This window comes from Argiope bruennichi, chromosome X2 (assembly GCF_947563725.1).
Source record: "Argiope bruennichi chromosome X2, qqArgBrue1.1, whole genome shotgun sequence".
Lineage (NCBI taxonomy): Eukaryota > Metazoa > Arthropoda > Arachnida > Araneae > Araneidae > Argiope > Argiope bruennichi.
Window position 1 is genome coordinate 111,218,795 of NC_079163.1, and position 144,179 is coordinate 111,362,973.

At 31.0% G+C, this 144,179-nt stretch overlaps 4 protein-coding genes and 1 long non-coding RNA gene across 6 annotated transcripts; 3 read left to right on the forward strand and 2 right to left on the reverse strand.

The window, feature by feature from the left end:
- The first annotated feature begins 26,199 nt into the window (after positions 1–26,199).
- LOC129959844 (uncharacterized) lies at positions 26,200–27,399 on the forward strand. The gene has a single exon (XM_056072738.1). The coding sequence runs from the start codon at positions 26,200–26,202 to the stop codon at positions 27,397–27,399; it is 1,200 nt and encodes a 399-aa protein (XP_055928713.1).
- Positions 27,400–30,675: 3,276 nt separating this feature from the next.
- Positions 30,676–31,917, forward strand: LOC129959845 (uncharacterized). Its single transcript, XM_056072739.1, has one exon. The coding sequence runs from the start codon at positions 30,676–30,678 to the stop codon at positions 31,915–31,917; it is 1,242 nt and encodes a 413-aa protein (XP_055928714.1).
- Positions 31,918–52,591: 20,674 nt separating this feature from the next.
- LOC129960860 (uncharacterized) lies at positions 52,592–102,042 on the reverse strand. Of its 2 annotated transcripts, none has more exons than XM_056074565.1 (7): positions 101,902–102,042; positions 63,675–63,725; positions 59,990–60,058; positions 59,716–59,769; positions 56,873–56,935; positions 56,594–56,647; positions 52,592–53,049 (listed from the first exon to the last, which is right to left on the reverse strand). In XM_056074565.1, the coding sequence occupies exons 2-7, from the start codon at positions 63,706–63,708 to the stop codon at positions 52,697–52,699; spliced, it is 627 nt and encodes a 208-aa protein (XP_055930540.1). In that variant the 5' UTR covers positions 63,709–63,725; positions 101,902–102,042; the 3' UTR covers positions 52,592–52,696. The 2 variants fall into 2 exon arrangements, with proteins under 2 accessions (XP_055930540.1, XP_055930541.1); XM_056074566.1 differs by having other exon boundaries at positions 101,820–101,916.
- Positions 102,043–119,167: 17,125 nt separating this feature from the next.
- Positions 119,168–120,498, reverse strand: LOC129960867 (uncharacterized). The gene is made up of 2 exons (XR_008783707.1): positions 119,895–120,498; positions 119,168–119,288 (listed from the first exon to the last, which is right to left on the reverse strand). It is a non-coding gene; the product is annotated as an uncharacterized LOC129960867 (long non-coding RNA).
- Positions 120,499–121,330: 832 nt separating this feature from the next.
- LOC129959996 (ER degradation-enhancing alpha-mannosidase-like protein 2) lies at positions 121,331–143,724 on the forward strand. The gene is made up of 9 exons (XM_056072972.1): positions 121,331–121,493; positions 122,281–122,537; positions 125,697–125,822; positions 131,729–131,940; positions 134,098–134,239; positions 134,391–134,515; positions 135,982–136,120; positions 136,314–136,435; positions 137,746–143,724. The coding sequence occupies exons 1-9, from the start codon at positions 121,384–121,386 to the stop codon at positions 138,934–138,936; spliced, it is 2,424 nt and encodes an 807-aa protein (XP_055928947.1). The 5' UTR covers positions 121,331–121,383; the 3' UTR covers positions 138,937–143,724.
- The last annotated feature ends 455 nt before the right edge of the window (positions 143,725–144,179 follow it).

Below are 144,179 nucleotides of genomic sequence, written 5' to 3' on the forward strand. Positions count from 1 at the left end.
TCGGATATCGTTATTGATTTTGTTATTCTTGAAAAGGAATCGAGGTATCCAGTGGAATCCTGGTAAACAAGATAATCTAGAATCTTTAAAAAATATGCAGACCACTTTTGTTTTCGTGCATGGAATCCATTGTAGTCAAGGTTTCCTCCGAGATTTTTTTTGAAAAAAAAAAACGATCTAAGTAAAAGCTCTGTTAGTAAACTGTTTGGTCCAGAATAGCAATGAATACGAGACTCGCGAAGAAAACAATTGAATAACAATGGGGCCAAAACAAAGACTGTTTTTTTATAATACCCACTAGAGCTCTATGCTTCTTATACTTTTTCAGATATGGAACAAATAAAGCATATATTTCAATAGGGGAGACTCCATGTAATTCTCAAATCAATAAAAGTGGCAATAAACTATAAATTGCGAATTCACATTTCTTTTTTGTGATATATTCTATTCAACTACCCTAAAAGAACTCCATTTGGAAATCTCATAACGTTAGTTGATCCTGACAGCGAATTATTTATTTTGCGAACCTGGCAGCATAAAACAGAAAATAAGAGATTTGAGCAAAGAACTCAAAGTGGAGCTATTTTTGTTTCATTGTTAATTTGGCAACACCACCAATTTGCTAAAAGAATTTACTAAAGAAACTATGCAAATGTAGTGCTATTCAAAAATAGTGATCTGTCCTCATGACAAAAAGATGAGACTGTGAACTATAGAATCAGGAATATGGATTTTATTTTGTAATGCCCACTAATTATCTCTTCAATATTTTATTTCCTGAAAGGCAGTCGAGGTTTCAAGAACTTTGACTGATGAAAAAATAACCAAGAATATGTCGAGAGAACTCTTTGTGCTTGTGTAATGGCCATTGCAGTAATTTTTTTTTCCAACAGCTGAGCCAAATCAATTATCTTCACGGTAAATTGTAATTGGGGAATAAGGGCGTTGAAAGCAAAGCGAACAAAAAAAAGTTGTGAGCAATTGGTACGGGGGTAGAACGAATATTCGTTTGCTCCATTGTTCATTACACGAATGTGCTCTATCCTATGGGGATTTAATATAGCAAGTAGTACCACACGTTAGCTTTCGTGCCAGGTTTACAGTCAAAGTGGCGATGAAGTCCGAACAGAGGATACAAATTGAGGTTTTTGTATTATGCATTTCCTGACCTTTCCAAAAGATTTTCCATCAGCAACAGAATTACGTTTGTGATCTTGATAGTGAATCATTATCATGACTTTCTTGATGATGCAAAGCAGAGGAATAGAGGGATGTTTAAAATTGGATTCAATCACTTTTTTTCTTTCTGAATGCCAATTGCAATATTTTCACTCAAAAATAATCCGAAACAAAGCAAAATGCATTACATTTGATAAAGAATCTAGAATTCTCTCCTTTTTCATATAGGGAAAGAAAATCAAATTCTCTTCTTCTTCTTCTTTCTAATCCCATGATCGGAATCAGATCAGGTCCACGAGACCATTCGCCTTCAAACCATCAAGGACATTATTGGGGCTATAAAGCAGGTTCTCCGGGGAAAAGCCAATACAGCGAAGCAAATGCTCAGCAGTGGCCTCGCTTGAATTGCACTTTGTGCAGATGGGGAAGATCTTGTTCCCACCGGAGAACCGAAGAGTCTTGAGGTGGCCAGATTTAAATCTAGACAGAGCCGTCTGGTCTTGTCTAGCACCGCCAAAGCTCAGAGCACCACCAGGGCCAGAGCCAAGGTACCAAGGATGGGAAGGTGGTAGTTTCCAAGATGAGGTGACAAGGGCCTTACTTCTGGAATGCATTTCCTGGAAAGTTAAGGGCTCAGCAGAATTCAGAGTCAGGGATGAACCCTTCTTAGCCAGACTATCGGCAATGTCATTATATTTGAGGTTTACATGAGATGGTATCTATTGAAAATGTATAGCGGAGGACTTGGACATCAATTTTAATTTTTCAAAAACACGGATGCCTCTCTGGTCTACAATATTCCTCCAGTTTTCTAAGTACTGTATGACGCTACGACTATCAACTAGAAGCCAAATCTCACCGATTAATTGGTGATCTAAAGAAAAGCCCAGAGCCATGTCAATGGCTATCATTTCTTAGCCAAAGACGGAACTAAAGTCAGGGTTGCGCTGACTAAGGAAAGTCTCTTCATTGCCGGATTTAATTACAACCCCGCTACCTGTGTGACCATTTTCATCTTTACTACCGTCAGTATAAATCAGTACAGCTTCAGATGGGATATTATTGATTACTTCAAGAGCAGCTTGTCTTAGAAATTCAGGATGTTGAGAAGATTTATTAGTGTAAGTCAATAGTTCTGTATGGAAGTACACACCAGATAATTTGTCAAGAGGGGAAGCAATAGGCTTTAGAGAGTTAGAAGAAACAATGGGTTGCAAAACGTCTAACTTTTCAGCATGTCCAAGAGGACTATACCTCTTCAACCTCTGAGTGTTCTTCCAACCACACAGGAAATTAGCGGTTCGATGTTGAGAACGGTAGTTATAAAGTTTGCTAAAGTACTTTATAAGATTAGGAATACATCTATCCCTCAATGGTTGTAAGTGAGCCTCGTAGAGTACGATGTTGGATGGCGTGCTTCTGCGGAGCCCAGTGATAATACGAGCTGCGCTGAGCTGAACTCGCTCTAGTTTCTGCAAATTGGTATTCGAGGCAACATGATATATTTGAAACCCGTATTCAAGAACTGGGCGAACCAGAGAAATGTATGTAGTTCTTAGGGTCTTAGCATCTGCACCCCAGTCACGTCCAGAAATAAACTTCATAACGTTGAGGCGAATTTTAGCCCGGTTAACAAGTGAGTCAATGTGTTTATTGCAAGAGATCTCAGGATCAAGAATAAATCCAAGATATTTAGGGTTTTTTTCACAATGTAAAAGTAAAGAGTTCATATAAATTCTAGGACTATAATTAAATAGCTTCCTATTGGTCGTAAAAAAGCCTGTAATAGATTTACCAGGATTGAAATTAAGTTTATGGTCCTCCGCAAAATCCAGAATATTCTGTATTGATTGGTTTAAGCTTGTCTCAACAACATCAATACATGAACCACTACACCAAAGAACAATGTCGTCAGCAAATAGTCCAATCTTGCAGTCACCAGGGACCACAGGTTCCAATCCAGAGATGTAAAGGGCAAAGAGGGTTGGGCTCAAAACAGAACCCTGGGGCACACCCTGTCTGGAACGATAGTAACTTGAAAGCGTGCCATTATAGTTGACTCTAAAAAATCTATCTTTAAGGAAGTTGTTAATCCATGAGAGAGCCCGACCGTCAATATCAAATTTTTCATATAACTTATTGATTAACTTATACCTCCATACTTTATCAAATGCTTTATCCAAGTCCAACAAGACTGCAATAGTATGGTTGGTCGGCTTATTATTATGGGCATCTCGCACATGTTGGGCAAAATATAAGATTTGGTCTTGAGTACCATGCCCCCTCCTAAATCCATATTGTTCACTCGGCAAAAGATTATTAGTAGCCAGGTGAAAGTTGATACGATTCAAAAGCAGTTTCTCAAAGAGCTTGCAGACAAAATTTGTCTGCAAGCTCCACCAAATTCTATACAGTAGATACAAAATGAAGCTAGAATTTATTTCTTTTTTGTTATGTCCACTTAAAATATTTGAGATAGCTTGGAAATTATTATGACATGGTCATTCAAAGATAATTGTTTTTGCCACCCTGATGGTTTAAAACAATGACTCAAGGAGCTATAAGCAAAATAATTTATAGCGAATTTTTTTCTTTTGTTAATTTTTATTACATCAATTTCGGTACAAGACTTTTCTTATAAAACTAAGAAAATGCAGAGCTTATCACAACGAAGTATCATTCATTGCTGCCTTCCAAAAAATAGGTGGGACAGGTGGCTGCCAAGCATAAATTTAAAGTTATGAGGTTTTGTAATACCCATTATTTATTTTCTCCAATATTTCTTTTCACAAATCGAGACTAGTTAGTGCTCATGAAAAGGAATCCAAGTTCCAAGTGACCTGAAGGATAATGAGACAGTCAAGAATTTGTAAAAAGAGTGACGGAAGCCTTTTTTTGTATCCAATGACCAAAGCCGTAATTATTTTCAAAATTTATTTTGTTTAAAATTGAACATGATTATTCTCCTGCCTTTAAATTACTTTGGCCGCAGTGGCAGTGAAAATGAGACGAAAGGGAGACAAACTAATAAAAGTAGTCAGAAAACGTAAGTTTTTTTTTTTGTAATGCCCAGTACAGTCTTTTTTTCTGAATTTTCTTCAATGTCGGAGCAAATTTATATCATATTACTTTTATCCTAATCCCATAATAACGGCAGGGAAATACAAACAGTCTATTCATTTTTAAAAAAATATTCACTATTCAAATGTTTTCAAATTTCCCTTATTAAAAGGATCAAAGTTTCTACTTTTCACAGGAAGTTTTACTCCTGCATGTTGGGAATAAAATAAAAGTTCTGGATAGAGAATTCAAAGCAAATTTCCAGGGACTGCCCTTTCGCAATGACCACTCATTCAGTTCACCAAGATGCTTAACTTTGGAGATTGATCCAAAGTACATGGGTCTTAAATCAAAATTCCTACCTATTGTTAAAAAAAAATGTCAGATCATGAACAGGGAGCAAAAGTATGTGTTTTTACATTACCATTTCCACTAGATTTAAATATCTCTTGCTTTCTAATACGAACACGAATAAAGAAACAGACGAATTGGAGTTTTCCCTTTCCTAAAAGAAAGGCAAGAATTATTGAAAAAGTTTCATTAGTGCCATTTCTGAAACAGCTGTCAAGTTGATTCCAGCTTTTCTTTTAGAAACGAAGAAATGATGCTTTCTGTCTCGTATTGTATAAAATTATACTGTGTTAATTATTATATAAAGAGTACTCATTTTGCTATTGCTGAGTGAAATAAGGGAAATTTTAGCCTTGTCTTTAAAATCAATTTATTGAAAAACCAATACGTATTTCTTATACATTTGAATATTTGCAGAAATGATCGTTAACAGATTTTTTTCAGGTACTTTCGCTTCTCGTATCATGGCATTCTTCTGCTGAGTAATATCTTTGGATTATGAGAAAATGTAAAATATTCAACAAATCCGTTTCAATTCGGTGCAGTAGTCTGATAAACAGAAGAACTTAAATAATATCATTGAAAAGGAGCAACAAATTTATGAGTCAATAACATTAACTAAGCGAAATCCAGCTTTTCCTTTAACGAATGTTGGAAAAGGCTGTTCATTTTCGCACGCTTCTTATAATGCAGATAGTCTCGCCTTAGATACAGTAGAGGAAGCCTTTTTAATTCTTAACAACAGCTTTCATTTGCGAAAAAAGGGTTAAATAAAAGGGTTAATAAAAAGGGAAAAATAGTCGTTTTCATATAGTACAACCACCTCTGCTTTTTTCCAAGCTATGTAAATATTATCCGTTCACATTAATTACTCAAATCCCTGAAATCGGCAAATATTTTCAAAATACTACAATCAAAATTTTTAAATTTAAAACTCAAGGCTCCATATCTAGAATTTTTAATTCAAAATCAAGCGCATGTTTGATATTAAAATGTTTCAATAAATTTATTATTCATTCTTAATTCTATCAGATGTCTCAACTTATAACCACCACGTGTTTCGATTCACGTGCCACCATTTATCTCAAATTCAATACCATAATTTTTCTCGATTTAATGATATCGTTCGCCTCAAATTTTATCACGTGTCTGAAACTCGCATCTCTATTCGTTCTCCCTTAATTGCCAAACCGAATTTCAAATTTTTAAATTCCACCAGACAGATTAAAATTTCCATATATACATTTTCAAATTACCAATAAGATACATAACACTATTAGGATTTAAATGTAGAATACTCTTCATTCGGATGCATTATTTGACCAATAAATCAGTTTGAATTGCAGAGAAACATTCTTAAATCGGAAAAGAAAAGGCTTCCTCTATTTTCACGAAATCAAAACGATCCTTTCAGAACACTATATTTAGAATTTTCATCGTTTTTCTAGAGAAATCATTGACAATTTTTCTGATCCAATATTTCAACCAGAGATACAATATTTCTTAAGTCAAAGAATAATTTGGAAAAATATACAAATTATATGATCTATTACGTTCTTACGACATATTAAGCAACAAGTACATATAAAGTAAAAGCAATCCATAATTACTTTTAATTTTTGGTAGATTTTATATATTTTAGTCTTAGTGAAGTATTTCTCATTCACAAGTACTTGCATCGCTTATTTGAACTTTAATACGCTTATTCAAAAAAATGTGTACGTTAAGACTATGAATGATAATCTATCAAAAATTCAATGAATTTTTCAATCAATCTATAAAGCAATTCAAACTGACCACAAAATAATTATTTGCATAAATAGCAAGTTTTTATTTTATATCATTAGGAAAAATATTCTTCATATGATTAACAGAAGAATTTGATTCGATGTTGACCAATTTGTATGACAAATTATGTTCCGAAAACATGTTAAACCATTGAAATGAATTCATATTTCCACATTTTTTGGAGATTTTATGCACATTTTCAATATTTTTGATTCACAGTTTTTTGTTTTCTTATTTGAACTTTTCTATGCTTTTACAAAACAATGTGCTATAAGACTATGAATAAAGATACGACATCTTTAAGGTAACTTCTTGACAGCTGAAATAATCCTTTTTAAATGTCATTTTCTCATATTTGGTCAACGTTTCATTTATTTAACATATTTTGAAATACAAAACTAACTAAACAGTAATTTCTAGCAAAAACTGCGTATTTGGACTTTATATCAGTAAAATAAGTTTTCCATATTATTAATGAAAACATTTTATTCGATCCATAATTTTAACTTGTTAACGATTCTCCGAATCAATGATTACAGTCACAGTCACAACATTTAATGGCAGTGAACGGTAGCTTTCGTAAATCATTATAATTATGCTCGTACATAAAATGAGACGGATTTGAATCGCAGCATTGCCTTTGCAGAGTAAAAACGGTTTATTACGAGCATTTCGTGAAATTAAAAAAAAAAATTGATGCAGGAGAGTTGATCTTTTTTGGGCTGCATAAAAATGCATTTTGAAAATTCCAAAATTGAGAATCCTTTCAAAGAATGAATATTTCACAGTTCCGATGTCTATCACTTTTTACTTAAAGAAAATTCAATATAAGCACCATTAAAATGCTTTATCTCACCATCTGTTGAAAAACAAACATTTTTAGAAAGCATAAGGGTGTAATTAGGGTTTATACAAAAACCGACTTTTTGAAAAACCGGTTTTCGAATTCAATATTTCCAAAAAAACCGGTTTTAGCCGGTTTTCGAATTTTTTTCAAACAAAATTGAATAGGGAAAAATAAAATTATAATTATAATTTGTGAAAAAGAGTCCGTAAGCCAAACTCGGACATCTCACAATTAAACACCAAATAATTGCAACCTTGGGTAAAAATTAATGCCACTTTTATGATTAATGTTATAATTCTTCAGGGGAACTTTCCAATTGTGTTATTTTCATTTATTGTGGAATTAAATAATAATTTAATTAAATATTAGGGCAAAGAGGCCAAACGAGCTTTGAGTTAAGAAAATTGGCTATTAAGCATGCTGAAAATGAAAAGTATGTGCTAGAAATATCAGATTGCCAACAGAAGTTATTCAATGTTTAATGACATCATAAAAGGCTTTAAAAACCAATAATCAGGTAGAAAATATGCCTAAGACAACCCACAATAAGATTTTCAAAGAAGTAGCTGATCGATATTTAATCAGAAAAGTAAAAGCAAATCCATTCCTTAGTGCACCAAACACATCTATTATTGCTAAAAAGGAATTAAGAAAAAAATTATCCCATGAATAATATAAAAATATGCACCATAAGGCAGAAATCAATGGGGGGAAAAATCAGATAAAAGCTTTTCATAAGTAAGCGAAATCAGACAAAGATTTAAATTCGCAAAATAAGGACTTAAATTCGCAAGAAACGTGAAAACAAGGATTTTTTAATTGGAAAAATGTCTTATTTACTGGTGAGAGCACATTCGACATTTTTGGATCCGATGGCAAGCCTTGCGTCTGGAGAAAATCGGAGAAATTTCGCACAAAAAAATTTGTAAGCAACTGTGAAGCATGGTGGTGGATCAGTATTGGTCAGGGGCTCGAATTAAACTACTGGATGAGGAACAATGTATTTTAGTGAAGGGAGAATGGATCAGAATGTATAACCTCGACATTTTAAAGAAAAATTTTCGACAATGTGTGCTGAAACTTTCTCTTGCCAACAACTGGCGATTTTGTCAGGATAATGATTCGAAACATAATGCTTATCGAGTGCGTTCCTGGCTTCTATATAATTGTTCTCACGTCATGGACACTCCACCTCAAAGCCCCGATATAAATTCCATCGAAAATTTATTGGAATACCTGAAGAAAAAAATATGGGAACACCCCATTTCCTGCAAAGAGGAATTGAAAAGAGTCTTTTTGCAGGGATGAGAAAATATTGAAATTAATTTTTGTGAAAAAATTAATTTGTGCCTAAGTGTCTTAAAATGGTTATAAAAACAAGGACCTGCATATAAAACAATTATCCATTTGAAATATTTACTAGTTTTTAAAATTTTCTTATCCATCCGAGTTTGGCTTGTGCATTATTTTTTCTTTTATTTTGTTTTTTGCCATAATTTCTGGTTAAAATGAATTAATTTATAATTTTTGTTATTTGCTTTTATAATTGCAATAAATATGCTATTGAAAATTCATTTAACTAAATTTCTTATCATTTTTAATTTGCAAATTTTGACTGTATTAGTACCTTTTTCTTTGATGTCCGAGTTTGGCTTGGAGCGACTGTACATGGATTGCCTGTGTTATTTTTTGAAGCGTTTGCACGTCTTAACTTGTGAAATAATGTTTTGTCCTAAAGCAGTATCGGAACTCCAGTAGTTATTGAGACTAGGCAACACAATAATTCCCATCATAATGTTCATTCCAATCCATGCTTGTAGTTCTTCTGCATATATGCCCTCCCAGTTTATTTCACTTACAGTGTGACCTGAGCGCCTTTTCGTTTTGATTTGGGACGCATATAAATTTGTTTGTTCGACAATATGTTCTAAAATTTCCTCACTGAATATTTGGAAAAAAGTCCTTTTCTGTACTGGTTCGTGTTAGACTAGGATTGATAATTCCTTCTCTATCCATACAAATAACATTGGAATCAAAATACCTTGTATCGTTATACCAGCCCTCGTCGTCTTCATCATTTACATTATATTCTTCAGTATCACTAGAATCATTTTGAACCTCTATAATTGTGGGCATTGAATCAATTCTTTGGTTCACATCCACTTGTTTGATTGCTTTATTTGTACCTCTACTAGTGCTTGGCTATGGATCAGATAAATCAACAGCTCTATTTTCCTCCATTGGAGAATTCTTCATCTGTTTCAAAATCTGCATCTTTGTCTGAATCTTCAGGATCACTTGGGAGGGCAAAAAATAATTCAGCAGCTTCCTCTGCTGTATATTTCTTGTGTTTTTTATACATTTCCATTGCAAGTGTAAAAAATAATTCTACTACAACAAATTAGAGATTTCCATTGGGGTAAAATACAAAAAACTTTGAAAAATATAATTCAAAATTTTACCTACTGTAAAGAATTGGCCATAAACTTGAACTTCTGTACTTATAAATAACCGAATTTTTAAATTCTGTGTTAATAACTACAAATAAACTCGATGAGAAATGATCAAATGAACGAACGCATATGCACAAGAGAAAATAGCTCCCCAGTGTTTGCCTCTCTTCTTGATACCATACTAACCGTTACGGTTACCCACATTCATGTAAGTAAATTCCTTCATTTGTATTTTTTTTTTGTATTTACTGAAGTTATCAGCAGATAGCAGCACACATTATAGGTGGGAAAATAGCTTGCCATCGACATTTAAAAATTAAGGAAGTTGGTGGGAATTATACTTCCCACGGCCTTATAAAGAGTTCGGATAATGGAACGACCTCTAGAGCATAAGATAGTCTGCCATTTACTGTTTCATTCCAGACAGCATTAAAAATACAGTGGGACACAAAATTGAGTATACACCTTAGAAACTTAGAGACTTTTTGCAATTACAAATTAAATATTGCTTTAAGATGATTGAAATATTTACCTTGTATACTTTAGTCTATGCTTTACCGTAATATACTAATAAAATTGTTACGTTTATTTATTTTTTAAGAAAAAAAAGTAACAGATCTGAGACGAGAAGAAAAACAACACCACAAAAATAAGTATACACCTTTATTAATTTCCTTTTAACGTACAAATTAATATTTTGTTACATAACCTTTTGCTTGAATTACAGCTTGTAATCTTCTGGGCATAGATTCTACTAGTGTTTTAGTGGTTTCAACAGAAATTTTAGCCCATTTTTCTCTCAGAACCTTCTTGAGAACTTCCTTGCTTGTGATTTCGTGCTCATGTACAGCTTTCTCTAATTGCGACCACAAATTTTCGATGACGTTTAGGTCTGGAAACTGGGTTGGAGTGTGTAATTGCTTCCTGCAATGGTACAGCAAGTCTAGCTGCACAATCTTCGCTGTATGCTTGGGGTCGTTGTCCTGCTGGAATATGAAGCTTGACCCAAGCCCCAACTTACTGGCACTTTTTTTATAGTTAGCATTTAAAATCCCCAAATATACATGTTTGTCCATAATACCATCAATAAAAGCAAGCTCTCCAACTCCTCCAGCCGACATACAACCCCAAACGAGAACAGATCCACCTCCGAACTTGACTGTCTTAATGGTGTTTTTAGGTGCCAGTGCTTTCCCAGCTTCTCTCCATATTTTAAATCGTCCATAGTTTCCGTAAAGATTAAACTTACTTTCATCAGAAAATATTACAGTGTTCCAGAAAGAAATAGGCTTTAAACGGTGTTCTTTGGCGAAAATCACTCTCTTTTGTCTATTCACATACTTGATGAGTGGCTTTCGTATTGGTGTACGGCCATGAAACCATATTGGTGAAGGGTACGACGAATTGTTTCAACTGAGATCTTTTTCCCAATTGTATAGGACATCGATAAAGCTAGTTTAGAGGCACTCACCCTCGGATATTTCTTTACTGAGTGAATGATCTTCCTCTTCGCTGTAGTACTCAGTATTTCTTTACGTCCTCTTCCAGGAATATTGGCCACAGATCCAGTTTTTTTTCTTTTGTAGTATTTTTTGGACACAACCATGAGTTACACCAATCAACGAAGTGATTTCTCGAAGAGATTTGCCCTCTTTCGACCATTTTACAACCAATAAACGTTCAGATTCAGTAGTTTCTCTACGAGAGCTCATTTTACGATTTTTAATGAGAAAAAAATACTATTTAAAAGCGTTGAAGTGCAATAGCAAGTGTTATAAGCAGCAGCTACTCCTGAAACTCTTCAAAGAAAATTTGAAAGTAAAAAAAGTGGTGGCAAAATTTACAAATATAAGAAGTGTATACTCAATTTTGTGGCATGGTTTTCTATCTTTTCTTCGAATCGCTTAACTTTTTTCGTAATAAATAAGTTAACTATAGAATTGTGTTATTATAGGATGGTAAAGCAGAGGTTAAAGTATCTGGGATAAAAAAAATGATCTATTTTAAATCAATGTTTAATTTGTAATTGGAAGAAGTCTAAAAGTTTTAGAGGTGTATACTCAATTTTGTGGTTCACTGTATATACAAGGGACAATCTACCACAAAGAAACTATGTGCAGCAACAGGGTGACAAGTGACGCGGTTTACTGTGGCCAGACGCCTTCACAAAGGTGGCCTATTCGCCCACCGTCCTGAACTCTGCATCCTTTTGAAAGTTTGCTATCGGCGGCACCGTTTAGAGTGGTGTAAGGAGGAAAAAAATTGGATCAATCATCAATGGAGCCGTGTCCTCTTTACGGATGAGAGTCGTTTGAGTGCCACAAGCGATGCTCAACGCCAGTTGATTTGCAGGGATGTCTGGATACGGTTTCTTCCCAGTAACATCACGGAAAGAGACCCTTACGGTGGTCCTGGGGTTGTCTGAGGAGGCATTATGCTGAACGAGTGGACTGAGCTTCACGTTTTCGGCAGAGGTTTGGTTACCTTAGCTCGCTATTGTAAGGATGTGATCCTTCCCCATGTGCATCTGTTCCGGATCAGGCCTCGTTTTTATGGATGACAATGCACGGCCACACCGGAAGCTACTGAAAAGTAAAGATATCACTAGAATGGATTGGCCAACCTTCTTCCCTGATTTAAATTTCCATAGAACATGTGTGGGATGTTTCGAGAAGACGCCTTGCAGGATGATTACATCCTCCGGGAAACACCCAACAACTGAAACAGATGCAGATTTAGGAATGGGCAGTCAGTTACAGTTTGATTCCAGTACAGACAGCATTAAAAATATGTCCAGGAGACAATTTAAGACCACTAAGGAAACACACATTTAACAAACTATTTGGCAAAAGACATCCAATTGCTTTTCCGTATCACCACATTGATGCACAAGTGACTAAAGAGTAAAGAATTTTGGTTAAAACTTTCGTTAAATAAATCAAATATTTTTTGACAATGAGTCGGGAAGGGCCATCATTTCAAATTTTTGTACAGAATGATTTCCATTAAATTTTTTTTATTCTATAATTACTGAATTTATTTATCATTAAGTTTTCAGAAAGAAACTCTACAAGGAGAGGGCTGGGATAGCCTGTTTGAGAGGGAGGGGTTGGATTTGCATCCCTTGGGTTGTGAGTTTGGATCCCGCCGGCCTAGAACACTCCGTGTATGTGGTGGCTGGTGCATGCATAAATCTGTCGTAGATACAAAGTCCTCCAAGTCGTGACAATACCACTAGGGGTACTGGATCGGAGGTGATTGTTCTCGGATTCAAGTCTAAATTATGATCTGTGGATGATTGAAGGAAATGTATGAATGATGTCCAGCCCATGAAAAGGGCTGAGTAGCTAAGATGTACTCTTGGCTTTAGATGGCGCTACGGAAACGAGAGACGGTAAAACTCGGCTTAAAGTTGCTGGCTTCATTAGCGGGCTTGTCTTTGACAAGTGCCATAAGCAACAACAACAAGGAGATCAAATAAAATAAAACTATGAATTTCCAACTTTTTCGTAATTTATTTTTTTATTCAGCAAACTTTGCATTTCAAAAGCAATACTCCCAAAATACAGAGAAACATATACTAATTATTGAAAGTACAGCATGTATGGTATTTCTTCCCTAATCCTGTTGCCAGGAATTACTAAATCAATTTTCAAAGAACATTTTCAGACCAACTGCAAACCAGTTTGGGGAGAGACATTTTCCTCTGTCATTAATGCATTTAGCATGTTGAAATCCTAGAGTTTGAGATGTGTTCGAACGCAATTCTGTCTGTCAATCACTTTGCCTTTGGCACATACACACTTTCATTTTGAACATGTACATCAGAACCTGTATCAATCAACGTAGAAGTTACAAATCAGTAGTACAGGAAGCCTTTCAGAGATAATCGGATTTCCTCTGAAGTAATTGAAGTGAAAAAAATTCATACGAGCAGAGTTTCCGAAGACATTTTGCTGCTTTGAATTGAATCTTTATTGCTCGGTGTTTTTAGAAGTTTTATCCATATATTTATATCTAGGTTCTATTATATGAAATGTGTTATATTATGGCATTAAAATGTGCTTTTAAAATTGTGGCATATGTTTGATGATTCATTATCAACAAAAATTGCGTTGTCATGTATTTGAAGAATAATGCAAAAGATAAATTTTGTCAATTTATCTTACAGCCAACCGAACAAATGGATTTTCACAAGCCCATTATATGCACAACAGACTATATTATCTTCACAACAGAATACCGCACACTGGGAATTGCCTTTCTGCTATCGAAATACTCATTTCTAGCTACTTTGGCACCTTATGTTTCGAATTTCAAATAAAATACAACAAATCACTTCAAAATTCTGCAATACTCCAGATAAAAAATTTGCAACAGGAAATTATTTATATCGTATTGGATACCAAAGAATCGGGACAAAATCTGAGGCTTATCAAATAAAAACAGATAAAACCACTAATTAACTTAGCTGCAAGAGATCTCAAAAGAAAATCGGACTTTGGATCCCCAAATGACTATACAAAATAAAGAGATTCAATGCTTATCTCTGAAAATAGTTGAAAAATAATTAATAGACCACTGAAACATTCAGAAATATTCCAGCACTCGAAATTACCAGAAAAACTCTCGGGAAAAACCAACATTAATATAGGGCAGTTTTATACCCTAGCATTTAAATAGTGAAATAGGAGGATTTCAGTTATTTAGATGGTATCAAGTTTTCAATGGCTAAAATTCTTTTGATTTTATATTTTAATAAATAATATTGAATTTTGCAACTTTTATCTTAAAGAAAACGTTAGCAATATGCATTCCTAATCTCAATTATGAAAAATTCCAAATAATTATAAAATAAATGGCAAATTTACTTTCTTACTTCAACAACTTATTTACTGTATGACTGCATTTCCTCAAAATAAAGTAAGAGAAAACATGCAAATTGAAAAACTGCCGCAAAGGCTACTTTCAAATAAAATAACCGAGTATTTAATCGAAGACACTTTATAAACTATCCCGTTATTGTATACCTTTTTGTTAAAATTTCTTCTTTTGAAATGACGAGTAGCATTGGCTGCATCTAATTATGAAGAAACTCTAATATCACGCAGTGGTCTAAAAGTTCATCTAATCGCATACTAATACTACTTACGATGCAAAGGATTCAAAAGTTCATTGATTGGAGATCAACATCCTTTTAAAAACATCAACGGGATTTATTCATTAAGGTTCAACAGAAAATATAAAATCAAGAAGTTACTTTAACAAAATTTTAAAAGCACAGAAAGTATTATATTGTCTATTCTCAGACATTTCTGAAACTCGTAGCAAACAAACGTCGCTAGAGCGAAAAGCAAGCCAGAGAGCGGGAGAATGGATTCGGATATATCCTTACAAAAGCTGACATCCGCTTTTATATGATCTCATGGCGATCACGTGATTGATTTACATGTACATACAGATTTACATTTGCATATTGCGCAGTAGTTACGACTCGAATCAGAAATACCGAAATCTTATGCTAATTAGTCAGATGATTGCATCTAAATAGTTTAATCTTAGACAATATTACATTAGCACGAGATTATGATAATTTATTATTTACGAGATGAATATGTTTAAAGATTAAAAGAAACAATTTCTCAAGAAAGAACAGAAGCAAACTATGCTTTTGTTTATGTAGGCATTTTCGCGTACATTTCGAACTTTGGCTAGGAAAACTAACCGAAAAAGGTAATAATAATTACGATTAAATTATCTTTTTCTTAACACTTTTAAATAATGCATCCAAATGAAGAGTAAAACAGGAGAAAAATCAGAGTAAAACGCTCTTACCTCTGAAGGATTCTCTTCTCCAGAAGAATGAAGAAGAGTCCGACTGGCAGAGTTATATCCCTCTTATCTTAAAAACCATCCAACTCTGCTATTCCCATCCCTGAGTCAGAGCCCAACTCTGGCCCTCTGAGTGGTGAAGAATATAAATTAATAAAAAAAATGTATAAAATGCCAAAAAAATCAAAGTGATTTTATAAAAAAAAATGAAAGCCAAATCAAAAAACAATTTTGGAATAAAGCAAATAAAAATGGTCATTTTTTTAATTATTAGTTTAAAATTTTCATAATAAAAATGCCAAATCAAAATGTTTACCAAAAAAATCAAAAGCCAAATCAAATATTTTAAAATAAAAAAACCCGAATCAAACATGTTATTCACTAAAAAAAATAAGCAATTCAGTAATTTTGTAAGTAAAATTATAGAATTTTGAGTCGCGGAGGTCTAGCGCTCGTTCCGACAGTCAGGACCTTGAATCCTTAATTGTGCGTTAATGATTCAAGGAGCCCTCAGATCTCTCAGATTATATGAGTCGTCCGCCCAGCAGCGAAAGCCCTATCATGGACCGACCTGTAGACCCGGAGATTCATCGCCTCCTTGGGGAAACCCGGTGACGGAACCGCACCCAAATCGATGCCGAGCTCGTCCGGACTCTTATCCCCCACCAGCTCCTTCATTCTCCTTTCGAAGAGAGCCCTTGGAACTCTGCAATGAGTGCAGGACTCGCATACGTCTTCATAAACAGCATTCAGTTTTTCTTTAGTTTTCAATCGAAGTATTTTGTCATAAATTCGATTCTCTCTTTCAATATGGTCTTGAGGCTGAAAAGTATTGTTCAGAAATTAAGTACAAAGTTCGTCAAAAAACATGAATAAATAAACCGCATTTACACGCTTTTTTTTAGAAAGTAATTAAAGGCAGTCTCAAAATATAAAATTTTCACAAGCAGACATGCGAATACCTTTTTTAAATAGCTCTCACATTTTCAAAACTAAGATTAAGTTATTCAATTGGACGCGAGAGAAAAAATAGATTGAGTAAATTTAAAAAACACAGCTCTAAAATCATTCCGTGAACGCTCAATCTCATCTTTCCAATTGCAGCAAAACGAGAAAGCGCTTTATGAAACAGACTGGGAGGTCTGTGGTTCTTGAAGAATATTGGTACTCTTTTTTGAAACAAACCTATCCGTTACGATTCTTCAGATATAATAAGGTCGAGGGAATTAGGAAGCTAATTCCTAATTAGCTTGCAAATTATATATTTGTAAGCTAATTAAGAACTACTCAGATTAGTTCTTTGGCGTATTTTCATTTTAATGGCTTAGTGGGACAGAAGACTTTCGAATAATTTTCAAAAGGAAGAATAATCTCATACCGCATCTGTAAAGCTGTAAGAAAGAAGTTAAAAAATTATTTATTCAGACTCGCTGAGTGTTTTGGAGTCCTTAACATCACTCCATCGCTTCAGTCATGTATTAACTTTTAAAATTCATGAATTGCATGATAGTCTTGCATGTAAAGGCTATTCACTCCTATTTTGCTGGGTTCCCTCTCGTGTGGGTATACCGGGCAATGAATTGGCTGACGAGGCAGCGAAATCGGCTACCAGCCTTTTAAATGACCCTGTTCCTTTTAACGACATAAAGAGATACATAAAAACCATTCTAAATCTGGAATGGCAATCGGAATGGGACAGAAAAGAGGTAAATAAGCTTCACTCCATTAAGCATTCCATCGAATTTTGGCCCAGTTTACCTAGCAGAAAATTGGATACAATTATTACTCGCTTAAGAATTGGCCATACGAGAATTACACATAAACATTTGTTGTTGGGGGGAGTACCCCTCAATGTACAATATGCCGATGCCTTTTGACAGTCCGACACATTCTTATAGAGTGCCCACGTTTTAATTCTCAACGAGTTCAATGTTTTCATTCGCCTCACCTTGTTTTAAAAGACATCCTTAACAAAGATCCTCATCCTCATCTTTTTACCTTTTTAAAAATGATAGGCTTCTTCTATTTTATATGAGTATTGTTCATTCTCTTTTAATGCTTCAAATCTTTACAACAGTTTTTTTTTCTCTAGAGCAGAGGTTTTGAATAACCTTTTAAAATGGGACCATGTACCTTTTTAATGAACCATATGTATGCATTTACCTTATGGTTGGCGCTGCATAATCAGAAATTGTTTTAGCGCCAGTAAACTCCATCAAACTCAAACCCAAATTATTTTAAACCAAGTGATAAAGGTGATATAATAATCTATCAAACAAGCGAATGCGTTTGGATCTTACTAAATCCATTTATCCTATTTTCTAGAAATTTTTATTTTACAATTCTTACAAGACAAACTGAAAAACAAGAGCAGCCATTAAAGTACTACTGAATAGGATATCAATCTAAAAAATGGGCCAATTGTTCATAGACCAATAGGTGACGCTTATGAGATACTTCAAAATCAAACTTCAAATGAAATATAATTTTAATTCAGAAAGAATATAAAAAAGGACAACTATTGAACTAATGCTTTCTCCTCTGCTATTATCTTTCCGACTTTGAAGGATTTCTTGATCGCAAAGAGTACTTTAAAAATTTATTTCAGCGTTATGTCAGCAATTGTCGATTTCTTTCGTTACTTATTGAAAATATTGCAATAAATGTTTTCAAAAAATGGAAATGCGCTAAGTTATTGTAAAGTTCAAGCACCATATTTACACAGATTTTTGAGTTGAAATCTGAACAATAAATCTCGATTACTTTTACCTATTAGATTAGGTAATGATTCTATTAGTGAGAAAATCGAAGAAAGAAAACTTTTCCTTCACGGAGTCAGTTTTTTCATTTTCAAATCTTTCAATTCGAAACCTCTAATCAATCAATTTCCAATCTTTCCATTTTAGTTCTAAGGTTTAAAAATTTCGATGGAATATTACGAAAACAGTTGATTACAAATGCCATGGCTGATCCATAAGTAAAATAAATTAAATTTGGTGAATTTTATGCAATTGAAGAGTAAATCACATTTATCACTTTGAAAAACGGCAGTGAGTTTGACAGTTTGAAATGGAATACACGCATGATTAAACTAATTAGTAAAATTTATCTCAGTCGGTCGGAGATTTACCATATCTCATACATCTGCACACCTTTACTAATAATAAAGATGAATGTGTATGTAGGCACTCTACAAGCCAATATTTGACTATGAAATTTGGAACGTATAGACCTTGGAGGGTGAGCACTTCAAAAAGTCTTTTTTTAATTTTAATTAAAATTATTAAAAAATTAAGCAAAATCGATGTTTTTACAAGACAACTTCAGAAAATATCGTACAAAAAAAAGTTTTACACCATTTCAAAATTTTAAAAAAAAAATTGTTTTTTTTTAATGATTACAATTTAGTAGTTGTGGGAAATCTTTCCTGAATATTGGCAATTTCTTAAAAATATTTGTTTCATTTCCAACAACAGATTATATTAGTGCCTTGAAATTCAAACTGTGGCCATTGTTTCAATATTTAAACACGTGATTCTCTTACTAAGCTTTCAACAATGGAAGAAGGATTCTGTTTGATATTTGAGTATTTTATTTTTTAAAAAAAGCGATTGAGAAATATCGCGAAAAGAGTTCAGATGATTCTGAAAATAGTATGTCAATAACACCAAGATAATAGGAATAGACACCATTAAGGAAGTCCATGAACATTATGAACAGAAGGTACGTACTATTAAATTAATATTGTTTAATGTTTGCCAGTTTCATAGGTCGTGGACATGAAATTACATATAAGAGATTTAAGTGAAATTAAATATACCCAACATACGCCACAAATCAACTGGTTACCAAAAGAGTTGCAGTAAATAAAATTAAAAAAATTATGGGCATTAATACTGACATTACCTTTAAAAATTTATTCATTCATAATAGCGATAATGGGAGTATAAAAGAGAATTTTTTGGTAAAAAGTTGTGTTATATGCAAAATTTGTTTTGAATAGCATGCTTGTAAGTAACACTAAAGTTTTCTCTAAAGATATATTTAAAAGAATTAATATTAATGAAAAGTCAATTTTTTCCAAATTTTGAAGTGATGCAAATAGGTTTGAGTGGAATAATACGTTCCGAATTTATTAAAATCTAAAATGCCGAACATTTTTAATTAAAACTGATAATTTTTTCTCGGCTAGTATTTACTGAGCGAAACAGCAACTACGAGCTACATTTAGTAGCTGTAGGATCACCGGTCTACTTTATAATGCAATAGTTGTTCAAAGCGATTTATAAACTCCGCAAATAATCTATATTATATAGACCTAGATGCAATACATCAAAATTAATTTACTCTCCAGTCCCGGGTATTTTATTCTGGGGAATAGTGGTCGTTGCCGAACTCTAATACGGCGTGGTGGTGGAATTCTTCCAATGGGCTCATCCTGTTGGTCTACAGGAGGCGACTAATAAAAGACTTCCAGGCTCATTTCCAAACTAACTAGATTTTTTTTCCATATTAAGAATACTAATTTATCATATTGTTCAAATATGATTTATAACAAAAGAGATATTTAACGAAATAAAATTTTAGATACAAAAATGTCCTAAAAGTACACGGCATTCTTTAAAAACACGCAAATTGCCCTCTCCATGTGGTTAGTGGACATAACGTATTTTGTAAAGCGGCGATAACGATAATGCTGAAGTGATGGAGATGTAGGCCTTATATTAAATCTCCGTACACAAAACTATCGCAATCCCGAATTCTTGCATTTGAATTTAAAATGCATCCTTCATAATTTCAAAAAATTCAACTGAATAATGTTTTAGCTGTAAATAATGTTAAATAAGAGAATAAGAAATATTAATAAGTGATATCTTTTAAATTTTATTAAAGAAAGCATAAGCTAAAAAAAATGCGGAATTTTGCTGAAATCTGAAAGTCTTTCTTATAACTAAAAATTTCCAACATTTACTAAATACACTATTTAAAAGTAAATATAAATTTCTACCAAAATTACTAAAGACATTCCTATATAATTTTCTATCCCTGGTATTAATTTGAGATAAAACATTTCCATATATATACACATATGTAGCTACATTTGTCTTATCCCATCTTAAAAAGCAAAAGAAAGATTTTGTTTATTTAAAATCGCAAGACATTATTTTGTTTCATTAAAATTTAAGGATACCTGTAAATAACTGCCCTTACCATATCAGGAAGTAAGGAGTATTTGTGTACTACCTGACAAACTTTACAGAACTAGAATCCTTTTCCTCAGTGCCCCTCAGGAGCTCAACTTTAGGTGAGTACGGGCATCCCAACCCCAAGGTACCCAGGGATCTTTACTCCCTTCAAGTTTATTCTCCCCTACGCCTTTTACTGTCTGCTTGATCCTTCCATCCCTCGACAGCAAGCGAGGGAGCTCTCCATGAAAAGCTGTCGCCGCTCTGTTTGCTTCTTGCTTCTCATGGACAGACGAAAGCCGAAAGTCCCACGTGTTGGCCGTGCGTGACGACCCATTAGACAGACGGGTGGTTCACTGTGGTCCCCGGTGTATCAATCCGCTGGTACCTAACCACCTGAGTGGTTAGTCTGCTAGGGAGCAAGTGAAGGGTCACTGTCCCCGGGGATGACTCCCAGCGTATAGGTACCTATTAGCAGTATGATAAGTGGCGAGGCTGGGAATATCTAGAGCCGGTGGCTGCCGTCCCTTGTTGGGCTCCGAGGTGGACGGTGCCGTCGGGCCCGAATACTCTCTAATATCGCATGGGCGCTTCCAAAAAGGGTCCCTTCAGTGGGCATCATGAAGTAACGATTTCTTTCAACAATAACGAACATTTTGATGCATTTTTTGTCTTAAAAAGAGTTTCCGAAAATAAAGAAACTTTTGAAATAGTCTCCCCTTTTCTTGTGCAAAAGGCTATAAATGCTACAGTCGGCGAAGTTGCATCGATTCGAAAGATAAGATCTGGTGACTTATTTGTGGAGGTTTCTTTTCGAAAGCAGGCGCAACAGATACAAAAACTTAAATCCTTGGCAACAATAAGAGTTTCTGTAACCCCTCACCAATCACTGAATAGCTCTAAAGACGTCATTACCTGCGACGAAATACTAAATCTTCTCGTAGAAGTAATTACTTCTGAAATGAAAGCTCAAGGTGTTACACACGTACGTCGAATTTCCATACGACGTGGCGGACAACTGCTTTAGACGAAACATCACGTATTAGCCTTTAAAACTCCTAAATTACCCGAGTACGTTTATGCAGACTATATAAAGTTACCGGTGAGACCATATATCTCTAATCCACTAAGGTGCTTTCAGTGCCAGCGCTTTGGCCACTCTAAAATGAATTGATGCGGGTCTCTCACTTGTGCCCGCTGTGCACAAAAAGGGCATGATACCAACAGTACTGCAGAAGAAAAGTTAGTAAACTGTGGTGGCGATCATCCCTCTTATTCTCGGTCTTGTCCACGCTGGACACTGGAAAAGCAAGCTATGACAGTGAAATTCAAGGAAGATTTATCTTATCCCGAAGCCAGACGTAGGATTAAGGCCCAAACCCCAACTCCTGGTGTCAGTTACGCTACCGCAGTTAAGAAAACTTTCTGGGAATTGCTCTTGTGAGAAGTGTATAAGGTATGCCAGGTAAACAACAAATTCTGAAAAAACTTCCGATTCCGATACTGACCATTCTCTGAAAACAAATACTGATACCCGAAAAAATATTAGAAGAAAATCCAAATCACAGACTTCGCTGGCATTAAACTTAGCAAAACGTGGTCTTACTCAAAAAGATCTGCGAAAAAACTGAAATTCTGTATCAAAAAATTCCATCGCATTGGGGTTAGCGACGCAAGGTGTTGTCCATAAGGACGTACAGTCCATCTTTGGTGACACGCTTAATAGCCCCGATATTAAACTGCATCCGTCTGAGGATGAATATGAGCTTGGTATGAATTGCGATGATCATGCAACTCCAACAACTGCCTCCTCTCTCTCTCCTTCCAAATCACTCTCTTAATGGGTACCTTCCTCTCTTGGAATTGTTGCGGCATTCGGTCCAAACTTCATGACATCGTCTATTATTAAGATTTCATCCTGTTTCTTTTGGTCTTCAAGAGACCTTCTTGAAGTCAAATTTCCCAATCAAATTACGCGGTTACAATTGTGTTCGGAACGATGCAGACAGTGGAGCTCATAGTTCTAGAGGAGTCTGCATCTTCACTTCTAATTTATATCCGAGCAATCCTTTCACCTTACACTTCTCTCTACAGGCTGTGGCTGTACAAGTTCATGTAAAAACTTGGGTCACAGTCTGCTGTATTTACTTACCACCTCATGTCATTCGTCAACAAGAACTTGACCAGTTAGTGGACCAGTTTCCTTCACCTTTTATTTTATTCGGCGACTTCAATGACAGTTCTTTGTGGGGCTCGGATAGTACAAATTCTCGTGGGCAGCAAACAGAATAGTTCATTTCTAATAACTTTCTGTTAGCTCAACAATGATGAAAAGACGTACTTCCATGAACCCACACGTACCTTCCACGGCCTTAACTTGGCCATGTGCTCTCCTGATATCCTACCTTTGCTTAATTTTATAGTTGGAAGTGATCTCCATGATAGTGATCACTTCCCTTTAATGGTCTCCTATACTGAGACTGATTTCAAGTGTCCATCACTTTATGTCTGTCAGAGAGCTAATTGGACTTCTTTTATGCAACAAGCAGTAATTTCTGAAAGTATGGTCTGCACGGCCGACATTACAGACACAATACAAAGTGTCGTCGACTGTTTACTTAAAGCCACCAACAATACTAATGCTAAAAGCTCCCCACGTCTGCGAAAATTTCGAAGACCGTGGTAGAACGAAGGTTGCCGCGATAGTTACAGGGAACAAAAGAAATGGTGAAATATATTCCGCAGGTCTTATCGGAGAATCTTATTGCCTTCAAACGTGCTAGAGCGAATGCTTGTCGATTTTGTCGGCGTAGCCAGAAGGAATCCTGGTGTCGCTTTGTTTTCTCAATCACATCCTTCACTTCCAGCAAATTGTTATGGAAAAAATTTAGTTGCTAATGGAGTATATAAAGATTTCTCCTTTCCAGTTCTGAATACTGGAAATGGGGTGATGTTTTCTCCATTAACACATTGACTGCCGCATGACGCGCCAGTGCGTTTCAGATAATATGTAATTGTACCAAACCATCTATGTTATTAGATGAAACCTTCTCTACTACAGTCAAGAGATAGCAAAGAAGGGGTCATCTAACTAGATAGAGGACCCGAATATTGGGTGTGAGTCGTGGCAGCGAAAGTGTTAAACGTTGCCAATACTCTCGGAGAAGCCTTTGCAAATGTTTCCGCAGCTGATAATTACATGCCTGCTTTTATAGTGATTAAGAATTGCGCGGAACGGAAGTCTTTGCGTTTTACTACCCGAAAATCCTACTCCTACAATTCATAATTTAGGATGAATGAATTATTAACGGCCTTGTCTAAAGCACGTGATACCAGTCCTGGTCCTGATAAAATCGCATATAACATGCTTCGCCATTTGTCTACCACTTCTCTTTCCAACCTGTTATTTTTATTGAACCATATTTGTAATGAACAGAAGTTCCCATCACAATGGCATGAAGCTATTGTGATTCCAATCCTGAAACCCGGCAAAGCCTCCTCTAACCCTCTGCACTATAGGTCAATTGCCCTCACAAGTTGTCTATGTAAAACACTAGAGCGTATGGTTAATGCCCGTCTTGTGTTTGAGTTAGAGAAAAAAGCATGTATTCTGCCATTAGAGTGGTTTCCGCAAGGGACGCTCGACATTAGATAACATCGTCCTTCTCGAGACCCAAATTCGAAACGCATTCGTCCGATGGAATCATCTGGTCTCCATATTCTTTGACATAGAAAAAGCCTATGACCGTGCTTGGCGTTTTGGCATTCTTGATACTCTTTCAAATTTAGAATTTAAAGGAAATTTACCTGTGTTTTTAAAGAACTTTTTATCATTAAAAACATTTCGTGTACTTATTGGTAATTTTTATTCCGATCGTTTTATTCAAGCTGAGGGGGTTACACAAGGAAGTATTCTCAGTGTGACGTTTTTCGTAACTCATTTTAGCCAAATTCTTAATGTGTTACCACCATCTGTTAAAGGTACACTATATGTGGATGACCTTCAGATCTCCTGCCAAGGGTGCAATATGCACGTAATCGAGTGCCAACTGCAAGCTGCAGTTAACAAGCTAGTAGACTGATGTGATGAAAATGGGCATACGATTTCTCCCGAGAAAAGTCGATGTGTTCATTTTTGCAGGAAGCGTGGCATCTATTTGGATCCTTTAATCCCTATTCAGAATACTACCATTCCTGTGGTTAACGAAGTAACGTTTTTGGGAATATTTGACGAGCTATTTGACGGTAAGCTCGCTTTCTTCCCACATGTCTTGCATCTGCGGAAGAAGTGTAACAGGTCTTTAAACATTCTCAAGGTACTTTCTAGGACATCTTGGGGTGTGGATAGCATTTCATTATTCCGCATTTATCAAGCAGTGACGCTATCGCGTATTGATTACGGATGCGTGGTGTATGGCTCTGCGCTATCTGCCCTTTTACGGAGATTAGCCACTACACACCATTCTGCTTTAAGGGTTTGTTCGGGAGCATTTCGGACTTAGCCAGTAGAGAGCCTTGATGTAGTCTGACATCAGTTACCACTAAGTTTATGACGCCAAAAAGTATCGGTCCAGTACTATCTTCGAGCTCTGTCTATTCCGAAGTACCTCTTGTTTTCTATAGCTGTTCCAGTGGTTCTTCGGAGACTCTATGCCCCTCAGGGGCTCACCTACTATAGGTGAGTACGGGTGTCCCAATCCCGAGGTTCCCAGGGATCTATACTCCTTTTACGTTTATTCTCCTCTGAACCTGCTGCTATCTGCTGTATCTCTTCCATCCCTCGATGGCAAGCGAGGGAGCTCTCCATGAGAAGCTGTTGCCGCTCTGTTTGCTTCTTGCTTCTCATGGACAGCCAAAACCCCACGTGTTGTCCGTGCGTGGCGACCCATTTGAAAGACGGGTGGTGCACTGTGGTCCCCGGTGTATCAATCGGCTGGTAGCTAGTCACCTGAGTGGCTAGTCTGCTAGGGATCAAGCGAAGGGGTTACTCCTTGGGCTTGGCGTTAAGGGTGGTCACTGTCCCCGGGGGTAACTCCGAGCGTATAGGTAACCGATCAGCACTATGGTAAGTACTGAGGCTGGAAGTGCCCAGAGCCAGTGGCTGCCAGCCCTTGTTGGGCTCCGTGGTGGGCGGTGCCGTCGGGCCTGAATTTCTACCAATGTCGTATGGGCAAACGGAAATCTGCTCCCTTCAGTGGGCAACAAATCGTTTCAAAAAACTCAATTGCATCTATCTTTCCAACTTTTTTTCTCATAAAAAGTTTCCAAAACGAATGAGACTTTCCATTCAGTATCTCCTTTCTTAGTTGAAAAAAGCATCGCTGGAAATATCGGAGAAGTAAAGTGCACCAAGAAGCTTCGTTCCGGAGACTTGCTAGTAGAAGTTCTGTCCCGGAAACAATCGCAACATATAATGAAATTGAAGTCATTCGCTGATATCCAAATCACCGTTTCTCCACATGTTTCTTTAAATTCTTCCAAGGGAGTTATCTCCTGCGGAGAAATGTTCAATGATGAAGAGGAAGAAATTCTCAAAGAATTGAAAAAGGGGGTGACTCATGTAAGACGTATATCAATACGGAGAAATGGCGAACTCCATAAAACAAAACATTTGATTTTGACATTTGGGTTTCCAAAACTGCCAGAACATATTAAGGCAGGGTATATGCGTCTTCCAGTCAGGCCGTATATCCCCAGTCCACTGCGCTGTTTCAAATGCCAACGTTTTGGACATTCTAAAACTTCTTGCCGCGGGACACTGACTTGCGCCCGTTGTGCAGATGTCGGTCATGACAGTTCTCAATGCAACTCTGTCGAAAAGTGTGTAAACTGTAAAGGTGCACACACCTCGTATTCTAGAAATTGTCCAACATGGTTGCTTGAAAAAGAAGTAATAAGTACAAAAATTAAAAATCAGATAGCTTACACAGAAGCTCGGAAACTTGTGAAATCCCAAACCCCTACAGGTACTAGCTATGCTTCCATAGCTCAGACAAAGACTAAACAGTCAAAATCTTTTAATATATCGAATAATTCTTTGGCTTTAGAAAAATCAGTTGCAATTCCCGACATACAATCTAGTTCTAATTCAACTAAACTAAGTATTACTCAAAATGAACGTGTGTCAGTTCCACCCTGTGATGTTGCGACAGCTTCACAGGATTTGCCCGATTTTCAGTTAGTAACAAAGAAAAAGAAATATAAAAAAACTCTGAAGACCGCAGTTGTAAACCAAAAGGAATCAATAGCAGAAAAATCCAAATTTTGGGTAACCTCGCCTATGCAGGTTCCGACTTCTGTTACTATGGAAGTAAAGAAATCTGCGTCAACACATGTGACAAATCACTCCAAAGCTGTACATAAAACTTATTATTTACCAGCTTCTACGATTTCTGACCACATTTCGATAGACAATAATTGTAATAACAAAAGTGACAATGATATCGGGTCGTCTGTGTCTGAAGACGCTATAGACTATGACCCAAACGAAATTATTGAGGAAACTTCCCCTGTTATTGATCTGCAAGAAAAACCAACAGTAATATTTAAAACCCCTACAACAACTGATAATCTTACTGTTAAAGAAAAATTAAAAAACAGTCCATTTCATTGGGTTAATTTTAAAACATTTCATCCTAAGACAGTTAATACCACTGGTCATGACAAGTACCCAAAGAAATATCATGTCAAAAGACTGCAATGATTTTTTATCCATAATTTAGATATTATCATTTGTCTAATGATTTTATTAAATATCTTTAACAATTTCTTGAATTTTTATCTTATCATAATTTGCATATAGTTCTCCATATTTTAGATTTTGTCATCTATATGATTGATCTTTTATTCATGTGTTTCTAAATACTTTCCATTTTTACCATTTGATTGGCGCAGTTTAGCCAAACATGGCTCTTGCGCCATTAAACCTCAACCAACCAACCAATCGGAGACTCTATGCTGCTCGACCTTATCGTATTCTACCACTCGGCGAAAGAGTTAAAATAATACTTCATGATTCAGAATTTCATGATGTAGCGATTCAGACTACAGATCTTTTACCGTTTCCTGCATGGGATATTTCTTAATTTTGTTTTCTAAATCCATTATCAGGTTTCGAGAAAACGACAACCGCCTCTATAATTTTTCAGAAACTTTTTGATTCTCATCGTAGTCGATATTCGGGTTATTTGAAAATTTTCACAGATGGGTCAAAGTCAGACGGTCATGTTGGTTGTGGTATTGTTTTTGATACTAATATACTGAGCTACCGTCTCGATACAACATTCTCGGTCTTATCTGCCGAGTTCGTGGCGATCCTCTATGCCCTTCAGATGATTTCACTCTCTACTGAACGAAAATTCTGCATATATATAGTCAGCGTGAGTACCTTGGAAGTACTTTCCGACTTCTATAATCGAATTCATCCTGTTTCCCTGGAAATTCTAAGTCTCTAAAGGACTCTGAAAAACAGACTACGAGATATTGTTTTGTTGGGTTCCGAGTCATTTCGGAATTGGTGGAAACGAGATGACAGATAATGTAGCAAAGAGAGCATCTTTACTTTTGAAACGAGATATCCCAAGCAATGATGTGAAAATTTTTTTCCTGCGTCGTTTATATACGCTGTGGCAGGAGTCATGGAATCATCATGTTAGAAATAAGCTTCATTCTAAAAAACCCACAATTTCACCCTAGCCTTGTTATTCAGTGCATGAGTACGATGTTAAATTGACTAGACTCCGCATTGGCAATACACGTTTAATTCATCGACACCTTTTATTCGGCGAAAGAGTTTCTATTTGCCCACATTGCCTTGTAAATTTAACTATTGTTCATGTTTTAATCGAATGTCCTAATTTTAGATGTCATCGGAAACAATTTTTAACTGCTCATCGCTAGAAATGCAAATTCTGTTGGGGGAGCATCACCATCAAAACATTTTTAAATTTTTAAAAGCTAATGGTATGTACCATTTTATTTAATATTTTATCATGATGTAATTTAAATATATTGCTCTCTTTAAAAGACAACATGCCGACATTTTAATCATAGTACATTTTGACATTTATTCAATTTTTACACTCATAATATTTATATATATTTTAACCATATGTCTAGTGTGGTATGGTCAGAATTGGCTCTTGTGCCATTAAAATCCACAAATCCAATCCATAGTTACAAAACTTTAAATTTGGCTGCAATTTTGATTTTTCTATACCATATCGTATTTAAAAAAAAAAATTCTATACTAAATTGAGTATTAAATTAAAATATCTGGTGCAATCGGTTTTAGCTGCAACCAAAAATGCCAAGAGAAAATTTCGCCAAAATTTAAAAACATATTCAAGAATCAAGTTATATAATCACATGCTATATAGTTTCACAATTAAAATCGCCAAATTGACAACATTTTTTTTTTTTTTTTTGGCAATTTTTGGTCGCCGTTAGGTTTTAATGGTTTACACCGTTTGGTTTTAATTTACCTACTAAATTAATAACAAATTTATTATTTCTCGTATATATCGTGAATTAATTACACAGAATTCCTTTTAATATCATTATTATATATTTAAACCGGAGATTAATTGAATTAAATTGTTAACTTAAGATTATTAAACATTGAAGAAAGAGAGTACATATGCAAATTCGGATGCTTTCATGTTACCAAACAAATAAATGCATACGAAATGCTGTAACCTATAACTATATTGTAATTTTACAAACAGGAAAAAAAGAATATATGTTTTATTTCAAAAGCAATTCAAATAGTTTGGTTTCCAATCATCTCCAAGATGTGGTTATGATGACACTTGTACGATGCTACAATTTGGCATTTTTTTTTTTTTTTAGAGCTATGCTAAAGGAAAAATATCAGCAAGTTAATATTGATTCTTATATTATTTATATCCTACTAAATTTCGATTTATTCTAAAATTAGATTAAAATTTAACTAAATTTAGTGTTAAACTTCTGGGCCTATAACCAACTATTATCCTTCTAGGCTCATAATCAACTCTGTTATACATTAGGGTAAACTAACCCAAACTTTAGTAAAGCAAGCAGTGAAATTTTTGTCAGGAAGGCATAAAGATGAAAGCAGTTTCTTAAAAAATGACTTTTATTAAAAATCAAGAATAAAGTCAATGTGCTCGTAACTGGAGCAATCAAATAATAAGTTGAATAATAAAAACTTAAATTAACATTACCAGACCTCAGATTCGAACCGTCTAAAATAACTAATCGGCATAGTTAAAATGTTGAAGCCCCCTCAGGGGCTCACCTTCTTTAGGTGAGTACGGGTGTCCCAATCCCGAGGTACCCAGGGATCTTTACTCCCTTTAGGTTTACTCTCCTCTGCGCCTTCTGCTTTTTGCTTTGTCTTTTCTTTCCCTCGACGGCAAGCGAGGGAGCTCTCCATGAGAAGCTGTCGCCGCTCTGTTTGCTTCTTGCTTCTCATGGACAGCCAACCCCTCAGGGGCTCGCCTACTATAGGTGAGTACGGGTGTCCCAATCCCGAGGTACCCAGGGATCTATACTCCCTTTCAGTTCTCTCTCCCCTACTCCTTCTGCTGTCTGCTTTGTCCTTCTATCCCTCGACGGCAAGCGAGGGAGCTCTCCATGAGAAGCTGTCGCCGCTCTGTTTGCTTCTTGCTTCTCATGGACAACCAAGGCCCCACGTGTTGGCCGTGCGTGGCGACCCATTAGAAAGACGGGAGGTGCACTGTGGTCCCCTGTGCATCAATCGGCCGGTATGCTAACCATTTTGTTAGTCTGCTAGGGATCAAGCGAAAGGGTCAATCTCTGGGGCTTGGCGTTAAGGGTGGTCAACGTTCCTGGAGATGACTCTGAGCGTATAGGCTCCGGCTAGCACCAAGGTAAGTGCCGAGGCTGGGAGTGTCCAGAGCCGGTGGCTGCCTTCCCTCGTAGGGCACGGTGGTGGGCGGTGCCGTCGGGGCCCGAATTCTTTTTACCATGCTGCATGGGTGCCAAAGGCAAACTTCTTCCCTTAAGTGGGCATGTCACTGTTAAAAATCTACCAACATATTTTGATTCTTTCTTTCTAGTCAAGCGTATTTCCACAAATAATGAAACCTTCGATAATGTTTCACCTTTTCTTGTCCAAAGGGCTATTTCCGCTACTGTTGGAGATGTCACATCAATAAAGAAAATTCGCTCCGGAGATCTACTTGTAGAAGTTAATTCTATGAAACAAGCGAAACAAATTATGAAAATTAAAGCTTTAGCTGATATAAAGATAACAGTGGAACCTCATAAAACTCTAAATTCTTCTAAAGGTGTCATAACTGTTAAAGAACTTTTTAATGTTCCTTTAGAGGAAATCGCATGTGAATTAAAACCACAAGGAGTTACACATGCGCGACGCATTTTCATACGAAGGGATGGACATCTCCTTCCGACGAAGCATCTGATCCTGACCTTCAGATCACCAAAACTTCCCGTCTCTATCAAGGCAGGATATATTAACTGCCCAGTCAGGCCATATATCCCCACACCTCTACGTTGTTTCCATTGCCAGCGTTTTGGCCATACAAAAACTGCTTGCCGCGGGAAACTTACTTGTGCCCGCTGTGCGGAAGTCGGTCATGATAACGCTGAGTGTAATGCAACAGAAAAGTGCGTAAATTGTAAGGGCAACCACACCTCTTATTCTCGGTCTTGCCCTATCTGGAAGTTTGAAAAAGAGGTCATTGAAGTTAAATTCAAGGAACAGATGTCTTATCCCGAAGCCAGACGGATTGTCAAAGCTCGGACAACGACGTCTGGTAACACTTACGCTTCGGCAGTGAAGAAAACCCTTGTTAGCCAAAGTACGCAATATGAAATAAATGATTTTCCTCCTGACATTGACACAGATACTTCTGATACGGTCAACTCGGAAACAGTTAAAGCTCAACGCAAGAAGCCTTCTAAAGCTGAAAAGTCTTTAAAGCTTAAAATTTCTAAGCACGGTTTTCCTCGCAAAGATTTAGCAAAGACGTTCAAAAAACAATCAAAAAAGCAATCTTTAGCCCTGGGTATTGCGGAGAAAGGCCTCATACACAAAGATTTACCTTCTTTGTTCGGTGGCACTCCAAAAAGTTCTGATGTAATTAACTTACATCCCTCGGAGGAGGAGGATGAAGATCTTAAGATGAGTTGCGAAGTTTCTCCAACTCCTAATGTTTCCGTCTCAAATTCTTTTTCACCTCAAATTACTTAATGGGTACATTTCTTTCATGGAATTGTCGCGGCATTCGCTCTAAAATTGTGGACATTAAATCCCTCATTAACAAATTTCATCCCTTTTGTTTCGCCTTTCAAGAAACCTTCTTGAAATCGGATATTCCTTTCAAAATACGTGGTTATAATAGTGTTCGTCAAGACGCTGTAACTGACGCATCGACTTCAGGTGGAGTCTGCATCTTGACTTCAAATCTATATCCAAGCTCACCACTTCCACTACGCACTTCCTTGCAGGCTGTGGCTGTTCAAATCAATATTAAATCTCTGATTACAATATGTTGTGTTTACTTGCCACCACATGACAATGTAAGTCAGAAGGATCTTGATAATTTGGTTGACCAACTTCCGACGCCTTTTTTAATGCTTGGTGATTTTAATGGGCATAGTCATTTGTGGGGTTCGGAAAAGACGAATACTCGTGGTAGACAGATCGAACAGTTTATTAACAATAACTGTCTCTGTCTGCTAAATAATAGCGAGAAAACATATTTCCATGAACCCACACGTACCTTTCATACTCTTGATTTGGCCGTTTGCTCCCCTGAACTTCTACCATTGCTTGATTTTAAGATTGAAAGTGATCTAAATAATAGCGACCACTTTCCCATAATAGTCTCTCATGCTGAGAGGAACGGTGGAACACAAACTTCCCCACGTTACCTTTTCCAACGAGCAGATTGGGTTGCTTTCTCTCGATTGGCAGAAATCACTAAAACTATGGTTAGTCTTGAAAACATAACAGAAGCGGTACAAAAGGTAATAGACTGTATAATACTTGCTGCTGACAATACTATTCCAAAGAGCTCTCTTCGTCCACGTAAATTTCGTAGACCATGGTGGAATAGAGCATGTCACGACAGCCATAAAGAACAAAAAAGGCGGTGGAATATATTTCGCCGGTACCCCACAATAGATAATCTAGTTGCGTTTAAGCGTGCCAGAGCTAATGCCCGTCGCATTCGCCGGCAAAGTCAGAGGGAATCTTGGATACACTTCATTTCCTCAATTACATCTTCAACATCTAGTGCACAAATTTGGAAGAAAATTAAAGCTGCGAATGGGATATACAATGAGTTTTCCTTTCCAGTATTAAAAAGTGGAAATACTCAGTATTCATCCCCAGCAGATATAGTCAATGTCATTGGACACTCGTTTGCACAAGTGTCATGCGCAGACTCGTATAGTCCAGCTTTCCTTGAGACTAAGAGACGCGCTGAACAGAGGTCTTTAAATTTTGAAACCAACAGGCAACTTCCATATAATTCGCCATTCACGATGTTTGAATTGAAGATGGCTTTAAACGAAGTTCGTGATACTACCCCAGGACCTGACGGAGTTACATACAATATGCTTCGGCATTTGAACACGGTTTCTCTCTCTAATCTTTTATACCTTTTCAATAGAATATGGACTGAGAAACAGTTTCCTTCACAATGGCATGAAGCAATTGTTATTCCGATCCTTAAACCTGATAAAGATTCTACTAACCCTCTAAACTACAGGCCGATTGCTTTAACAAATTGCATGTGTAAAACTCTAGAGCGCATGATCAACACCCGCATTATTTATGAATTGGAGATACGTAATTGCATTCCTCCTTTGCAAAGTGGTTTCCGTAGGGGCCGGTCTACAATAGACAATCTCGTGCTTCTGGAAACTGAAATACGTAATGCCTTTGTAAGACGGAATCGTCTTGTTTCAGTCTTCTTTGACATAGAAAAGGCCTATGATCGAGCCTGGCGTTATGGTATTCTTCGATCACTTTTAAAGTTTGATTTTTATGGCAATTTGCCGATTTTTATTCAAAATTTTTTATCCTCTCGCATTTTTAGAGTACGTATTGGAAATTCTTATTCCAGCCATTTTATTCAAGCTGAGGGTGTCCCTCAGGGAAGCGTCCTCAGTGTGACACTTTTCATCCTTCATCTTAGTCAGATTTTAGATCAATTACCTCCATCTGTTAAGGGCACTTTGTATGTTGATGACCTTCAGATATCTTGTCAGGGCTCTAGTATGCATTTAATTGAGCGACAGCTTCAGCATGCTGTGAATAAGTTAATGACATGGTGTAACGAGAATGGCCACACTCTTTCTGCTGAAAAGAGCCGCTGTGTCCATTTCTGTCGGAAAACGGGCATACATCCAGATCCTATAATTCGCATTGGTAATGTGGACATTCCTGTAGTTACAGACATGCGATTTCTGGGAGTGATATTTGATAAGAAACTCACCTTTCTTCCACATATTTTGAAATTACGGAAGAAATGCGAATCACTTCTCAATATCCTTAAAGTTCTTTCGACAACGACGTGGGGTGCAGATCGCACTTGTCTGCTCAGGATTTATCAAGCAATAATATTAGCCCGCCTTGATTATGGATGTGCTGTGTATGGCTCGGCTCGACCCACTGTTCTACGCAAATTGGACACTGTACATCATTCTGCCTTGAGAATCTGTTGTGGTGCCTTCAGAACCTCGCCCGTACAAAGTCTTTATGTCATCTGCCATCAGTTACCATTACACTTAAGACGTAAAATGCTCTCGGCTCAGTACTATCTTAGGATCCAGTCGCTTTCTAATCATCCACTAAGGCAAATGACAATTCCCATTGGTCTTCGTAGACTTTACAATGCTCGCCCCTTCAATATTCTCCCCTTTTGTGAGAGAATTCAAACGATTATTGCTGATGCAGGTCTTGGTAACATACAAATTAAACAAGCAGAATTCTATGTCATTCCACCTTGGGATGTCCCTGTCTTTTCATACCTCAACCCCTTTTATACATTCGATAAGTCTTCCACAGCACCTGTCATATTTCAAAAACTCTTTGCCTCTCACAGAAATCAATTTTCGTTATACGAACCTATTTTTACTGATGGCTCAAAATCGGAGAGTTATGTTGGCTGCGGAATTAAATTTTTACAAAAAATCTACAGTTACCGTTTACACAACTTTTGCTCGATTTTGACAGCGGAACTTGTAGCTATTTTTTGCGCTCTTCAGAAAATTGCAGTTTCTGATGGGCGTAAATATATTTTATATACAGACAGCATGAGCGCTTTGGAGATATTATCCCACCCTGGTAAATTGATGCATCCTGTGGCAGTAGATATTTTATGTTGCTTACAAACACTTCAGGCCAGGGACTTTTTAGTCTTATTCTGCTGGGTTCCTGGTCACGTTGGAATTTTGGGCAATGAAGACGCTGATTGCGCTGCCAAAGCAGCTTCTACTTTATGGCAGACATCAATTCCATATCGGGATTCAAAACTTAGAATTATTCATTATACGCATTCCCTTTGGCAGGAGTCTTGGGATATGGAGACCCATAATAAGCTACATTTTATTGAACCTCATATTCATTTGTGGCCCATTGTTTCCATAAGATCAGCCGACGTGAAACTGACTCGACTTCGCATCGGTCATACTCGTTTCACTCACAAATATCTATTATTTGGTGAGAGGGCGCCCAGATGCCTATCATGTAATGTTGATTTTACTGTTGTGCATATCCTAGCTGAGTGCCCCAATTTTAATTCACATCGCATTCAATATTTTAACTCAACTTCACTTAACATACGAGAATTAGTGGGAGAACCTCCCCATCTGTATATTTTTAACTTTTTAAAAGCTATTGGATTTTATCATTTTATATAGATTAAAACTTTTTTTGCTTAACCTGTCTCTCATGCTTTGATTGTTGCTGTTTTACTGATCTGATCTTTAATGTAATTTTAAATTTCTCACGTGATATCATCTCAAACCATACGATTGGCGCAGTATAGCCTACTTTTGGCTCTTGCGCCATTAAACCCAAATAAACCAACCATTATGAACCTTAAAGTTTTCTTTATCTTTTAGTAAATTCAGGTTATTGCTGGGTAATCATGTCTAATAACAAAAGAGCAAAATGGATGGTTCCAGAAAGCATTATTACTAGTTTTCTAATTACATTTGCAGATTTGTGATGAATTCAAAGTGAATTTATATCAAACAACTTTTCTAATTGTTAAAAATGAAATGTCAATAGTTTATTGTATTTAAACTGAAATTGACTGTTATCATAATATCATATTATACTATTGTGCACCTCAGTGATTTCTGTTTTAATAAATGCAGGTCTTTTCATTGAAAATCGATTTCCATATCAGCATTTATTATATAATTTTTATTCCCAACTTCATTGCTACATGCATATTTCACTTTTTTTTTCTTTCTATTTTTTTTAGCACATCAATTTTGAATTATAAAATTCTGTAAAAGCATAAAAGTGTTTCTTCTAACATCTTTATATCCTATTTAACTTATATATATATATATATATATATATATATATATATATATATATAGATCATAACCTTATTCTTGTTTATTAAATTTACTGTATTGTATGTTTTATTTTATGATATTCATTCCATGTAATTTTTATGAATGTAACTTTAACATTTAAAAAAAAAATTCATAAATGTTCTGCTTTAAAAGTATATTGTTCAACATAATGTTTTTATTCGTGATAAAGAAAAAAACTGTTGTTTAGTATTTAGAATGTTTCTGTTGAATAAAATTGATTTCATCATTTACATTGACATTCTTGTCATACTGTGTTTATATTTTTTCTAAGTGTCTAGAAAAATAAATGTTGATAAATAGTTTTTTGAATTAGTGAGTACATTAAAACATCCATTTGATCACATTTTTTCAAATAATTATCATATATATATATTGTAATGTGTAAATAAAAAATATGAAACAGTAATTTTGTTTGTTTTCCTTTAATGATCTCTACAAATTAAAATGAAATAACTGATTCATAAGTTGCATAGATTTAAAAAAAGGTATCTATATCTTTTATACTTCATAATTTGAAATTGTAAACATAATTTATTCAATATATACTAATTTTAATTTCATGTTCTTTCCTCTGAGCAAATGAAAACATCAGAGTCTCAATATTAATAAAAATCATTACATAAGAAAAAAAAATGTAATAATTTTATTAGTAAGCTTTAAAATATTAATTTATCTAAGAGTAATAACTTATTTTTAAAAAGAACTATATTTATAAGATTCAACATTCAATAATATGTAAAAAAAGAACATATGTAATTTTTCAAAAACACTGCCATAGTCATTTGTCAAAATGTATCCTTTGGATAAAAAAGGGGGGGGGGGAAGGATATGAGAAAGGAAAGAGTAAAGCAGCAGCAAACGAATTAAAAAGCGGTGATAATTAAGTATGCAAAAACAATAATTCCATTGAAAATACTAATTATATAATTTTATTCCTTATATTAAAATTTTAACTACGAAAATTTGGAGAAAATAATTCAAAATAATATCTTTAAAAACGGAAGTTTTTAATAATTGATCTGCGAGCGTAACGTTTATTAAACAACGGTTTCATCAACGTTATCGGCAGACATCCCGACATGCGCAGAACGGGTGAAAATTGAACAGAAACGGTTTGTTTGGTACCTGACACGTGACCGTGAATTGACCCCATTTGTCGATAATTCAAGAATGCCTGAACCTTCTGGCTATCATGGCCAATGAATATGATGTATGAAAAAATTTGATACCCAAAATAATTTAAAAGAATATATATAAAACAAATTAAGGTAAGTTATAACATGAGATTGTGTATAGTGTAGTTGTAAAATATATAAATATAAAATATGATTTGTTTTATAATGCTATCGCATTTTATTTTTAATTTCAAAAATATCCAATCGTAAAATTAAACAGTATTTAAATGGCATTAAAAAGTTTTAGTATCTTTTTACTATTTTGATGCCAATAATATATTTGTAATTGTGATTTTATTCTAACTTTTTTTTTCTTAAAAATGCTCAATGGAAAATTTTTAAATAATTAATTTTGTCCATTAGGTAATTTTAAATTATTATTTTTGATATTAAATTTATTTACTTAATTTTAAACTTAAGTATTAGTTAATTAAAGTAAGATAATAATTTTATTTTAATTATTTTAATATGCGTTTTCACTAAAAAAATTAATACACAGATATGCAGTTGAATGAAAAATATCATTCAGTTCATAGGACAAAGTACGTTGGCACTATTTATTCCAGTTTCAATAGAATATAAATAGGAATATTTTCCCTCAACAGTTCAAGGTTTATAATAAAATTCGTTATAGTTAATGAAAAAAAAATTGGGGAATTAAGAACTCAAACCATTTTTTTAATTGAATAAGTTGCTTTTTTAAAAAGTTAAATAATTAAAAACTAAACTGATGTATTTGTCAAGAATAATTTTTTCGCTTCAAAATTTGAATGTTTGGATACTGTAATATTCATCTTAATGTAATGTAAATACATAAAGACAGAAATAAATCATCGTCACATTATTATTTTGTATTATAAAAAAAAAAATTAGAATAAAAAATAAAGATAAATGGAGGCAACTTTATATATGTAATGATATTTTAAACTCTAATTTCAATTCCAAATTAATTCCTAAAGTTTCATCGTAATTTAGCCGATATCAAAGTCATTCTAAAATATTCTCTTATTTCCTGATCCCATTCCACTTTTTCTATTTAATTAATTCGAGAAGCTTTGTAAAATGTTTACTCAGTGGTTCCCATATTCAGAGTGAAATGATAAAAATTGCTGATCTAAACAAATTCTTTTTTAAAAGATCCTTGTGTTTCCCTTGCTTGTGATATTGACATGTGTCAGAAATCCCTATCAGAATCTTAATAGTATATTAGTACTGTGAAAAAATATTTTCCTTATCGATATCTCATGTTATATAAAACCAGGGATAATTTATTTCTGAATTCTCTTGCCCAATTTGTTGCTGTGAGCGGACGTGCTTTGTCCGCGCCTCTTGTAAATAAATTATCTTTCCGGGATGGATTAAAGCGAATTTAAAAATGCAAAGTGTCTTCACTGTCTTCGAAACTGCCTTCTGCTTTGCATAAAAAATTAAATTCTTACATATATATATTAACTAAAATAAGCAAAAAAAAAAATGAATTTAAAAGCGCAAAAAAGTTTAATTCGCGTTACTTTCTAAGCATCATGCAATTTACCTAGAAGGGGGCCTCAAAATAAGTTCCCCTCAGGGGCTCACCTACTATAGGTGAGTACGGGTGTCCCAATCCCGAGGTACCCAGGGATCTATACTCCCTTTCAGTTCGCTCTCCCCTACGCCTTCTGCTTTCTGCTGTGTCTTTCCTTCCCTCGACGGCAGGCGAGGGAGCTCTCCATGAGAAGCTGTCGCCGCTCTGTTTGCTTCTTGCTTCTCATGGACAGCCAAAACCCCACGTGTTGGCCGTGCGTGGCAACCCACTAGAAAGACGGGTGGTGCACTGTGGTCCCCTGTGCATCAATCGGCTGGTAGCTGGTCACCTGAGTGGCTAGTCTGCTAGGGATCAAGCGAAGGGGTTACTCCTTGGGCTTGGCGTTAAGGGTGGTCACTGTCCCCGGGGGTAACTCCGAGCGTATAGGTTCCGGCTAGCACCAAGGTAAGCGCCGAGGCTGGGAATGGCCAGAGCCGGTGGCTGCCTTCCCTTGTTGGGCTCCGTGGTGGGCGGTGCAGTCGAACCTGAAACTTCTATCAATGTCATATGGGCAAATCCAAGCGTCCTCCCTTCAGTGGGCAACACAATGCTTCAACTTCTATACAAAATTTTCCAACGTTCTTCCTAATTCAAAGAAAATCGGAAAACAAAGAATCGTTTCATGGTGTGTCACCTTTTTTGGTGGAAAAAGCAATATCTGGAAGTATTGGCGAGGTAAAATCTACAAAGAAACTTCGATCTGGTGACCTGCTGGTCGAAGTTAATTCTCCCAAACAAGCGAAACAAATTGTAAATCTGAAAACTTTTTCAACGATTCCCGTCTTAGTTAGTCCCCATCCATCATTAAATTCATCAAAAGGTGTTATATCTTGTGGTGAATTATTCAATGTCCCAATAGAGGAAATTACTCAAAAGCTAAAAAGTCAGGGAGTGACCCATGTGCGACGTATAACAATACGAAGAGATGGCCAGCTCCTAAATACTAAGCATCTGGTATTAACTTTCAATTCCTCTACTATACCAGAATATATTAAGGCTGGATATTTGCGCTTATCTGTTAGAGCATATGTGCCAAATCCTTTAAGGTGCTTCCAATGCCAGCGCTTCGGGCATTCAAAATCATCTTGCCGCGGAACAATGACATGCGCCCGCTGTGCAGAAGTCAATCACGACCGCACTAACTGCACTGGTAAGGAGAAATGTGTCAACTGCAAGGGTGACCACACATCTTTCTCCCGAAATTGTCCTGCCTGGAAACAGGAAAAAGAAATAATATCAACAAAAATAAAAAACAATATTTCTTATCAGGAAGCCCGCAAGCTCATTAAGTCAAAAATGCCTAATCCTGGAAATACCTATGCTTCTGTTGTAAAAAAGATATCTGCTACTATATCTACTCAATGGGATTTAGCCGACATCACAGCCTGTAACAGCTCAAAATCTTCTGAATCCGTTGCAATAGTATCTAATCAAGGTAACTTGCCAAATCTACCGTCACCGCCTGTTTTATCTGTTTCTGAAGATACTTCTGTTTTACAGGAACTAAATGATTTTCAACTTGTGACTAACGTTAAAAAGTTTAAAAAGGCCTCTCCGACTAAAACAAAACCTGTTACAAATATTGAAAAAGTCTCAAAATTTTATACTATTTCACCTCGTCAAATTCACACAACAGTGGTATCACAAAATACTGTCTCAAATGGGAAACCGACATTGAATACTAAGCCAGTCACTTCGGCTCAAACTCAGTTGCTTCCTTCTGCCAACACTAAAATAAGTGCTCAATCTTCAGGAGGAACTAGAGTACAGCAGTCTCGAGAATCGGATGCAGATGCAGAGATGAGTTCTTCCACTGCTTCGGAAGGGGATATATTAGAATATGATATGTCTGAAGACTTGGAAGAGCCACCACAAGTTTTTAGTCCTCCACCCTCTACCAAACTTAAAGAAAAACGTAAATATATTATCCCTACGAAATATAAGAATTTGTAGCTTTGTGACATGCTTTTATTTTCTTTTAAACTTCAATTTAAACGAGTTGTTGCTAATTTTTTTTAAAAAACCCAAACTCGTTTTCTAGCACAGTCTTTTACCATTATATCTATATTGTTTTTACTTCTGCTATATTTTTCCTATGCCCAAAATTTGGTCTTTTAGACATGTATTTAATTTACCTTTTTTACACTCTGAATGCTGACAAAATGTATTTTATCCATTTATAAATTTCACCTTAAAAAATTTCAATGTTTTTAAAGTTTCAACTCCTTTTATCTTGTATTACCATATGTTATATACCATGAACCTGTTTATCTACCATAAGATTGGCGCAGCATAGCCAAACATGGCTCTTGTGCCAGAAAAATCAAACCAACCAACCAACCAACCAATCAAAATAAGTTAGCGCCTGCGGCTTCTAGTTGTTAAAATCCGCCATTGATAATATGCTTAATTCGCATCATATAAAAGATATGAATAAACATAAAATAAATTAAAAACTTTTTATATGGATTCTTTCTTTCAAAACACAATTCTTCTGAATGGGACAAATTATTATAGCTTATTTTTTCTAATTGTAAAGGTGGCGCTTCGATCTCGTTGCATCTCTCAGCCTCCATATTGATCAACACAGTGATAAAATTAGGATTCTTCCCACAGAATTTAAATTGCAAAAGTTATAAAGTTACTGGCGCAGATTTGGAACTTTTTGTTGTTTGAATATTCTGTGGTTTGTTGCTAACTAGTGAGATGGTTGGTACAGTTCTAATACTGCAGTTCTCAAATTAAGAAATAACGGTTTCTTTCTGAGAAATTGGAACTAGAATTCATTTATATTTATTTATTTTCTACTTAAGAAAGAAGTAGATAACCGATGCTAAAAAATAAATGTGGAATTGCATCGTATGTTCTGTAAAATGAATCATACAGTTATTATTATCGTATGTGTCATTTTGCAGCACATATAAGATAATGTCTCGTAATAAATTGTAATCATAAGTAAAATATTGGTGAGCCAGATGAATTTTGTCAATTAATAAATGCAACATTGCATTTTTGTAATAAATACGACATGAATGTATTTGTATCGTTTTTACGGTTCTTTGTTTACATTGGTATCATGACGTCAAAGAGAAGGATGACGTAATCTTTCCGCGCTTAGTTCCTGAAAGTGGTACTAGCGAAATGGGACCTCTGTATATGCTGAATGAAATGTAAAATGAATTGCTATTAGTGGCTACAAGAGAGAAATCGTAAGTTTGGTTCGAGTGATTTGCTAGTTAATTCACTATTTGATAGTTACGGTCGTTGGATGTTATTAAGGAATTATTTTTCCTTTTTGTTTATAATGTTTTAGTAATACTATGGAAACTGGAACTTCGTACGGGGCGCCATCTATTTTGAAAAACTCAAGTTATTTTGTATAAAGTTTTTAAATTTGCATTTCTTTTAGCTTTAGGATAACAAAATAACTTAGAATTAATTTGCAAATTTACATTTCACTAATTCTTAATATATGCGTTTTAGAATAGTCGTTTGTCCTGAATCTTATAGCACCTGTACGATGTACTCAACGAGCCGTTTAAACGTTGAGTAGCCACCGAACGCTCCTATAACATAAGCGCAATGGACGACATGTACGTTTCAAGAGGGAGTGACAATAATTTGTTTGTCAATGGATCGCCATAAAGAGTGCGTAAAATTTTTGAATTATTTGTCTTCTTTGATAAAATGAAATTTTGATTGTCAATTCTAAGATAGACATATATATATTTGTATTATTAACCCTTTTCCCCCAGCTTATTTCTTCTCAATTTTTTTTTAATATTTAGATCATAATCTCATTTTTGTTTGAAATCATTTTTGGAACCTCTAATATTCAAGTTTCAATGCTATTGTTTGATTAAATATTTATTATCAAATATTTTAGGTATGAATAAAGATTTTTTTAAAGTGTTTTTTTATGCTGTCATTATCGCTCCTTCTTGTTCTTCATAAATTAATATTTGAATAAAAACTGTTAGCTTTGCACGTAAAGAAGTTATGGATTATATTGATGGATTTTAAACAGTTACAATAAATTATTGTTGATTAAAATTTGTAAATGATTTAAGACTCCAAACCCAAAAATAAATTATATATTTTTAAAAATGCATTTATATTTTGAATACATTATTTTGATGTGAATCTATTTACATGAGAGTTGGAAATTTTAAAAGCCTTTATTAATAATTCTTAAAATATCTGAGGAAAAAACCGGATAAAAATGTAGTTTAGCGTGCACCTTGCTGCACCAACAATGCCAAGTCGCCAATGAAGATGGCGTACAAAATAAACAAACACTTTTGCAAAACAGTTACGGTTACCACTTTCTGCATTAAAATTATGATCATTATTGATAAATATTGTTTTATCTGAGATTTTTATTTTTTGAACCTTTGGGATCACTATCGCTGCTTATCTAACAATTTTAAAATAAAAAGTTGTACAAACCAGCAGCGCTGGTCTGTTGTGTACAGAGAAGAGAAAAATTTAGAGCATGCGATGCCTTCAGGATCTGAAGAAGACAACAGGCATAATTTTTTAACTTAAAAAGAAAACACCCTACTGCTTCTCTAGTAGCGGGAATTTAGTAGTTTCGATAGCACATTAAACATAAGGACTATCTGGATAACAGGAACAGTATATAATCAAAAGAAAAGAAAGAACGTTGGAAGAAGCAACCAAAACATTCTCCATACAAAATTTCAAACAAACATCCTTTTCCCAACTTCATCAATTCGTAATAATATATATATATATATATATATATATATATATATATATATATATATATATACCACATACCATACATTCTACAGGTTCAAAATATTTCCTGCCACCCCATTCATCAGACATCCGTTTTTGAACACTTACCGACATAACAATTATCAAGGGAACCGTCAGCGCACAAAAAGAATTACATAGCAGAAGATTTTTTAAAGTAAGAATTCAGGAGATTTTTTTTTTTTTTTAAGCGCATACCAACAGTTAAAAATTGCAAAAGAATAAATATTTTCTGTTCGTATTCACATTAAAAATAACATTGCAGTATCTTATTAATTATAAAAGACTTTTAATTATAATACAGAACTAAATTAAAATCCTTAATAGATGTTTTTTATTATTTTTATTTTAACATTTTTCATAAAATGGTTGTAGTTTATGTACAACTCAACCATTGTAAAAATTAGTAAACAAAACAGTAATAGGGTTGCTAGAAGATATTGTCGTTGGGTTGCCATATTGGCGACAAACTTAGGTAACACACTAAAGTACACTTCACTTACGAAATTATACTATGATAAGTTAAAATTTCATGGTTACTTCTTGAACAATAAAATTTATTCTGCTTGTAATCAACTTACGAGTGATCTGTCAACACTTTTCCTTCAAAAATTTTGTATAAGACTTAATCTAGCTTAAAACTGCAACTTAATTTTATGAATTCTATATTTTAAAAAAATGGTTGAAAAACTGTATTAAAATATTTTTTTAACATTTATTAAATAATCTTTATCAAGGATAAATATATATCTGAAAAGCACATTTTTGGATTGTCTGTGAACCTGCTAAAAAATGATTTGATTTTGCTTGATTGTATTTTTAAGTTTTGAAAGAAAAAACATCATTGTTTCTTAAGTAAATTACTAATATCATTTTAATTTTTCTAATAATGCATCACGTTCCGTTGATAAAGTGAGTGCAAGTATAAGTGGGAACAAATTATTGTATGCTTTGCATTCCCCAAAAGAAATATCTGATGAAGTTATATGTTTTGTATGCGTGATTGTGAGAAGCTTGTTTTAAAAACATTGGGATGCATAATGAACGGATTTTCAACGAATTAAGTATTGGTAAGAAATGTTGTATTGGCAGAGAATAAATAAGTGTTAAAAAAAAAGGGAAAAGAAGCATGCTCTATGTTGTACTTTTATCAAAGAGGATAAAAAGATAAAGATGCTATTCTTATGGAACTTATAGAATTCTTCGTCAAATCATCTTTACTTGATTTCCAGAATTTTAATGTCGGGGATATTGAGATTGGATGTAGGTTTATTTGCCCTTTATTTGAAGACCATAAATTTAAACTGTGTATAGTTTATTTATTTTTTTTTTTTTCATGAACAAGTATCTCTTGAATGAAAATTCAGCATCAATAAAAAATTTAAAGTAGGAAATTTGAATGAAAAATATATTTTGCAACATATAGTCTATGACCACATAAAGCAGTCTGATGGAATCCACACTGTAGACATTGTTAAAAAGAATATTAACTGCATAAACTTATTCAAAATATTGTTTATTTTGGGGGAAACAGATGGCAAAAAAAAAAAAAAAGAAATTGCTGCCAATACCAGGGAGAAAGTTTGATGTATTGAACTCTTTAAGGAAGTAGCAATTTCTCTTAGAAAAGAAAATTTCTGAAATTAAATATAAAGCTAATGCACTTGTTCCACAAGCCAGATAATTTTCACAAATAACAAAATCTAACAAGTTTTTGAACGAATTGAAATAGTTTGAAAAAAATCTCTACGAAGAAACAATTTTTTATTTGCATATTTAATGAAATTAGCATGATTTCTATATATCACAGTTTACTGATATCTTTAACTTTTTTCATTAAATTGTGATGTTAATGAAGTAGCGATAAAAGTATTTTTCTTAATATTACTAACTGTAGTGTAATAAAATAATTTAAGATATCCAAAGAGATTGTTTCTTCGTAGAGATTTTTTTCAAACTATCCTTTAGTAAGATTATTCAAGCGAAACTTTAATAAAACAAACATTTTAAATAACAGTTTCAATGTTTGTGAAAAATATTCAATAATTACTTGTAGTATTTTATGTTTATATTCGTATAAAATCAGACTATCATTTAATTAATTTAAATGATTTCTTAGTTCTATAATTTAATATACTATGATTAAGCACCTTCATACAAAAAATAAAGTACTTAAGTATTTAATTTTTAAGATAAAATTTGTCTACACACACACCCTGTACATGTATTTGGACTAATGAGGAAAGTTTACTGTAAATAAATTTTGGAGTGGTAAAAGAAACTACAAATTTTACATTTTAATGCCATGAAAAATAGAAGGAAAAAAAATTCTGGTTTTTAGCCCAGAATTCCTGGTCTGAGCAGTGAGAATGTTTTTCACCTGTTGCCTAAAGTTTAAATTTGTTTGTTGTATCTTATAATTTATTTTGAAATTTTACTAATAATTCATGTTAGTATAGTTTGCATCATAATAAGGTATTAGTATCATCTCTATAATTTTTTTTATTGAAATTTAATTCTACATCATCATTAAGATTTGAAATTCTGATCCTAACTTAAATCCAAATTTGATTCCACCAAAAATTATTGATATTGGCAACCTCAAAGTTTCAGACAAAATAATTTTAAATTATTCCCTGCACCAAGACAAAATTTCAGGAATTTTCTAAAAATTAATATGTACTTTCAAAATAAATTGCTGCTTACTCCCTGCAAACTTTGTGAAATCCAAAAGATTCAAAAGGCTTATCATTGACTGCAGACCAACTCTTTCAGACCACCTCATACACCACTAAACACTTCAAAGGAGGATACCAAAAATTGACAGTTACTAAAGATATCTGGATACTACTAAAAAATTCATACCATACACCTAAATACTAGCACAACAATTTCCATCATATCACAACAATATTTTGGGACAAGACATTATCTGAAAATGACAAAGACCTAATTTATAGCTATACAGCAACTGCGGGGTACAATTAACTTATAAAGGACATCTTCATATGTTTTAAAAATTGGTGCCATTTCATAATATGTGACTTTGTAAGATCTAGATTATACTTTACCATGTATTATCCTAGATTGCCTGAATTATCAAATTATAACCTTTCTATAGACTGCAGTATTAAAAATGTATATCAAAATATTTAAAATTTTAATCAACTTGAAATACAAATAAAGATATTGGAGATTTCATTAAAGAAAAATGTCAATTCCCACTATTCTCAGATGATAGGCTTCTTCTATTTTATATGAGTATTGTTCATTCTCTTTTAATGCTTCAAATCTTTACAACAGTTTATTCAAAACCTCTGCTCTAGAGAAGAAAACCCTTTTAAAATGTGACCATGTACCTTTTTAATGAACCATATGTATGCATTTACCTTATGATTGGCGCTGCATAATCAGAAATGGTTTTAGCGCCAGTAAACTGCATCAAACTCAAACTCAAACCCACTATTCTCAGACCTCTAAGTGTAGAATTTTCATATTTCAGAGTGTCACAAAGTAAATTTAAGGAAGAAATAAAAAAAAAAATTAAAAAACATTTCAAATAAAAAAAAACAAAGTAAATTTAAGGAAGAAGTAAAAAAAAAAAAAATGAAATATGATGGTTTTTGATATAGATAAATATAATGTAGGCGAGTTCAGATTTTAACTGCAAATAATAGTGCTCAACACTGACTTACCAGTTAGTCTCAGATCTTATTATACTTGTCCTGTTGAAGAGCAAGAAATAAAGAGTCAGGTTGAGAAATTGTTGCAATCAGGTTTATTAAAAAAAAAAAAGCTATAGTCTTTATTCATCTCCTCTAACTTAGCTTTTAAATTGGATGAAGGCAAAAAAAGATTGTTTGTTACAGCATGGGCCCCTTCCTCCCCCCTGCCCCAAGTAAACTTTATGAATGTATCACTATTTATTTTTTCAACAAAATTTCCTTGTAATGTAATTGACCATACAAAAAGACATGTTTGGGTGGTTTTATCAAAAAATGGAAATTCTGAAATTTAAATTAAAGTTTTAAAATAAGTTTTCATAATTCAAGTCCCTGTAAGATTATATATTAATAGACAGAAATGCTACTTTCTCTTCTAGATTCAAATTATTCTTTAGAAATTATAATATTAATTAACTTGAGCTCATCATCCTCAAACTTATGACAGAATTGAGTGTGTTTATCTGTAGTAACTAGATTTAAATATTTATTCTTTGTCCATCATAGTTTCATGGACAAAATTATTAAAACAAGATATCAATGAATATAAAATATAGCCCCTCATTCATTGATTAAATATCCTCCAATATGCTTGCTGTTTGGCAGTTTATCTTGTGATTCTCCTGTTGGTCAGAGTAATTACTATAAACTTGTTAACAAAGTTTGTAATTTGATTTACAAAGAACAATACTCACTACAAAAACAAAACAAGAAATGATGCTTGGATCATTGAGAAAAAGTTCAGTCCTGGTGTTCTTGTTTATGAAGAATTTAACTATCCTAATACAAGAAAATTATATTCTTTTTCTAGCATTTATGAGATAATAAAACAGTGTTCTGAAATAACTAACATAGTTAATAAACCAAATTCTTTGGCAAAACAGTCTATCCAAATTACATACTAAATTGAGATATTTCCATCCTCCTTAGAAACTCTGGGTCATGAATAATCATTGAAATATGTGAAATAAAAATGGTTTATAAAATATCAATCCAATTATTTTGTTCCTTTTTGAAGAACCAACCATTAAAAATCAATTCCCCATTTGCAATTTTTATACATTGTCTTCTCCCCCCCCCCTCTTCATTTCAAGAATACAAGAAAAAATGAATGAGAAGACGTAGGTATAACAGCCCTTCTGCAGTAGGTACACTATTGTGATTTCCTCATGTAGTGTCTCTCTGTAGGAGAGTACATGGGATAAAACGCAATGCCCATGCCCCTTTTGCCCAGATTTGTAGACGATTCTTGTTCTTTTAACAGTCTACAAGACTAATGATAACTTTTGTCGTTAATGTTAAACCAGGAGAAGTCACTGGCATCAAACATTTGTATTGGAAAATGTTTTACTCTTTTTTGAAAAGTAGTGTTTTATTTGTTCACATGTTTCAATAAATTTTGTTTTATTGTCATACATTATTATTGTCTTACTTGAATTCCATTTGTTTTTGCAACACCAAGAACTTTTTTCAAGGTAAAAATAGTTAACTTTTAAAGTTGTGACTTGTAAAAATTTTCCAAAAACGTTTTGCAAGTTAAGAAGTATTAAGAAAAATTTACAGACAATATCAACATCTGGCCACATTATCTTTTCAATTCAAAATGGCAACATCTTGTAAAAAAAAATTCATATTGTCATTTTTTTAAGTTAGAATATTTTATAAAATTTGGTTTTTATTATATTATTTCTTAGTGCTATTAATTCTATTGCATTGTAATTTTTGTACATTTGTAATTATTTTATTGTATTTATGCATGTTGAAAAGTTGCTTGAAGTCATGACCAATTAAGCTTTTAAAATTGTAAACATATTAAAGTTGCTTCATTTTCGCTAAATCCTAAGATAGCAAGGGTCCAGCTATTGTATAAAGCTTGCGGAAGGAGAAGTGGCGTTATTATAATTTCTATTTAATCTTCAGTCTAAAAATATAATGTTTGTAACTTCGCCTTCACTGTGTTTTGAACTACTAACTTACACAAGGTATTATTTTAGCACCATGATCAAAGTGCAGTAGCAGCAAATTCCTTTCTAAGGCTATACAGGCTCTAAATTTTTTCTCACGGTTTCTTTTTCCTGCTTCATATTTGGCTCACTGCATTGCTTTTGTTGTGCTTGGAAAAAAAGTATGGTTAATTCATAAAAATTGGACGATTTTCCTTAATATTATGGAAAATAAGAATTGTTAAAGAACTCCACACTTATTTTTTCAGGGAATATATATGTGTGTGTAAATATAATTTTGCGGAACCGTGGTCAAAAAGTAGAAACTTTTGGAATAAATTTCATTTACTTTATCACAGGAGCCATAATTTCTAAAAGGAGACGAAAGGCAGAACAAACACTAGAGCAAATTTTTTTCATTTAGTGATTTTGCTGAGATTCTGATAGGGATTTCATTGGCTCATGTCGACTTAGGAAAGAGAATATTAGGTATCTTTGAAAGAAATGCATTGGATTATAGTTGTTAGGGATTTTTATTCTTTCAATCTTGATGTGGGAAACAAAGGAGTCAACAATTTTTTAGAACACATGTTAGAAATAATTGAATAAAAAAGAATGGAATTTGGATCAGAAAATAAGAGAATTTTAGAATGAAGTAACATAGGCTAATCTAAGATAAAAATTAGGAGATTAAGAGTTAGATTAAACTAAGGGATAGCATTGCATTGCATTACATATATATATATATATATACAATATAAAATTTTGGCGGATGCATGACCAAAAAGAATAAACTTTAGAAATTTTAACTTCGATTTATTTCACCATGGGAGTCATATTATGTACAGAGAAAAAGAGATAACACATGCCTCAGACTACATCAGTCAAGTGTGTAAGTTAGTCAAATTTAACAACAAAAGTGATCAAAATTTTTCCCTTCCGTGATTTTACTATAAGATTCTGATAAGGATTTCTTTACCATGTGTTAGCTTAGGCAAGAAAATCTTAGGTATTTTTTTAAAAAGATATTGTGTATCTTTGGAAAGTATTTGCGAATGCTAAGAATTTTTTTCTGTTTGTTCCTAGTGTGGGAACCACTCAAACACAGTTTATTAAGTATGTATTAGAGTTAATTAAATGAAAAAATGGGAATTGGATCAGAAAATCGAAGAACATTTTAGAATGGATTTGACATGAGATAAATTGAGATACAAATTAGGAAATTAATTGGGATTTAAATCAAGAGATTTCATTCCATATATAGGGTGATTATATATATAAAGTTACGATTTCAAAACTATTGGTCAGAATGACTTGATATTTTAGCAGAACAATCGTGAGGCAATGGAATTTTGTTTGGCGAAGGAAAAAAAATTCCTAAATATGCCGATAAATTGCGCTGTTAGGGTTCATATTGTCTGGAGATATGCGAATTATTTATACGTGACATGCGGACCGCAGTCATAGCTGCCATAAAAATGCAGAGCACCAGCTCTTTGCCCGAATGCTTCATCACGACTGATTATGAAGGATCGCGCTCTGCTCTTGAAACGTTTTTATAAGAACGATGATTGTGCACTTACAGCGATCTGGAAGTTTCGGAGATTAAAATCCATAAAATCGGGTTCAATAACCACAAATGGTCTACGAAAAACGATTGCTAAATTCGAAGAGACCGGTTCATTTGACGTGAAATGGGGTAGAGGAAGGAAACCAGTTTCAGCTGCGGCGGTGGAATATGTGGCTACAGCATTACAAGAACAGACATGGGGAGTTGGCCGAATGCTGCATATGCCGATCACCACGGTGCGTAAAGTCCTACGGATCATCTTGCGCTGTTATCCGTACAAGATTACTCATCTGTAGTAGTTGCTGCCTGCTGACCTGGGAGTGCGTGAATCTTTTCACTACGATTTCTTGCCCGGATGGAAGTGGACAACGGATGGCCATGAAACATTCTGTGGTCTGAAAAAGCCCACTTCCATTTGCACGGTTCTGTAAATACGCAAAATTGTATTATATGGGCGACCGAGAATACATCCCAGCTGCAGCCATTACCTCTTCAGTCTGAAAAGGTCCCTGTGTGGTGCGGAATAACGGCAGCATTTATCAGCAGTCCGTTTTTCTTCGAGGAGATCACACCTGCGGGTCCCGTTACTTTCACCTTTACTGGCAAGCGGTATGAAGCACTTTTGCGTAACTATGTCCTTCCGGCGCTTCAGCAGTGTCAGTGCGTGGATCGCACAATATTCATGCAAGATGGCGCTCGTCCGCACATAGCTACTGAGTGCTCATTTCGGAGATGATAGGATCATAAGCCGCCATTTTCCAACAATGTGGTCGCCACTTTTCCCGACTTAAAGCCGTGTGATTTCTGCCTTTGGGTGTACCTGAAGAATGTTGTTTACAGCAGGCGGATTGAAAATCTAGCAGACTTGAAGGCAAGCATCAAACACCATATCCATTGTATCAGTACAGATACCTGATCTGTAGTGGAGCATGCCGTTTAGCGCTTCCAATTAGTAGTGGAACAAGGCGGAGAGCATTTCGAACAACTTATACCTTAACTACCCATCAGTAAGGTGTCTGTTCCATGGAGCATTTTTTTTTTTTTTTTGTCACTATCATTGTTGTTGCTATATAAACATGTATTCTTGTCTTATCGCTAATAAATTTTTAGTAAATCCCTGAACTCTATTGTTTTTCTTTTGGCTAACAATATTCCTGTATTTAACGAATCCATTTTTGGTCTTTTCCCTGACAGCGCCATCTATCGGCACATTTTGGAACTATTTTTTCCCTTCTCAAAATAAAATTCCATTGTCTCACGATTGTTCTGCTAAAATATAAAATCATTCTGACCAGTAGTTTTAAAATTATCGATTTTTGAAATCGTAACTTCAATTTCAATTATAATTACCCTGTATATATATATAGTCTATAAGTTTTGTGAATTAAGTTTTCAAGCTTTAAAAAAAAATCATTTCTAAAACAACTGTTCATGAGGCATGTTTTTATCATGCCGCATGAAATTATCAAATTCAAATAGGTTGAGAGCTATTTCGTATGGATGTTATTAAAATTCTAATACCTGCAAACATTCATGTACGCTCAGTTTGTTTTGGAAACGTTTAATTGAAGAATGAAGAATACATGTTACAAAAAGAGAAGTTACATGAAACTATGCTAACAGTATGAACACAAAAAAAAATTCGAACAGTCAGTTATCCTCTTCTGTGCTCCTATCAGTTGTAGAACTTTCATGCTCATTTACAATTCTCCTAATTCGACGCATTCGACTTTCACGAGTATTCCTCTGGGGTTGTTGGTCTGCAACATCATCATCATCTTCTTCATCATCAGAACTGGAACTGGAACTGGATACTGTATTTTGTAGGAGTGATCGCGTAAGTTCATATGGTGTTGGAGGTGTTCGTTGAATGGAATGATTAATGTGACCGGGGAGTCGTATTCTTGGTTGTGGTCTGCTGGTTACTATTGCTAGTACTCGCCTGCTTCCCTCAGAAACTCCTGGCAAACTAGCAACAGCTTCATGTGGTCGAGCTTCTGCATCTAAAAGAAAAATGTATAAAATAATTAACAATACTGTTTTGGGATTTTCTACTAGTATTAAAGTAATGTAATTTGAGATCAGGAGCAATTTTGTCCTATATTATCTTGATTTCGTACTTTCTGAAAAATGAATTTCCAGGATTTTACAGCGATATTGTTTATTGCACAAATCATGTTTTAGAAAGAATTTATAATTCATATGTGTATCACATTTCTTGTCTTAGTAAAATTCCTAAAAAATCAATTCATTTCTTACTGTGTTGGTACTTTAGTTTTCGTTAACATTTGGGTTCAAGTATTCAAGGTAAAATAAGGGGGAAAATAAAAACTCAGGTGAAAAATGAAACGAAAATAGAAAAAGCAAGTTAAAACAAATTTGCTTTCATGCTGTGTCATGCCGAGATGGTACTGTGCCCTTTGCCAGAATTGCATTATCTGTCCTTCCCACGCATGGTTTTGTTAATTTTTCTATTTCTTTTAGAAACTGGGAAAACTATCTTACTGTAATTTTTTTATATGTGGATTAACAAATTTTAAAATTTTGTGATGGCTTTAATAAAAATAATATATACTTGAAATATTTCGCAGTGAACTATATTGTTAAAAAGTACTATATGCAGCAAGCGTGCATATTACTGCAACAAATAAATTACAAATTGTACGCGTTTTTATAAGAGTTTTTTTTTTTTTTAATTTGCTCAGCATATCCTATCAGTTTTAACTATCTTTGGCCACTTTTGCATCCCTTCCTTCTTCCTGCACTTTCGGTGAACAAAAATGTTGCTACGATTGTGCTGTAATGAACCAACTGTTACAAGTAGCATTTAATTTTAGATGATAGTATAATTGCAGATGATAACAAATTTGAATTAAACCAGATGCTGTTTAGACTGAAAAAAAAATTATTCTTCTAACAAATATGAATATAAAGATTCAGAAAGATCCTTCAGAAAACCAAATTTGTAATGATTTTGCGGCAAATTCATTGAATAGATGGCTTTCTAAAATTCTTTACTTTCTGTGAGCCTTTTTAAGCATTTTTTCTCATCCATTTGCTTAAGTCATTACTTCAGATTTTTCTCTAATATTAGAAATGTAGGTGAAAAGACATTGTTACGTCAAAATATATTACTGATCAATTCAACAGTTAGGAAAGAAATATAAAGCCAAGTAATTTCCAGAATCAACCTTTCCCTCTTGAAAAAACAAATTAAACTTGGAAGTTGTTGTTTTTTTAATATGTTGAGTGATATTGTGGATTAAGACTTTATTTTTTTATTTTTGAAATTGTTTAAATTTTTTTTATTATGCGAATCACAAGATTATGAAAACCGCATCACTCTTAAACATGAATAAATTATAAACAGTTTCATATTGATCTTTTTGTCTGGCTTAAGAAATTATGTGACTCTATTCACGTGGAACAACATCATTAATATGTACCACATGAACATCCTGAAGTATTCGAAATTGTCAAATTTTTACTCTATACTAATGTTCAGGTGTTTTCCAAATTCAGGTGTCTTTACCCTGCCTTTACTTTCAATATTCAATTATGCAAGTCATTTCTAAAACTGGTATACACAGGGTGTCCTAAAAAGTGGAAGAAGCATTTATATCCTTAACTGTTGCAATTAAACATATACTTCAATATGCAAAGTTTCAAGGTGCTCCAATAAGTCAAATAAGCTGCCAAAATGTTTAAAAACTCTTTGTAACTTTTTATTACCTACTTCTACAGAAACTATTAAAGCTACCTAAGAAAAACACCGTTCCCTTTCGCTTTCTACGTTAAAAAAGAAAAACAATATCCCACCGGAAATGCATTCAACCTGATTTTATTCCATCTTGGGATTGAACTACAAGTTGCCATCTGCAAAACGAGACAGCTAAAAACATTTCTTAAATAACGTTGCCATTCTAAAAATAAAAATATTAATACATTTTCAACAGAAACAAATATTAAATTTTTACACAGCCTCCATAGTGAAGAAATGTCAATGGGAAATATGATTTCCTGAGATTCATCTATAAGTATGGAAGGTTTCAAATTTTTTTCTCCAAATTTTGCTAATATATTAAAAGGTTAATATATTGTCATAGATATCTTGCCTTTGAAATAGTCTTTCATTGTCTTTTCAGAATTAATATACACATCACCAATTATTTATTAAAAATGTGCAATCGTAATTTAATTTCTATAATTATGAATTTATTAACATTCATCAAATATTGAAAGATGATCAAATAATATATTAATTGAAGCGATTTAGGAGTTTGTTGAAAATGATACTTTCATCGAAACCACCAATCTCCGCAGAAACAAGAGTTATTTTATTCAATTTTTTATCTTTTTTATTGAAACTTTGTGACTGGAAATATAAGTCTAATTCCAATAATGAAGGAAATAAACACTTGTTCTATTTTTATTGTGTAGAGGGGGGGGCGCCTTGTACATGTATATATGAAATATTAAGGCAAAAGTTCTGTTAGTGAACTGTTCCTTTTTATATGAATTTGAGTATTTGAAATACTTAAAAGAATTTCAGTAAGAAAGTAAATTATTATATTTTAAACTTACAAGCTAAGATTAAATGATTTGCATGTCTCGGGATTTGAGACAAAAAATTAGGGTACATCTTGAAATATCGATCATTCAGTGCCATTTTTTTTAGTTTAACTGGAATAACAATATTTGTAATAGAACATGTATTGTAAATAAATAGCAAAAGAAAAGAAAAAAAATTGTTTACAAACCTTAGTACTTCAAAATAACATTTTAAATCTCATTTTTTAGAGAACTTTTCAGAAGGACGGTCTGTGAAAGTTTTTATGTTTTAAAATTTTTGAGTTTTATGTGGGAATATTTATAAATTAAAGCTTTAAATTCTTACATCATCATCTTTGAATGCTCTGGAAGGAGAAGAAAAAAATTAGAAAAACTGTTTCCAAAGGTGTTTTTTTGATGATGATAATTTTGATATGAGGACATAGTGATTTTGCAACAATACTTTTAGGTTATAGATTTAATTTAAAAATTAAAGTAAGTACTTTTTAAAAGCATAAATAGAAGTTTCCTTATTATTAAGTTCTTAAAATAAATAAAATAAAATAACTTGTTTCATGTATATCAAATGGAATTCTATAATCGAATTTTCTGCCACTTCCTGATATCCCAAAACTCTGGAATTATTTGCAGCCTCTTTTGTATTCTCAGAGATAGAATACTATTCTAACATTTTTAGAAACTGTCATTTATTAATTATTATTATCATTATCATTACTATTAATCATTATTATTATTTATAAAATTAAATTATATGCTAATATCGCGCCTGGTTTTGAATTTGGAAAAAATTGATTATCAGAAGTCTCCTACATTTAAAGTCAGCAAATAATTACTGTAAAAACAAAACTGTTTAAATCAAATGACTGTTTATATATTCTATTAAAATCAATTTTAAAAAAATGTGAAAAAAACTTGTGATATCTAATGCATTAAAACACTTTTCAAAAATAAGGAATAATATGTTTTGAAATCTACCTTCTGGTAGTAAATGGGTAGGAATTTGCAGCACGCTATCCGGTCCGAAAGAATCTAAAGAAAAAAAAATTGGTGATTATTATCGATACGCTTCAGAAAATGAAAAATCGAAAAATTCTTTCAGCATAATACAATTTTAGTTATGTGAGATATCATATAAGAAATTTTTTTCTTTATTTAATCAAAAGGAAAAAAGATGAAATATGATAGCATGCATTGCAGCTTTAAATTTTTATATCAATATCATTTGTAGATGTGAAATAAAATGAAGTAAAATACCATCGTCCACATCTACATAGACAGGAGGATGCACCTCCACTCTTCGAAGATCTGCAGGTGCGTCTGAAAGCAGACAAGAAATGAGCAATTATTACTAATAATCTTCAAGTAAGAGAAAATATTGAAAACGTCTGAGTTTAATATAATTGTGGTAGTGTAGATGTTCCTACCAGCATTTTTTTTTAAGAAACTGAATTAATGATTTTTGTTTAGTTTGAATCAGTTATATATATGCATATGAATTTGACTTATTCTGCTGGAATATGTTAAGAAATAAGTGTAACATGAAATGCATCATGTATATAAATTATTTGTGTGTAAAATGAATCATAACGTTAACTGGCTAAATAAAATTAAAAATGCTTTCTTTTTGCATTACATAAATACAAAATTTTTATTGCCCAAAGAAGCTTGAATATTTGTTTTGCCCTTTACTTAATTTGGTCATGTGTGACAAAAAAAGAAAATCTTAATTTTCTAATAAGAAGTAGAATGAATGATAGACAGAACACATTTGTTTACACATACTTTCCATGATGATTAAATGGTAAAGGACCTATCAGTTTATATAATTTTGATATTCTGATTGCAGAATTCTTTTCTTAGCTCAAAATTACTCAGGAAAGAAATTCTATGTGATTATATGCAAACCACCATGTCTTGAAAAATTATGATTTGTTTTTAATGCTTAAAATCATCATAAAAAAATGCTTAAAAATTACCTTTCGGATTAAAAATATATTTTGCATATATTTTAAAAACGTAAATTTCAAGGAATTATATTCTATTTTGAAATCTCGTAACCATGAGAGATTTGCCTGAAACGTTATTTGAATGAATAGGTTTTATACTTGAATTTTTATTATGTTTGCTTTGATGTTTAATTACTTGACATTTTTATCAGTTTTTTTAACTTATTCAAAAACTTTGTTTTTACTGTAATTTTTGGACATTATGCATTTATTTTTAATTCATTTATTTGAACAGATTATTTTAAAATTTATTTCTCACTTCTATTTATCATATTTTAAAATAGAAGTTTTATTTTCAATATATGCTTAATGCAGCATAGCTGACCTTGGATTACAAAGCTAAACTTAAGTAAGGAAAGGCAGAATCAGTGGTTGATTTAAGCATCTTGTAATCCTAGGGATTGCATATTGTGGGACCCCCTTCTATTAATAATAGGTTTATTTACTTACACATTTCAATAAATTTTATATTTGATCAATGTGTTAATAATTTTAGTAAAATTTTTTAGTTTAGTAAATCTGTGAAAATATTTTTTATTCAATTTTAATCTGTACATCATGGAATAAATGACTGAAATATTCTTGAAAAATTAACCCTAATTATTAGTAATGATTTCCTGGTTTGCAAATAAAAGCATTTAAATAAATAATATGATGGATTATAAGGAAGTAATAAACTTTGAACAAAAATTATATTAACATTTATTATTTTGTAGAACCCACTTAATGGAATACACCTTAGTAACTTAAATGAGTAATTAACTACCCAGTATACTATAAATAAGTAGTTAATCCTACTTTATTTACCATGAATTTTAGTAAATGTATATAAACACACATTGTAATCATGATGCTACAATTCTTAGAATTTGTATCTTTTACAAAGTTATTTAGCAACTTGCTTTTCGTTTGTTTGGTAGTTGTGGTAGAAATCCTTTTCCCTATTGTGGAGTAACACAACTAGATACCTATTCTCAAAGGCTGTTACTTTCAAGGGGCAAGTTATGCTAGTTGGGAATCCTTTGAAAATATTACGTAGTCCTAATTATATATTTAAAAATTGTTAATGACTTCCAAAATAATAAAATTTCATAAGTTTTAATTATTAGAAGTATATCTTTATTTATAATAATTGTTTTAATTTTTAGGATTTGTTTAATTAATCACTGATAGTTACAATGCAGTCAATAATTTAGAATTTTATTTGAAATTCACATATATAATATTAGTAACATAAGGATTTTCTATGAATACAAAAAAAAAAAAAAAAAAAGAGGTTTGCTTAGCAGATTTACTTTTAAGTCTAATTATTAAATAAATCAGGAAAAAATATTAAAATTAAAAATTTAAAAAGGTCTTTCTCGTTCTGACAAAGGCTGTATTAGAACCTTTAGTTTTTTTCAAAGATTCATGCAGCAACATCTTAAATGACATTATCAAAAATGCGTATTTCTTTCAGATGGAACAATTATTATTCGGATTTCATCATTTTTTTTAATATGTTCACGCACACTGTTCCATGCTGTAACTGAGACAATCTAATGTATTTATAGAAAATAGAATGTTTCTACATTGCATAATAATTAAATATATGCTAAATTGTAATTATATTTGAGCTACTTTATAAGTTAAAAGAATGCAAAGGGTATTATATCATTTAAAATATAAAAATTATATTTTTCTTTAAAAAAAACTCCCTTATTTCATATATGTTGAATGGAATTCTATAATCGATTTTCTGCCACTTACTGATATCTAAAAATTCTGGAATTATTTGCAGCCCCTTTTGTATTTTCAGAGATTGAACACTATTCTAACATTTTTAGAAACTGTCAATTATCTGATTTATAAATCTAAATTTTGTACTAATGTCGCGCCTAGTTTGAATTTGAAAAAAAATTGATTATCAGAAGTTTCTCCACCCCTGATTTAAAGTCGGTAAATAATTACTGTAAAAATAAAACTGTTTAAATCAAATGACTGTTTATATATTCTATTAAAATCAATTTTTAAAAAATGTGTAAAAAATGTGTGATATCTAATATATTGAAACACTTTTCAAAAATAAAAATAATATGTTTTGAAATCTACCTGCTTGTATTAAATTTCCAGGAATTTGTATGATGCTCCCAGGTACAAGTAGGGCTAAAAAAAAAATGGTAAGTATTATTGATTAATTTTCAGAAAATGAAAACATCGGAAAGTTTTTTCAGCATAGTAAAATCTTAGTTATGTGAGATATCATAAGAAATTTTTTCTTTGTTCAACCAAAACGAAGAAAAGTAAAATCTGATAGCATGCATTGCAGCTTTAAATTTTTATATCAGTATCATTTGTAGATGTGAAATAAAATTAAGTTAAATACCTTCATCCAATTCTACCAAGACAGGGGATCGGACTTCCCCTCTTCGACGCTCTCTATCAGGTGGTGGGGCTGAAAGTTGACAAAAAATGAGCAATTACTGCAAATAATCTTCAAATAAGAGAAATTATTGAAAAATTCTGTGAGTTTAATATAATTATCGTAGTGAGGTGTTCTTATCAGTATTTTTTTTTTTTTTTTAAGAAACTAGATGAATGATTTTTGTTCAGTTTGAATCAGTTATATATGTGCATATGAATTTGACTTATTCTGCTGAAATATGTTAAGAAATAAGTGTAACATGAAATGCATCATATATATAAATTATTTGTGTGTAAAATGAATCATACGTTTGGAATTGAACTGGTTAAACAAAATTAAAAATGCCTTTTTCTTCACTCCATAAATACAAAATCTTTATTGCCCAAAGAAGCTTGAGTATTTGTTATGCCCTTTACTTAATTTGGTTATGTGTGGCAAAAAAAAAAAAAAAAAAAAATCTTATTTTCTAATGAGAAATAGAATGAATCATAGATAGAACACATTTCTTTACACATATTTTCCATGATGATTAAATGGAAAAGAACCTGTCAATTTATGTAATTTTGATATTCTGATTGCAGAATTCTTTTCTTAGCTCAAAATTATTCGGGAAAGAAATCCTATGTGATTATATGCAAACCACCATGTCTTGAAAAATTATGATTTGTTTTTACTGCTTAAGATCATCATAAAACATGTTTAAAATTTTCCCTTTCAGATTAAAAATATATTTAGCACACATTTTAAAAATGTAAATTTCAAGGAATTTTCGATTTTGAAATCTCCTAACCACGAGAGATTTGCCCAAAACATTATTGTAATGAATAGGTTTTATACTTAAATTTTTATTAGGTTTGCTTTGATGTTTAATTATGTGATCTTTTTATCAGTTTTTTTTTAACTTTGTCAAGAACTTTATATGTTTTTGCTGTGATTTTTGGACACTATGCATTTATTTTAAATTAATTTATTTGGACGGATTATTTTAAAATTTATATCTTACTTCAAATTTATCATATTTTAAAATAGAAGTTTTATTTGCAATATATGCTTAATGCAGCATAGCTGACCTTGGATTACAAAGCTAAACTTAAGTAAGGAAAGGCAGAATCAGTGGTTGATTTAAGCATCTTGTAATCCTAGGGATTGCATATTGTGGGACCCCCTTCTATTAATAATAGGTTTATTTACTTACACATTTCAATGAATTTTATATTTGATCAATGTGTTAATAATTTTAGTAAAATTTTTTAGTTTAGTAAATCTGTGAAAATATTTTTTATTCAATTTTAATCTGTACATCATGGAATAAATGACTGAAATATTCTTGAAAAATTAACCCTAATTATTAGTAATGATTTCCTGGTTTGCAAATAAAAGCATTTAAATAAATAATATGATGGATTATAAGGAAGTAATAAACTTTGAACAAAAATTATATTAACATTTATTATTTTGTAGAACCCATTTAATGGAATACACCTTAGTAACTTAAATGAGTAATTAACTACCCAGTATACTATAAATAAGTAGTTAATCCTACTTTATTTACTATGAATTTTAGTAAATGTATATAAACACACATTGTAATCATGATGCTACAATTCTTAGAATTTGTATCTTTTACAAAGTTATTTAGCAACTTGCTTTTCGTTTGTTTGGTAGTTGTGGTAGAAATCCTTTTCCCTATTGTGGAGTAACACAACTAGATACCTATTCTCAAAGGCTGTTACTTTCAAGGGGCAAGTTATGCTAGTTGGGAATCCTTTGAAAATATTACGTAGTCCTAATTATATATTTAAAAATTGTTAATGACTTCCAAAATAATAAAATTTCATAAGTTTTAATTATTAGAACCATATCTTTATTTATAATAATTGTTTTAATTTTTAGGATTTGTTTAATTAATCACTGATAGTTACAATGCAGTCAATAATTTAGAATTTTATTTGAAATGCACATATATAAATATTAGTAACATAAGAATTTTCTATAAATACAAAAAAAAAAAAGAGGCTTGCTTAGCAGATTTACTTTTAAGTCTAATTATTAAATAAATCAGGAAAAAAAATATTAAAATTTTAAAAAAAGGTCTTTTTCGTTGTGACAGAGGCTGTATTAGAACCTTTAGTATTTTCCAAAGATTTACGCAGCAACATCTTAAATGACATTATCAAAGATGCGCATTTCTTGCAGATTGAAAAATTATTCGGATTTCTTCGTTTTTCTTAATATGTTCACGCACACTGTTCCATGCTGTAATTTGAGACAGTCTAATGTATTTATACAAGTTAGAATATTTCTACTTTGCATAGCAATTAAATATATGCTAAATTGTAATTATATTTGAACTACTTTATAAATTAAAAGTATACAAAGAGTATTATATCATTTTAAATGTAAAAATTATACTTTTTGATTTAATAGTATAGTTTCTGCTGTTGCTGACTGCATGCTTAGAATAATATGTTGACAAATTTTGGTATCAATCTCACTATTAATTACAGCTGCATAATGCTCAGAACAAGTAACTCATTTTATAAATATCATCATCATCATATTTGGCTAGATAGCTTTGGGTTGGCCAGTGCCTTCCTCTGAATACTGTTGCACCGTATTCTATTTTTGACAGTTGTGCGCCAGTTTCTTTCCTGGATAGCCAGAAATCTGTCTCCACTAACACCATCCATTTCATTTTGAGTCTACCCCTTTTCCTACTTGTTAGAGGTTTATGTAAAAGAATTTTTTTTAATATGGAATCATCATCCATTCTAAGTATATGAGCCGTCCAGTTCATCCGATTTATTTTTATGAACTTTATAATATCTGGCTCTCTATAGATTTTATATAGTTCAAAGTTATATCTTCTTCTCCAAACAGTGTTGATTTCTATCCCACCATGAATGGCAGAATTTTTCTTTCGAAAATAGCTATTTTGTTTTCTTCAGCTTTGGTCAGGGTCCAGGTCTCTGAGCTATAGGTAAGTGTTGGTCTAATTAAGGTTTTATATAGTAAAAATTTTGCATCTCTTGATAGTAGTGAGGATTTAAAAAATCGTTTTAGTCCGTAAAAGACTTTATTTGCATTCATTAGACAACCTTGAATCTCCTTGACTCCTTGTCATCAATAACTATAGAACCAAGATATATAAAACTTTGGACAACCTGAAATTTGTGAGAACCAATTTCTAGATAGGATATTTTATAAATATATTTGCCAAAAAAATCCACTGAGTGTTTAAGTTTACTCCTCAAAGTAGACCTCGATTGGACACATGTGAGATTTCCTAAGTTACTAAATTGCAATACAGTAAATGCTACTCAAAACCCTACAGAAGAGTATCGGTATGATCGCTTGTCCAACAAATTCACAGAATTTCAATGATTTGAGATTTATCGACTTTCATTAATTGCAAAATTATTATTCAATAATTTTAAACTAATAATAGGTAAGTTTTTATAGCAGTCAAATAGCCTTTAATTTTGAAAGCAATATATGTCAGTTTCCTATGCATGAAGTCATATACATTCACAAATTTCTGCCTTTCAGAACAGTAGTATTCCTATTAAAATGGAGTATACATAAGCAACGCAAATACCAATTTTAGTTAAATGCATGATATAATTTTAAAAAAATCAATACATACGATGTGGGGATCTATCTCTTTGCCTTTGAGCCATGTTCTATCGATTAGTGCCTGTTAGAAAATGAAATGTATTATAAAAACATGATAAAAATACTATACATATTTCATTGAATAAATACTTTTAAAAAATGGAGTCTTTTCCCAGTTAAGGCATGCAAGCTTAAAAATAATGGCATAGAAATTAGTAATATTGCAAAGGTAAAAGGTGTATAGTTTTTTTTATTACTACTATCCCTCGCCATATTTAGCTTTAAAGATTGAAGTGAGCTCGTTATTATTTGACTTAATGGCAATCAAAGCATCTGTTCTTCATTGCCTCCCACTGGCGGGAATCATTCTAAATTACTTATATTGAAAGTAATACTGGATAAGAGCTTTTATCCTTTTTTTGATTTAAATAGGCTTCATCTTATTATCAATTGTGTGATTGCTTGGATATAGTTCAGTACTGAAAATATTTATAATTATTAACATTTTTGAAAAGCTCCAGCAATGCTAGTTTAACATCAGAGGATTTTATAACCTAGATTCAAAATTTCACTATGCTACAAAGAGGTATTCTTTTTAGATCTATTTGCAGACATTCTTCAAATTGCTATAATGCACAATATTCAGAAATTAAATTGTAATGTTATACTTACGATTGTTTAGTGATTACATTTAAAATAACATAGTTCTTTTTTTTGGTGGATCATAATTTTATTATTTAGTTTCCTAATTGGCTGTTAAACCAACTATATAATCAAAAGCAATTTCACTTCTGTAAAATTTCCATGCACTTTCATAATCTTAATTGTTACATAACTTATTTATTCTCTGCTTTCAAAAGGCAGAGGTTTCTATATATGATTGACATCTTATTTCTATTATTTTTTGCAGTGAAATTTTAAACATAAGAAAAAGTACTAGTTTATATATAAACTTTTGAAGTTTTATGTAATCAATTTTAAAAATATAAAAATGCATTAGTAATTTAAAAGTTGCGAACTTTTAATCAATAGCTTTATAGAACATATTTTTTTCTGAAGAGGATATTGATCAAGTTCTTTAAAAAGAAAATTGCTTAAAATTTGATAAAATATATTCAATGAAATTTGTCAAACGCATTCTCAAATAAGCTATTTACTCTAAAATTTCTGGCTGATACAGCCTGGTATTTCACTGCAATCTGTCATATTATTGTTGACTTGAAAGCAAAACACAAGAACGATCTCATCTGGACTTCAAACTAGAAATGTTAGAAATTTTATGTAGGTAATATGAAGATATACCCTGTGTATAAAAATTATAATTTTTATGAAATAAATAATGCAGATATTTAGTTGGTGGCTTTCGCAAGAATTTCGATTTCATTTTTATAGTACGAATCTCAAATAGGATTACAGTATTCAATATTAGATCAGACAACTCTGAAATACAGGGCATTCAAAACCAGCTCGTTAGAAATTTATGTAGTTTCATATTACAAATCATACTTTTTCAACACAAGTCCTTCAATTATTTCCTGTAAATCTGCTGCAAATAGATATATTAAAAAAAAACAATCTTGAATAAAAAAAATACTATAATGTAATGTATATGTGAAGTAAGAGAAGCAGATATTTTATCACTAAACGAAATCAGGTTGCTTCTTTTTGATGGTAATTATTCAAACTTCCGACCGTACTTTGAGCTAATCGAAGATATTTGTGAAGTTGAACTAAAGTTTCTGCTTAGAATTTCCACTTAGGTTTCATCTTTTTAATATAATTTATAACGTGAAATTAAAATAATTACTTTATGCCAAAAATACTACAATTAATAAATTTCTACAGTTTTCACAATTGAATGAGTTTACAGTCGAAAATTAAATATCGTGTTATGGTGCTTCTTCATTGCTATTCATTATTCTTGTTGTTAAAGATTACCAAAACAAATACTTATTTTTATTTATGAACTAATCAAGATATTTTAATTAATTTGGTCTGGATCGCAAATGTATGTCTTTTTTATTATTATTATTTCGCTCCTAATGTATAAGAACTGGAAATAAATTTTAATGAGTTTTTAAACTTTTCCTGCTTACCGATGCAAGCATTAGTGAAACAGTGATCTTCGCAACTTTCAGTGCAAGAAACCGATAACGTTACTAAGTCATCGTTACGTGGTACAAAGTCACCAAGTATGATCCTTCATCTGTAGAAAAGTCTTTTAATAAGTTTAAATCGAACTATATAAAATATGTAAGGGTACTTATTTTATTATCGTTAATTTATTTATAGATTAATCTTGAGATAGCTGTATTAGTTATAATTTTTCTGGTTTCTATGTAGTGGTTTGTCTGTAGTTGTTTTTAGTCCATATTAATCAGATAAAATGTACATTATATTTTCAATGGCTTAACAAGGGGTGGAAAAGGAGGTATTGATACGCCAAATGCCAGTTATAGTGGCTCCGCGTTTTCAGTATATTTATCACAGTGACCTGCCGACCGGAAATGGTCAGGGAATTTTTGGGAGATGAGGAAAAGGCAGAGAAATTTTTCTGTAAACTGGATTTTTTTAAAATATAATTCTTTCGGATTCGACAATTCGATAATCTTTCTTTCATAAATCGAACGGAACATCGTTGACAATCAATGAACATCAGCCATTCAGTGAAAGAGGCAGTGCTACTCAGGCCGCGTTTCTGAGTAAGAGTAAAGCAGTATGTTGACATTTAAATATCCGAGGGACGGAAATATCGATTGAAGGATTGTCAGCACCATATGCGAGGAATTTCTACAATTCTGTTGTCATATATCTAATTTATGATAAATGCTGCTTCAAATTGTGCTGATTGTTTTGAATCAACTAACCAGTTCATAACTAGTTTTACTTTTTCATTCTACATCCTATGTTTTTATCAGTATATTATTTTTTTTTTAAAAAAAGACCTTCACTCAGATTTCTTGCATAATTTATGATATTGCAATGATTATCGGTGTTTTTATAATCTGTTCATCGAATCTCAATTAAGGTTCCATTTAGTACCCTTGCTCTTGACCCAAAAAATTTAGGAACTGTGAATTTGGTTATATTAAAATTCGTATCAAAAAATCAAAATGTAACAAATGGCGAAAGGGGTTTCTCTAAGTTAAAAGTAATTAAGTTTTTACCTTTGATTACCATGCAAAATCTTCGTATTGATTTGACCAGTTTGTCGGTTAAGCATGAAATTGTTGATTAAATAAACTTAAAAGATACGATATAATATTTACAGAACTAAAAGTGAGGAAAAAAAGTTTCTTGTGATTAAGTGTATTAAATGTTATTTTTAGTTGATTGTGTTGATTTCTTTTTAATAGCATTAAAAATTGTTGTGATTAACAGTTTGTGGCTAGGCTATTTCTTAATTATTTTCTACTGTTTTGTACTATTTGATTATCAGTTTTATGTTGTGCAACATTGTCTTCTCTACATATGGGTGTTTTTAACGATATAATTTAAAACGATATGACCTGTGTTTAAAATAAAAAAAGTATAGTTTCAAAAAGTATATGTTTAAGACTTGTTTGGGGAATTACATCTCATTAGGGCCGCTGGTCCCACCATCTGTAAATTTAGACGGGTGAAACTTTGGAATATTTACTTTTAAGATGCGGCAATTTATTTTTTTGTGTGGGTCGACTTAAGCATTAGAGCGGGCAATGATCCGTCATCATTGCTAATATTTTCTTAAATCATTTTCAACACATTTATTTTTCACAAACACTTCAAAACAACAGTTTGTTTATTTTATATATGCCATTTTTTTTTAACTTTGAGAAACATTATGAATACAGTTCGTTTGCTTAATTATGGGATCTTCAAATATTGGGCATACGTTTTAATATTTTCTTTCGATATTTTTTAAAAATTCTGCATATCTTTAAAATTATCCTATGTTAAACGAAAGTTTCTGAATTTTAAAGTAATATTAAACGCAATAAATTAATATAAATTTGCTATTTGATACATTAGAAGTTCATATTTCTCCTCTAATTTTTTAAAAAACAATAAATTAATGTTGTTTTTTAATACGTTTTGATGTATATAAAACTGATTGCCACAAAACTGTGGAAAATTCATTCGTGCCATTTTTTTTTTTTTTTTTTGAAATAATCAGAATTTAAAGCATTTTTTTTTCTTACTATACAATAGAGAAAAGAATGCAATAAAGATCAGTTTTTCTCATTTATCTGTGTAATACGTTTAGGTTTGGTTTAGTTGTGTTTGAGAGCCATATTTGACTATTTGTGGCAAACACGAGATAATAGAACAAATGGATTAAATATTCTGCCGAGATTCTGGTGATTTTTTTTTATTATGATTGACGGAATAAAATTTAATGAAATTTTGTCATTGAATAATGTTTTTCAGGCCGGCCCTAGGAAGTGCCCAATTGAGAACAGTGTTCGATAATGCTTGAATCCTGACGAACTGTCAACTAGAATATATATTAATTTTAATTAAAGGAAACTTTAAAAAAATGTATTAGCAAATGGGGTCAATTCATGTAACGTAAATGTCTCATGACATTTACGTTTGCGCATGTCTTTTGGAGATTAATTCACTTAAGGGTTGGTCTGTCATTAACATGTTTTAGTTGACTGTTTGTTTATAATTATATTCTTTCGTGCCGGCGTCCTGGCATAGGGGTAGCGCGTCTTCCCCGTGATCCGGGCGTCCCGGTTCGGGCATGGTTGTTCTTCTGTATTCTATCTGTGAGGTGTGTAAACGTGCCCCTCCCCCTGTAAAAAGGGGGTTGTGCAAGCGAATGTGACGCATGAAGTTGCTAAGTCGTACTCTTGGTCCTAGTTGGCTTGACTGAAAAAACAAGACACGCTCACTCGGCTTAAATCGCTGACAGATAACTATCAGCTGATTTGTAAAGTGCCACAAGTCGCAACACAACATACGATCTTTCCTAGTTAAAGAAGGCATATTTTTAGTATACATATATTAATATTAAACTTGCCGGCGTCCTGGCTTAGGGGTAGCGCGTCTTCCCCGTGATCTGGGCGTCCCGGGTTCGAGTCCCGGTTTGGGCATGGTTGTTCTATCTGTGAGATGTGTGAATGTGCCCTCCTGTAAAAAGGGGATGTGCAAGCGAATGAGTGATGCGTGAGTAGCAAAGTCGTACTCTTGGCCCTAGTTGGCGCTGCTATAAAAAATAAGAGACGTCCCCCTCAGGCTTAAATCGCTGTCTTCGTAACAGCGGGCTTGTCAGTGGCAAGTGCCATAAGAAACAAACAAACAATATTAAACTTTATTATATATATATGTATGAATGTGTGTTTTATTTATTTATTTTTTGGAGGCAAAAAGAACTTCACATGTTTGTTTTTAATAACAGGTTTGCGATTTTAATTTTCGTGCATGATTTCTTTCAAATTCCACCATGAAAGTTTTTTTCCCTCTTTATCCGAGGGTATTATAGATTTGAAATCTTTGATTTATTAGGGAACCGGCTTGTGTATAATGTAGTGAAGACTTAACATTTAAGTTGGGATCAGTTAAAAAAGAAACTGCTCTTTAAGAGTGAAAAAACCTTCTGTTTTGCTTATTTGGGATAATATAGAACCTTCTCACTCAGGATCTGTTCAAGATGTAGTGCTTTTATCAATAAGAATCTTCTAAATTTAAACTTTGTTTCATGTTATTAAAAAAATTTTAAGTAAATGTTTTTATTGCTATGACTTAAGAATACTTTTTAAGAATTTTTTATTTGTTATAAGCATCCATAAAACTTCAATTTGTAACATTAAATTATGATAACATAAAATAACCCTATTGTATATTGATGTGTTTTGTTGAGCAATAAAGTAATTTAATGAGCACTAAATTAAGTTTTATATTCTTTTCTATTAGTACTTATTTCCAGTTCTTCATTTAATCGCTATATATCATAGAAGTAATAAAGACAAGCATGCTCTAGAAATTACTTCAGTTACGAAACATCAAGATAACTCAATTTTTATTTTCTACAAATAATTTCATGGGGAGGGGGAACTGTTATTGTTTTGAGAAATGTATTATAATTTTATTTTATAGTATAAATAGCTGTTTGTATAATCATATCAAACAAAAATGTTCTAGATTCTTGACATTAGCAACATATTTGAAAATTTAATATGTTAAAGTTTTCACTGTTGCAACAGTAATTGTAAATAACTGAATTCCATGTCATTCATAAAAACAAAACTATAGCTATATATTCATTGATTTATATTGTTAGTAAACTGATTACTAAGTACAAAACAAAGTCCTAAAGCTTAACTGATATGCTGATTGAGAAATTTTCTCAATGCTGCTTCTAGCATTTTTAGCAAGTAACCACTTAATTTGAGTAAAAGATGCCTTCATATTTTTCTAATAGAGATATGGTCTTATATTTCTTAATTCTTGTTACATCAAATAGAAAAATAATAAAGGATTAATCATTAAAATAGCCCATATTTGTTCAAATAAGCATAATTTAAATTACAAGAAACACTTTTTGAATTTTTACTGTAAAATACTTGCAAACTGTATCATGTTGTAAGATGAAAAACAATTGAAACATTGTTTACATGGAAAGATATTTATTAAATTTTAATGGTTATCTATCACTTTTTACTTTTTTTTTATTATGATTCATGATCATATGGTCAATAGATGAACATGTTTTTCAATGTTAGTTCCTTAAACTGCCATATTTATAACCGGAAGCCCCATTCACACACTGTTGTACTTTATTATTAACTTCCTAAATATGAAATTAAATAGTAGGTAGTTTAAGTTAAAAGTATTAATTAAAAATTATGCGGTTTCTTTGAAATGCAGAAGACATTTTTTTAATACATATGATGTCTTTCTTAAAAGGTAATTTCGGTAATACCATACTATAAATGCAAAATAAATCGTTTCTTAATGGGCAGAATACTTCTTTTATCCCCCAAGATGCTGTGTTTTCCGCACTGCTACCTTTCGATTTCAAGTAATGATGGAAGATTCACTTTTTAAAATTTCTTATAGAAAGTAAAATTTTTGTTTTTTCATTCATTTAAGCTATTATATTATTTCTTAATAATTGAAAAAGCCTTACTTAACTAATCAATGTTTGATCATTTAAAAAAAATTACGAACCTGCCTTTTTTTTTTTTAATGTAACTACCAAATTATGAAATATTTTGTTTTTAACTTAAAGGATTATGCTTCTTTTGCGAAGAAAAAGCACCATACTTGATGGATGACATTTTACTTTGAATTTTAAGTAATTCTTTTAATTTAAGAATTAAAAGTTTTCTGAATAGGTATTATAAAAATTTGTAAATAGAAGTGATAAAAATTGTAACTCGCTTTTAATTTATTTTAGGTCTACCTAAATGTTAACTTATATAATATTTTAAAAGCTAATTTAAACTTAATTTCCTAACTTTTAGTTTAATTTAGCTAATATCAAATTCGTTCTAAAATATTCTCTTATTTCCTGATCCCATTCCACTTTTTCTACTTAAATAGTTTAACACGAGTTCTAAAATTGCTGAATCGGCTAAAAGCCGACAAGTTCCCACGCTCTGAGTGAAGGGATAAAAAAATGGCAAGCCTAGCACATTCTTTTAAAATATCCTTATGATTCCCTTTCCTGTGGTCGACACGTGTAGGAAATCCCTATCAGATTCTCATTGTATATAAGCACTGGGGAAATTACTTTCCCTCTCTTTTTAAGCTTTTCTTCATTTCGTTTTGTGTCGTTCTGTGTTGTGCTCGTCGCTTCTGCTTGTTCATAAATCGTGCCTGCCGGGATGAAAATAAAACGAAGTTAAAAATTCAAAGTGTCTTTTCTGTCTTCGGCCATGAAACTGCTTCAAAAAATTATATATATTCTGCCTTTGATATATAAATACAATAAAATCATTTATAGGAGTATTCATATCAAAATATTAGTGAAGAGCTCAAATTTGAATTGAGATATTTCATCCTATCAAAAATGATTCACACATTTAATTAAATTCTATAATTCAATGAATGGAGATTAGAAGCAATAATAAGTTTATGCTTACATTGAATTAGACAAGAATTAAAATTGGACAAGAATTCATTCTAAAATCCGCAAAAGTCGAAATACATTTAAACTTTCATTTTGAAATCTGAAATAAATCCTATAACTACTACACAATCATGCAGAAATTAATAATTTGAATAATGTTCTCTTAGTAATACTGGGTAAAAAAAAAAGGGTTTTTCATGTTTTATTGAGAGTTAAAATATTATTATATAACTATGATAACTCTTATTATATTGGTCTGAAAAATAACAAATGGTCGAAGATTAAAATGGCTCTTGCTTGTGTTTCGCTTTTAATTCTTTAGAAATAAAATTAAAATCATATGTATAATCAATTTAATTATGGTGTATGATGTTCTGATTTTAACAATTCATTAAAGATCATATTAATGAAGTTAAAAATTCGTTTTATTTCCATTCCATTGCCACATAATTTTCTCCTGATCTAATAAGGTGATGCTGAATAAGGATTTTTTTTTTTTTTCCCCTTTTTTTCAGAACAGTTTTGGTGGAAACTATTAATTTTAGTCAAAGGAGAGACATTTTTATTTATTCTTTAGAGCATTTTTCTAATCAAAATTTATGTTTACTTCTAACGATTTAGAAATTTGCTGTTGAACAATCATTAGAAAGATGTAAATGTACGTATTGAAAAGGTTAAATATATAAAAGTACTTATAGAGAAGTTCCACTCTTAGATATTTTATGTTATTATTTTTGCAAGTATCATGAAAAAATAATGTGCAAATGATTTTATTTTGCATTTACAAACTTCCAAAAGAGGGACAACACTCAAACATGAGCTGTAGTAATATAAATGTGGCAAGTCTGGGGTATCATCATTCACGTGCTTGCTAACAGCAAGCAGAAAAATTAAATTCATATGAGCGAATAATATGAACAATAGTGAAAAACATAGAGGTGACAGATGGTGTTCAAATTTGCGCTCGGAAGTTTTAATTTATCAACTTATGGAATTGTAAACATTCTAGAAGATTTCCAACTTGTATACCGCTGCAGCTACAGAAATACCTGTGGTCCTATCCTCGGCACTGTGATGTCGTATATCAGTTCTTGGAGATGACCTCAAAAAAATAATAAAGATAGAACAGATCCAGCCGATAGCACATGGGGCCATCGAGAGTAATGCGATGACTCTCAGATTTCTTATTTTATTTTCGAAGAACAACATGTGTGGAATGAGGAATTACATTTTACAATGCTATGACTTCTACTGTTGTGATTCATTCAAAAGTTCTGATGAAACTTCCGAAAGAGTGTAGTTACGCTCTCAATTCAGACATTAAACAGGAAGATGTGAAATGATTTTTGCAAAAGATTGTACGATTCGGAGTTGCCTATAATGGCATAGCAGCCAGAGTGCACAGATCCCTTTGATTCTAATCTTAAGAAGCAGCATGATGATAAAGTATTAGTGCGTTTACTTTTTAAAGTGAAATATCCCGAACTGATGTCATGCTGGGTGCAATTTTCACTTCCTAAATGATTGAAGATGACAGTGACTAAAACCGAATATGGGCTTCAGTTACTTTCTCTAAGTCCAATAATTGTTCGACGTTGTATGTTTTGTGAAGATGATATTCCTAGGCTGGGTGTTATTGATTGATCTTTGAATACCTAAAAGTTTTTTCTTAAGTTTGTTATAACTTATTATGTAGCATTCTACATTTTCTGAAAAGCATAAACTTTGTATATAAATGTATAATACTGTGTTATTCTTCTAAATCTGAAAATCTGCACTGTTCGCAGGGGAACCATAAGGAATGTTGTATTTGTTTCATAAACCATCAAGTTTATTTACATCTTCTTATCTTGGAGCTACTGAACAATCATCTAGAATTGAGAACTTTTAGAACAATGTGCTTGGTGATGATCTTAGAAAAATGACTTTTATTTTTATCAAGCATTTTTCTTGGAAACATTTCCATGCTGCTTTGTTCTGCGTATCAAGGAGTGAGCAAAAGAAGGGGGGAAAGGCGTATAAATGAACAGGTAATTAAGAATCTTTATACTTATTTTGTGATTATATTTTTATATATTGTTTCTTAATATTTTGTGTAAAGTGTGGGAGGAAAATGAATGAATTTAAAAACGTCTCCAAAGATACACATTTTTACAGCCATATAAAATTTATTAAAAGTGAGTGAGCATATTTAAAAAGAAAAATTGTGTGTTTTGGTAGCACGACTTTTTATTTTCTCGTATACGAAATGCAGAAAAAATACTGTAATCGAGAAAAAAATTCGAACTCCAGATTTTGACGAATCTCCACGTTGTTAGACCTCCCTGTTTTCTAAAAACATATTTTTGGCATTATGTCTTTTGTTCGGCTGTTTGACAAAGATAACTAAAAAACGCTTTGAGCTAGACGGATGAAAATTGGTATATGGCCTTTTCACCAAATTTGTAAATTTCTGTCAAATTTTGAGCAAAATCCATTCAGAGGGAGTCTGTCGGTGCGGATGTTGGAATAAAGATTAACACGATAATTACAAAACGAAGAGAGAAAGATGAATGAAATTCGGTACACAGATTTAATCTCTATAGTGTATACACTTATCAAATTTTGAGCCAAATTCAACAAGGAGTTTTGTATTTTCAGAAATATGTAAACGCAATAACTCAAAAACGCAATGACTTAAATATATCTAATTTGGTATGTGATTTTATGACTACAAGTGTAGTTTTGTATCAAATTTTGGTTTCAATTGTTTGGGGAAAACACGTCTAAAATACAAATTCAATTTTCGGATACTATTAACCGCATTGTTTAATTGTCAAGGGTCACACGCTGGATTCAGTAAAAATGCTAGATTCACGCCAAAAGTTAATATTTCCAAGCTATTGTACGCCACTGCCATGCAAAGCGTTCACTGGGATAACTTCTTTATAAGAGTGTATGCAAGAAAGTTTTGGAGGAACCCCTTCCGCTGGTTATAATATGTAGATCTTTTTAAGAGCATGAAATACAGGGTGGTTATAATTAAACTTCCCTTACAAACAGCATCCTACAACGCAAACGGGTGAACGAATTGCAAAGAAATTTGGTATACATACACGAAATGCGTTCACAAAATTTCGAAAAAAAAAAAAAAGTTCCAAAATGTCCACCAGAGGGCCCCCTTTCCAGAAAAACCTTAAATTTAACACAATAAACGGCCGAAACGGAATACAGAAACAATATTAACATTTATTGAGTAGTTTCGATCATCTTGTTATCGAACCATATTAATAACTGTATGCTGTTTGAGGGAAAAAAAAAAAAAAAAAAAAAAAAAAAAACAGTTCAGTTTGCAGAAACGAGAACAGATTAGGACGAAGTTTCACAAGAGGAGCAGTTGTTAATCGTATCTAGGAAGATGTAGGGAAAGGTGCTTCCTGTAATCATTCTCATTCACCAGCAAAATTTCAAGTCGATGGACAATGTATTCAACAGATGATCGTAACTGATCAGTTGTGATGCTTCGCGCATGAGTTATGGAGTTCTTTAAGTCATTCAACATCGCAACACCTCCACGATACATCAGCCTTTTTAAGTGGCCTCACAATCAGAAATCGGCTAATGTGGTGGCCATGGATTACAAAAGAAGCAACTAATAACACGTTCGTCTGTGAAGTATTGCAGCAATAGCGCCATCACGAACTCATGGATATGTGGGGGCGCACCATCCTGCGTAAAAATGGTCAATTTAAGGACCTGCCTTTGCTCTAGTTAAGGCACAACAAACGTCTGCAGCATGTCATAGTACCGACGACCCGTAACAGAACACATACAGGACCAAGTGCAGTTATTTCCTGTAAGAAGAATAGCCCAAGGATGAATGTCGCCATGAATCCACACCAGACAGTCACCCTTGGAGAATGTAGGGGGATTTTAGTGTGCATTTGCGGATTTTCCTTAGTCCTAAAGCGGCAATTCAGTGTGTTGACTGTCACAGTGAGATAGAAATGAGCCTCGTCGCTTCACAGAATATTCCAAGGCCATGACAAATCAATAGGCATTCTGTAGAGAAAACTGACTGCAAATGAAAGACGTTGTGGCTTGTCGCTATCAAGCAACTCTTGGGTATGGTGGATCTTGTATGGGAAGTAGTGCATTATGTTCCTGGGCACTTTTCGGACGGTGCTGTAAGAATAGCCTGTCTGTCAAGAAACTGCACGTACGCTACTGCCCTCAAACTATGATGTCTATATCTGTGCGGCAACAATTGTCTTGACGGCATCAACAAATACCGGTGTGACAGGTTTACACCCTTTTCCAGTTTGACTCTTCATGTCCCCGTCGCTTCAAAACTCTTAATCATGGACTGGATACCTTTAGTAGACATTGATCCACGTCGTAGGTTCTTTACACGCCGAAATTCGCGAACTGCAGCAGAAACATTAACCCTTGTTTTCGTAAAACAGCTTCACCAATAACGCACGTTCAACTAAAGATACCGTCATCATTACAATCGGAAATATCGACATAAAACATGACAACGTCTGCAATACTTACCTGTTTCATACCCTAATTTGTTATGCATAATCTTCGCAATCATGGAAATTTCGACATTTTTTTTTTTTCCCTACAACTGACAGCTTTTCCCGGTTTTACATTTTATTACTCATAATTCTTGTTCTGGATTGTTATGTTGCTTTTGTATTCCGTTTCGGCTGTTTATTGTGTTAAATTTAAGATTTTTCCGGAAAAGGCATCCTCTGGTGGACATTTTGGAACTGAAAAAAAAAAAAAAAAATCGAAATTCCGTGAGCGCATTTTGTGTATACTCTATATACCAGATTTCTTTGCAATCCATTCACCTGTTTCCGTTGCAGGATGTTGTTTATAGGGGAAGTTTAATTATAATCACCCTGTATAGCTTTTTCGACATAGAAGTATGGAATTCAAAATGATGGTAATCATTTGCTTGTTATTACTTATTTCTTTTTATGGAATTATACGGTCTAATTTATTGATTAATTTTACATTTTATTAATTATGTAAAATTAATAGAATACCATCAGCAGAACGGCTTCTGTTAACCACTCTTAGACATGAAATAGAATACTTTATAACGCACAAAATTATTTTAGTGTTTGCAAGCACTTGATGAGAGCAATTGTTTCAATAAAGAAAAAACATAATTAATCAATCAGATCCAGAATTACTGATGCTCACCTTGGATCAGTTTTGAAATTAATTACTGCATACAAAATATTCCTCAAAGAAAGAAAAATGGCAGCAAAGACGCGATACCGTCATGAAGAAAACTTTTCCGTTGGTGAATTTAGATATTTTTCGGTCTCTATCAGTGTACATTATGAAGTCCCTCTTTTAATAACTGGTTGAATCAGTTCACATTTAAAACCACTTTTAACTTAACTTGCTAGAGGTTTACCTTAATTTAATTTTTTTTTTATTACATAGTAACTTTTTTCAATATATATGCGTGTATTAGCTTTTATTAATGCTTTAATATGTATATCATGGGGAAAAAAATTAAAGCAAAGAAATTCTAGAAAATATTAACCATAATTATAAATTAATTGGCTCCCATAGCGTGGTGGTGGGTCTGGTTTTAGAATCAGAAGATTCCAGGTTCGAAACTCGATTCCACCGAAGAACCTAATTGTAAGCGTATCTGATGTATGTTAAGTCCATCCAGGCCAAATGTCCTCTTGTTGAGAATTGAAAGTTCGGTGAGAAGGGTGATTGCTCGAGTCTCATCCTCGTCATTTCATCACGCTTTAAAATATGCAAGAGGAAGTAGTAGTTTTTTTAATTGTAATCAAAATGGTGAAAACTTTCGCGGATGTGAATACTATAGCTCTCGTCTTCATTTCGATATAAAATAAAATCACTTGTCTATTTTTGTAACTAAAGAAAATCCTTATTGTCCACGAATATGTAAAAATTTATTATTTTATCTATTTGTTCGAAAAGGATTGTTACAAATACATGTCAACCGAAACGGTATTTTGGGACGTGCCTAGTAAATTTGAACAGGGGTTAAATAATGACAATTATACCTAGGCCAACATTCTTTCTCTAAACTCTTACGCCTCTACAGCGGAGGACATTTAACGTGCTCCAGGCCTGCTTACATAAAAATTCTTGAAGTAGCACAAAAAACTTGGCTTATGCCTAAAAATGTTGTATTAATTGATTTAATTTTATGATTCTTAAAACATTCTTTTCAAAGACGATATTTAAGAGGGGGGGTATAATTATGAGAATTTTTTTTTGTAATATTAGTACATTTTGAAATCTACTTTGCTTAATCTTTTTTTCCCTTTCAGGTTATTAAATATTTTTACTTATATGTGACTGTTATTTATATATTTTTCTAAAAAGGGATAGTTGGTTGTATAAGTATTATTATGAATTTGGGGTTCATTCGATTTGTTAGTCGATGAAGAAACACAATCAACAGGCCTCAATAACAAATGATGACTTTTATTAACACGAAGGACACGAATACGCAGAGAACAAATGCACACCCGAGACGTACACAAGCAACACACTACAACAAAAAATAGCCCACAAGTAGTAATAGCTAGTAATAACAACCACAACACACAAAGAGGCCAGACAAAATTCAGCAGGAGGAGGGAATCTTCGTAGCTGCTCTCTATTGTCTCTATGAACATCTGCAATTCTCGCTTTAGCTGTATCCACCTGCCGACTCACTACTACACGACTGGTGACTCCACACACGACTCGATGCTGCTTCTACAATAAACACCAAAATTCGGCACACAGCTCAATTCAGCAAACGCTTGAGCTCCACACAACGCTTGCGCTTCGCCGTTGACTCTGCTATGCGACTCTAAACTTTCCAGCGAACGACTTTTTCTACAATTGTCTTCAGCTTAGACTGCCGGCCTTATACAGTTCCCGAAATCGGGCAGAAAAGGTTCTGGAACAATTATGCATATCTCGGTTCCTATTGAATCTATCGCCAAAATTCTGGAAGATTCCAGTATTATCTATTTTGTCGTCAAACTCTGGGATCACTGATTCGGCATTGATCAGCATTCAACAGAGCTCACCGTAAAACGGTCTTTTCAATGATTCAATTAACCATGTTGGGAAGCAACATTGCAGATTTGTAACAGTATTTAAAGTATTGGCCATTGGAAGTGAGCAAGGGAAGAAAAACATAAAAAAGTTTTCAACGAAGATATTTCAAATCAGGAATCGATTGCCAGATATGTAATGAAATAATATATTCTTATGAAATGATTTAGCTTATAACAGTTTTAATTGTTTTTTATATTCTACGAGATGTTAATACTTCACAATTTGCTCGAAACGTAGATACCGTTTTTAATTTCATTTTTATAGCATTTTATTTTTTTGCCACGATTATTTTTTATTTTTAAATTTTTGCTAATTATGATGGATCTTATTTTCTCACAACTTACAAAACTTAAAATTAGTAGTTAGAATGAATACACCGTCTTTCAAATGTATGTTTGGTTTCTGAAAATTTAAAAAAAAATGTACAATACCTTAAATATAATTGTGTCCATTTTTTTGATGCGGGAAAAAAAAAGTCGAACTTCGGTTTTTTTTTTTTTTTCATTGACAGGCTTGTTTTTATAAATAAAATAAAATAGTAAATAATGAAAAAAAAAAATTTTTTTTAGAAGCCCTGATTTATTTTGGTACTGGAGAATTTTTCTCGCTGATTTTTTTATGTATTTGATGTGCTAAAAATAAATATGATTTTAATTTTTTTCCAAAACAGACTTTGTAAGATATGATCGTAGTATTATTTAAGCTCACACATTAAATTAAGCATAGGTTGTAGGCGTATTGTTAATTCATTTTTTAAATAAATTATATAATAAAATTAAACTGATTGAAAAAAAACTTGAAAACAGTCCTGTAAACAAGCCTGCATTAACGTAACTGAAAATTAAAGAATGAGATGAATCAAATGAAAACATAAGTTACTTTATTCCACTCTGAAAAGTTTAATTATAATTGTAAATTTTGTTTGCTGTCGGAATATGCAAAGAGACTACGTAATTTTCAATCAGATGAATATCCCATCTGCTGTAGTATTTTTTTATTATTATTCATCTTGTTTTCCGCAAATATTATTTCTTATATCGTTGTAGATTTTCAAAGAAATGATACAAATGGTTGCGCTTAGGTTAGAGGCAAATTAAAAAAAAAAAAAAAAAAATTGTTTTGTAATAAATTTTATAAAACATTTTAATTAATTCCGAAAAATGTTATAAAACTCGGGCTAGGCTGTAGCCAATTAAACCAGTTGCTTCTACATGGGCCCTGCTGCTCAGCTCTGTTCAAAAGTGTAATTAAGAACGGATTAAACTCTGAAAGTTATTTACAGAGATTCCAGAATTGAGTTAAGACAGAGATATTTTTAATTTATTTTCTTATTATATGAAATTCTAGCCGGCTTTGGAGACTATGTAGTTTCCAAAAGTGACTAATGATTGAAAAAGTTAAAATTAAATATTTTATGTAACTTGGACTTAATGGCTCTTTCATGAAAGTATTTTTCAAGCTTCAGATTCTGATAGTCATGTAATTCGTCCTACTTTTAAAACCTCACACCGTTCTGTTCATTGTGCTGTGTATCTCACTAATTTTCTACCATCTCAGATAAAATTTGAACTTTGGGATGAAAGTGGTTAAACTTCAACTAATCCCTTCTTCTTGTTGAAATAAGCTCCTTTAAAATAAAAGGATAGATAGTAGAATCGTTCAGAATTGGAGTTTCGTATTTGCTACAGAATATATTTTCATAATAAACGCAACAATTTCTCGGACCTAGCGAAAATTTCAGTGTATTACAATAAAAAAGCAATTTTCGACCTAAAAGAAGACAAATATATCTTCCTACTTCCAATTATATAACAGGAAAAAGAAACAGTTTTTGAAAATCGCTGAAGTTTAAAAATTATTAATCACTGTTTACTTGTATTCCATATTAATGTTTAATTTCACAACATAATTGCAAAAAAGTTATTATAAACATTTTTAAAGCGAAACTAATTCAAGATGAAAAAGAAAAAAAAGTTGACTCATCAGAATTTAATCCTCCTTCAACAATAAGAAAAAAAAATCAAGGTTGAAATATTCGTCACAACAATGAAAACGGTTTCAGTTTCATTACAGCAATATAAACTGATAATATTTTAAAATGTTGCAAAATCCTTTTTGCAACATTTTAAATCGTCTTTTGTGTTTAGGAAGTTATAATAGAAAAACAGCAAAAATTCGATTAATTTTTAACTAATGGAAATTCTAATTAAAATTTTTGAAAACTGCTCCAAGGTGCATATTTCCATCTTCCAAAGTATATATGTGCCAAATTTAATAACTCTTAAGTTTAACTGCCTGCCTTGTAAAGCCTCGATACTCATTCACACACAGTTTTTTTTTTTATTAATAATAAAGATATGGAAGAAAAACCCTAAAATTTTCCATTCAGAATCGAAAGTTTAATGAATTTTCAGGTTTCAAGACCAGCCCTCAGGGAGAAAAAAGTCATGTCAATTTCACATAACAATTCTCATACTCAACAGATGAAAATTTGGTAGGTGGTCATATTTGAATGAAACTGGTGTGTAGTTCATTTTTTATGGAAATTGCTGATTTCAATAAAATTTTGAACGGAATCTGTCTATCCGCCGCTGCCCTAGATGATATGAAACTCATAAATGAAAAGAGTGAGAAAAATTAAATTTAGTTTATAGTTTTGTCACCGTAATTGTAAATCTGAATAATATTTTGAGTCAAATCCATCAAAGGATTGACTGTCTTTCAGTCTGTCTGCTAAGTGGATATGTGAAAACTAGAATTGAAGAACGCACCGTCATGAGTAAAGGACATTTGTTGTTCTTGCCATCAAAATTCTATCAAATTTTCTCCAACTGAAAGAAAACAAGACTTTCACACTTCACACACAGTCGCCTTTACTATACTATGAGACATATAACACTCCATATTTTGTAAATATACTAGAAAATCGATGAGAGAATACTCCCACTTTTTTTTTTTTTTTTCGTTTACTTCAAATACTTAGATTCTTAAAACTGTTAAAAAATAATTGACAGCAATTTTTCAAGTCTAGTCTCTCTCCTACTATGGTCGACCCTGATTTTGAGACTAATCTGCTCGTTTTGAACAGTTGGCAGATGAAGAGATCAATACCTGAGAATTCCCCACATGCTTCCCGCACGGCACCAGTGAGAAATGTTCATCCTCAACATCATATTTTACGTATATCAGAATAACATACAAGCCGTAACTTTGATAAAAATCAATTTTCGGACTTGGAAACCATTTGGCAATGAAACTTTCATGTCACCACAATCTTCGAAAGAATGACCGATAATCTATTTCCAATTTTAATTAGTAGATCTATTTTTTAGCTTATTAATGAAATATTGTTAAATATTTTCTGTTAAGTTCTTTTTTATATATTTTAAAATCGTCCACGATTTTCAAAATTTAAAGCATATAAGATACTTTCAAATGATCTTTAAATGTTCTTGCATTAGTAGGAAAATAAATTATATTAAATAAAGAAAATTCATCCACACTACTTTTTGGTTTTGCGGTTGAGGATGACTAATTGCTTCAGCCAGCCAGTCAATGAAGAATCATCTGATTTTTAGCAAGCATTATTTAATCATCGTGCCTGATCATCATAATGATTAATATGCTTGAAGCAAATATGCCACATAATCACACTATCTTTCATTCGTAACTAAGCAAAAAAAAAGAATTAGTTATATTTATTTTTAGAAAAATATCGAGTGGAATCGATTAAGAGTAGCGTAGAAGCGGATTTTCAAGCTCCTTTCGATTAATGATATTGAAAAGTTTTGGATTCTGAAAGACCTGATTCTTAAATATATCAAGTTTTCAGATAATTTTCTAAAATCAACTGCCAAATTATTTAAATGTTAATTGATTCTCAGTGATAATATCTTCTCAAAAATCAGAAAGAGGAAATAAAAATTTATGAAAATTACCACTATAGTAATTCTTCTAAATATGTTGTCGATTTGATTTTAAACGTTCTCCTTTACATAAGTGGTATTTTAATCTGACAACTTTTTGGCATCATTACCCCCTCTTTTTTTTCAACTTGACTTTTTTATTTTTGTGAAGCTACAATATTGTATTGATTTTTCGCCTTCCTGGTGTTCTAGATTTGTTTATTATCAATGATAAGACACTATTTAAAAATTTTAAGAACCTAATTATTAGTTAATCAATGTACATAAATTTTAGTTACAACCCAGCATCACCAAATGGTTGTGAATTTGAAATAAAAATGTTATCTCTCTCTCTCTGCCCTTCCCGATTGCTGACACGTTCAACCCGGGTTTTACAGTCGTTGATTTCCAAAACAAGCCCTTCAAAGTAATTCAAGGTGCTTGTAATTTACATTGTGACGATACATACGCCTTCCGTTCAGACATTAAGAGATATCAAGGTCTTAACATATTTTGATATCTTTCAAATAACGAGACATCGGCCAGAAGACATTAAATGAATAATGGGTCCTGTGATTGAGTGAAATGCATTCTTCCTTCACGCAGAGAACATATTATTCATTATAATAATGAGCGAGAGACAACACATACGAGAGCTGAGTTACTTGAGGGTACTAAAAGCATGAAAATCCGAAGTCTGCAAGAACTTTTAAGCAGAGGTTTACTGATTGGCGAGCAAGACAATTCGACGGGGGGGGGGGCGCTAATATAATTTCTCTAATTTAGCGTCAAATTCATAATAATTAATTTTTCCATTTAATAAAAAAACATGTAATCAGTAATTAGCTCAATAAATTTCTTCAGACTATTTCGTTTCTCTTTTATTCAGATTCTGACCAGAACTTTAAATATTCGGTTGTAAATCTGTAAAAAAAAAAAAAAAAAATCTCAGATGCTTTTACTAACCACCAAAAGATTGTTAGTATTTGAGTTGATGTTTTATTTGACACTTGAGATTTAATTACGCTGATATCTAATTTTAGAAAAATAGGGTTATATTTCATTCTAGATTTTAGTATACAAATCGAAATATAGATTGTAGCAATTAATTGCTTAAATTTGTTGCAGTATGATAACGGAAATATCTAATCGGACTACATTTTTAACTATTTTGAAATTGGTTCGAATTTAACAAAATTCTTAATCTTCTTGTTTTTTTTTAATATTTATAAAATATTTCAATTACAATAGAAATAAACTAATCAAATAGTAATTTATAAATGCCTAAAATTGGATAGTGATAACATATGCAAATAATACTTAATAAAATGAAATAATTCATAAAACGTTTTGAAATTGAACAATATATCTTCAATATGTAATTGCATGAAAAGAATTAATACACAAGACACTGTCGGCGCAAGAGAAAACACGAAAAAAAAAAAAATGAATCGCTTGTTTATTCTTATAAGCCCCTTCCAATTCAGAAAGGGGGGAAAAATCATTTATCTTTGAATATGTTACCCTGAAATCCTGTTACCTTTGAAATGTTTCATCTTCTTCCAGCAAGAAACTTGTGATGAAATAATTTCTCACGGATTCTTCCTTTTCTTCACAATCACTTCTAAGACTGAAGCCATGTGATTTTCTTGGGAGCAAGCGGTAGTCGAGAGGGTGAGTTGCTCCCTTACAAACGCCACCTCTGGTTAATAATAATATTCTAATCATATTGCAACTTATTAAGAATATGTGGTTTTGATGTATCATTTTTTGCAATTTTTGTTAATTATCTATTGTTTTTTTTAATTATTATTTCTTTCCCGGTGGGTCCGTTTATGCTTATTTCCACCTAAATTTCGTTTGACTCTTTTCATTTTCATTCAGTTTCCTTCTTCTTTCTTCTCTTTTTAAGTAAGGGTGGAAAATTTGCGGACAAATCTGCAATGCAAAAATCCCCTCCCCATTTCTAGGTTTCGGGTCACGAGCTGACCGCCTCCAACGACTTTGCAGAAAATCGCCGAAACAAAAACATAAGAGAAAAGCCTCGGGCTAAGTGTACTTTCCGGAAGTGAACCAAAGTTCACTTCTGATTGATTTAATCCCAGCTCACAAAAAAATCCCACTACGTATATGAGTAATGTAATCGCAATGCGATCGGCTAAAGTGCAAATGTGACTGATAGTGTATGTTTACATTATTGAAAGAAATATTAAACGGATGCCAGATTCTCTCTGATTAATCTTTAAACCACTGCTATCTCTCATCTAAAATAATTGAATTTACACAGAAATATGAAAGAATTTCTCAGTAAGTGTTGATATATGTAGGTTAGTAAATATAATTGTTCTTTTTTATCATATGCATAATGTTATTCCATTTACATTAACTTCCGAACTTTCTGTAACATGTGAAAGGATTATGATTTAAAGTGCATTTGTATGCATCACCAAATAAATATTAGATAACTGACTTTTTAAGAAGTTATTTCACAGGTTTTATTTCACAGTGAATTTTTTTCTTTCAAAGCATGCAAAGAATGCTTTCTATCAATATCATGTTTACACAAGTATTGAGTCATCATTTTTAACAATATTCATCATCATATTTATCCATCAGAACTTTATTGCAGCAGGTATCCGTATTTCCTCAATTTTACTTTCATTTCTTTACTTTTCTTAAAATCAACTACACAGACTGAACAGCGATTGATTTCAATTATATAGCTATTGCAACAGAATCAGTCAAGCAAATGTCTTCCTCAAACTACAACTGCCAAGACAATTTGTGCAATTCTCAATTAATTGAAATTCTTGCAATATAAATTATCAAGATTAGGTAACTCATATGTATGAATTTTTACGCAAAATGTATTAACTCGTATATACATATATATATGAGTCTTTTCCCTCCACACTGTACCAACCACCAGCAAATAATTTTTTTCATTATGTGTATATATAAATTCTTGCAATATGTGTAAATAAATCTGAGATTTAACGAAATGCTTCAACCATGCAATGTTTTTTAGGTAGTAATTTTTACGCTATATGTGTTTGAAATATTTCAATGCCATCTGCTTTTACTTAATATTAACAATTTAAAATTATATCCAAATTGCAATAAAAGACATATTTCTAGTAGCATGTTTTCTGTATTTTTTTCAATATTTTTCAATATATATATAATATAATTTTAAATAGCCAATTCAATATATATATATAATATAATTTTAAATAGCCAAGTTATATTTCAACATAAATCTTTTCAGAATTTTTTTTTCTCTGAATTGGTTTGAATTAGTTCTTTTAATAATACAAATGTCCAATGCAAATGCATTTTCCATTAAGGTAAAATTTATTAATCTGTCGAATACTTTTTTTCGTGTGATGGAGAATATTTTTAAATCCTTTTGTGGAAGCTCTCATACAGCCGTTACATAATGCATTTAGAATTGTTAAAAAATATTTTAGTTGTTAAAGATGTATAAATTAACATATTATGATATTAAAATGCACACGTTACATTATGTATTACATTATTACACGGGGGAATTATGCCAATTTTTATCGTTTTAAGGTTTTTTTGAAGTAGCGATCCGAAACAAGCCTTTAAGTTTGCATTCGAATAACAGGGGGTTTATTTAAATGCGAAAAATTAATGTTCAAAATCTAATTTTTCACACTTAAATAAAAAGCTCTTAATCTGAAAGGTAATGTTTAATTAAAAAAATTGCAGCTATTAAAAAGATCTTCAAAATAAGTTGTTGAACAATGTGATTGTTTAATTAAGTCGGGAATAAATTTTTTAAAGTGCAAATTCAGAAAAAATAATTTTTAATAAATGTGAAATCGTTGGAATTCCATTTAAGTAAATATTAAATTATATATAAGCGGAATAATTGGAAAAAATTTCAGATCGCTATCTGCTTTATTTTTAAAAAATTCTAATTTCTTGGAGGGAAAAAAAAAAAAAAAATAGGATCATCGAAAAATGACCAAGTATTTTTCTATCAATAAGAATTCGCTTACCGAAAAAAAAAAATGTTCTATTCAAAAAATGTTGTTTTTCAATTATAGATGGTATTATAACTGTCGGACTGAAAATAAAAAAGCAGTAAAACTGAAATTTGAGAAAAAAAAAAAAATTCTTGCAGATCGTTCTCGAAAAACATTAAATAGTAGAGTTTGCGAACCTAACCGTCAGGGTTGATTAAGGGGTTAATCATTAAAAATTAAACAAGGATTACACGACGGATTCAGTAAAAATACTAAATTCACTCTAAAAGTTAATATTTCGTAACTATCGTGCGGCAATATCATGCAAGGTGTTCTCGAGGATAACATCATTATAAAAAAGTATGCGAGAAAGTTTTGAGGAGACCACTACCCCTGGTTATAATACTGATTCTGTTCAAATACCTTAGAAATTATTTTTTTTACATGATGTTCATAGTCCATTATAGCCAGAGAGTTCACTTGTTCTTGATTTGTTTACGAACAATCTTTCAATACCTTCAATTTCGAAAAACTTCGTTCATTACTTGCATTTGTGATTATAAGGCGTCTGTAAATTTTCACCGCTGTCATTACATTTGAAATAGTTGATTGCATCATATTATCACACATCAGTTTATAAGAATCCATTGCATGCATTATTTTTCCTTCTTTTGTTTCAAGAAATTGTGACAGAAGTATTTAAAATGTACCATTTCATCCCCGAACTCAGATCAATATCCTTTTGAGAAATCAATTCAAAATTTAAATACCGTAATTTTATAACATTCCTTTTCTGTGTTTTATTGGTGGTTTTTAAAAGCATCTGATTCAGTTAACATTTTTATTTTTAAAAAAATTTCAGATGATAAATGGGTTTTGTATATTATAATATTTTATAAAGTAGTAGTTTTAACATACAAAATTATATTACACGTGAAAGTATTTTAATTCTGCACAGCATCAGACATATAACCTACTGGTTTTATAAATTAGGACAGATAGGAAAAGAGAGTTCACAGAAATCTGTAAGACAATGTTAACCCCTCGACATAAGGTCAAGGAGGGTCAATGCCACTCCCTTTTCTTCATGAAAGATTTCTTGAAAAAGTAGCAAACCCTAAACTCCGCCCCTTTTTTCTTTTTATGACAGCAAAGAAAGCTCTTTTTCTCTTTCTTTAGTTTATGGTAGGAGGGAAAATATTGAGTCAGTCAGCCAAATAAAACGAACGAGACTCAACTGATCTAAACGAATTTTAAAAACTTGAAATAAAATCCTGCAAAAATATTCTGAAATTTAGACGAATGTTGATTTTATTTGGAATATGTTCGTGTCAAATTTATTTTCTTTATAAATCAAAATAATTGAATAAATAAAAATGTCCTTTCACTAAAAAAAATTTTTCTGCCCTTAGTTAGCTGCCTATTTGATAATTCGGCTGTATTGACTAATATGAATGATTATAAACCAAAACATTTTTATCAAGATCAATGTATTTTCAAGACTAATCTTAGAGAGAGATATAATAATCTCAGAGTTTTTGTGTTTTAAATAAATTGTTGCCTATAACTTTACTTTACTGAGCGTTAATTGAAATCATTTGTTCACATCACGAGTGATAAGTCTATCACTATGTCTATAAAGAAAAGACCAACATCAACTAACCCATATGTTAGTTATGGTCACTTGAATATGGTTGAAAATAAACTTCAATGCACTAATTCCTCTTTTACAAGTTAGTGAAAATTAAGATGATGTTAGAATGATAAGAAAAATTTTGGAGGGCGGTTGATTTAGTACTATCTTCAAAATGTAAGCATTTTTACTTCCTCGTATACGAAGTATATAAGGGGAAACATTTGTTATTATCAAAAAGATTTTGACGAAGACTTCTCTGAACCAAAAAAACACATTTTTGAAATTATATTTCAGTGTTTGTTAGCAAGATAATTCAAAAACGCTACCAATTTTGAACGAAATCCTATCACAAGAAATCTTTCTGATTTTCCAAGTGCACGTGAATTCGATAATTACAGAGTACGCCCTAGATGAATAAAATTTGGTCCACACTTATAATATTTAAAATGTAGGTGCGTATCAAATTTTGAACCAAATCTGTCAAGGAGTTTATCATCTATTGATCTCTACTTTTGTAAGTTTACAGTTATTGAGTTATGCAAACGCTATAACTCAAAAAAGCAACGATTCAGATAAATGAAGTTTGATACTAAAATTATAGTTCTGTATCAAATTTTTATTTCAATCGGTCAGAAAAATACATATTCCACTTATTTTGCTATGCTATTAAACAAAATCTCCAGTGCGAGACTATGAAAATAAAAATCTGAGCACTCGTTGCTGTCACAACTTTGTTCAAGTTTCACATTGTTTTTGCGAAATTAACTGGAATACCACCTTCATTAAGGAGTATGCGAGAAAGTTTCGAGAGATTAACTTCAATAAACCGACGGGAGTAAAGGAATTTTTATTTTAATATGTAACATTCTTGATTTCTTAATGAGATTCTGCATGGATTTTATTGACTCAACTCAATAATTATTTCTATTTACTGAAAATGGCAGAAATACAAAAATAAAGGGTTCAAAAATTGAATATCCAGAATAAATTTATTCGAACCATCTCTACTAATGATAAAGATGAATGTATCTATGTGCATATCGGCGCTCTGCAGACCAGACCGTTGAATTATAGCTGCCACATTTGAACACATGTATGTAAGGCAAATAAAAAAGTGAAGTTAGATTAACGCAAAATTTAGATGATGGATGAACTGAATCTTTACAATTTTAATCGCACTATAATGTCATGAAACTGGTCTCCAATAGAAAGGTTTATGTATTCAAAGTACAGAATATATATAACATCAGAATAATGTTGCTTTAATATCTGATAGTTGGAGAGAATTATTGACATGAAGATATATCTAACGATTTAAATGAAATTAAATAAAACCAATATTCTTGGCAAACCAGTTAATCGCCAAAAACAACTTTTAGTAAATATTTTAATTATTCTATCAATATTTTGGTGAAACGTTTATATATGTATTTTATTTAAATGCATTCAATATACAAAGGTAATAAAATTTTTAGAAAAATAATTTTACGCATGTTTCTATAGAGAACGTAACCATTTTCAATTAATTCTCTAATATAGTTTAGCTAAAAAGATTTAATTGATTGAAAAATTTAAGGTGCTGGAGAAAACAAAGCTTTCAAATTTGGCAAAAAAACAGATTTCAAATCATTGAAGATTTGTACTTTTGTTTTTGTGACGATGTTGTGTCCGCGTTACCACGGAAAGGGGGTGCAGTAGCTTCCGAGGGTAAAGAAACCTGAGCACACGAGAGCAAAAGTCTGACTTCTAGCTCATATGAAGATGAAACTCACACATTCGCTTGCACAACCCCTTTTTACAGGGGGGCACATTCACACACCTCACAGACAGAACACAGATGAAGAACAACCATGCCCGAACCGGGATTCGAACCCGGGACGTCCAGATAACGAGGAAGACGCGCTACCCCTATGCCAGGACGCCGTCGTCAATTGCTTATAAAACTTTCTGTGGACTTTCGAGTGAATTAAGAAATCTAAAACTCATTCTCTTAAGATCATTTAAAACGCAATGTATGGATATATTTAAATAATAAAAAGAACTCAAATGTAAATACACGTTTCAGTTTATACATTAAAATAACCAAAATATACTCGACATTAAATTCGGCAAGCTATATTTAGACATTATTTTAAAAAGAAATTCAAAGGATTAAAGATTTTAAAAAAAAAATTGAATTTATTTTAAAGGCTTTCAATTCAGTTAAAAACTGTAAATGGAACCCTTTAGACAGTTTACAAGAATTGAAAAAATACAAGGATAATTTGTAAAATCTGAGAAAGATAGTATCAATAACATTTTTTTCGTTTTTCTTTTTGACATTAAAAAGATTACATAAGCATTTCCCGTTAAAATACCCTCCACGACTAGTTTCTAGTGCACAATACAGTTTTTTTCTTTTACTTCCAGGATTAACCTTTTCATTGTTTCTAACTTACATTGAATTTGTAACCTAGTTATCTGTTATTATCAAACTGAAGTTTAAGAACCGCCATTTCATCCGACTTTTGTTCTTTTGATACATCAAATTTGTATGTATACAAATCGAAAAATAACAGTTTAAAGACAATAAAAATGACATATGTTTACTTGAAATTGCGAAAGTTTAATAAAAAAAATCTCGATTGATGTTTTTTTCAGTTGGCATTTATTTCTTCGATGAGGTAGCGAATTTAATGCAATACCGTTTAATTATTTATTATTAAAATCATCCCTAATTCTTGACTAATGACGTTGGTTATGTGTCCTGATATTTTCCAACTCCGCAGAATCGATAGATATGTAAAATAGTAACATGAACTATTTGCTTATCTATATAAAAATAATGTATTTTTGAGTCTATTATTAAAAAGCTGCTTTTGGCAAATACAAGTATTGCAGTCGCATGAAACAGATGTTACATTTTTTTCATGCACAGCAAAACTAGATTTGCAATTCTCGTAAACAACTTTTTCTTTCGATACTAAATCACTTCAACGAATTTCCAGTGCATATTTTGCAAAAATATTGACTTGAGAATTAAAATTTCACTGCCTTTTTTAAAAAAAATACTGAAATCATATTAATCTGCATGTCATCAATGTGCAGAATAAAATATCACATTTGATTATCTCTTCAAATATTGCCGGCTTAGGAAAAAAAAAATCTAGGGAGTGTAGCCTCCCCCCCCCCTCCCTTTCACTCCTTCTCTGATCACAATGCATTCTTTCTTTTTTTTTTTTTTTTAAGACGAAATAACGATTTTATTTGCAATTCTAAAAAATTTAACTGAGTACGATCTTCGATCATTTGGGGAATTGTGTTTTTAGTATTCAAACAGAATAACGATTTTCTGAAATTTATTGCGAAAGTCTTTAAAGGAGTGATATGAAAAGATAAACTCATTAGTGTATATAATATTAACTATTCTTGCAAAGGTAATTGAACTTTTTGAATGTCATTTTCATTTTTATAAAGAACATTTCTAAGAAGTTGAAAATCCTAATTCGGACACTAAATCATATTAAAATGAAATCTCCGAATGTCAATTAAACCCTCAAGGGGTCGTCTCTCTTTTCCTCTCCTCAAAAATATCTATATAAATAGTTTTAAGAAGCAAATTTCAGCAAATTGACATAGCAATGCGGATCACTTTCTACAGCTCAGTATATCGCAATGCAAAATTAAAATTTCGAAGAATTCTACATAAAATAAGTTTTAAAAGTGAAACTTTTCAAAGACAATCTAAATAATATTTAATTACAGGTCTGATATATATATTTTTTTAATTATAAAGTAGTTTTTTTTTCCAATTATGAAACAACAAAATATAAAACTTTCGCTAGAGTAATGTTCCAAAAATAAATAACTGCTAGAATAATGTTCTGAAATTAATATAATTAATTATAATAATAATTAAGTTTGCGCAGCTTTTGTAAACTAAGCGACAATACAAAACTAAACTATTATGAAAATACCACAAAAAAAATCTAGAGATACCTAAGCAGTTTCCTATTTAATATCCGGCCACACTCGGGTACTACAGAATTATATTCAGACTTTCAGCATATACTCTGTTGAAGATATTTTTCATTAAAATGAACTTTTTTTTTTACACGAATAAAAACAATGCAAGAAACGTTAAGTTGCTAAGCTATCAGAAGTGAAGAATTATTAAAAAAAAAAAAAAAATAACCACATGATACACTTCTTAAAAATAAAAGTTGCTCAATATTTCATTGTCAAGCTGTTTCATTCATCATTTAGATAAAAAGAAATAGATTGTCTTCAATATTAGGAAGATATAAATTTATTGGACAAAGAAATTTATAAAATTCTTAATTCTTCAGACTCATTATGTGTTTAAAAAAAGAACTTGCAAACACTGTAATGAAACCTCATTTCTTAAATAAAAAATGAAATTAACCTTAATTTTACAGTTTTTCAAATCCAATATATTTAATTTACCAAAAAAAAAAAAAATTAAAAGCAATAATGTTACCCCAAAATTAAATTTGGTAAGGAAAAACTAGTCGGAAAATAGTGTTCATATATTATGAGAAACTTCTTTTTAGAATTTTAACACAGCTTAATTAATCTTTTTCTATAAATGGTACTCATACTGTCTGAAGTTTAAATTAAAAAAAAAAAAAAAAAAAAAAAAAAAGCTCTTCCCAAGGTTAAAAAAAAGGGCAAGAACCTAATTTCTCACACTGAAGTTTAGTTGGAAGTATGGTCATAAAATCTAGTGTTCACATTCTACTCTTCTTTCTTCCATTGAGATTTCCCACTCACACCCTATGGGTATAATAAATCGATGTCAGCATTTGACAGGAAAGGTTTTACTACAGAATGAGCCGATTTTCAATGATTCACTTGTTGTTATATTTTAAAACTGATTTATCACATACTTATTTTGCTTATAAAAAGTCTTAACTCATAATTTAAAATTTTACAGTATTTAACAAATATTTTCATTACATTACTTTTTTATTTTATTTTTAACCTTATAGACATGGACTTTTATGTTGGATATTGGCAAAAAACTACTCACATTTTTCAAAAAAAAAAAAAAAAATTGCCATCTGAGTCCAAGCAGCACAAGGGAAAAATATGCTGTGTAGTATATTATATGAAGCAAAAAATCAGGAAATATTTTTTATATTGCTAGATAGTTCAAGTATCACTATATTATTCATTTTTTTCACTATTTTTAAAAAATACAAATCTTTAAAGTCATGAATAATTTGCTTAAATAATAATCATAAATAATTTTGTTAAATCTAAAATTTTTTTCTATTTTGACACTTTTATTTTATGCTTTTGAGTTTTAAATATATGATATTCTCTCGGTACTCTGTGCCAATGAAATAGATGAATTTTATTAAATTTACTGATTTTATATACTACTCCAAGCACTAATAAACTAAATTTATTTCATATGCAAAATTAAAAAAAGAAAACTATATGTGGGAGACACTTATATAATTAATTCGTACACAGAAGATTAAGATATTTATTAACTATGCAAAGAGAAATCAAGTAATAAATATAAATGGAAAAAATTAAATAACGGAGAATCATTAAAAATCTGTAATCTGTGAAAAGTAATAATGTAACCTGTTCTTATAGTCATGTTTGACTTAAAAGTTTGAGAAAATTCTACATATCTTAATATAAGTTGAAAGAAAAAAACAAGCTCAACATTACCTTTAAGAGCCTTTTTAACAAGCATGAAAAAGTGATGAAATATGCAGACCATGAATAGATAATGTAACAACATTATAAATTTCTATAATGTAACCTGATGCTTTTTTTTTTTTTTTTTTTTTCATAAAGGAACTTCCTAAAAGTTAAAAAGAAAGCCAGAAATCTCTGAACAACCTTTACAACTAAACCAGTGGGAGTTTGTTCCTTTATTTTAAGGCAAGAGAAAATAAATAAATTCAAATACATAAAATACAATATTAACTGCAGTGTAAAACCATTTTTTTAAATAAAAATATGCACTATTTTTAATCAGAACAATTTTTATTGATATACTAATTCAAATTATATTCACTAAACAACAAACTACATTTAATAAACCTATTAAAATGGGACAAGAATAATTTAAAGTAACACATTCATATATTTAGATATACCTATACAGTTAAAAAGTTGTCTTTTTTTCTCTCTTTTCTTTTCAATTGCCAATATATTGCTTCCATCATGAGCTTGTTTCTTTCTGCTTTGAATATGTGACTACCTTAAGTTTTTAAGTTTAATCACTTACCTTTTCTTGACAACTTCAGGGCACTCTCTTTCCAAAATTATATATTCTCACTGAGATTAGCAATCATGAACTGCCATAAAATAATTTCCTAAAAGTTAAGCTTAAGAGAAAGCTAGAAATCCCTAGATAATCACTAAAAATTAATCGTTGGGAATTATTTGTTTATGGTGTTTAAATTTAAAAGAAATAAGGAATAATTCCCATTAATCAAGATGAACAATGAATCAAATTTATTATTTTTAAATTAATATCAAAATGTTAATTAAAATTTTCACAATAAAATATTTACAAATTTAATAATCTGTTCAAACATTAGGACTCTAAATGCAAGTATGTCGAAATTCTGAGTTAAAGAAAATTTATTCAATTTTTCATGGGCATAAAACTTATACAGACTCCACAATTAAAATCATCAGTTTATTTTATATGAGGTGGAAAACTATCTGGCAGTGGCTTTCTAAATTAAGTAATTGATTTAAAATCCTAGACCACTTCCTAATCAAAATTGCGGTGTTATTATTTGGTCTGCCACCAAGTGGATCAAAATATTCAAATGTTTTAAGTTTTATATTAATGATAATCAAAGTGTAATGGCAATTTAAATTGACAGGGATAATTAATAAATCTAGATTTGGTAACTCTTGAATCCACGGAAATTTGAGAATATCCTTCTGGTTAAAAATTAAAACTGACTGCAAGGATTCTATTGCTTTACAATTTTTGAATTTCTCAGTTAAAAAAAAAAATGCATCAATAACAGAATCATACAGTCAACTCTTTTTAAAGTTTCACGACACATACTTAGATAATTTTCTTCTTTCAGAGTAACAAAATGATCTAAAGATTTTAATATATAAAAACAAAAATTGTTATTATTAATAGTTACTAATGTTGCAGTAGGAATATCTACATTCATTTTATTTAATTTGTTAAATATATTAAAGCTAGCACATATGGAATTTTTTCAAACAGAATAAGAATTTAAAGGAGTAATTTGCTTTATATGACTATCAGGATCATCACTACTTTTTTTCATCAAGACTAAAACATTTGGAAATTTCTCCCACAGGATAAGATTATAAAGTTGCAATCTGCTCTATCCGGTTCATCAATATATTTTCATTTTATCGTTGCCGATTCCCACTTTTTTCATGAAATGATTGCTTCCTTTTATGTCTTGAGAAGTTTTTAAAAATTTAATCTGTGAGGGAATTTTTTGATTGGCAGCAACATATACCTGAGGTGTGACAGGAGCAGGATCATTTTTATGACTGACAAGTCCATTTATAACAGATACCAAAGTATTTAAACAACTTACTACATTAGTTAGCATAGTTTCTTGAATACAAGGAATTTTAATTAATTCCAAAATCTCAATGAGTAGTTTTTTTGCATTCAGCTTCTTTTGTATTAAAACATTCAGATGAAACATTATCTTTCAATTCCAAATTTAAGATTTGAGGATCAATTCCTAGTGCATTTCTTTAATTTTCAACAGCATAAGAATCATCTGTCATGCATATTTTAATTTCAAAATACAATAAATGTACTTTATGAGTATGGTTGCAAAGTTTATTGTTATCTTCACAAGAACATATATATAAATGGCTACACATTACTGCACAGTTAACATCAGCACATTTAAAACAGCAACAATCTAATAAAAGACAAACTGTGTATACTATTCCCTTTTTTTGTCTGTAAATTTCCTAACCATTGAACATCAAGCTTAACTACATCATTAATTGGAATTTTTACACCCATCTCATGCTTTTCTGTAATAGTTTTATTGAAATTTGAATTTAATGGAACATTATTTGCAATATTAGAAGAATACTTTTAAAACCTATCTATTTCCCTCTTTAAAAAAGTTGAAATTAGCTCATCTATGGGCCTATTGAATTTACATTGAAAATATACAGTTTTTAAATGTTTTCAAAACAATTTAAAATAATTATTTGTACAAGTGTTACTGTGTAGAAACGATCTATAGCAAGTAGCCAAAAATGATTTTCTACCAGAATAAATTTTAATAAAATAATCATAACATTTTGGCACTCGTTTAAATATTTACTATTGAAAGTTCAGACTTTATTATCAAAATCTTTCAGAGACTTTTCATTCATTATATTTAATACATATTCAAGACATATACAAGACATTTTCATATGCAGACAATTATCATGGGCTTTAACAGTCAACTGCCTTTTCCAAGCATGGTATGCATGCCATTGATACAATAGATGTTTGGTATCAGAACCAAATACAGAATTAAAAGCATTAAAAGAAAAACAACATCATCAGTCATGACTGCATTCACTTTCAAATTGGGAATTCAACAATGTAAACTGGAAAATAAAGCCACAAATGTACGAAAATCTAAATCATTCATAATAAAATGTGCAATGGGATATCCCTGACCATACTCATTTTGCAAATACAATGAAAGAAGAAAAAAATCATAATAGTTTGCACCATGGGTAGCATCAATACAAAGGATTTTATTTGAGTGTTTAATAAGCATGTCTTTTTGAGCTTCAGCTTGAAACGAAATGCAAAAGAATTTTCATGATTTAGTAACCTATCTAAATAAGAAGGTCTAAATTGTTGGCTTGTAGTTTGAAAATTAAAATAGGATTATATTTCTCATTTTTTAATTTCCCCACAGTATAGAAAACAGACATGACATCATTAACTGGCTTTACTGAATTATGTAGATGCCTTGAATAAGACTGTACAGTCTTCCGAGTAATAAAAATTTCTTTTGTTCGGCAGAATTTCTTTTATCATGACAACCTGCATCAATACAAATTAAGCTTACTGTTTTTGAAACAGAAAATGATAGCAATAAATATGATTTAATTAAATCATGTGTACTTTTTTTAAGTGGGTGGTATCTTGTATTTTTAAACCCAAAATAATGATTATGAACTGGATAATATGTAACAGTCACTATATTTTTATGTTCACACACACACAAATTCTAACTGGGTAATTTAGATGGAAAGGTATTACTCCTTTTCTATTTTAACAGCTAGCATATCATTCTACTTTTGATTTAATCCTTGACAGATAAGAGGGATTAAAAAATTGGCAAGCATAATAATGAAATGTTTTATCCCCCTAAACTTTTTTGCCTGTTAATTTCCAGAAATAAATGTAGATAAGTAGCAGAACTTTCGGTTTCTAGCCAAATCTTAAAAGAATCAAAGAAAATGTTTTACCATTCTAAATTTGATGCACAACATCAAGATGTTTTTTAAATGCCATAGATTATCAAAGACTTGATTACAATCAGACTCTACACAAAAGGGAAAAAAAAAAAAAAGTTCATTTTTCTTGATAGAATTGCATGTTATCTCACGGTTTTTAAAAGAGTTATTGCTGTAAAACCTACCATATTTTAAATATTTTTTCAGAGATTTTTCATATTTATTACTTATAAATTGAGAACTATGCACATCTTGATTTGTATTTATGCATATATATCTGTATTTATATCTACATTGTATTTATGTATTTATTGGAGTTTATTATTGATTCCCTGCGAGAGTTATTAATGTCTAATACAATACAGTTATTTTTATTTGGTAAACATGGTACAGTCTAAACCTCTGATTTATGGCAACGCTTTAAATGATTGCAAAAAGAGGATTTAGGAGAGTAAGACTTTAAACATAATTCCCAACTCTAGGATATATACTTTTAACTTAATTCCCAAACTCTAGGATATATACTTTTAACTTGGGAAGGACTTTAAAAAAAATTTTTAATTATCTGAAAATGAAGATGTTAAATTAATGTCTCTACTTGTGCCAAAATCCTCTGTAAGTTTTGCCACTGTCAGATATGCATTAGTTGTTTCCAAAATATACTGTAATTTTTTTCAGATAAGGATAAGAAAATATGAGTTTAGATTTGCTACATTGTTTTAAATGGTTTGAGAAAGAAGATTTAGAGGAATAGGACTTCAAACATACTTCACAAAGTTTAGGATAACAGGTTGCAGGCATTTAAATTTCTTCAGGTGATTTGAAAACAAGGATTACGTAGAATATATTTTCGCACAGTAAACAAATTTTTTGGAATATGAACAATTTTGAGGGTGTCCATCATTTATTTCATGCAATATGTCACAATTAGCATCAAAAACTACAAATTTATTTAATGTGGGAATACTACAGAGCCGGCCATCAGGTGGGGGTGGGGTGCAGCGGATGCTATGCATTGGGGCTCCAACATGATCAACAACTAAAATAATATTCTAAACAATAATGGAAGAATAGAATGCATGGAGGAAGAAATTTAATTGGAAAATTGACATGTTTGGAAATATACGAAGTTTAAAAATATAATACAGTCTATTGAAAGTGTGCAATGTATTATAAACCTAAAGTAAGTACTTTACAGTCATTTAACTCACTATGTTAGATGCATTTAATATTTAAAAATTCATACTATAAAATATTTAATATTGTTAGATCTAATCATGTCCATTCCAAGAAAGTATCTCTCTGGGTGCCAAAAAAGAAAATTAGCAGAAAAGAAAGAAGAAAAGTTAAATTTCAAGAAGTCACAAGTAGATTTATTTTCTTGTCTATAAAGTAATTCTGGCAAAGAAATGACTTCAAATTACAAATGATTAAAATTTAAGCTTCAACTGAAGAAGAATGTTCCACACAATCGTGCAATGGAAATGTAAAAACTATGAAATTCGTTGAAGAACCATATGTTTATACAAATATGATCGAATCAGAAAATAATGACAACAATAGCAAATATGATCAAGTGAAAATTAGTGATCGAAATTTATGACCAAATATAATAACTGATAAGTTTGAAATGTTGTGTTAAAATTTGACCTGTATAACACAAAAGAGGTTTTGCAAAGATTACTAAAGGTAGATAATTTTCAATTAGGTACTGCTTTAAGAAAAATGCCAAATGGTGAAATTCAGCTTTGCAGCAGATTAATATATTCAAAAACCCAGTTTTTTTCCTCAGTTTTTTTTTTTTTTTTCCCTTATACTATTTTCCAAAAGAATAGGAAATGAACAATCTACATGATTTATAGGTGGCTATAACAAGTGGAGATAGTTTTTAAATGTAATTCAAGACTATGAAAGTGCTATTTGTCACTTTAATTTGCTTATTGCTTGAAAATAATTATTAAAACATCTAAATTTATATTTGACTATTGATAAAACAAATCAATTTACTATAAAGAGACGGAACGACTAAAATTAATATTTAAAAGAATTCTAAATGTAATTCTATTGTTAGCATGTAATAATCGTCCACTCTGAGGACCCCATAAAATAATAGGAACCCCTACAAATAGAATTTTTTTAATCGAATTATTAAGTAAATGCGATTCTGCATTAATGAATCATATAAATAAAATAAAAAATTTGAAAAATAGAATTGTGCATCATTTAACATATAAATCACATGAAGAAATTATTCTGACATTAGGAAATGAAGTCTTTAACAAAATTAAAGATGATATGAAAGCATCCACATACTTCTTGTACAGCCGACCACAAAAAGAAGTACATAAATGCTTTTATTTTTTTTTAGACCATATAAAGGCATCCACGTACTGTAGTATCCAAATGGATTGTACTCCCGATATTTCCCATATGGAACAAACTTCAGTCCTTATTAGGTATGAAAATTTTGAAGAGAAAAGATTAACCATAAATAAGTCATTTATAGGGTTTACTGAAATAATTAATGTGACTGGAAAAGGTCAAGTAAAAACTCTATTGAAAAGATTATGTGAACTTGATTTAGATATTATGAATTGTAGCAGGCAGGCATATGACAACAGTAGCAACATGAAAGGGAAATATTATATAAGTGTACGATCTAGAATAATTGCTCTAAACCTTCATGCAATTTATGTGCCTTATCTATCATACTCTTTTAATTTATTAATTTGTGATGTAGCTGTCAGCAGTATATATATCTGTTTGGTTATAACAATGTTTATATTGCTTATTTTCTGCATCAACAAAAAGATGGGAAATCCTAGAAAAACGTTTAGAATAACTCAAACTATTATGCAACATTTGTTGAAAAGCCGAAACATATTCAGTTAAAGCAGTGTATAACACAGTTTAAATAAACTTGTAAGCCTTAGAATTCCATTGGAAAAGTCTGTTGGATTTTATACAAGAAATGCTATTTATTTTATGTTTCATAGCATGGTTTGCAATATTGCCCAAAATTAACACTATCAATAAACTATTTAAAGCAAAAACAATTGTTTTTGTTTCTGACTGATTTAAATTAGTTTCGTCTATAAAATTAAAACTGAAATCCAAAATTTAACACATTTTTAGATGAAGCAAAAATTTTAGCACATAATTATAGCAGAATGTTTTCCTGAAAAAGAATTCAAAAAAGAAAAAGATAGTATTCCAAAATAGCAGAATATGATGTCATAAAAAACCCGGTAGAGGAATTTAGATGTTATTTTTTAACACTCTAATTGATACTGTTATTGCACAAATAGAAAAATAGATTTAAAAGTATTTCAAATTCACTCATGTTTTGTTAAAAATTAATAATTTCAATCATTAATAAATTTTTATAATTATTAATTGATTTACATAAATTAGAAAAATGTTCCAAAAACTTTGTAAAATTTTATAACAAAAACGTATAGGAAAATCTAATTCAAGAAGTTGGTTTGCTACAAAATTTAATTTCGAACACAACAGATGTAAATAATGCCCATGACATAATGTAATACAAATAATTATACTGAATAATTTTTATTATAATAAATAATAATTATAATGAATTATTTCAAAATATATTAACTGTGTTAAAACGTTTTCTTTACGTTGCCAGTTACTGCAGAGAGTGCTAAGGGCTGCTCTTTCGGTATATTAAAATCAATAAAGAAATGTCTTCGATCAATCATTGTGCAATAATAGCATTTGCTATATTAAGCGTCGAAAAAAACATAGGAAAGCAATTGTAAATGTTCAGAAGTAATGAATAACAAAAAAAAAGAAATCATGCAGTAAATGAACATACAATAGTAACATATGTTCATGTTTTTTGTTTTGTTTTTTTACTTTACAAAAAATCCCGGGCTCCGAATGGTATTTTGCTCCCGAGCCCCTTTATGAAGATGGCCGGCTCTAAAATACTACTTAAAACATTTACATTAAACACGTTCATTTTCAATGAATTATTCATATTTACCTTCGTAGCTCTTCTATGAACTTTATACTTCCTTTAAACAGTATAAAAGGCTGCAACAGGTTGAGAAATAAGGGGTTCTTACCTTACTTGAACGCCAAGTTCTTGATCGCCAAGTAGTTAACAAAGCAAGCGATAGCTCACCGACTTCAGTTACCCAGTCGTATATTTTCCCTGCGAGTATTATGATCCCTACATCTGTTAGCTGTGAAGCGGTTCTTGTGCCTCCGCTTTAGCAAATAGTTCTACATTTTTTTGCCCTCGCTGATGTGCGGTTTTGTGCTTCCGTTTTGCATAAAGTTCCATTTAATAATGATATCAAAAAAATATTAATAAAAAAGAAGAATAATAGTTCAATTATGTGCTCGTTAATGAAATAATTATCAACATAATTAAAAGTACTTTTTTTAAAAATAAATTACTACCTATAGTAATAATTAATTTTTTCAAATATATGTTATTATTTTTTAATGATATCAATAATTTTTTACTATATATTACGTATTTAGTATCGTTAGTTTAGTGGCGTTCTATTCCTTAAGCTGTATAGAATAACTATTTCCAGTTTTATTATCAAACTAATTTTTTATAACAATTAATGTTTTCTTTTCCTTTTCAATTCACGTTTCGGTATAAAGCAAACATCAATATTGATATAAGAACTGAAAATTTAAAAAAGTATTATACGTATAAAGTGCTGTAAAATTGAAAATAAGAAAATGCAAAACTATAAGAATGTGCTTACATTGTCCTTGTTCTAGTTATATCTATGCAATCTTTAGACTTTCTTTGTTCATTATAATGATATTTTTGTGTGTTTCTTTTCAAAAGCTAGGCTGAAATACTCGAATAAATGGGGAAGGCATCTAAAATTTCCATAGAATCAGCAGAAACAACTTACATTTTTTTTTTTTTTAATCTTTTGATTATGTATTTTTATGAAAATAAAAAACATCCTGTATAAAAAAAATTATAAAAATTATTAATCGGTATTATTAATCTTATCAGTATTATTAACATTTTCTGCATATTGCTAAAGTTTTTATACCAATAGAACGTATTGGTATAAATCTCCTACGTAGAATATATTCTTCGATTAGGTCGGGCAAAAAAAGAGAATTCCTTCATTTGATCAATTTATTATATTTCTGAATCGGTAGACACTATTTTAAATGCTTGCGCGATGTCCTCATACAGCAGAAGTGGAGCGAGAGAAATACTGCATTATCTTCTATTAAGAATCTTTCCAGGATCTGTTTATGCAAATGGAATGAAAAGAGATTCTAAGGATTTCATCATTTTTCAATTTAAAAAAAATCGAACTCTTCAAATTCAGAAATTTTTAATGGTATATTTCTTTAGTTTAACTGGAAATAATTACTATACCAAGGAATATTTTTTAGATGTATAATGGTTGTGTTAGTGGAACTATTCAGTAGCATGAAATATACTAAAGATTTTGTTAATTAGTAAGATTATAGTATTGTGTTCAAAGAAGCATAAAATTAGATAAAAAGATTATCTCACGATTCCTAGAAAAATATGTATAATTCATAGAAATAAATTTACAATTAAACATTAATAAAGGGAATAAAGAATAAGTAATATTTTTTAATCTCTTTCTTTCAACTTGGTATATTTTAATCAATTTTTCATTAATTATTAATATAATTTAGTACATAACTTTTTTCTTTACATTTTTCAATTATCAATTTATTTTCACTATTCATTCTATAATTTCATATTTTCACTCAAAATTGCATGAAAAGAAACATTAAAGTTATAAATAAATCGTGTATGAGAAATGTCCTTCCTCCTTGGTTTATTTTAATTAATTCATTTATATTTGCCGTAAATTATTTCTTTTCTTAGTTTTTTTCAGGCTATTTTTACCGTCACCTAAGCCGATAGTTAGTTTCAGGAACATAAGCGAAAAATACTTCTAAGGTAAATATCGTCTGCTTATCCGTACTGCGTCGTGATATATCCCATAACAAATGCATGTATCAGTACGCCATGAAAAATGCATTACTGCACATACCTTTTCACGCAGGATTTACCAGAGAGCCATGCGGAGAACAACAGTAGTTAGATTTGGCGATACGAAAGATAAATTGGCGACATCCTGACCGTCCACAGTAGGGTAAGATCAATCGATAATAGTGTAACCTGAAGAGATGGAGAAACAGGTGGAGATGCTAAAAGAGGTGGAATTGTAAGAATAGGTGGAGGAATTGAAAGAGGTGTAAGAAAAGACAAGGGAATCGGTAAAGGTGGAGGAACTGAAAGGAGCGGTGTAAAAATAGATTGGAAAAAATGAAATGTATAGCATCACAAGTAGTACAAACTGAATATTACGCGGTGGTGGTAAAAATAGCCAGAAAAAAAATAATGTATGGCAAATATAAATTAATGAATTAAAATAAACTAAGGAGGATTTTTTTTCTCAAGAACGCAGCATTTAGAATGCTTTCTTCCGATTCGGAAAAATAATAATAATTAATTGACCAAATAAAGGATTTCTCTTTTTTTCCCCGACCAAATCGATTATATTTTACGAAGGAGAATAAGATTGGGAAATAAAATTTTCTGAAGATTCTTCTAAAAAGCAAAATCTATTAAATATTTTCTTTATAAACTTTTACTTTTAAATTAAAAAAAAATGGATTTAATTCAAATTTTTTCCAAATCTTATGTAGGCATAAATAACACAACCACCAACTTGGTTGTCTTATACTAATCTAGTCACTAGAAGCTGGCTTCCTACTATTTTTCCCCCCAAATAATGGCATTGATAGATCATACCCTTCGGGCATCCATCAGGAAGGAAAAACGACAAACTCTTTCTCTTCATGGAAGAAAGTGGAATGTTTATGACCCTTACTTCCTGCTTTAAATGGTTGAAAAAGGATTCCTTGCACACACCCTGATTTGAGAGAGTCCATAAGATGTTTCAAATTCGATTTTGAATCCACAATTCATTTTCTAACCTAGGGCTTTTAAGAAGAAAAAAAAGAAAAAAAAATCGGAAATAGATTCGATTTAAAACTAACATTGTACATGATAAACTATTATTTTAATGAATTCCTATTAACAGATCAGATGAATTCTGTCAAAATAAGAAGGATTTTCTTTTAATATATTTAAACTAGTTAATTTTTATTTATTACTTAAGATAAATTTTATTTAGGAATACACTATTTTTTTAATGCAAAAGTTGTCTAGAGGATTAAAAATTTTATAAGTATTAAATCAATATTTTACTATCTAGGTAATGAATTTTTAATAATTTCCTCCGATTATATATAAATTATAAATGAAACTGCTTGAGAATATATATATATATATATATATATATATATTGTACCCATGTCTTCCTGTCTTCCTATGCTTTCTCAGGAAAATCTTCAAACATTGATACATATATAACTCATACTAACTTAGAAGTCTTACATCGCTCAATTTATTGTGCTATGCATTTCCTTAATTTTATACCCATGAATTTATACATTCAATTATATGAGAAGAATATCACCATTATTTTATTCTGAAATTAAAACCGTAAGAAAACAAAATCTTATTAAAGCCATATTTCATACTGGAAACTATTCAACATGAAAAAGGAGCCAAATCCTCCTATTTTGTTCAGAAACAATGGGGAAAAGGCCAGGATGGAATATTAATAGCAACAATGAAAACGATTTGAATTTCACTTCAACAATGAAATTCATTGCTACAAAACACTTAAGATATTTTTTTAATTGATTTGAAAAAGAAAAAAAAATCATATGATTAAAAAGATGATATTTTGAATTTTTTACATTATTTTGTAATGTCAATGTAAAAATTATCATTGTGTCCAAATATTTTCAGGAGTTATAGCAAGAAAATACAAAAATTTCGCTTATTTTTAATTAATTAAAATTATAATCAAAATATTAAAAAAATCGCCCTGAAGTGTGCTTTCCTCCCCTTCCAAAATACATATAAGTCAAGTTAAATAGAGCTAGGTTAAATGACCTGGCCTGTAAGTTATCGTCAAAAGACAAAAAAAAAAAAAAAAAAAAAAAAAAAAATCACATTTATCATTAGTAGAGATAGAGATAAAAACAGAGGAACTCAGAATTTTAGTAAAATACTATAGCATCTAAATGAGGATCTTCAAATTCTTAAAAAGTTTATTTATGAGAATTATTCTCAAAGAACTATTGCTTATTTTTTGGCAATTATTAGAATAGTTATTCAGGAATGAAATTATTTAATTGTGACCATAACTTTTTATCCATTCTTCGAAGTCATGATTATTGGAGGATGAAATACTAGACAAATATTTGCATTTGATAGTTTTTCTGTATTGAATACATTTTCATTTCTAAGTTTTAGGATTTTAAATTTCCATTTCTAAACTTTCTACTTTTGAATGAATCACCGCACAAAATATATGTTTATACTATCTTAAAATTAAAACAAAAAAGTTAGCATCATAATGGTATCAATTCTATTGTCATTTTGAATTAGTTTTCAAAGTTAAACAAAATTTCTGCGGTGATATCGAAATGTTAAAACTAGTTCACTTTAATCACGTACATCAATCTCGCATTTCTGGCAATGCTAATATTAAATTGCTTTTTAAAGATTCTTTTATTTTTACTTTTAATACATTGAATAAAAGCAAAAATATGCACATGCAGAAATTAAACACTGTCTTTTAAAATTATTGCAATTTCTTTAACTGTTTTACCTATTGTTGTCTCTTGTTTTTGTTTTTGTCCTTTTGATTAAAAAACTATAACGCGTACAGTTGACATATCATCTCTCCTTGCCAGGCATGACACCATCCTCGAACTGCTTTTGCGGAACTTCTATTAAATAAATTTTTCTCTATTCCCCCTCGCTACTTTTAAAAATTTATTTTATTCTCCTCGCATCTACGAATGTTTTATTAGGTATTTTAAAGTTTCTATTTTCTCTGCAATCAAATTATTCCGTGTAATTGCATTTATTCTGCATTTTGTATCAACATTATTAGGACAAGAGGTTAAGAACTTTGAGTTCAAATATTCCGCGATCAATCTCTAAAATCATCTAATATCATCTATCTTTTTTATAGTTTTTTTTTCAGATTGAGTTAATAAAATAAGATTTTATTTTACTTGATAAGTTTGTCAGTTTTTATTGCATTATTATGTGCCATACAGGAAAACTAAAGTTGTCGTTTTTCCTAAAGTTTTAGTATAGCAATTAATTAATTACTAGGTTTAAGAATCTTAAAGGATCTAGTATAAGAATTCGAAAGCTGTTAAATGAAGAATATGTTTTTGCTTTTCTTTTCAAACAAATAAAAGGAATTAATGATGGTGGGGACACTGGTACTGCGGCTAGTATAATGTAATATTAAAATTATGTTTATATAAAATATTATAATACACATAATTCTCTTATAGTCATGTTCGATTCTTTTAGTTCAGCAACAAGTGCCCGAAGCATAAGTTGTCATTTAATTAGATTATGAAGAAAACGTAATATCCTATACCTGAAATATTTCCATTTACCGTGTTAGTTTTATTAATGAGTATCCGATTTTGAAATTCTTCCAACATGATGGCTGTTTTGAGATAGACCTCGTAATTTTCAATTGCAATGAAGTAATGAGGGCGACAATTGAACCGGCACTCCTCTCAAAATTTCCATACCACATCAATTAAATCATTTAACAAATCTAATTAAAAAGAAGCATCATTAATGTGTATTCTACCATTTCTCTCAAGAGGAGTGAAATATTTATTTCAAATTAGCAAAAATCATTAAAAAAAATATCCTATAATATTGATGAAGTCATTTATTAGCATTTTATGCTCAGTGATTTTCAACTCTGAAAAATTTCATCTATATATATTATTTTTTCTAACAATATAGTTCCCTACCATTTTCCAAGTCAATCATTGTTATTGTTTTAAGCTATATTTTCTACTCTATTTTCCCGTTTTTATTTCTATTAAACAATCCAGAACTTTTTATTTTCTCTTATGCCACTCACAAAAAAAAAAAAAAGCAGAGTAAAGCCTTTTACATTTAGTTGATATGATGCTTAATTTTTTCGTGTAGAAAAACTGAATATATTTTTATGATAAATTCTTATTTAGTTTGTTTATCACTTTTTTTCATGAAGGATGAAACTTAATATAATATACTAAATACATAGATTATTTATTAAAAATTTATTGATTTATTTAAATTAAATGAATATTAGATTGCCAATAAAAATCGCTCTTACAAAATTAACCTTTGAGAATTATAGACTTTTAAAAACAGCTTTGGATTCATTAGCTTCATTTGACATTCAACATATATTGATGTACCATAGTTACCTCTTAATATGATCACTTCAGGACTTACAATTTTGATAATATTAATCAGTTGATAGCAATAAATAAAGTGAGTAAAATCAACTATACTTTTATTAGACCAAAAGGAAGGGGGAAATAACGCTTCACGAATATCGATAATTTATTTCAAAAATAACAGTTAGAAAATCATTAATTGTAATTTATTAACAATTATTCCTTAATAGTTTACTCGTATGTTTTCTTAGAAGAAAGAATTCCATTAATGTCAATATCTTGTTACGAATGACAGATCGTTCAATTCTTTCCTTTAAAACTGATAACATTAAGCAACATTGTCATCACGTTAAATGGAAATTTTTGTGTACATTCTAATGCATCAGTTCGGGGCCAAAAGATAATATAGCTTTGATAATATAAAGAGAATGTTAATATTAGCCGCGATCACATTAAGTGTTTTTCATTGCATTCTTTTGGGAAAAGAAATAAAACAGAAAGGTTCGTTTGAATTTTATTGTTGAATTAATGTTTTAAAAATACAAAAAGTGCAAAAATTTCATTACTTAAAAAAATTAACAATTTCATTACTTAACAAATTAACAAAAAATTAACAATTATTTCTCTTATTAGAGGAATTTTGTTTATATATTATAAAAATTCACTATCACTTATTATTACTAATTTGGAATTTATGGATTTTATGAAAAATTTCTCTTGAAAGAATTTCAAACTGAAAAAATAGCTTGTGGATCAATTGAGCCAATAAAACACAACATGATACTTTACATTTCTTATAAATTGAGATTGAATATTTTCTTTTATAAGATAATTTGAAAAATACTTTGAAAAGAGGGTTTTTAAAAATACTTAAAAGAATTATCGATGCAATGCCTACAATTCTCTTATAAAATTCGGAGAAATTTTTTCATTCTGTTAAATTTTAAAATATATGTGAACCATTAACGAAAATAAATTAACCGAATAATTGCGAAATAGGTACAGTAATTAGCACATTGTTTAACTTGTTTCGCTACATTCCTCATCTTATCGTGTGATTAACTTAATTAATTTGCTGAAAATTTTTAAAAGACTGTACTATTGTTGCTTATTTTGTTTTTAAGATTTTATTTCGAAAAACTCTTTCAATCAGAAATGTCCCTGCATTTTTTCGAAAACTTTAAAAATTGTAGAAAAGTTCCTTCCATTCCCCGAGACAATTTTCTGTATAAAATTTAAAACTGATAGGTTTATTTTCGTTTTTTTTTTCAACTTACTTTTGCATCTCAGTCTTACACGAAATTACTTATAAACGAACTGTACAGCTTCGAAGCGGACCTGATCTATTTAAGTTTGTAAGAGAACGTTTCATTTATTGATTAAATGAGAGTATAGAAGATAATTTAAATGAAAAACCTTGAAAATATCCATACTTTTTTAAGCTATACAAAGTTTGTTTTTGGAGATTCATTGCTTTTTTATAACACCATAAAATGGAAATAGTTCAAATCTATTGATTTAAAAAACAAATCTTGTGCTTATTAATAATAATTGCATAACAATAATAATATTTCATAATATTTTCCAATTATTAATTAAAAAAAAAGAAAATATAGTTTTTTATTTTTTGAGTAAACAAAAATTATAAAAGTTCTTGGCTCTCATTTCTGGTTCCTTCTCCCTCCAAAAAAAAATTGTATCAACATATTTAATCAAACTATTATTTGTAGACGCTCCTGTAAAAATGCCACATTTAATGCTTCTTTGTATTGGTATAAAAACTTTATCAATATGCAGAAAATGTTAATGATTTTGGATAAAATTAATAATATGGTTAATAATTTTTATAATTTTTTTTTATGCGGGATGTTTTTATTTTCATAAAAATACATAGTCAAAAAATTTTAAAAAATTAAACTCGTTTCTGCTGATTCTATGGAAATTTTAGGTGCCCCCTCCCCATTTATCTGAGTATTTCAGCTTAATTTTTGAAAAGAAACACACAAAAATATCATTATAATGAACAAAGGAAGTCTAAAGATTACATAGATATAACTGGAAAAGGGACAATGTAAGAACATACTTATAGTTTTGCATTTTCTTGCTGTCAATTTTACAGCACTTTATGCGTATAATACTTTTTTAAACTTTTAGTTCTTTTGTCATTATTGACGTTAGTTTTATACCGAAACGTGAATTGAAAAGGAAAAGAAAATATAAATTGTTATAAAAAAATAAGTTTGAAAATAATACTGAAAATAGTTAATCTATACAACAATAAGAATAGAACGAGATTAAACTAAAGATACTAAATATTTAAAATATAGTAAAAAAGTTATTGATATCATTAGAAAATAATAACATATGTGTGAACAAATTAATTATTACTATAGGTAGTAATTTATTTTTAAAAAGTACTTTTAATTATATAAATAATTATTTCACTAATGAGCACAAAACTGAACTATTAATATTCTTTTTTATTAATATTCCTTTTTGATATCATTATTAAATGGAACTTTATGCTAAAGCGGAAGCACAAAACGCATTACAGCGAGGGCCAAAAAAAAAAAAAAAAAAAAAAAAATTGAGGACTATTTGCTAAAGCGGAGGCACAAGAACCGCTTCACAGTTAACACATCAACTGATCATAACACTCGCAGGAAAAAAACGAATGGGTAACTAAAGTCGGTGAGCTATGACTCGCTTTTTTTACAACTTGGCGACCTTCCACAGTAAGGTAAGAACCCCCCCCCCCCACCTCAAAGACTCTAGCTTTGTCCAAGCAGAAGTAACAAAGGCTGAAGGAATAGATGATATTTGAGGAAACTCAGGCCAGTACTGAAATACTGACTCTTTTCAATCTGTGAAAATAAAACAGAAACCAATTAAAATTTATTGTTTTCAGGTTGTATGTGAATTTTTAAACTCATTGTGAATAGAAAATCTAATGACACAGAGTTTGATGTATTCATACATACCTGTCTTGATGCTATATCAGCTAAAATTCACTGTTAGGTATCTAAGAAAGCAATTAGCGAGGAGCTTATTACCCCATTTATTTAAATGCAAGCCATCTCTTGCAAGATAATTCTTCCAAGACGACTGTTAAGAACTGCAAACGAAAAATGTTTGGCAATTATATAGTTCATTGAATGCACTGTTTATAGTACATGTAAGTACTTATTTGTACTTGTTTAGTACCAGTAAATGATTGTTTCCTTATACTCCTTCCTGTAATAATCAAGATCTCTTGGAATAATACTCGAGAAAATTATTTTTACACCTGAGTTTTGAAGTAATACCTCATTGACCAAAGCTCTATATTTTTGAAGTATTACTTCAATTCTATCCAAAGATACATTATTTGTGCCAACATGCACTAAGGGCCAGTTATAATTTTTGTGTACAGAAATATTAATAGCCGATCTTTCAACAGTTAAACCAGGGTGGGAAAAAATGTCCAAATGAAAGTCAAGTGATACAAATACTTGAATGAGTATATATCTATATACTCATTCAAGTATTTGATCATGGAATCACCAATAAATAGAGCTCTCATTGCAAAGCAGTGAAATAAAATAGAATACATTCAAAAGCTAGTTATAGTAACAAAATTCTGTACAAACTACTAAAGGAGCACAAAGCAAAACAGAAAAAAATTATAAGATTCAACATACTGGAAAATGTTTCAAGACTTTTATTAGATACCACAAATAAATTAAAAACTATCAAGTTCAATATACCAATGAATAATGATCAAATTAGGAAAATTGAAATAATATACAAGCAAAATTTAAAACACACACACACACACACACACACACACACACACACACACACACACACACACACACACACACACAATCTCACAAGTTAGCACTAATCTGAAATATAAATTAAAATCTCTCAGGTTATAGATAGTAATAAGATCTAATTAATTTAAGCAAAAACAATAGTCAAATTGAATATAAATAAAAGTTTATAATATAAACTACAAGTGCAAAGAAAATTTTTCGTTACCTAGTTAGCCCTAATTAACAAGTTCAGTAACACAAGTTCAAAATATCAAGATAAATTTTAAAAAACTAACTAAAAAACATGAATAAATAATGAAAGTTAAATAAACAATATAGATTAATAATACAAGAAAGAACAAAAAATTTCTGATCTCTACAAGCAGATAAAAGGTGTAAGACAGTTAGTTCAATACACACGTCTCACGTACAGACAGAGCAAAGAGAGAGCAGATAGACGAAAGATGCTGTGGTATTCACAGCACGCAGCGCTCTTAACCACGATCAGTGATGGTAAGTTCTGCGTTGGGCAAATTCGCTGAAATGGATGAAATCTGGGCCTTGAGCAAAGAGAAAAATGATTAGCCACTAAATATTGCTATATAAAACCCGCGTTAAATGACAAATATGACATCAACAATGACTACGTCAGCTACAATTTCCAGGATGACTCATCCTGGAGAATTTCTGTTCACATCTGGTAGGACCACATCCGGTGGCAACATTTTAAGCCCAGTTCTGATGGCCTGCTGCCTTTACGGATATGGCCGTAAATCTGTCCCTGACCCATTGTAGGACCACCCACACCTTTAAACGTCGATCGGGAGCAAATTTTCGGTAAAATGAACAGACACCAAAGAACCCCGGAAAACCACAAGAGAGGGGAAAATGTGCCTGTCTCAAGATGCGTGCGCGCCGTCGGAACGCCGCTTTACTCTGGTGCGTAAAAATTAAAATCGCCACTGATTACACTCCAGAGATGGAGCTACCAATTGAGCCCTCTTTGAACATAAAGCAAGATTTTAATTAGTAACATAATAATAATAAAATGCTCTATGAAGTTTCGTTGTATATTTCGAAAACAATTGTACATTACCAAAAATAAATTTGGAAAACTGATTCCTTTTCAGCTAATTTGCACAGCAAACGACTAAATAATAATAAAAAAAACTTTCTAAAAGTATGAAATTGTAATTTAAATTTTTAAAATTAACTTTTACCGCTAAGTAGATAAAAATTTGTAATCATAATTATTTGAATTGTATTTTAGAAAATTAAAAATATATCTTGTCTGGTCAGCAGCTTCTGACGAGAGAAAACGTATTTGCACTTTTTCCGTTAATATAACATAAAAGCGAATTTGAAACAAATAAACAAACAATAACAAAACAATCCAGTGAGAGAGTCCCCCCAAAACTTTCTCACATACTCTGTGATAAACTTATAATGCCAGAGAATGCCTTGCATGGCATTGGCGTACAATCGCGACGAAATATTAACTTATGTAGAGGCGGCGGCAGAAGTTCGCTTGACGGGGGGGGGCAAGATAAATCCGATAGGGGGGGGGCAAGCACAATTTCTCTGATTTGGCTTCAAAATATTATTTAGCTTTTATTGTTCAGATACTGGCCTCTTCTCTCATTGTTAAAAATGTGCGAAGATATTTGAAGGGAAAAAAAAAAAGAAAGAAAGAAATTCTGAGACAATTTTATCAATACTGGCTTCAAAAGACTTCATCAATACTGGCCATCAAAAGATTGTCACTGTTTAAGTCAATTTCTTATGAAACTTTTGAGATTTAATTGCATTGATCTCCAATTCTTGAAAAAATACGGTTATATTTCATTCTAGAATCTAATATATAGATAAAAAGCACAGGCTGCAACGCTAAATTACCTAAATTTGTTGTATCATGATCATGGAAATATTTAATCTAAGTTTAATCAGGAATACGTTTTTAATTATTTTGAATTTGGTCCGAATTTGACGTATTTCTTAATCTTCTGGATCGTTTCTTAGTATAAAATGTTTAGGTTTAAACAAAAATAAATTAATTAAATAGAACTACAATAATTTATAAATGCCTAATTTTGAATAATGATAACATAAGCAAAATGGTAATTAAAAATAAATTACTTCATAAATTGAGATGTTCAAATCTAAAAATTCATAAATTTTTTCTTGAAAGTGAACAATACTTCTATGATATATAATTATATGAAAGTATTAATATATAAGATACTATAGACGCAAGAGAAAACACACAAAAAATAATTAATTAATTGTAAATTTATTCTTATAAACTCCTTCCAATTCTGAAAGAAAGAAAGAAAAATTCATCTTTGACAGCGATACTCTGAAGAATATTAGAGCTCCCGGTCTTTTCAAGCTAGGAACTATAGATGAAATAATTTCCAATGGATTCTCTCGTTTTTTCACTCTCACTTCTAAGACCGGAGTTGCCTGATTTTGTTCTATTAATTCGGGATGCTTCATACTGTGTGTCTTTTGGCGTAATTAGTGACAATGCATTCTTGAAAAAGAATACATTCAACTTTGTATCGATTGTGCCAAAATGGTATGGCATGCTAAATGAACAAATGTATGCTCTTATCATGGATGCTATATAAAATGAATGTAGAAACTATATCCAAAAGTTTTTACAAAAGAAACTTTTCAGAAAATTAGAATAATTAATAAAAAATATTCGATGTTTTCACCAAAAATGTTTTTTTTTAAGTAGTCATTTACCTAAAATAATTTTCAAATAAGGGTTGCTATAACTAGCAGGAATTCAAACGTTTCTAATCGGAGGCGAATAAGCTCGCACTCTCAAACGAAATTTTATTATAATTCGGACACAAACAATATAAAATGCGGAATAGATACTATGATATTATTGCTTCTTAAGAAGGCTAGTGAAAATATCTTGTAAATCTATGTATAAACTTTTTTTTTACGCAATGCTTTTAAAAGAATGGAAAATATACAAATTAAACATTAAATTCTCCAAGTCTAAATATATACGTACAGGAGTATATTTAGACTTAAAAACCGATGCATTTTATTCAAAAACAAATAAATCTTGAACTTGAACTCACCTACCTTGACTCTTTGGCACGTGTTTTTATTGTTAAGTACTTTTTTCCCTTGAAGCTATTACAAGCTAATATTCCTCTTCCAAAGTGTAAGTGTTTTACCCTCAGTGACAGGCACAAATTTTTTCTTAACCTGTTGCGACATAAATCATAAATATTTTATATAAAAGTAACTAACGATTATTTTAATGATTATAAATATTATTTTGTAAATAGTTGTAAATTTAGATTGGCAATAGAGATATTTTTGAAACTTTTGAATTTGTTGTTTAAAAAAACGATGCTAGAATTTGAATAAAAATAAGTTTATGTAAATTTGATAATATTATCTATAATGCAATAAGATTTAGTTTTATAGTAAGTTTGTCTGCATTTTATTTTTGTTGACATACGAACACAACAAACCCTTTCGCATGCAATCGAGTATGACTTACACGTTGAATTACTAAATTCTTAATTTTAAATCTACAATTAAGTGAAAGTATTAGTAATTGAAAATACAAATATCTCTTGAAAACGCCCCAATAACGTTTTATTATTCTAGGAATTAAAATAATAATAATTGTCCCAAATAGGAAGTGTCGTCTAATTAGGAAGTTAAGTAAATTCGTATGTCAAGGGCATTAATGTTATGTATACATGTTCTTGAGTAATTATTTTAATCATCATTTTATCCAAAGACCGTAAAAAAATTTAGAAACCTTGAAATTATATAGTTTTTGCAAAGGAATAATATATATATATATATATATATATATATATATTCTGATTGGATAGTTGTAATACTGAAGGTAGAATTTGAAAGCGTTTGATGCTAATTTATTTAACAAGTTTAGGGCATATTTGGTAAGCTCTTTTAGTGTTGTTAAAAGGATACCATATTACTAATATTTATATTTGTCGTCAATGGCAATCGGTAATATTTCATTAGTGAAATAACTGTAGCCTAATAAATTAGAATGCAAAAAAAAAAAACATATTTTATTGTTAAATAAATTTAATTTATAATTATGCAACTTACTTACTCTGCTGATTTATAGTAAATTTAGATAATTTGGCTACATCCAAATAACTCTTTTTAGCATTACATATTGCATTAGAGTGTCGAGAGAAAAGAATGTTTTTTAAATATAGTTTAATTATTAACTAGATTTTAATTAGAGAATTTTCATAACGGAATAAGTGAAATGAACTTTCAAATTCATTACCGAGGAAGTAACAACTGGATGAATAAAATTACGATTCTTTTCCGAACTGTTCATCGCCCTATTCATGTATAATAAAGCATTCTATTTCCCTAATAATTTCATTGACAAGTGATTGAAAAGTGGACTTCAAACGATTTGTTTTTACCTATAAACCATCTTAGCCGAAAGATAAAGAACAGACGACAAAAATGCGACATCTTAGTCACTTAACAGTTTATTGATTATTCTGCTAAATATAGTGGAAATTATAAGCTAACTGAACGACATTTAAATCAGATGCCTAAAATCAACGGACTTAACGTCTTTAACATCCATCGCATTGAGTTCTTAGTCGGCAAAATACGATATCATATTCCTCAGCCACTTTGTCGGCCTTATCAGACGGGCAAATACTGTCTACACATTCGTGGACAGTTTTCCCATTTACGCCCGCAAGCAAGATTTTCGTCATCCTGAGTTCTTTTCAACCGGCTTGAAAATGTTGACGATAGTGACTGAAAGATCGTTTGCAAATGAAATTCAACCAATCGTGCATGGCTTTGGCTGTGACGTAGTTGTCAAGAATGGCGCGAATGACGTCAATATGAAACTAATTTGTAAGCATATTTCCTAATCACCCCTCTGTAAAAAGACGGCAAAAAATGTTGTATGGTCGTGTGATAAAAAAAAAATCGCCTTTGATTGGCTTTATTCATGAAAAGCCGGCTGTTTGAAATCCACTGAATACTCATTATTAAAAAAATGTTATACGGAGAAATTCGTACAAAAATTATCAGAAGAGATACTAACATCAGTAGATAGTCATCAAAACCAAGAAAATTTATTTTTAGAATTAAAAAAAAATATTGATGTTTATGTGAACTGTTTTTTTTTTTAAACATGTTTGGTCAGATTCAGTCTAATTTTTTAAAATAATGGTAGAATTTTTGATTATATACTTTGAATTTCTAAAATATGTAATTAACATCTTCCATACAATCAAAAAAATTGACGTGAAAGTTAATAAGCTTAGTTAATAATACAATTAAAAAACTGACGCGAAAATTAATAAGGATCAATTAATTTTCTAATCACTGAAATATATAATCACATTTGAAGGAATTGTAAATATGAATGATTCTGCTGCTATTGAATGTTTTAATGAACAAAATAATAGTACAATTTTTATTTTTAAAGTTAATTGCACACCCACCCACAAAATCACTTTTTTAGCGTATTTCTGTGTTAAATTTGATATTCATAATATATAAAATACCAATACAGACACATTATGCAATTATTAGATTTTTTTTTGTATGTAAACCTGTTGTTACTGAAAAATTAACAAAATTGATGGGACAGCAATATATACCAGGATTAATAACAAAACAAAACTGTTACTAAAAATAAGTATAACGAGTAAAAAAACTAAAAATAGCAATACAAATCCATTCTAAGTAATAATATACGGAATGCATGAACAGGAATTCCACTAACGAAATGATTAAACTACAGATATTCATAAAACAGGAAGAGCGAATAAACAGCGATAAATTGACGTAAAATACATCAGTGTTTTTGGGTTTACCATACAGCAAATGCCCACATGACGTCACTACATACGTTTTTTCGTGAGCCTTTGTCCACGAAAGTGTAAACGGTATTTTCCCGTCTGATAAGGTCTTTAATACTGCCAAAAGAAGTGCAGATTATAAGCTGAATGAACAACATTTGAATCAAATGTCTGATAATCTGCGGACTTAACGTCGTCGAAGACCGACCAAAAATTATCGGCAAAATGCGACTTCTTATAGACTTGCCACCTTATCGATTATTTTACCAAATGTAGTCAAACAGCACCTCTTAAAGTACAAAGTCTCCAGACGGCTGGAATGAGTCATCCAAAGCAGTCTGGCTATGTCAACAGCCCATAAGGGAAAGTGATGTAGTTCATGCCTTCTCTATAGTAAACACATCGTTTGGTTTTTATAAAATACTGACCCAATTAAATAAAAAGCATTTTTTATCTTTATAATATTTTTAAAATTTTATTCTAGCAATTGTATTGTGAAATATCTATAAAATGCATAATTTGAAAGTAGCTATAAAATGCATCATTTCAAAGTAGCTATAAAACTCTAATTTAAGAATATCCTGGAGAATTACTATATTTTATTTCTCGTTTTTTAAAAAAAAACAATGAGCATGCATAAGATAATTTAACAGTTTTATTTAAAAACATTTTTGCATGAGGTATGCAAGCTTTCATGAGAAGAGAAAAAAAATCAAAAGGATATTCTGCAGTGCAATATTTATATAATTTCTCTCATAAATCTTAAAAGAAATAGTCTTGAATAAGAAAGTTTAAACTATTTTATTTAAAAACATTTTATATGAAATATGACACAAAGAAAAACTCAAATCAAAAGATATTCTAGAGTGTAATATCTATATAATTTCTTTCAAAAATCTTAAATAGTCATGAGTAAGAAAGCTTAAACCATTTAAAAAAAAAAAAAAACATTTTCACATGAAGTATGACAAGAAGAAAAATTCAAATCAAATGATATTCTGGAGAGCAATATCTATATCATTTTTTTCAAAAGAAATGGTCATAACTAAGACAGTTAAAACCAGTTTATTTAAAATATTTTTACATGAAGTATGCAAGCTTTGACAAGATATAAAACTAAAAGATTCTGTAGTGCAATAATTAGAATTTCATATATTTTATAGAAAAGATCATGAAAAAGACAATTTAAGTTAATTTATTGAAAAAGATTTTTACATGATAAAAGTAAGTAAGAGCTTTCTAAATTTTTGAATTAATTTCAACTGTGTCAATAAAATTATTTTATGCAAGGTAAGTTAGAAAAGTATATACAAAAAGGACACAGCAAACATATGTTATATTACAAGATGCACACAACATCACTAATTAACTATATTATATATACTTTACAACAAACTATACAAAAATACATTATTCTTCATGAAAATATTCCATATTTCTTATAATGTCTTCTTCTCTAAAATGCAGTACACAGACCTAGGAAAATGTAGAAGATTCATTAGAATTAACTAACAGTGAAATTATATATAATTACATTAATATGTGGATAAATGTCCACAAATTAAAAACATTACTGTTTTCTTTAATGTATGTTTTCAAAATTTATGAATTGAGGGGTTACATTTATCATGGTTGTAGATATATATTTTCTATTTGGTTACACAGCTAATTTAATTGCAGATAAAATTAGAGGAGTTAAAGATTAGTTAAATTAAATCCTTACTAAAATAGATAGAAATTTTCATTTTTAAATAAATAAAATTAACTTGTAACAAGAAAAAATATTAAAACATAATTAAAATTATACTTTACGAATGCATTATGTTGTTGCAAAACATGTTTGTCTATAATTATGTGACGATATGCAAGATTATTATTGAATCAATCTTTCAATTTATTAATAAATTAAAAACAATTACTATAAACTTAAGCTGAAACAAAGAAAAAAAACTAAAGAAGCAAATCAAACTATTATTAATAACATTCACTTTTGATAGCTAAAAATAGAGCGTATTTACGCACTCAAATTGAAAAGTATCTAAAAATTATCTTTTGAAAAAATTATTGAATAGCTGTACTTACTCTTGAGCTTTTGTTTGACTTGAAATCCTTACGAAAGAGCCTATGAATCCATTGCGCTTTTCATTTTTCATCCTCAGAAAATTTAAAAACGGACACTTATAATTTCCTTTGCAGTTAAAAATTGAACAGCGGAAAAACATTATCTTATTGAATAAAGCATCGATTTATGAAAAATACAAATGCGGTATTTCCCTAATATGTAGTTTTCTGAAAGAAACATAGAAGATAGGAAGCTACAGACAACAGTTTGAAGACATTCTAAGCACTTGCTACTCACAGTCAACTACTACTCGTCAAACTGGTTCCTATATGACTCATCCGTTGGCGTTTCAGAAAGAGCAACGGCTTTGTACTTTTAGGAGGTGTTGAGTCAAACCGCTTAAACCGTTATTTGGATATTTCGATTGTTTACCGTATATTAACTTTAAGATGACTTTTAAATCATCATATTCGTTAATGCCCAATTCTCTATAACCGTTTCGATGAGGGGGGGGGGCAATTATCCCCTTACTGCCCTTCTGACACCGCCTCTGAACTTATGGTATGAATTTAACATTTTTATTGAATCCATTGTGTCACTCTTGGCTAGTTTTTTGGCGATTAATCTTTGGCATGCGGTTATAATATCCGAAAATCGAATATGTGCTTTAGGCACTTTTTCTCAACCGAACAAATCAAGAGATTGTAGCCGTGGCTGAGTAAGAAAGTTGGATATATATATATATATATATATATATATATATATATATATATATATATATATATATATATATATATATATATATATATATATATATATATATATATTGGTCGGGGGTGAAATAGGAGCTGACACTGCAAATTTCAAGGCAGGAAATGTAGTTCTTTACCTTCCGAATTTTGATGCATTGTAGTGCTATTCGACATGCAGTTCCAAATTGTGTCTTTTCTTTTTGATTAAATTTCTGTCTTCTTCCTTCAATTTTTAGCCCCTCCCCTCCTTCCGATCTCTATTGATCATCGAATTCTCAGAAGAGAAGTAACTAAACAAAATTAAAAACGAAAACGCTGGTTTTCTGAATAATGTCGGGGAGTGGGGGGGGGGAGATACTGTATTTCAGTATTCCTAATAAAAGAGCCAGTATTATTCATAGAGAATAATTCATAAAAACGGATGCAAAAGATTTAACTTATTCGCGAACTATAATCTTACTTTATTTTTGAAAAAAATAAAAAATCTTCGTGTGGTCTTAAAATAAACGATGAGTTTATTGGGTACAAATATAATTCTAAGTAAAATACTATTGATTTAATGTATTTAATTAATGCTTGTTTAGTGGCTTTTGAATTTTAATATGAATAATGCAACTGGGAGGCAGTCGGACAACACAGTTACAAAAAACTTCAAATTGTGTACTCGCGTCAGCTTTTCCTCATGATTCGGCGTGAAAGGCAAAACAGTTGCGCTTCATTGGTTGGAAAGCTGTGGTTATGGTAACGTGGAAGTGATATGAATTGTATTTATGTGTTTTGTTATGTTTATATTTTTGTATTTAGTTTAGTTAGTTTAAAGCCGTATTCCTTTCGGACTTTTACGGACAAAGATGTGAAAATGTATAGGTACGTTATCGTTTTTTAAACTTATATTTCCTCGTATTTATAATGCTGTTCTTTTAAAACCATACCTTTATTATATTAATCTTTTTATGGATAGTATATTAAATGAGGAACTGATTATTTCATATGGAAATAAATTGTTAAGAAAATAACTTTCATAGTCCAAGTTAAAAAATTTAATTCTAAATGATTCATTCTTTGATTTACAGTATTTCTTTGGGGTGTAAATGTATCTATAACTCTTGCATATTTTTTCTATAACTCTTGCATATTTTATTTGTAGTAAATTCTGCATGCATCGTTCTAAAATAATTTTTGAAATTGGGTTTTATTTCATTTTATGTCAACAACTCCGTCCGGATTTTCTTGTATAAGAATGCATGTGTGGGTTAATTTTAAAGGCTACCTAAAAATATTTATCACAATTATAATTTTCAGATATTCCTGCTCTTAGTTTGGATAATTTTTCCCCCAAAATATATACTGCTATTTTTTTATGGGAAATAAAAGATGAGTATTGTCACTTAATATTGTATTTATTTATATTATATTTATTATATAGACAAATAATATTGTCATTTACAATTGTTGAAATCTTTACTAAGTTGACAAACTCGAAACTATAAAATGGAATTATTATTTTAAAATGCCATCAATACTTTTCAGGATTTTTTTTTTTTTTTTGATAATCCATGTTTTTTTGCAGGAGTTAAATACACACATTTTTAATATCTATATATACTTATGTATTTGGAACATTTAATTTTTAGAAATTTAATTTTTCTTTTAGAGAGAAAGTTGTACAAATGTTTCATCATGCTTATGATCATTATTTGAAGAGTGCTTTTCCGTATGATGAGCTCCAACCAATTTCTTGTAAGGGTATGGATACATGGGGAAGTTTTTCATTAACTCTTATAGATGCTCTGGATACTCTAGCTGTGATGAAGAATTATACTGAATTCAGGCGGGTTGTAAATACTCTTTTGTCTACAGCAGATTTTAATGTGAATATCAATGTGTCTGTTTTTGAAACAAACATTCGAGGTGAGCTCATTTTACAATGAATCTATTATGTCTTTATTGTAATAAACTGCACTTATTGTATTTTATTGTACTTTAAAATATATATATATATATATATATTGCTTTATATTACTAGCTATATTATTAAGCTGCATATATCAGAAATCAATCAACTTAATATTGTTATATGGGATTTATGCATGTCTTCTAAGTATTGCAATATGAAGTATTGAGTCAGTTTTCTTAGCTGTGTGATTTTTAAGCTTCTGTCAGTGTTTTTCTGAAATTTCAGGTTAGGATATTATATCATGCTTTCAAAATGTCACATATTAATGATAATTTTATTCCAGGGATATTTATGCAGTCACTTCCACAGTTCTTTAAATATTTCGCCTTATTCTTAGATTTTAGACCTTGGTAATTTAATCGTGAAGTCATTAAAAATACACATGTGCAAATGTTACTTAAATCAGAGATACTTATAAACTTAATATCTTTATATTGAAATAGAAAAATATATATTTGTTACAGAACAAGCTTCATTTCACATTTCTATTTTGATATTATTAAAAAAATTAAGATTTCAATAAAGTTTCTTCAGAATATAATCACATATTTATAAGTTCCAGCCAAATATCATTATTTGACACTGATCTATTTATAATATTGGATCTTAAAGGCACCAACAGAAATATCATATCCTTAATATAGTACATTAGAAGCTTTAAATTTTCTTTCTGGGAAAACAATCTTGAATAATTGTAATTATATTGGTTATTCTCTGGTAGTAATGTATTAAACTTTTGCTTTTTATTTATCTAAGTTATCTGGGATCTTTATTTATTGACCCATTATAAAATCTGGAATTGAAAATCAAACTTAAACTGTTAGCTTTAATTATACAAATTGTTACTTTAATTAGGGAGTTAAAAATTGATTTTAAATAAAACTTGTATTCAAATTTATTATATTTTATAAGAATGTAATTTTTTTCAACTTTTTTTTTTCTGTGCCTATTCTGTATTGTTTTCAGTAAGCTTTTTAATGTTCTGCCTTATTATATAAAAGTATAGGAAAGCGGTCATTTATTTAAATCTAAATACAGAAATCACTTTTTTTTTATGTTGATTTAATAGTTTGTGAAATCTCTTGATAAATCTCTTTAATTCACCTTAAAGATGATTAGTGTCAAACATTTATATTTTGGCTGGAACTTAACAGTATGAGATTACATTCTGAAGAAACTTATTAAATTTTTTGAATAATAACAAAATAGAAATGTGTCATAAATCTTGGTCTGTAGTAAATATATATTTTTGTGATGTCTATTTCAATGTAAATATATTAAATCTCACAGGTATCTCTGATTTAAGTAAAATTTGCTCATGTGCATTTTCACTGCTGCAGTGGAACATCATTTACACTCTTAAAAGAATTGTTAATATTGTATAATATTGAAAAGCATAAAAGACTATTTAAGCTTGTATTAATTATCTGTTGTGCCAGTTTTGGAGGATCAATTAAGCTGACATTTCAAAATGTGCATTTGGCAATTAGTTTCCAATTTAGTGCAAGAACAATCCAAACTTATAGAAATCCAAAATTCTCTTTGTTAAAATAATCTAGATTTATATGCATTTGGATTTTCTCAATTATCTAAATTATGACATTTTTGACATGCAGTGTATTTGATATAATTTGTAATTAACATTAGAAGATTTAAAATCCTTAAATTAAAAATTATCTTTATTCTTATAATTCAATAGAAAGTGTTTGTTAGAAAAATGTTTATTTGAGTTTAGTGTGTCCCCCCCCCCGAGTTTGTCGCCAACATGGCAACCCAACGAAAAGATCTTCTAGCAACCCTAATGCTGTTTTGTTTACTACTTTTTACAATGGTTGAGTTGTACATAAACTACAACTATTTTGTGCAAAATGTTAAATTAAAAGTAATAAAAAATATCTATTAAAGATTTTAATTTAGTTCTTTATTATATAAAAAAGTTTTTTTACTATTAATAAGGCACTGCAACGTAATTTTTATTTGATTACGAACAGAAAAAATTTATTCTTTTGCAATTTTTAACCGTCGGTATGCGCTTTAAGAAATCGCCTTTAAGAAATTTTAATTTTTACTTTAAGAAATTGTCTGCAATGGAATTCCTTGCAGTTCTCGTAATTCTTTAATTTTTTTTTGTACTTTGACGGCTCCCTTGATAAGGTGGTAATTGTGCTAGAATGGATGTTTGGGGAATAGGATGGCATGAAATATTTTGAACATGCAGAATGGATGAAGGGTGAGTGGAATAATATATATTACAAGTTGATAAAGTTGGGAATGCTTATTCGAAATTTTGTATGGAGAACGTTTTGATTGCTTCTTCCTCCGTTCTTTCTTTTCTTTTGATTATGTGCTGTTCTTGTTATCCACACAGTTCCTTATGTTTAATGTGTTAGTGAAATTACTAGATACCCGCTGCTAGTGAAGCCTTAGGATGTTTTTTTTTTGTTTTTTTTTAAAGTTAAAAAATTCTGCTCAGTGCCTTCTTCAGATGCCGAAGGCATCGCATGTTCTAAATTTTGCTCTCTTTATGAAAGACCAGCACAGCCAGTTTGTAAAAACTTCTTCATTTCAAAATTACTAAGATAAATTTTGGGATTACCATGGCTCTTTAAATTTTTTTTTTTTTTTTTTAAATTTCAGAGTTTTTTTTAAAAATTCAGAGTAAATTTATCAGTGAAGATCATAATTTTAATGCAGAAAGTGGTAACCGTAACTGTTTTGTAGAAGTGTTTGTTTATTTTGTTAGCCATCTTTATTGGTGACTTGACATCCTTGGCGTAACAAGGGGCACACAACACTTTTACCCCAATTCGGTTGTTGTTCTCTTCATCTGACTCTGAAAATTATAAAGTTTGTTCCTGAATAGTTTGTTTTGTTTTCAAATGGGGGTATTAATATAATTAAATTAAATTGAAGCTTTCATGTTTAGAAGAAAAAAATATGTTATTTGTAATAAAACAAACATTAAATTGGTTCAGTTTCTTCTGTTTTCTTGTATTTTTATTTTATTATTTGCTGCTATAACTTTTAAGGAAATGTTTTAATGTAGCTATATTTTAAATGTTTCGAAATATCAGAGTGGTTTTATTTACTAAGAAGGTTGTATTTATTTTTAGTGGTTGGTGGTTTGCTCTCTGCTCATCTCCTCTCAAAAAGAGCAGGAATGGATGTTGATCCTGGCTGGCCATGTTCAGGACCACTTTTAACACTTGCTGAAAAAGTTGCTCGTAGGCTATTGCCAGGTATGAATTGCATGCATTGCTCAAAATGTAGATTTTTATGTAAATGTAATTTTCTATGCTGAAAAAGTTTAGCTTAATGAAATGCATTAAATTTTTACTGGATAATATAAAGTGTTGCAAGATGTGCAAAATTGTAGAATTGTATTGTCAGTTCTGAGTATTCTATTTTAACAGTGATGGTTAAGAAAAGTTTGAGCATGTATGTTTCTTTTCTTTGTTTTGAATTGCAGTCACTTCTTATAATAGTGACCTTTGCTTTTACTATTGTTTCAGTTTGTAATGGTCCAATTTAATTTTGCATTATGTTTAATTGTCACACAGCATATATATCATTAAAAATTTGTCATTTTGTGGTTATGAGTATAGTAGCAAGTTGATCACTCTTTTCAAATAAATCTTTGCTGTTATCCTTAAAACAAATTACTCATTCTTTCATGAAAGTAAGATGCAGGCAGTTTCTTTTTGCAAGCTAAGTGGATGAAAGCACAGAATGATAATTTTATATGATACAAATTCATTCATCATACCCATATGTACATCTTTCGAAAATGAAATGCACAGTATTTATTATTGTTAGGTTGGGATTCTCAATATATATATATATATATATATATATAGAGAGAGAGAGAGAGAGAGGGAGGGAGAGAGAGATTTGTAAATAATGAAATTGGATGTTAAACTGTTGTTGCTTTGGTAATTCAGGACAATTTAATGTAAATCCAGGAAAAAAAGATTTTGCCCCTGATTAATTCATGGAAAGCTAGTAATAGGTTTAATCTCTTTGTTTACATGTGAAAAGTGTTATTTGAAATGTGTTTCACTTCTGTATTAATGCAGAAATGGACCTAATAGAATTTTCAATTTTTTGCCTTTTTGTTTTCACCAATAACTCACAGATGGCACTTTTCATAAAAATGTTCCATTATATGACTATCCATGTACTGTACTACCTCCTGTCATTTCACCATTTCAAAACTTCATGAAATGATCATAAAAATTCCTTGGCTTTGAACTATTACCTCAAATCCTGATGCAAGAGGGAAAAATGTACAACCTGATACAGTTCATGCATTCCAGAGGACTGCTGCTCAGATTTTGGAAACCTAAATTTGCTATTGCTACATAATTATAAACTTGGATAGAACTTTAAACCTTTTCCAGATGATTTTTATTTTTTAATTTCATTTTGTTGATTTGCCCATAATCCCCTCCTTTTCATTTTTTCCCCCATTATTCAGTTTCTCCTTGCTATTCTTAAAAATACTAGAGTACATATAAATAGGTGTAACCACTTCATTATTATACTTTGCCACAGAACTTTATTACTTTTTATATATGCATGTATTTCAAATATTCCGCCCCCTCACCCCTTCAAGGCATATTTTTTTCATTGTTTTGACCCTGACAACCTATATATGTGTGTGTATTAAGCATGTAAGTTGTTTACCCATCCTTTTATTTTTATTTACATATTCTTTTATTTGGATTTTGGAATATAATTTTTCATTTTGCATGTTCCATTCTTTTAAAATACATGATCAATCTGTGTGTGAAATGTTGCATTTGTATATATTTATGTATATTTGGATTTCTCTTCGCTTGAATCTGTATTTAATACTTTGTATGCAAGATTCCACCTGAAAGTTCCATCGCTACTCTTCTCAATTTATTATTGATATATTTATTTATAAGATTCTTATTTATTATTTTTTGACATTTATTAACTGGAGATATTGTTGCACACTGGAATGACAGCCTTTGTTGCTAAAAATCCCTTAACCCCCTCATTCAAACAAAGTCCCAAAATAGCTCTAGTGTTGTTTTAAAATGGGACATTATTATAATTAACTAAACGATGCTTTTCAATTTGGATAGCTAAAGGGAGCATTTGCGGCATGTTATACTTAAAAAAAAAAAGGATTATTGCAAAGGATATTGCAGACGCGGTTAGTGCTGTTTGCTGAAATGGTGCAATGGTTATTACGATCTTCCACAATTGGTTTGAGGTGGCAATTTTGACGTGAAAGATGAAGGCCGCAGTGGCTGACCAACAACAACAGAAGCGCGGACCATATCAGGATCATGCTCGCTGAAAATCCGCCAGATAGTGGATGCCACTAACATTCCTAGAACAATGTTACAAATGTGCTGTTGCCCTGGATTGTTACCGAATCGGGATGGGATATGTCTATTGATGCGAAGTTTAGGTTTTACACCTATTGACGGTGACCGGTCTTATTAACAGAGTCTATATGTGCTATTTGCTTCTCCACCGACCTGAAAGGAATCCTTTCTTAAAAAGGCTTGTTATTGGAGACGAGGATTTTTTTTCAATGTGCATTGAAAACGCACTTGGTCTAGAACAATAGATTTTTCAGTGGTCGCGAAGTCTGGACTTTATTTGTCTGGACATCTTTTGCCCATTTTATGGACAAAAGATGGAAAGGTATCTATTACGAGCTCCTTCCTCAAAGTGAAACCATCAATTCTATCAAATATTGCAATCTGCTTGATAAATTGAAAGCCGACATAGTCGGAACGACCAGAATTGACGAACCGATGAGGTGTCGTTTTCCATCACGATAATTCAAAACTGCATATCGCATTGGCTGTGAGAGAAAAGCCGTTACAATTTGATCGGAAAGTTCTCCGTACTCCCCAGATCTTACTATTAATTGTTCCTGTCATTAAAAATTTATCTCCGTGATAAACGTTTCCAATCCGTAAGAGTGATAAAAACACTCCTCGGAGAGTATTTTACAAGTGGGCTCCAACAGTTTTAGAAAGAGGGAGCGGAAGAAGATGATAGCGCATAACGGTTCATTAATGTGATGAATCAGTCTTAAACATAACAAATAGCGTGTATTCATTTCATATATATATATTTAAAAAAATCACTCTAATATAATGGTAGCGAAAAGATTATTATTTTTTTTTTTTTTACTTTGATGTAATATTTTGTGCCACTATCGGATTTTTTAAATATATCTTTACATAAATACAATTTGGAAAAAATTATTTGATTTTACAAATGCATGATTAGTAGCATTTGAATGTCCCCCCTCGTTGAAAATAGGGGAGGGGACGCTCTTAACATTTTGACATTTGTGAATATGGCCTTAAATGCATCATATTAGTAGTAATAAGAAAACTTAATGCAATGATAAAACTACTCATAGGAATTATCGAAGAATTCATAGAAATACGTCCTCATAAAATGATCTTGTCTATTCATTTATGTATTTTGCCATTCAAAAATTTTTAAACATTAACTTTAATCATTTTGCATTTTAAAAGTTGGTTGTAAATTATAAATATGTGTGTAAAATGTGTAGAATACATATTTGCATAATAAAAACTATTCAGGTCAATAATTATTTTTGATGATATTAATAAAAGTCAAATTTTGTATTTTAACATTAAAAGGTCAAAATTTCGTTAGCTTGTAATTTTGAAACAAGTAGACTTAGACTAATGAAATTTGCTCTCTAGGAATAATATTTGATGGAATTTTGAAATTTGTTGTGAAAAGTGGGTGTTGTCATTGGATTTTTTTTTATTTTGATATATGTGGCCTCTTTATAAAATTTTTAGTAATAAAATCTAATACATTAATTCTCTTCAAATGATACCTTTATATGATTGTATGATGAACAATGTCAGAATAAAGCTGAATGGCTCCTTTCTTCCCTCCTCCCCCTTAAATGTGTATTGCAGCGAATGTTGAGTTTCATGAACAGTACTACTGACTCATGAAACTCAACATTCGTGAGGAGGTATTAGTTTAATTTCGATGCTAAATAAGAAATTATCTGATGAAAGCACTTTTGTAGAGTAAGCTGTAGAGGGTGTTGATGTAGTAATAGTAAGACTGTATAAGGTGCATATCAATCTGATTGTGCGATTGTAATTGGAAAGACATAAACGTCCTAGTGATTCTTTCTGCCTAAGCTTCTGTTAATAATCAGCTGTTTCTGATGAACTCAAGAAATGGAAAACAGAGACCTCTTCCGTTTTCCAACTTATTTCAAAATAACAAAAAGCTTGAAAGATAATGCATTAATTGTGCACACTTTCAATAGATGCGACTTGATATCAATCGTTTTCAAACAGAAGGAAATAAAATCCGCCAAATTTCTTGATAAATATGCAGAGATTGCGGGGGGGGGAAGCTGAATATTTAAGTCATGCTGCTACTTGTGAAATACGTGTTGTTGATGAGAAAATAATTTTTGTTTTGTATGCTAGATTCTTTGTGCAATCCTTTCGCTGAACTAGGCCTGATTCAAAGCATTTACTAAATCTTGTACAAAGTAATTTTAACAACAGCTGCTCTTCTTTCTACTGAAGAAGCTGCTTGATTACATTCATGGGGAGCATTTCTTCAGATTATTCTGTGAAATGGTTATGTATTAAACTCGACTCGATGGGATTGAAAGGCAACAAAACATGGATTGTTCATTGTCACATCAATGGCCGAACAAGTTGCACTAGAACTGCTAAACACTGCCTGTAAATGTTTAAAAGATGTTGGAATGCTTGTGAATGTAGAAAGCAAGGAATGAAGTATTTTCCAATTTGCTTCGATTGTGAAAGTGCGGTCTGCACTATTGTATCAGAAGGCGTTAATAATGGGTGACATTTGGATGATATGATCTTACTCCATGGTGAAGCCGCTGTTTTAGATGAAGACATTGATGGCAATTTTGAATTAAAACAGTCTTTACAGTTTATTTCATCTAAATGTGTACCTTATAGAATTTGGTACAATTTTTTCTATCTAAATTTAAATTTTTCTTAATTTGTTTTGTATTTTTAGTTTTTTTAAAAATAAGTTCACGATGCTGCGAATTTTAATGCCAAGGCCATTGGTTTACCGAAATTGCTGCTATATTTTAGTTACTTGTTTGGTATTTTTTTTTTTTTTTTTTTTTTTTTTACTGGATAAATGGAAGTTGGTAAGATATGGTGAAAATTTTGTAACTGTATTCAAAAGTAGGATAAACTATAGGATTTGATATTGCATTGTATCTAAAATAGTGGTATTTTATATATAATGTATTTTGATTAACAAAATTGAGAACTTCAAAATATTCCATTTTTAACAAAAATGATAAAAATTGACATTTTATAATTGCATTATTTCAGTACTATTTTATATTAATTTCAAAAATGAAGTATCATTTGATACAGATTTTTTTTCTTTAATACATGCACTGAGAAGTTTTAGGAAATTGGCGAAGAAAACAGAACACATCTGAAAATTTCCTGTTTTTGGGGATCTTTTGTGCTTAAAGCATCAGCAAAAAAACAGCATTAATTTCAAATAACTCTTATTAACTTTACATGAATTAATCAGAAGCACAGATTTTTTTCATCCTGGTTTGTGTGAGCAGAAAATGAAAATACTTGGTTAAGGCTTTAAGACATTGCAGTTTACAATTAGTAGCTTGGTAATCATCTCGCGCATTATCTCCTGCGAACTTTTTTGACATAATTCATAAATAGCCAGAATTTCTGCATTTTGGTAGCAATTATTATAAATGCAAGTTAACAAAAACTCTTGGGGAGGTTGAAGATTTTGTTTGAAAAATTACATAAGTTAAAAAAAAATTGTTTTAGTCGTCATACTCTTTCAAATTATTCATGGCCATTATTTCTTACTTAAAAACACCTTTTTAGTGTGTGTACACCAGACTTTTCTTCAATGCTTCCTCTTATATAGATCCTAATCTTTTATATTATGATTTATTCTTTTCTCCCTTTCTTACTCTTCCCTTATTTTTACTTTTCTGACATGTTTTTGCTTTCTTAAATTTTTTTTATGGAAATATGATAGCAGATTTAAGATATTTTTACTTGCTCTGAAAGTGCAAAACTATTACATATAATTGTTATTGTTACAGCTTTCCAGACTAAAACCGGAATGCCATTTGGAACTGTAAATTTGCAATATGGTGTGCCAGAAGGAGAAACACCAATAACTTGCACTGCTGGTGTTTCAACTTTTATTGTGGAATTTGGAACTTTAAGCCAGTTAACAGGTGATCCAATATTTGAAAATGTTGCTGTGAATGCTTTAGAAGCTCTATGGAAAAGAAGATCCCAATTAGGATTGGTGAGAGTTTTTAGATTATTAGTTAATTTACTTTTAGACACGATTTTCTGCATTTATAAATTAGGGTTTTTTGCTAAGGAAATTCAAAAATCTTGCATATTTCCATATATTGATTGCTTTGACTTTTTAACACAAAATTAGCATTGCCGATTTTATCTGGTTTGCAAGTTTTGTTTTAAATATCGGGTGTAATTTCTCAACTAGAATTTTTTCATTTGTATTTTGAATAAAATCTCATTTAAGGACAAAACTCTAGAGAAATAAGTAACATTTAGATTTAGTTTTTTGTAAAGTAAACTGATGTTTATAGAGGCAACAGCTGTAACTTATTTGTTAATTACCATTTGGTTTTCCGAGAATGTGCAATGTTCAAATGAGCAAATGTATATCAAACAATCATATACCAAATTATAGTTTTTTGTTGCATTCAGACAAAAAATATATGCAAAAAAATGTTCAATGGCATTTTTTTGCATATATTTTATTTTGTTCATGATCTCATGAAAGAAATATTTTTAAGCATCAAATTCTGATAGACTTTAGAACTATTTTATTTTAATAGCTTTACACTTGCTTTATTTATTGTATAAATTATTCTTCCCAATGGAGCCATCCTATAACATCATAGTGCTATTAAAAATGTATCTGTCCAATTCATCTATCTTCTAACATTTCAGGGTACTTTAACTTTACTTTCTTATTTCTGTTGAATTTAAATATTCCTTCTTTGCTTTTTTCAGTGGTAAACTACGATATTAAATATTTCATGAAGCAATAAAAATATTTTGATTTTCACTGTAATAATAAAATATACTGTTGAAAACTTATATAAAAAAAATAGTTTAAAAAATTGTCAAAATCCAGAACAAAAATTACAAGACAAATAAATCAGTATCATTAATTTTTTTTTTTTTTTTTTTTTTTAAATTTTGAAACTAAAATTCTTTGTGTGATGATATTTTTAGAAGCTAATGTGAAAAAATGTCAAGAGCTGACTTAATTTGTAAGTAAATTTTTAAAAAATCACTCCAATGTGCACATTTTTACCCTCCAAAGCAAAATATTGTTACGGATCACCGGGTTCGCTTGTAGTGGGTGTATGGTGCGAAAACACAATCAGCATGCCTCAGTAGAAAACAACAATGGCGTTTATTAAACACAAAGACACAGACGACGAATACAAAGACGACAACTATATACAGCCGAGATGTACAGATAGGACAGCACACTTGAGCAAACAGTAGCCCACAGGTAGTAATCGACCACAGCACACAAAGCGGTCAGACAGAATTCAGCAGTAGAGGGAATCCTCAGAGCTTCGCTCTACGGTTTCTCCAAACGGCTGAAATTCCCCACTGTCTTCTCGCTTTTAGCTGTATCCAACTACCGATTCACTACCATACGACAGGCTACTCCACACTAAATTTGATGCTGCTTCCACAATAGACAACAGAACTCGGTACACAGCTCAGTTCAGCACTGGCTTGGTCTCCACACAACGTTGGCACTCCGCCGTTGCTTCGCTATCCTCTCGAAGACTCGGTACTTGTCTACGACTCCAACTGCAATTCCAATCACGGTTCATTGCAGCTTGAGACTGCCGTCCTTTTATAGTTCCCGGGAGGTGGGCCGAGAACCTTCTGGGTGAATCAGTTGTATCTCAGTTCCTATTGGATGGGTCGTTAAAATTCTGGAAGTTTCCCGCATTATCTATTTTGTCGCCAAATGGTCTCCAAGCTCTTGGATTACTGGCTCGGCATCTGAGCAACATCCAATACCGATTATTGGAAGCGGTCTTTCCGTTGATAAAACTAACCGTGCTGGGAAGCAGCATTACAGGCTTGCAACATTATGTTTGTATTAATTTGGCAACTTTTAGCCAGATGGCCCGGTCTGTACAGTACCAACACTTATACACACATTTTCCATTAATATTAAAAGAAATATTGATAAATTTTTCTATATCCTTATTTTTACTTTTGATTATGAACCTTCTTAATTAAAAATTATTGAATTTATTTGTGAAATAATTATATAGCAAAATGTTTATCCAAATTTAGTAAGCTGCATGCAGATTTCATGTACAATGCATTTATTGGTATTTGTTCTATTGTTAGTAATTGATTCACAATTTTATCTTTAATTTTTGTATGTAAGGTAGGCAATCATATCAATGTACAGGATGGAAAATGGACAGCTTTAGATTCTGGAATTGGTGGTGGAGTTGATTCCTACTTTGAATATTTGGTAAAAGGTGCCATTTTATTTCAAGAACCCAAATTCCTGAAAATGTTCAAAGGTGAGTAAATCCGTTTTAATGATGAAACTTTGTTTTATAATCTTAATACATGCTTATGAATATCATAAAAATATTATCATTCTTGCATTTTAATGATAATAAACCTTTAATATTCATGTTTATAAAGTTTGTTTTTATTGGAATTTTGTAGAATATGAAAAGTTGATATCCAAATATATGAAAAGAGATGATTGGTACTTCTGGGTGAGCATGAATAGTGGTCAAGTAACAATGCCTACGTTCCAATCTTTAGAAGCATTTTGGCCTGGTCTTTTGGTATGTATTTTTATCACAAATGTAAGGAACATTAAAAAGATTTGAAAAAATAAAAATGCATTCCCATGAAAATAGATTTCTTGATATTCTTTAAAAAGTCTTGGTGTAAAAATTTTCTATTCTTTTAATATTTTTCTTTCTGTTCTTTTTATCTTTAAGGGAAGAATCCTAACAACATTACTTTATCGTGATTGTTTGGAAATATTCACAATTATCATATCAAGAAAGCAAAAAATTATCTATGAAGATTTTTATTTTTGATTCCATTTATTTGCCTTTCATTTTCGGAATTTAGACACTGGTGAAACTTGGATGATAAAGCTTGATCTGCATACTTAACAACAGCAGCAGAACTAGCTGCTTGAGCTTTAACTGCATTATGAAAAAGAATGGCTGGGTAAAATTTATTTAAAAGTGAAAATTTTGTTGATATCCATTTTTCATGTTATAGCGATATTGATTTACATATATATAATATGGTCTTAGATGTTATTGACTTTTTAATTGCTTAAGAGAAATCTAAATTGTATATCATCGTGAAGGCAGATAGAAACAAAAAAAGCTCTTGTGTTTTCGCCAAGCCAATTTCTCACATGTGTTTTATTGGAAAACATGTAGCATTTTGTAAGATTTCAAAGAATATGCCCGACTTCCTGATACATTACTGACTAACCTTATTTAGCACAAATTGTTATTGAAAAAGATTGTTACCAACCCTGCATTTTATTATGTCTAGAATACCAGAATCTTGTGCTGTAGATGATAAAAGGAATGTATGCAAGAGTCGAACCATTCTGCCTTCCAAATCTCAAGAGTTCCTTTTTGCCAATTAAGAACACAGCTTATAATTCAACAAAAATAATGACATGGGTATATTACGTTCTGATCCTTGAATCGGAGATCTCTTTTAAAACACATTAAATATAGAAAATAAGCAAATTCAAGTAAAAATCTTCAAAGCAAATAAAATACGAAAATCTTCAAAGCAAATAAAATACGAAAATCTTCAAAGCAAATAAAATACGTCTAAATAAACCTTCTCATCTTTAATGGAACTTTTGCATCTATCCGATGTCTTTACGGCTCTCGATTCAATTAAAGGATGCAACACTTCTTAAAAAAACAGAACAGTACAGTATAGCTCTATTTTATAACAACAAGACATATATATACATGGAAGCAGTAACACGTCACTAGGCAATGGCGCAATTGAAAACAATTATTCAACTCATTTCAGTTCCCAACAATGTATTTCCCAAGAAGACAGCACAAAGGATGTAAAAATTAGGTTTGAGAAATGTGTGTGAAAATGCATTTGATTTGATAGATGAAAAGAGCATTTTAAATTTATAGCTATGACGATTCTCAATTTTTTTTTTTTTTTTTTTTTTTTTTATGTTTTTTGCTTGCAGTAATCTTATTTAATCGTTCAGTTAATTGTTTTATTTTTTCCGTTTTTGCTTCAGACATTAGTTGGTGATATTGAGCAAGCTGTCAAAACATTGTATAACTATCATTCGATATGGAAGCAGTATGGTTTTACCCCTGAAATTTATGATGTTTCTCACAGTCATGCTAAAAGGGAAAACTACCCTCTAAGACCAGGTATAATTTTTTCCCCATTTATATATAGAATAGTTTTTAAAAAATGATAGTAACATCGAATCTCTGTTTATATTTTCAGGCTAATGTCATTTTTCTTCATAAATGTATAGCTTTAATTTGCATTAAATACATACTTAGTCATTGAATTTAATTTGTATGCCAATATTTTTTCACCTTGTTTTCCTTTTTCCAGAGTTCATTGAAAGTATCATGTATTTATATTATGCAACAAAAGACCAGCATTTGCTTGAAATAGGTGTTGATATTTTAGAATCCATTGAACGTAGTGCCCGAACAGAATGTGGATATGCTACAGTCAGTATATATTTATATTTTCTTTAATATTTATGAAATTGTAAGTATTAATACAAATTTGGAAATATTCAAGTTAATATTTTGATATTCTTGTTTTCTTTTGAGTTTTCTTGTGGTCTCATAAATCTTAAAATTAGTAAATATTTAATTTATTTTTTAACTAAGAACTATAAGTTTTTTTTTTTTTCATTTATCATGATATTATGCTTGTTACAAATAATCTTTTTTTGGTTGTGGTTTACACTTCATTGTAAATTGAAAATTTATATGGTAGAAATACTCTTTTCTTGCATTTTAAATAATGCTTTCACTAATTTTTTTTTCTCTTTTATCTATATTTATCATGTGTATCCAAGCAAAAACTTCAGTCAGAAGTATCTTTTTTCCTCTCCTTGTATATGAGCTATTTGAATTAAATACAATACACTAAAAATGCAGATAAAGTTAAAATTATGATGATTATAATTATTGACTAATTGCATTTAATAATATTATATTTATTGATTGTAATCAATATTTTGAATGTTAGTTTGATATCATGATCTTTTTACCCATGAAATATGATAAACAGTCTGGAATGACAAGTATAAACTGTGTGCAACACCATTTTTTAAATCTTAATAGTATTTTTATGCTAATTTAAGTAATGTTTCTACAGTTACATTAATATTATTGAATTTGAATAATCTTCTTAACTTACTTCTTGATCATGCAGTCAATGAATAATTTAATTATAATAATGCTTTGCTTGAGTCAAGGCTTTGCAACACGGCCTCGAAATTTCATTCTAGCGTTAATTTGATCATGTCTATGATTTCAAGTCCCATAACAGTCCCATAACAGATCTTTTTCTTAAAAAAATCATTTGTTATTTATCGTAGTTATTTTATTGAAAAACTGCATTTGACATTATAACCATGAAATGTTTGAAAAATACATAAATAATCTCTTAAATAAACCTGAATGCTTTTAAACATCAATCGTAGCATATGATCATTGTAGTATTATCTAATAATTTACCTTATGGTGTTTTTGAAGGAATTTTATGTGTCACATACAATATATATTTACTATTAATTTTTTTGATTTTTATATTACAGTAATTGACTATTCTTGCTATAAATTATGACTTAACTGCATGTGTTATCAGAAATTGTAAGGTTAATCAATTGATCTAAAATTCGCAAGAAATTTTTTTATTCCTGTTGTGAAATTCTTGTTAATTTCTTTATTCCATAAAATGTACTTTAATAGCTTAATATAACCTTTCTTGGTTCATTTATTATTAATTTATCTAATTTGTTTTATAGATTAAAAATGTCCTGGATCATAAGATTGAAGATAGAATGGAATCTTTTTTTCTTGCTGAAACTACGAAATATCTTTATCTTTTGTTTGATCCTGATAATTTTATCCATAATAATGGTTCATGTGGTGAACTAATTGAAATGTCTGGTGGGAGCTGTATCATAGGAGCGGGTGGCTATGTCTTCAATACCGAAGCCCATCCAATTGATATTGGTGCTGTATATTGTTGCAGTGCGAGACATCATGATCATCAGTTACGTTTGTATGAATTTCAAAAGAACATGGATTTGCATTCCCTTTTGGAGATAAGAGATAATAAAGACTTCTTTAGAACATTCAAAGGAAATAAAAAGCATAGTTTTAAATCAAAAAATCCTAAGTATCAGCTTGAAAATTTTAATACCGATGATGCAAATCTATTGAATAGTTCCACTGAAGAAATTTCATACCTTGTAAATTCTAATACAAATGTTAGTGTAAAAAACGATATTAATGCAATTTTCACAGATAGTAGCAGTAATGATAGCACTTCAGATGTTATTTCATCTGCTAACTCTAATGCTACTAGCACTTCAGGTGTAATTTCATCTGTTAACTCTAATGCTAGCACTTCAAGTGTATTTTCATCCCTTAACACTAATGCTAGCACTTCAGATGTAATTTCACCATTTTACACTAATGCCGTCATTTCCGATGTAATTTCACACCTTAACGAGAATGAACTTACTGAAGAAAATGCTAACTATTTTGGAAATAATTCAAATGGTAATTTACAGCCAAATCAATCATTTTTAAAAAATGTGAGTATTAATAACTTTGTTAATAATGCAACCGAGCTTAACATTGAACAGCAGTCAGTGTCAGAGAATATTGCCACAAATAATAAAGTTGACAAAGAAATCCTTGAACTATTTTCGATTGATGACGCTTTAAATGAACAATTAAAATCTCAAGCATTTCAAGAAATGGTATTAAACTCTACGTTTGAAGAAGCGCAGTTAATGATAATTACTAATGAAACATCCTCTAATTCTACAATACCGAACAGTTTAGATAAAGAAATTCAAGAAACAATAACTAGTTCATCGACTGACTCGTTTGATAAAGAATTTTATAGGTATGAACTTCTTTTTTGTCCTGCTCAGCCATTTACTGCTAGGCTCAATATAATGGGTGAAATGTTTAATGTTTAAACTTCCATTAAGCATGTTGTGTAATTCTGTAAGTTATTTAAATGTGTTTCACGTTTTTCAAAAGAGGAGACTATTTTTTTACTTGCAAAGAGTGTGAACTATGCACTTTCTTTTTAACAGTGAATTTTTTCCCCTCTTTGTGGTTCCAACTTCAGTGCCTTAAGTGTTTTAAATGCCTTAACTCCACAAATACTTTTTTGTTTTTAAAAATTAATTTATATTTTTTATAGATAATCTGTTGACGCGAATTGGTTAACAATGCATACATTATATTAATATTTGTTTCTTTGCCTTTTCTTAAATGAATTTTTATATTTTTTAGAATTAATCAACAGATGAATATATTTTTGACTTATTTAATTGTAGTACACCTTTATTTTTTTAAGTATAGTTATATTTTATGTGATATTTATGGAAGCTTAGTAAAAAGCTTTATAATTAAGTACATAATATTAAAAGATTTATCATAAAAATAAATTTGTTTTCTAAAGACTTGTTGCCAAATTCTCAAACTACTAACATAGAAACTAAGCAGTAGATATCAGTGGATGCTTTAAAAGCAGCAGTATGGGATTATATCTGAATTCTGTCTCTCTGTATTTGATATATTCTTGGTGTTTTCAAAAACAATTTCACCTTGAATTCCTTTATTGCGTATACTTTCTTTAAATTTTTAAGGCATTAGATGACAATACTTTGCATTTCTTTTCTGAGAAACAATACTATATTGCTTGTTAAGTACACTAGAATGTTACTTGCCTGCATTATCAAAATTCCTTTCCAATCATGTTTTATTGTATATTGAAGACTGAAATAATTTAATGACATCACATGTTATTCATAGGTTTCTTCTATTTCATACTAAGGTTAGACAAAACTTAGTTTGAAAAGTATAATATTTTATTATATTAAGTGGAAGTAAAATTAAACTTTCTGCATCTGAAGTTTATTTAATTTTAAATAAATTCTCAACAGAATGAGATCTTGATTTCTCATATTGCTGCTTTGCTGAAAAGAATTTGTCCGGTTGTGTGTGTAATAATTTAAATAGATTACTAGTTTGAGATTTAGAAGATCATAAATTTTTCGTGTGTGTGCATGTTTATTCTAATGAATGTTTTTGTGATTATCTGTGTTAAGTTATTAAAGAAATATTTATGCATGAATGTGACATTAAGACTTAAAAATACTCTAAGTGTATTTGTATTTAAAAATTTATATTTAAGTTATTGAAAAGTGTTCGTTTCATTCTTAATATTGGAGATTTTTTTTAACAAAGGGTAATTTGTAAATTTGACCTTGAAATTTCTGTAAATATCAGTTTTAGTCCTCTGAGTTCCAAGAGAATTTAGAATATATAATACTCAAAAATGATAACTCAGAATCAGTATGAACTTGTCTGTTGAAATCTGGTGTTTAATTGTTACCCCAAAATTCTAGATTTGTGAAAATGTTGGATGAAATCCTTCCACGGGAAGTCTGTCCGTCCATCAGTGTGCATATGAACAAGTTCATTCAAATGAATGCAAGCTGGATTATTCAAATTTAACTTTATGACCTGAATTGTAGATTTTTTTTTTCAAATTTTGGACCAAATCTTTTTCCTAGTTGACTATCTGTTGGTCGGCTGATATGAGTGTATGTGTGTGAAATAACTCAAAAACGCAACAAGTTAGATGAATGAATTTTAAAATGTGTTTTTCTTTTAAATTATAGATCTAGACCCGTATCAGATTTTTGATCATATCCATCTATAGATTGTCTGTTGCATATGAGTTGGAATGAGCTAAATAAATGACAGTAGATATGTGATCTTGAGACCAAAATTGTTGATATGTATCAAAAATGTATACTCAGCTATCGCATTAATGAAGATTACTGTAATCGTGTCATATTGTGAATGCATACAAGAAAGTTCAGAATAGTCTTATTGTATTAGGTTTGGAAAGATTGTCGAACTGCATTTGTGCTGCTATTAATTCTGATACACTAAGCAATCAAAATATCTTCAAACGGTACAAAAATGTGAATTTTACTAATTACAGGCTCATTAAAAAATGCTTTACTTTCTGTTTAAATAAAACCAGAGAAAGTGATGGTAATTGAATTGAAAGAAATGAAACATTGTTTTTGTTTATATTTACGATGCTTAAACTCTACTGAGGATCACCCCAGATATGGGGATGAAAAACTTATGGAATATTGGTTGGTTTTCAGCATCTTGTTGGGTATAGTAACGGTGTGGACTGTGTATGTCCTCTCCCTGCCAATCACCCAATGATGATGGAACATAGCTCCTACTAGAGAGGTTGTATCATGATTGTTGATGGCCCTTAATACTCGTGGTTCCCGATTCAGAGTTGTTTTGATATTCAAATCATTTTATCAAATCTGTCTACAGTTCGGTAAGGCGGATGCTACTTTGAAATGGTTACCTTTGCATTAAAGTGTTGTGTGTAATTTTAGACAGAATCTCTACTTCAAGTCATTTATGGATTAAAATTAAAAGCCCCCAGGGTGTTTAACAATCTTAATGAAACAGCATTTAAACTTCGTAGCAGAAAATCTTTAGTGAAAGTTGAGATCAGCATCTAAAATAGTTTTTAATGAGCGTCAATTAAAAAAAAGAAAAAAGATTAGTTCTTCCACTTGAGGATGTGATAGAGCTGTGGAATCCTGAGTGTGAGTGCTTGAGTCAATTTTGATGGTCCTCTTATCAAAGAAAGCACAACAAATGGATTTGTATATGATGTTCTTTGATATCTTTTTAAAAAATGATGAAGCATAGAAGTACTAGTTTTCTTAAACATATGAATACCGAAAGGCTTTTAAACTAAGATGCCATATGTTCCCAGCATCAGGACATTAAAAAGTGAAAGTGCACATCAGTCTGATCTTATAACTGTAAATTATTTGAGTGGGTTCAAGATTCTTTTCTCATCATAGTAGGATTTTGGAACTTCCTGTATGATTTGGGGCGACTTCAGACGATCAATAAGATCCATTTTTGTCTAGTTTCTGTCTAATTTGAAAATTTTTAGCTTTCAGTGAAGAACTAGGAACAAGCCAAAAGGTCTGCTGCAAAGGTCTCTGAATGAAGTACTGGTCATAAGAACGTGTGTTGCTTGGTGAAGATTCTCAGATAATCTGCTGGGTGAAGAAGTGCTGTAAATTATACAGTTGGCTAATAACTAAGAAACTGTTGTAGAATCTGTTCACATTTGATGAAAACGAAACCATTATCAAAATTTGTTTAATCTAACTGTCCAGTTAGCTTGAACCTTGCAGAAGGTGGTTAGCTGGGTCGAACCCTACAGATGAAAATTTTGAGTACTAACACGCACGCAGTCAAGTATAATAGAATCATAAGGGATGAATAATTCCTAGTTCCACAGGGTCAGTACCATTTCTAGTTCAGTAGGTCACCACTTGAAATGTAATTGCTTGAATCGGTAATTATCTGAGGCAATTCCAAACTTACTATACATTCTTATAATTCAATATTTAAGCTTGAAAAACTAAAAATCTTAAACCTTAAACATAGTGTATTATTTGTATCACTAATTCTTATTTCAGTATGGGCTACCATCATGTAGCAAACAGTTAAACTATCTCAGGTGATACTCATTAATATTTAGTAGAAACGTATAATACTTTACCATTTAGATTATTAATGATTGGGGCTTTAAAATTGTTATATATGTAAAGAAATGCAGTTCTTCTAAAATTTTATGTTTTATTATTTACTAACATCAAAAATGATCTCAGGATTGCATGCAATTGTAATAATTACTTTTTAACCAACAATCCTTGTCTTATTGTTAATAGGTAATGGAAATTAAAGTCCATAAAGTAGGATACGTGTGTCTAAAATAAACGAATGAATTGTTAGTTACTAGTAGCATAATAGAAAAAGTGATCTAAAATGCAACAGATATTACGAATAAAAAGAAATTTCTTCTGTAGTTTTCACTCTCTGTGGCAAATTTCAATCTGCTATTTGTTAGGCATCTAGAGTAGGTAGACATGTAGCTGACTCCTGGGCAGTCATGTATTTAATGTTGCAGGAGATTCTTACAATGGGAGGACACGAGGTTGAAAATCGAGTTCGGGATGAGATTTAGTATAATGGTAGTATACATTTAGAATGTTCATTCACGAAAATATTAAAGCTCAATAGCCAGTCAATTTCAAGAAAATGACGTTCAGTTTTTGAGTATAGCTTATATACTAATAATGCGTCGCCGTTGCCAAGTAAGTAATAGTATAGTGGATAAGGCGCTGGCATAGTATCCTCTAGACTTAAGTCCTACCTAGTATTTTTTGCTTTTTTGTTTTCTTCTAAATTCATATTAATTTAACTATTTACAAAGTTTTTATTATGTTTTTCATTTTTTAATGCTAAAATATTTATTCTCTTAATTCTTGGATTATTATTTAATTTTTAGAAGAAAAATAATTATAAATACGAATACGATTTTTTTTTTTCAATATTGAAAATAACTTAAATTAACAATTTAAAGATGGTTTTGATTAATATTATGCTCACTTTTTGTTTGGAAAAATAAATGTATTTTCTCTTAGCACATGTATTATAATTTTTTAAAGCGTTTTTCTTTTAAAAAAATATTTAAATAAAGTTACGGACAGTTTTATTTAATATGTAACTCTTTTATCAATCAAAATTTATGTTCTCAAAATAAATCTCTTTCAGAAATAAATGTTCATTCACCAAATACTTGAATCATAATTTTATGTTTAAGCAGGAAAAATAATTGCAAATATAACTTACATGATGATAAATGTTAATTAAATTACTGACATCATAAAAATAGTTCATAAATTTTTTATTACATGCAAGAGACAAAATGGTAATTATTGTAAAAATATTTCAAACAGGATATATTTTGTCATCTTGCACTATTCATAAATAATGATTATTCGAAAGAGAAACTTTAAATTAATCGATTAAAAAAATATATTTCATTTAGCATAAAAAAAAAAATGTTTTTCTTCAGAAAAGCGAGAAGCGCACAAAGCATATTGTATATTACTAAAAATTTTGAACCATCTGTATGCATTCCATAACTTAACACGTGCTTTCTACTTTTTCTTTTCGATTATTTATGTTTAGAATGTTTGCCGATATAATTTTATTAATTTTAGCTGCTCTCTCGGCAATGGCAATACATTATTAGTATATAAGCTATACTGAACGTTTGAGGACCATTTTCTCGAAATTG

Excerpts from the sequence above, each read along its gene's own strand:
- LOC129959845 (XM_056072739.1), top strand. The coding sequence starts at position 30,676 with ATGGGTGCCAAAGGCAAACTTCTTCCCTTAAGTGGGCATGTCACTGTT.
- LOC129959844 (XM_056072738.1), top strand. The coding sequence starts at position 26,200 with ATGTTCAATGATGAAGAGGAAGAAATTCTCAAAGAATTGAAAAAGGGG.
- LOC129959996 (XM_056072972.1), top strand. The coding sequence starts at position 121,384 with ATGAATTGTATTTATGTGTTTTGTTATGTTTATATTTTTGTATTTAGT. Across the intron at positions 122,538-125,696 it reads TTTTGAAACAAACATTCGAG|TGGTTGGTGGTTTGCTCTCT; the intron begins GTGAGCTCATTT and ends ATTTATTTTTAG. Across the intron at positions 131,941-134,097 it reads GAAGATCCCAATTAGGATTG|GTAGGCAATCATATCAATGT; the intron begins GTGAGAGTTTTT and ends TTTGTATGTAAG.
- LOC129960860 (XM_056074565.1), bottom strand. The coding sequence starts at position 63,708 with ATGGCTCAAAGGCAAAGAGATAGATCCCCACATC. Across the intron at positions 59,770-59,989 it reads CTTGGTAGAATTGGATGAAG|CCCTACTTGTACCTGGGAGC; the intron begins GTATTTAACTTA and ends TTTTTTTTTTAG. Across the intron at positions 56,648-56,872 it reads CTATGTAGATGTGGACGATG|ATTCTTTCGGACCGGATAGC; the intron begins GTATTTTACTTC and ends TTTTTTCTTTAG.